This window comes from Plectrocnemia conspersa, unplaced genomic scaffold, assembly GCF_051122295.1.
Source record: "Plectrocnemia conspersa isolate PC_06_02 unplaced genomic scaffold, ASM5112229v1 ptg000005l, whole genome shotgun sequence".
Taxonomy (NCBI): Eukaryota; Metazoa; Arthropoda; class Insecta; order Trichoptera; family Polycentropodidae; genus Plectrocnemia; species Plectrocnemia conspersa.
In genome coordinates, this window is record NW_028277169.1 from 1,015,827 (window position 1) to 1,160,005 (window position 144,179).

General features: G+C 28.5%; 2 protein-coding genes across 7 annotated transcripts in view; both read left to right on the forward strand.

The window, feature by feature from the left end:
* The window catches only part of LOC148234625 (uncharacterized), a 15,943-nt gene extending 9,274 nt beyond the window's left edge, over window positions 1–6,669 (forward strand). For 2 of the 3 annotated variants that reach the window (XR_015809521.1, XR_015809522.1), the window contains exons 5-13: window positions 462–593; window positions 669–861; window positions 1,766–1,981; window positions 2,049–2,200; window positions 2,273–2,345; window positions 2,416–2,499; window positions 2,562–2,737; window positions 5,286–6,193; window positions 6,331–6,669. Coding sequence is in view for 1 of the 3 variants with exons in the window: in XM_088185657.1 (XP_088041783.1) it covers window positions 462–593; window positions 669–861; window positions 1,766–1,981; window positions 2,049–2,200; window positions 2,273–2,345; window positions 2,416–2,499; window positions 2,562–2,737; window positions 5,286–5,354 (1,095 nt within the window). In the remaining 2 variants the exon portion in view is untranslated. Of the gene's footprint in view, window positions 1–461; window positions 594–668; window positions 862–1,765; window positions 1,982–2,048; window positions 2,201–2,272; window positions 2,346–2,415; window positions 2,500–2,561; window positions 2,738–5,285 lie in introns of all 3 variants that reach the window. The other variant, XM_088185657.1, reaches the window with a different exon arrangement.
* Window positions 6,670–15,934: 9,265 nt separating this feature from the next.
* Window positions 15,935–118,089, forward strand: LOC148234626 (LIM/homeobox protein Lhx9-like). Of its 4 annotated transcripts, none has more exons than XM_088185693.1 (6): window positions 15,935–16,395; window positions 42,519–43,072; window positions 79,149–79,322; window positions 81,640–81,803; window positions 100,523–100,728; window positions 117,624–118,089. In XM_088185693.1, exons 1-6 carry the CDS (start codon window positions 16,348–16,350, stop codon window positions 117,831–117,833), a joined length of 1,356 nt encoding a protein of 451 aa, XP_088041819.1. In that variant the 5' UTR covers window positions 15,935–16,347; the 3' UTR covers window positions 117,834–118,089. The 4 variants fall into 4 exon arrangements, with proteins under 4 accessions (XP_088041819.1, XP_088041821.1, XP_088041822.1 ...); XM_088185695.1 differs by having other exon boundaries at window positions 16,059–16,395; window positions 42,522–43,072; XM_088185696.1 differs by having other exon boundaries at window positions 16,062–16,395; window positions 117,636–118,089.
* Window positions 118,090–144,179: the final 26,090 nt, after the last annotated feature.

Below are 144,179 nucleotides of genomic sequence, written 5' to 3' on the forward strand. Positions count from 1 at the left end.
CTTACAATGCATATTAAAAAAATAGCTCAAGAAACTGTTGCGTTTGCTCCCCTGGTACTCTCAAAATCAAGGACATTCTTCGCGCGCGGGTCTCAATAAGAACATAGGGCACGTGCTCTTGTTTACAAAATAAATACTAGGTCATTTAATATATAAATGGGAAAATAAGTTTGATTTGCTGATTTCGTTAAATTCACAAAATAGTTGAAAAAACCTAACCTAAATTTTTTTATGGATTCCTAGACCCCTATAGTGTAGTATTCTGATAACGAAGTCCCAATCTCTACGCTATAGGGGGGGGGGGGGGTCGACTGTATTTGTAATTATTATGGAAAAAATATAATAGAGGTATACACATTTCTTTATGTAGCAACACATAACATAAAAATGAATGTGTACTTTTATTTTTATTTGTAGTTTTCAGATAAGAGTTCTAATATGATATTCTTTTTGTTTTTCAGGACAACCATGATTATTACAACAGCACTTTCACAATAAATAATGTGACATTTTCTAGCTATTGGAAAATGTTGATGAAGTCTGGTGACATTAAGGTCCACGAAAGTTTAAGCGACTTATATCGGAAGGCTATGGTGAATATTGCTCTTTAATGTCATTAATACGTTGGCAATAGACACTGATTGTTTTTATTTTTATTATTATCACAGCCTACTGTACTATCCTTCGACTTTCCTTTCTACGGTCAGCCGATCAGAAACATATCGCTAGCCACAGCAGGCTTTATCTACAACGGTGACTATGTCCATAACTGGCTGGCGGCCACACAGTACATAGCGCCACTAATGGCCAGCTTCGACCCGACCATGTCCAACCACAGCTTTGTTAAGTATATTGACAATGGTTAGTTTGCGCATTTATTATAATTACCATGTGTGTTGCTATATGTTCTGTATTTGGCTGGCGATTTGCACTTTAACTCTCTTAGCCTCAAAGCGTCGGTTTATCGGTTTATATTATATAAAAAAAATGATAAATGTAACTCAACATGGCTAGTATTTTTTCATAAAAAACAGCTGTAAAGTTTTTGGTATACACCACTAAAAATGACTTGAGGCTAAAAAGGTTAAAATATTAAAAATAAATTAATAATTTTTTCATTATAAACATAAAATAAAATTTTAAGACCTGAAAATTAATATCTCTGACTTGCTCTCACGTGTTATATATAAAGCTAGCTGCGTTGTTCAATTGTGTTTGCATGTTTTCCATAATTGTTGCGTACATAATGGCTCTGCAGCTATCTTAATTACATGTATATTGCTGTAATTTTTTATGATGCAAGATGATTCTAAATGTATTTCTCTCAAGATTTAAATGTCTAATCAAATATCTTTAATGACATTGGCAAAAATTCATTTTATTTGAAATGTTCAGTCACATAATATGATATTGCTCCTGTCTATATATAAAATCACTCAATATATTATTTTAAAAAAACATGCAAAAAATAATAAATACTAATACAAATCTTATCGAATTTTCAATAATTATAATATAATTTGCCTTAAAATATTGCTAATAAGTTCTGAATATATATAGTATTTTATAGAAATTTTAATTTAAAATACTAATTGCTATCGTGTATTTCAGTATTATTTTATTTAAAAAATGTATATAAAATTGTCTTCACTGGCCATAATTTATTTTTAAGATCTCATCAATTTATTAATTGATTCTGTATTTTTTCTGAATATTATGATGGCGCTTGACGAAACTAAACATTTTGTTTTTCTCTTGTTTATAGGAACAGCCTTCACTGTCATCTGGGAATATATGTACCTTCACGGCAGGAAGAACGATGGCGCATTTACATTTGCGGCTTCCCTTCACCAGAACGGCGACATAGTCTTCGCATATAAGACAATTCCTATACGCATCGAATTAATCGACACCGTTGACGAGCAACACTCGATCAAGGTCGGCCTCAGCGATGCATTCATCATCAATCGATATTCTACAAGTGAGGGTTCTACATTCAAATTATGTTTATAATAGTCATGGATTTTAATGATGACAAATAATTTCAGGGCTACAAAAAAAGACGATATATGAATATCACAGAGTGGAGTTCCAAGATAAACCGATTACAAATGGCACTCTTATTTATTTAACAGCGTTGCCATCTTGTCCGCAATTTACCACGTGTCAGTCATGCATCGAACACGAGACGATGTTTAAGGTAGAATTATGAGATATTTAATGGGAGCTTTGAATGAAGCAAAACTTGTAATAATTGTTTAATCGCTTTCAGTGTGCTTGGTGCTCTAAATTAAATAGATGTTCAAATGGACACGACAGACAAAGACAGGATTGGATCCAAGGAAGTTAGTTTTCGATATATTGCGTTATATTTTTGTTTTTATCATTATGTTAACAAATCAATATTCGTTTCAGATTGCGATAATAGGAACTCCACAACTCAAATGCAGTGCAATATGGTGCCGGAAATTCCTGCTAGTCCGGAAGAACCCCCCAAAAGTATGATCTTTTCATGTAATAATGATTGCGATGTGTATTGATTATGTATTTTTGCGTTTCAGGTAGCGATAGTTACTCCAAAGTATATACCACCGCGGCTGATCAGTCGACGAGTTCTGGCAGCAGCGGTGCGATAGTCACAGGACTCATGATGCTGCTCATAATTGGCGGCATCGGTGGATGGGTGTTATACGCTTACCGAAATCCGCATACTTACAGTGGACAGTTATTAATAAAGGTAGTGCATTATTGTTTGTGTATTATCACTAATTTCTGGGTACTATTAATTTTATTTATTCTCGAGGCCTCAGTTGAAATATCGTATAATTTAAGAGTTTTTCAAATGCGGTTTTGAATAATCTTAGGGTTTCATGAAGAAATTATTTTTACGTATTAACCGCGATTGACCATGTCAAATGATTGCGAACGAAGACAACCATACGTTTGAATGATTGTAAATTTAATTTTGAAACGCTACTTTACTTTCGCTATTCCTACTCGAGTAATACTGTAATTTTTATTAATCAGTGGACAAAAACGATTTTACTTGATCGCTAAAAGCGGCTGAATTAAAATAAACAAAATTTCTATAGATACTCCATTCACTTTTAGCATGTTTTGTTGGACCAGGAGCTTGATTTTCTTACCACCTGTTCTACTGTTCTTACGTCTCACAAAAACAGTGATGATATCTCTTAATGCAGAAATACAAGTAGACGTTGTATATACTGATGTTGTAAAAGCTTCATGGATTATTAGATAAAAAATTGTTTGTCCCAGGTTTTTCAGATGCTGTAACTCCTGAGTTAATTTAGCAATCGTAGACAGCTTGTACCCCTTGGTGGCAGATTTTCGAAAGAATATTTCATCCCTTCTCTAGGGTACAATCTGGGTTCTCTGTTCTTCTCGTTATTCATTGATGACATAAATACATCAATTACAAATTTTGGTTTTGTTTTGAACGTCGATGATTTAAAATCTCTTGCGGATTCTTTCTCTCTATAGAGTGATTTAGATTCTCTGTAGTGATGGTGCTACCATTGATTTTTCATAATTTTATGCAGTGCTTATGGAAAAATAAAGTAATGATATTTATTATTTTATACATGCATAGTATGATAAAAAAGGTATACATTGTATATCTATATATATTTTTTTATTAATGTTTATATGGGGGGGGGGGGGAGGAAATAATAAAATACCTTCAAAATAAAATGTATGTTTCTGGAGCAATTTTAACCAAACTTAATACACATATTACTTACTATCTGGAAAAAAATATTGTGGGGGTGAAAAATCCCTAGGTCCTTAAGGGTGGGGGGGGGTGACATGTAAAAACCGATATTGGTGTCGAATCCATATTTTTCGGGGTCGCTGAGATGAATGTTGACACTCCAGAAGCCGTTAACCCCTCATAGGGATGGGGGGGGGAGTGAGAAAGGGAGAAAAATATATTGTCAATATTGGTGTCGAATCCATAATTTTCCCGTTCGTTGAGATGAATGGTGACATTTTAGAAGCCGTTTAAGTCCAAGTAAAATATTTGACAAATCTAATAATTTTAATATCTTGTTATGCAAATCACAGACACAAACGACACTACTTCAAATCCTAAACACAACTCAATTCTACAAATTATTTTTTTGCGGAGATAATCTTCCGTGTCATAATTTCATTGATTTATTGCAGTACTCTCTTAGTGAAAATGTGCCATCTAAATATTATACAACATTGAATTTCTTTGAAAATATGTGTTTTGTTTCAAAATTGCGCTTTGATCCTAGAACGAGAAAAATGGAGATCCTTTTTTGATACCTGCTAGCTGGTCGTAAAACATTTTATTTTTTGTACCAAAACTGTTTTCTGTTATATATGGACAAAACATGTTAAATAAATAAGTAATCGGTAATATTTCCAATGTCAAATGCACAGGTGGCTGGGACACGTGTTTTCTACGTGGTAACCAAGTTTCATATCGGTATGGTATGCGAGCAGTTTTCAATGGCCCAACCTATATATCGGCATACTGCAAAATCAACAGTCTGCCTTTTATTGTCAAAAAATACCATTTTTCAGATCTGATTCACCATCAGAATATTCCTACAATCTTGGTGGGAACCACTATTGATCTTAGAATCACTTGAGAGCAGGCTAAGGTTTACTATGCGTAAACATGGTCTGCGAAAAATTTAGATTTGTTATGAAGAACGCTTTTTATTTTGATGATTTGTCTCATAAATGATTTCCTGTCCATTTCTTCGTGATAATTGCCATAATTGGATTAAAAAGCTCGTATCGAATCTTGACGACTGTACCCCGAGAATAACAATTCAATAATGTCTTTTGTACTCACTCACCTGTACATTTTCCATGACCAATCACAGGGCAGAAATTTAAGAATACATGATAATCAGGCATTGAAGGATGTTATTGTACATTGACTTGAAAATAAATAGTCTATAGGTACATTTCTTCCAGATAGTATTACCAAAAATTAAGTTATATTAACGGAACATACAGCATTATTACATAAATGGTTCATGTCTCGATTTTCATGCTCACTATAGTGCTTGTAAAATGTGTATAAGTATCTTATATATGTTTTTAAATATAATATAGTTTTGAACACGATAGTTACCATTTATATTAATCTGTTATTAAAATAATAAAATGTATTTTATCTTTTGTCATATCATCCAGACAGGGAAGGGATTGAAGGTGTGTGTATTATACGTTTGACTGTATTTCTTTTATTTATTGTATTAACTTTTAATTTGCTATTTCAGTATCGACCATCACAATGTCGCTGGCGTCGCGGCGAAGCGCGCTACACTGCTGCCACAATTCACATGTAAACAAATGGCCGAAGTTTATGTTATTTATAAAAACGACACCACTACCACTCTGCAAAATATTAGTGCCTTATATATAACCAAATTGTTCAGTGCAATCATACATATATAATACATATATAGAGGTGCATAATAATAATTAAGAATAAATTAAATAATGATAAAGCGTTAGGAGAACGAGTACTTAATTTGCTCAAATTCAACGAACACTGATAATAGAAATCAATTGCGAGAGAACATGCGATAGATTAAATTTATACTATGAATACCGTGCTATTACTTTTATTTTTTTCTACGCATTTACAAATTGTTATATATACATGCAATATAATGGCGTTTGTGATCGATGGATCTGATTTTATAAACATATTTGTATTCATTATAGGTCTAAATATCCAAAATGGAAATATTTTCTATATACTATTTTTGTTATAAATAATTTTGTATACAAATATATATGAATTTTTTTGATTTTCATCATTTTTAAATCCATCAGTTCAATGTAAGTATTATGATGGTAATGTGATTTTATAGAAATCTTTCATTAAATATTTCCATATGTATTTCTTTTTATTATTAATTTGTGATTACGACCAGAGTGTGACTCTAAAATATATTACCACATGATTTTTTAAATGTTATATATGTTATGAATTTTTTTCTATACAGTTGCGTTTTACTCATATAAAATAATCGTGTGTAGGTATTTTTGAATGAGGATGCCAAAATTCTTTTGTGTATATATATATAGTGTATGTACTTAACTCATAAATATTACCCTCAGATTTCATCCTTAAAAAATTACCTATACATACATAAGATACTATAATTGATACTGAAACATGCAGTCAAATCGTGTCGAGTAATAGTCTGATAAATTAAAATTTTTATGAATATATAACGCAGATATTATAAGTATTATTATTTAAAAATGTATAAATTATAAAAAATAAATTAATTCATCTGACTACTACTCGACATGATTTGAAATCGCATGTTTCAGAACGGCGACTAGAATGTGAGATAATCAACTTGTGATTTATTTTTGTGAATCTTATGAAATTATATGAATTATTATTAGGATAGATTACAAAATAAAGGCAATTTATTTAATAAATAATTACAATAAAAATGGGACAAATTGCTTTTAATTTTTAATCAATACACATTATTTTAATCAAAAAAAGGTTGTATTCCACTTATACACAATATTGTTTTAGAATTGCAAGTTTTTATTATGTTTTGAATTGTAAAAAAGCGTCTTATTTTTTTTATCTTTGTGTATATACATATATATTATATTTTCAATGAATTTTTACTTTGTTTATTTTGATATTAAAGAAATTATTATGATATATTTATATATGTATACATATGTATATATATATTACAATGCAAGATTATACAAATATTAATTTTAGCGAGCACTTAAATCACCAAATTCGGTTAACACTTAGGAATGGTGAAGTGTAATTAATTGTAATTTCGCACATCACTGATGTGTAGTTGTATGCATGGCGCACGAAAAGATTTTTTAATCATATACTCATGTTATGAAATTGCTTAACAGCTTAACGTCCGGAGTTTATTTGCCGAACTTTGCTTGGTGGCTGGGCAATTTCACGGAAAAATAATTCACGGAAATTTAACGTAAACCAATTAAGATATTTTATTGAAATTTAATATGTAGCTTCCTTATGATTTTTCGCAAAAATACCTTGTCAAGTATGTCATCTAACCAGTGTTTCTAAACCTTTGGGTTGCATAATTAGGTGATATAATATACAGTTATATATATTACAATCACTTATTCGAAAAGGGCAAATCGCCACTATCTGTACTGTCTTATCAGCTTATCTTATGCATACCTTTTGAGAATTCATCTATTAGGAATTAGGGTATACGACACGCCCTGTATTCGGAAATTCCACACATAAAAAAATGAATTTTATAATCGAAGGAATACAGTTTATTTAGTCTCTTCTGAACTATCGGTCGAAACGTATCGCGAAAATTGCTCATCTTTCAGTGATCTTTTATAATTGTGATTAAAAAAAATATTTTCAATCACCCCAAAATGGACGAAAGAAATGAATTTTTTTTTAAATTTTGAAGACGCGTTGTCCAACGTTCCCAGTGATTGTAAACATTGTGATATATGTAAAAGTGATTCTAATTCAAGTGTACGTAAACATAGACCGCATGTGATGAATTTACGTTCAACCAGTGATGGTGTGTGATAGTAATATTATACCGGAAGACGAGCGAGTTTGATTCAACAGTAGTGAAAGCATCGAAGAAATGATATTTATTGGCGATGATTTGTTCGATAATAAATTTATATTAATGACAAACTTCTTACAAATACAAAGTAAGTGAGACTCGTCAATAGACTAGTTCTTATTACCTGATTAAAATCACTTTTTAAATTTAAAAATAAAAATTTTGATTTGTTATTTCTGGGCCACCATATCTGACCATTTGTATGCCAATACTTGCACTTTAGTAAATTAAAAGTAACATGTATGCTTTCAATATATTTTATATTTATCATTTTCATTTTTTACATAATAATAATTGGGTATTATATAGATGATATAAACAAGAAACCAAACATAAATTCTCAGAACAGTTTTTTTCTAATTATATTATATGCACTGCAATTGGTTTGTGCGAAGGCCAACGCCTTTTTCTAAAAGGTTCATTGTTGACAGGCTACTACCTGCATTTGCGATAGATAGATTGACTAATCTTAGAAAAGATATTTTCTACTTAATTTTGTATTGGTTATTTACTTGAAACACAAGTTAGATCAGTCCACAATATTTACATACACTAGAATACGCTCGGGATAAGGATGCCGGTTTGTTATTGTGTGCGCGTACATGTATATGAGAGGGAGAAGCGATGTAGCGCGTACTTCGTTATCTCGCTTTCTCTTTTAAGGACAGTCGCTGATTCGTCAACGCTGGTATTCGTCATTAAACTGCAGTGTGGCACAGAAGTTCGATCTTCTCTAGTGATTTATTTTAAATAATTTATTTTTATTTTATTTTAATTATTTTTCCATTAATCCGTACGTTATTGGTTTTTTACACTATTCTCTGTAAGGCTTAAAAAAGTTATTATTCTTATCGTTGCGCCAATGATAATTTTTTAATTTATTCAATGGATTCTAATGATTTAATAGAGTCGTCAAGCCATTAAACAATCTGCGAATAATTTCTTTCCCCATTTTATATCTTTTTGCTTTTGAAGAATAGCTAAAGACTTCATTATTTGTTTGACTAGGGAAAGATTTGAATTTTGCAAATATTTAATTAATGACATCAATGTCTGGTTTCTTCGATTATATAATATATTTTTAATTGTCCGTTGAAATTTCCAACTTAGCTCAGATGTATGTATGTTAAATAAACATATATTTTCTTTTAAAATCAAAAAATTAAATATTCTGAGCGAAATTGTTTTGAGCCACACAGTTAACGCACACAATAACAAACCGGAATCCTTATCTCGAGCGTATTCTACACAAAAATATTATGGTAATAGTTTACGATTTTATCTAATGTTATTGTCATGTTATTCTTAATCATATAACACATCTAAGCACTATTTTTTAGTATGATACTTTTCAAAGCATTCTCCTACATGGAGTGCCGGTTTGAAATTACATGTTTTGCAATAATTTATTGTTCGTTTTCTTTGTCCACCTTTTCTATCACAACCACAGACTACTATCCCTATATTTTTTATGCACATCAGGAATAATTACATGTAGATTGACGTCATTTAATCGCTCTTTCGGATCAACTAAATGTCTTCCTTTTCTTGTGACTTCCAACCAGCTGAATAATTACTCTATTGACAAATTGATTTCTCATTGTATTTTATTTTATTTTCTTTATATAAAATGTACGCATTTACAATGGCATCTTCTAAGCCCCAAAAAAGGGCTTATGCCACTATTTTAATATTTTCCTTAGGAAACAGTATGAAGAAATATAATGGTCTGCGTTATCGACAGCTTCCATATATTTTGTATAATTTAAGACTACCTTTGGTTTAACGATGTCTTCTATCCCACATCTTCACGTGCCTCAAATAGGCGACGACTCACTGCATTGCAACGCAATGGGATAAGACGAAGAAGTAAAATATAATATATTTTTTATTTTATAGTATGTAGAAATAGTATACCACCATCTCGCATTATAATCTAGGGACAAACTATATTGTATCCCAGAGTATTTTTAATGAAAGAAGACGCAGGACTCAGGTGAGTCCACGGCCACTACACAATGTTCTTTCAATACTCGCATATGAGTGCGGGCGTTAAGCTGTTAATATGTGAAATTCAAATAGATCCCAAATACTATCAAAGTTATACAAATAGCAAAAATGAAATTGATGTCATATATTTGGCAAATACATAATTTTCTGTGTATTCAGTAAAATCTCGTTAATCATACTCTTAAGTTTTCGTATATTAGTTGTTTATTTTTTCAATTAATTATCGGGTTTGACTGTAATGTCTATATTATATACATATTAAACTCACATGCATTTCTATACATGTAAATGGCAGAATTCATATAAAGTGGGGCCAAGTATATGTTATCCATTTATATATATATATGTGTGTGTGTGTGTGTACACAATTATGGAAGAAAATACTGGTTGAGTGAGATTTTGAATTATTTTATTGTAAATATATTAAATAAAAAAATATTTAAATCATCTTTAGTTTTATTTCATATCTTTATCATTCCTAGTTTATTTTGTTAAAAATGCAGTAGAATCCCAGGTAGTTTCATATGAAAGATGTGTGAATATTTGCTTCTTTTAAATGGGATAATACGTAATAATCAAGTTCAAAATTGCAGTTAGCAGTATAAATTTGACAATAAATGATAATTGAATATGCGACGCAAATAACGTAAGACTGAATTGTGATTTTGATTGAATAACGTTATATGAGTGATTCTGCGATATCAGCCAACTTCTTCAAAATATAAAAATAACAAGAGTTGACAAAATATCTACCGGCAAATGAAAAATTATTTAATATAAAAAATGTAACGTTTTTAATTTCTAATTCGTTGTCTTCTAAAAAATTTTTTTATTAAATCTTTTTAAAATACTATTATTATATTTCATTTTAAAATTATGTATTAGTAGATAAGTTTTCGACAAACGTTATAAATGATCAATAGGTACTTGCTGTTATACATATCATCATAACTTACGTTATTCCCCAGTCGAAAATGTTCATTCTTGACAAAATCCAATATCCTGTTATATAGATACTAGTTAAGTATGAAATAACTTTCTATTGAATAAATTGTGAAATATGATATTATAAAAATCCAAAAATGAACGTACGTAAATCTGTAAATTAATTTTTCACCTCCTGTAAAGTTGACTATTTACATATTTAAGACTTACGTTTTTTGTATTGTTCTAATAATTATTTATAAAATTGCGAAAAAATCATTTAAATAAAAAACATTAATAAATCGCTCACTACAATATTTAATTATCTATTTAGTTAATCAATTTTATATATGTAAATAAATTGAAAATCTTGTAAAAGACAATTTAAATGAGCAATATATAACATAACTGTTCCATAAAACGAATTGCTAGTGCGTTACTGTTGGACAGATTAGGTTAGAACACTGAGTACCTTATAATTTACTCTACAACGAATCCTTTTCCGAAGATTTATTTTACATAAATTCACAAACAATTTGTTCTTTGAAACAAGGTATTTATTTAAATGCACACATATTTAAAAATAATCTCTGTTAAATTGCACTCAATCTTGTAAGGTGTTCTGATATTTAGATGTGTGTTAGGTTTTTTATGTCTAAAAATTTTAGAACTACTAAAAGATTTGGAACGACGTAAAAATTGGTTTAAACCTTGATACAATTATTCTTAAAATGGTTTGATACTGTACTTAAATAAATAATTTTGATAACAGATGTCTCTAATTAAATAAAAAATTTCTAATAACATATTATTAAGTTATTGATTAAAACATGAAATATATTAGTTAATTATAAAAATATTGCATTACTTATATATACATAAATTTTTAGTGTCATAATAATATTTCTTGTCGTATCAGGATGACAGGTGTCGGTACGCTAAATTTTGTAAAAAAAATACGATTTACCGATCGTTTAATATTAATAACTAACTATCTTTATTAAAATACTGAACAAAAGAAATATGGCTGACACGTATATTAGGACGATCATGGAAGTTGTTGTTAGTTAATTTGATAAATATTATTAAATACAAACATCAATATTATGTATATAATTAAATTGACAGACACATAATAAGATGTAATTTATTTTTAAAGGCGAATTGAAAGTATAAATCATAAAAACCAGTACGGTAGACCAGTGGTATAGTCAACGAGTAATACAGTATAGTCAAACACGAATGTGTTTGGGAGGTCGAAATTATTATAGATTATGTTTTCCTAGATTTTCTTATTCTTACGGATGGATATCGCAATGAAATTTCAAAATAAAATCGAAATAAGTCATGCTTAGCGGCATGTAATTAATTGTAAGTTGTAATAATAGTTTATATTTATTAATACGTGTCACTAATTTATCAACTGATTTCAGTCTGGTGTCTCAATACTAATTTGTAGGTATTCATTGAGTTTATTAGATTTTATCACATTGTGCTAACGCTTGTTATGTTTCAACGAAAGATTTACAATGAATAAATAAATAAAGTTAAGAAAAAATATAATTTTATTTATTTATATGTAGTTTGTTTTACTTTTTATTTTATAGTAATTTTTGATATGGCAACTTTTTTGAGTGAGCCAAAGGGAGTATATACGTATTGCAAAAAATTGTATGAGTATTTTCTAGTCCCTCAACTACACGTTCCCTATTTACCGTGTTATTGGGGGTCTACTGTAAATAAGTTATCTGTAATTAGCATTGGTTGTGCTCCAGTCATTATGGACTGCAATAATATATTTATTTCCCGCTGCAAAAAGTATGATTCTCTTACAATTTTTTGGTCATATCAATGCATCATTTACTAAGAAGCTTTGTGTGCAAAAGATATCTCCATTGAATATGTTATAGAAATAAATAATAATATTCGAGAAAATGCTTTATCACGCCGGATGTTTAAGACTCTGCTGGACATTGAAGGATGAACAACTTATATTATTTACACACCAAAATAAAATGGTTAAATGAAGGAAATGTTCTCAGTAGATGATATAAAAAAATAATTTAAGAAGCAAGACTATAAGCAATTAGAGCTAGCTTTTCTAATGGACAGCACTAAAAAGTCAAGTAGTTTAAATCTTGAACTTCAATGAAAGGGCAAATGTTCAGCTCAAATAATGAGCACCATAAAACAATTTAAAGCAAAATTAGCATTGAAAATGTCTCATTTTAGGATATAAGAAAATATTTTAATATATAAGAAGTGCGTCACGTTTTATTATCCTACTGTAAAAACTTTTGGAATAATATGAATTTGACAACATTGAACTAGGGGCTTCTATTTTTAACAATTTCATATACGTATTATATAAATAGTCCACTCAATAAAAACAATGGCTTAAGAAAGAAGCCAATAAGTTGAATAAAAAACATTGTTTCTCCAAATTAATAATTTTGCTAAAACCGTTTGCAACAGATGAGAATTTTTGTAATCTAGTGAATAAAACAAAATTCTGAAAATGTAGCTTCACTGAAAAATAACTGTAACATTTAAGCATCGCATCTAAATAAATAATGATACGTATGTAAATGTATATATTGCTACGTATGGTAAAGTTGAAATCATATAATTTTCTAGTATCTGCCAGATAAATTATTATTATTATTTCACTGGCAAAAATATATATTTACCGGTGAAAATGTATTCCGATATGATTTCACTGAAATAGCACATTAAAAAAAAATATTTTCGCGATAGATTCGATACTGTTTTTTCAGATTTTTTTTAAGGGATAACCCTAAAATTTGTGGCTTAGAATCAGGTACGTCATTTCAGTATTTACTGTGGAGGAGAGGCAGTTAAATCAGGTCCAGAAAAATCGTCTTTAAAATCTTAAAGTTAAATTAATTTTATTATTAATTATTTGTTCCGACTCAATTACAATCCTGTTTCAAACTAGAGACTCGAATATCTTGGATCATATTGACCTATAGTCGGTTATAGTAAAAGTCACGCAATAATGTCCATTGCGTTAGTGTGCGTCACCGGGTGATCGAAAAATGCTTACATTTTTTTTATTAATTAATTTTATGTTTGTTTTTTTAGAATTATTATTAATTATTATTAATCTAGTTATTAGTTGTAAATATATCAATTAAACCAAATTTATACTTGAAAATTGAAAAAGATCCTCTTAATTTCCAGATGTTTGCATTGTTTTTTAGTACATATTTTATAATTTATACATTACTTTTATAAATATTTTAAAATAAAAGTTAATAGTTGTTGCTATATTTCCGGCTTAAAAAAATATAAGCTGTTATTAAAAATTTTGGAATTTCACAAGAATCACGCCTTCCTGATATGTAAACTACATCTAAATTCACGGTATTGTTAAACTAAAACAATCACCTGTTTATTTTACTATTTATGTGGGGTTTTTTTCTGGTCATGAGATTTTAATATCAGTCTCATGTTTTCCGATTACTTATATTGCAACTGATTGGAGACGTAAAGTAGCTATTAGGGACATACTGCATGGACAGTGGGAGAGGTTCCAGATGTAGGTCAAGTGCAAGGAGTGGGAGTTAAACATGTGCTTATAAAACACCGCGCTACACGCATAAAAGCAAATTAGGGTTCTTAATTATTATTAGTTTTTAACTAATCGAATATTGAATAAAAATTGATGTGTTTGAATATTTTAATATGTTCGTATTTTTTATCGGTTTTTACCGATATTAATTTATTTAACTAATTAGTTCAAAAGCCGATAAAATATTATTTAATTTAAAAAAAAATTGATCAATAATAATTATTTAATTACATAGTTAATTACTTAACTTTTTGCATTTTATAAAATATGCATAACACAATCAGTGAGGGCTTTAAAAAGAAAATGCTAAATTTATTATTACATTCTTTTTGCTCAGTGACGTCATTTCAGCATTTTCAAATCACTAGAATTAAGATCAGCTGCGATTTAATTATTTCAGCATGATGGAACATTTATTGTAGGATATACAAAACTACTAATAATGATTGAAACGTATTTTAAATACATACATATCGGATCTGTTTTACATATAAATAAATAACTATTAATAAATTAACAGCGATCGAATTATTGAATTGATTGAAATAAAATCTTCGCGTCTTGAAGTAACAAATTCAAAAACCTTACACGAACTTTACAAAAATGAGACGCACACCTGTTTTTGAGATAGACCTTAAGCGATATTAAAAGGTGTACCTTTGTAACATATTGTTTCGTAACGAACGAATTCTGCGAATTTCGGTCATAGTAGATACAGCCAATAAATATTTTTCAAATGCATAAAAGCATTTTTTTTGTTGAAAAGAAGCGTCTAAAAATCTCGCATTCCGAAACAAAATAAAGGCATTAGTAAAACATGACTAACTGTGTTGCTCAAGTATGCAACTGAGATTTTTTTGTGTAGTAGATGCATTGAGATAATTTATTTTTGCTGCGTTTTTGAATGTTTCAAATCTTCTGATTTATTTTTATAAATTATGGGCTTATATAATAACCAAAATAAATAGTCTAAGCAAGTTATAAAGAACGGTAAAAACATTTTTAAATTTACAAAAATGGGTCTAAAATAAGCGGAAGATGCACGACCTTAAGTCAGATACCGAAATAAAAAATAGCGTATTTTAAGTCAAAATGTATATTTATACTAAATTATTTTTCGTAATAATTAAAATAATTTCATCTCATACAAAAGTGACTGAGCTTGAAATTATATTTTACAAGAGATGAGAAGATTTAATCGTAAAGATTTATTATACATTTTATTAGAAACCGTTACATATTGTTAAATTTGTCGATGAAATAATTTTCTTTACAGTATTTTTTGTTGATCGATAAATATCTGCTTATAAACTTTATGTAAATGAGTCTTTCACGGCATCGGTCATTTATTTTATATAATAAGAGTAAGATATAGTAATTTTCTATTTATTTTTTGTAGCTTATCGCTTACTTAGTAAGCCTTACTACTTTCTTTGGCAATTCATTATTTTTTTATTTTAGAAATAAAGGGTATTAATTTATTTAGATTTTTTCTTGGAACGCAAACCCTAATTTTGTATGAACTTCAAACCTCGTATAACACGGATTTGAATAACACGGCGTTTTTGTGGAACCATATGACCGTGTTATACGAGGCCTGGGTGTATATACACGCATAAGCCTCAGGTTATTTTTTTTAAGTCCTGGGAATTGAGGCAGCACAGAATACGAATATCGTGCCAACTTGTCAGATGTCTATTGGTGACATCAGCATTGCCTCTCGCCCGCGTAGCATTTCGGATTTTTTAATGCGCGCGCGCATTTCGTGGTCGAATCGAACAAGAGCTTTCGGCGCGAGCTTAACGGGTCCTCCCCTCCCGGAGGCGTGTCGACTGCGCGTCACCGCCTTCATCCCTCCCTCGGCCCCCACTCTCCGCCCTAGGCCGTCAGCGCGTGGCGGCACATGCGCATAACGACCGCCGCGAGAACACGTCGGGTTGCGCCGCTGCGCGCACCATCTCACACACCGCGCGCCTTTTCAACGCATACCCGCGACGAATACTGCTTCAAGTGTCAAGTGTGTTTGCAAGTGATACGATAAATAAAATATAACGACTGCTGCGTTCGCGTGTGATATCATTACATGTACACATAAGTATATGTCGCGTGTCGAGTGCGGCGCCGGCGCTAAAGAAGCTGGCCACTAGAAGTACTGCGACTTCCTCATCCGGAAACCTTCCGCAGATGGGAGTGTATGAGGAAGCGTCTCCCGCAGGGATTCTGATGCACTGGGTAAGCTCACCGCTCTTTTAATAATAGCTAAGAACATTTCAAACTACAATGTGTCAATGTGAGTATATTTCACAATATTTCATAGTCAATCGCGCATTGTCGTGCAAGAGAATTGCACCTTTTCGATTGACAAGTGCTGACAGTGCATTAAAAAGCATTATAAGTTTATTTGAATTGTATATATACAGCTTTAAAATAGCTAAAAAAATGGGTACCGCACGAACTAAATGAAAATAAAAAATATCTGCTTTGGCTCTACGATTTTTTAAAAGTAAAAAAATATAAAATAATTACTGTGAAGAACTTGTTGACACTAGTGCGGATAGGATCTTAAACTTACTTTATTAAACTAAGTTTATTGGATGTATTATAAACCATGCCTTTTATATTAAATTTAGCAGTATGATTTAAAATTTTCTGTCGTTAAAATTAACAGTGGAATTATTTTTATTTATTGCAAAATTAGTATAAGAGTGAAGAATACACTAAACTCTGCAATGATGCTTTAAATAAATAAGTAGCTTTAATCGTAATCCAAGTTAGTTAATTTATAAATAATGATAGCATTGACAATTGGAGGTTTTTGACAGCTTTTCTTCCACTTAAATACAGGTAACATAATTAAAAACATAACTGTAAGTACTTGTACAATTACGTAATTAAGGAAATGGTTTATATTACACTCAAGTTAAATTATATATCAACATGTAAATAATATTATGCTACATAATGAAGTTGTTTAGTTTTGTTATCTAATATGTTTTGATATCTTGTCTAAAATGAATATTGCTAACTATTATTGAAAACAAAACATAATATTTGATTCAGCATTTCATAAGTAAAGCTAAGTTGTTCTCTAAAACAGAGTTTAATTAGGTCATTTTTTTTAACTTGTAATTGTTACAGTTATTATGTAAATATGATTCGAAAATATTTATAAACGTATGGACAGTTAAAAATTAAAAACATATATTCAATAAATACAATATAAAATAATTAATGAATTAAATATTATTATTAAAAACAATATACAGATTTAGTTGAAGAAATTATTTATTTATGAAAATCACATACGTTATCCATAAAATAAATTGCACTGTATCTTAAATAATAATTACAAAAAATATTTAGAATTTTCTTTACATTTAGTGAAATTATTTTTAAAAAATCATCCACTCAACTATGCAGAACTTTTAAACAAACTTTTTATAACATTGAAATATATATTGCTATATTTCATGTTTTTTAAAACATTATAAACAATATGGCAATTAAAAGTCATATTTATAATAGTGATTATATTGTATATATATGAATGTATTCATATTGTAAAGAGTGTATTTATGCAATTTATTATTATCGTATAGATTTTATTGGATAACCGAAAAATATTCTACTGGTTAAATATTTCAATAGAAAAGTTCGTGGAATTATGAACAGAGCATGAATCGGTTTACTCGAATATTGAACCATTTGTTGATTCTATTATCCGGTTATATATAAAATGCAACATTTACTTTCCACTTCATATTACAACAATGTTTTTTTAAAACGTTCACAATAAAGTTGGCAATTTTATTAAATCGTCAGCTTACGAAATTTATAAATACGATGATGATATTTATTAAATCGTAAAATAATGTTAAATAATATATTCTTACTATTTAATAACAATGACTGGATGTTAGCTAAGGATATTTTTTCAATCACTATCATCGGCCTTCTTACGCACATTCAGAAATCCTTAATTTATCTTAAAAGTCCTCCAAAGTTCTGTCGCTAATATTATAGCATTTGGTTATTATATAACTATTTATTTAATATAAAAAATAACATTAAATAATAACTATTTATTAAAATTATTTACTAAAATAAAATAATGAAAAAAATATAGTTCTACAACAATATTTTATTATTTATTGTTAACTTAAAGCATGTGTTTTATGTAACTATTATATATTATTAGTAATTTTTTAGGCTTAAAACAATTTTTAAACTATTTAAAAAAAAAAATTCATATGCTATCTTGATAATTGATAATTACTCGTAGCTGTTATTATTGAAATATATACTATTTATTAATAAAATAGTTCATCTCAAAAATACATATTTTGGCGTTTTGTAGCTCATTTTATTTTATTTTATAAACGGATTGCAGTGAGATTATTTATTACATTAATCGATGAAAGTCTCATATGTTCAATTAAAAATTAATTTATTTATTTTAAACTATTTTCTAGCTGGTTATTAATTTTTCAGATAACAAAAAAGTAATCAAACAAAAAGTTTTTATTGTAAATATTTCTGTATATTTAAAAATTAAGTCAGATCAACATCATTCGATTAAAATTTATTTAATGTAACAATAATTGTTATAAACTATTTTTGTATAAGATTAATTTGCCCTTAAATTTAAACATTAGACCTTTAATATATTTTCTCAAGCTGTAATAGAATAAATTATGTGAAATTAATATTTGTTTATAAAAAATAATATTATAGTATATTTTATTAAAATTTTCTGGCCATTAATTTTCCTGATATCAAAAAAAGTAATCAAACAAAAAGTTTTTTTGTATACTATTAGTTTAAAAATTATCAAAATATAAATATTTCTGTATATTAAAACTGTTTCTAAAAATCAGATCAACATCATTCGATTAAAATATATTTGTTGTATGTAACAAATTGTAATAAACTATTTTTGTATAATAATTAATTTGCCCCTAAATTTAATCGTTAGACTTTTAATATATTTTTGTCAAGCTGTAATAAAATAAATTATGTGAAATTTAACTAAATATATCTATTTATAAAAATTAATATTATACTATATTTTATTAAAATTTTATTTTTATTAACTTATTTATTACAGTTCAATTAAATATACTTATTTAAAAAAAATCGTTACAATAGTTTCTAGAAATACTATTATATACACGCTAGAACACCTTGCACTAACGCCTATCCTGTTTTATCATGATTATTAGGTATACATAAACCAAAACAATAATAGTATTTTGTTTCAATTGCTTATATAAACACTATATAATTTTAACTAACTAATTTTTTTGGGACATTTATATAACATTATACCGATTTGAAGCTTAGGATTAATAATAAAATCAGGTATATCCAAGATAAACAGATTAATTACGTTATAAATACTTTTTATCATAATTGTTGATGGAAATATTGTAATATATATTATACATTACAAATAAATGTAACTAGGGCATCCAAATACCCGCCCAAATTCATTACCCGGTTATCGGGTATTTTTATAAAGGAATCGGGTACCCTTTTCGGTTCTGTGTAATTTTTAACAATATTTACTGAGCCAGAGTTCAAATTTACATATATTATATATCTTGGATTTTAATCATAATTGATACCCCGCTTATCACTACCTACTCTGTATGCAGCTGTGATTTTAATGGACACCGAATGGAAGGCTCTAATTAATTTTGCAAAAATTAATTAGAGCCGGTTTTGCAAAATAAATATAAATTTTGCTTCTTTAAAATTGTGTGACAACAGATGTTTAATTAAAAAAAATCAACATTATATTGAAATAAAAATAGCCAGGTACCCGTTAAAATTACCCGGTTCTCGGTATCTTAAAAACACGCGGGTACCTAAATGTAACCAAAATAATTAGGTTACATTTATTTATTTATTTAAATTACCAAAAGGTTACAATAATATGACACGATTGGCAAAAAATGAACAATGTATTGTATTATTACAATACACTAAAAAAATTATACATAGTAAGAATGAGAGAAAAAATATTAAAATGTAGTGATATGAACTAGAACAGCTCTACATAGCTGTCATATAGATTCATGTGCAACGCCTGCGTATTAAGGAGCTGGATGGCGACAGTCGAGAAATGAAAACTTACTCCTCTCGACGCTTGCACTAATTGCGACAATTAGATTTCTGTCTTATAATAATCGTTGCGTAAAAAACTTTACGCATTGTCATTATTTATTGTTGATACACTTGGATATGATAATTAGATTGACACGTAAAAATTAAATTGTAAACATACATTTTAGAGGTGTGAAATTTTAAATCATATTCTTATATTAATCGCATTTTTATATCATATAAAATAACTTCTAAATTTTTAGTTGAATAAAATATGGACACTTACTATACTTATTATAAAATGTTTTTACAATACCAATAATAATTCAGCGATTTAAAAGTAATGACTCATTTAAGTTCATTGAAGCATATGATAAACTTTCATTCCTATTGAAGAACTTTTACGACTGTTAATCGGAGTTTTAAAAAGCTGTAGTGTGAATTCAGATATATTTAGCGAATAAATATTTGAGTGACAATCTGACGAATGCTTCTACAAACAAAACTAATACTAAATAAGCTATAAATATATTTTGCTTCTGATTATTTTTGTTATACCCCAAACTTTATCTAAAATCAACAGATAATAGGTGTTACTTATTTTTTTTAAACAATACAAATGCAAAAATCAGTTCTTAGATTTTTTTTATTGTATATAGTTTAATATAAATATTATAGTAAGAATAAAATAGCTTTTACATTTTAAAAATCATGTGCAAGCTTTCGTAACTGTGTTGAATTAATTATTATGTTTTTAATATACATAAAGCATTTATACTTATTTATTATACAATTTTAAATCTTCTTTTTCTGAAGTCGTATTTAAGGTCTTATTTATATTTATATTCAGATTATTCTGTGCGACTATTTGCTATTAAAACGATTAATGAATTTTATTTAATTTATTTTTTTAAGTACTATAAAATATATGTTTAATCTATAAACTCCTATTTTATACTATTAAACTTTTAGAGATCTTTGATTTTTTTTGCATATATTGGTGCATCGAGTGTTTCAGATTTTCGATAAGCTCTTACATGACGAATTAATCAAACGACAATCGAGTGACAGTTTGTCAATTTCATTAGCGCGTTGCTTTTCGTTCCAACGAACATCGCTCATCGAAGCGTTGTCGATCATTTATTTATACTACTAATAATAACAACAACGTTATAAACTAACGATAAAAAAATAACGGGTCGAAAATGAAACAAAAAATAAATAAAAATAAAACACTGCTCGGAAAGATTCTGTCACCTGCGATAAATCTCGGGTCATATAATTGATGACAATATTACTAAATATTGACAGCAAACCGACGAACTTGAACTCGATACACAAAATAAATTTAGATGTATGTATATAATAAAATACTGTTTATTTATTATGAAACATATGTATTACTTACTTAAAAAATGTTCACTGCTTGTAAAGCAAAAGGTAAATTAATTTAATTAATCTTCCCTAGAAATCATCATAACTTATTCTAAATTAGGTAGAGAGAAATTCACTCATATACAATGTTTTTAATATTATTTCCTAAATATTCCTATCACTATTTCTTAAAATACTCATTAAAAAAATTTATGTATTGTATAATATTATAATATGGATATTTTTAATACAAGCTTAGGCTAATAAAATACCTCATTGGTAATGCTATTAAATAATGACAACCTTCTGCTATGTTTCTTTTTAGGAAGCGAATCTGTAATTATATTTATTTATTATTTAAAAACATGACATTTGTATTACAACAATGTTTGTTTAGTGTCATATTATTAATAATAATCAATTCCAATACGGCTCAGTTTCGTCTCAAATAAAGTTAGCGAAAAAGTAAAAATGTGAATGCGTTACTCTGTACATTAATTGCTTTCAGTTTATATTATTTAATGTGTAAAAAAATTAAAGTTCAAAAATTTGCTTAATGTCAAATTAAAGCCATTCTTTAACCTTTTAAATGCGCAGCCGGAACGAAGTACATAATAGCGCTATTTTATATTCATAATAACAAAATATTTTAGTATAAATAAAGTTCTTAGTATGAGATCAGAATAGCGTGGATTGTTAATCCAAGGGGCACGGGTTCGAGCCACGGCAGTAGACTTGAATTTTTATTTATAAAAATGCGCATTTATAAAAAAAAATAAAAAGTACGGTGAATGATTTTTTATATCAGCAACTGCTGCCGCTACATTTATTTGGAGTAATAAGTTCGATAGTCTGATCTGTTGAGATAGTCAGTGTCAAATTTGAATAAGTTGTGACTTGTGAGTGAGGTTGTATTTATTATGTCTGTCGCGTATCATGGATTTCGACCAACGCATTAACATTGACTTTTGTTTTAAGTTGCAAAAAACTGCCAAAGATGTTCATTTAATGGAGATGAAAGTAGGGTGTATGCCTATCATCCTGAGATGATAATGGATAACGAGTGGCACGTCAGACAAAGTCGAACCTCAACTTCATGCTAATTGTTTTTATTGATAGTGAGGGCATAGTGCAATCAAAGTTCGTTCCAAGGGAACCATTGTAAACTCAGAATTTTATAGGGGTGTACTGCAACGTTTACGAAACAATATCAGAGAAATGGGCCAATGGGATCCTCATTCATCACGACCCCGCTTCTGAACCGCGAATTTTTGGCAGAAAAAAGAGTTCCTGTATGTCCACATCCATCTTACTCTCCGGATTTAGCACCATGCGACTTCTGGCTCTTTCTAAAAATAAAAACTGTGCTAAAAGAAAAATGTTTTGCCACCATTCCCGGCCACGACCAAGCAACTGAAAGCCCTTCCGAAATAAGCTTTGCAAAAATGCTCCCAGTTATGGAATCAACGTTAGAGTAAGTGCATCGCTAGCCATGGAAAGTACTTTGAAGCAGATTAATTCAAATTTGATCTAAGATTATTACTTTGTTCGTAATAAAATTATTCACCATACTTTTTAATCACATATAATAATTTATAATTAACTATATATATGTCACGTATAGATTTACCCCGTTGCTTAAAAAAATATAGGCAAAAATAGTTTTGGGATTACTTATTCGGAATAAAATTATGGAGAACCAAAAGCTCAGTGTTTAGATAAAAAAACTTTAAAAGAAAAGGAAAATCTGTATGTGTTTATTTCGAAAAGAAATAAATACCTGAAGAATCATTATATATTAAATTTTATAATTATGTAATGGCGTATTTAAAAATTGTGCAATAATTATATTTTAGTTTATTCTTACTCACTTTTATCAGGAAGGATTATATAATATAAATTCAAGTAGGAATGAATTTTATTTATTATTTACAAAAAAAATCGCATTGGTAATGAAATATATTCATTTTATTTCTAGGATTTTCAGCGTTGGAAAACGATTTAAAAGTCAGATTCAATGTTTAGTTATAAATAAAGAAAACTTCCATTTATATACTATGCATATATAAATATAGATTTTATGGTTCATTTCTTGCCAAAAAAATGTGTTTATTTTTTCATCAGCGCGTGGAATTCAACTTTAAAAATTACACAAATATATAAATCACATCTAGGAGTCACAGTATATCCCAATTAAGAATCCGTCGAGAGGAACCCGAACGAAAAGATGGTAATCTGTGCGTCTTAGTAGCGATCTAGAATTCTAGAAGCTCCCCTAAAATTCGACGTATGCTTTAATTATATGGACTTTAGATCGGTTATTTTTTTGTCTTATCCCTTCTATCCAAAGACCACCTAAAGACCTCTCTGGTCGCTGTGGATAAGATCTGGTGGTGTGTAGAGGACAATTTCTGCGTAAAGGCGGTGGCTGCTCATCAAAGGCATTTCCTCAGTTTGCCGCGTTGAGTATTTTTTGTATAAGACCATTCGTCTTTTGAATAGAATACGCCCATTTAGAATACGTTATGGCCTCATTAAAACGAACCGAGAAACGCATAGATAATGCTCCTGTCTTTCCAATGAAAAAAACTGTATAAACGTAACCGAATTCTACGAAAAGTATCTGAAGCGAATTTACAAACGCCTATTTTAGCGAAAAGCTATTTATTTATTTAAAATATATATTCATCATACTGTTTAATATTACAATAAAATGCAGCAGTTATTGATTTAAACTTCACTGATTTAAAGCCATTGAAATGCAATTGGAATTTTCACCAAAAATTCATTACAATTTCAAATCGTCATAATTGTTCGTTCATTCACACTCGAGTTCTTCATTCATAATTATTGTAACGTGTAAGCCGAGCGTTAATTGCCGCTCGCAAACTATAATAACAATATATTATATTATACCATATACGTATCTCAGATTTTAATTATATGAAATTTACCGTTTATCCGAACTTTGCCTCGTGGAAATGCCGGAAAAGCGCCTCGTTTGCGCGCATATAAGACGTTCATTAACGTAAAATTAACAACGAAAAAAAACATTAAGTTTATACTTTTTGTTAAGAAAAAAAAAACGTAAGACGAGCTTCACTTTTGTTATAAATGTTTTTCTAATAATATAACCACATATAATTGCAGCTACTTGTAAAATACGTATCAAAGCTCAACGGAAGATAAAAATTTGTACAACTTAGATTAAAAAAATATTCACGATTGATTAATTGTATTGACTTAAACTGAGATAGTTTATAAATATATATGTTTCTAGATTTATATTTTTAATAGTATAAAATATCGCTAAGATAAAAATGTTCATACTAAAAAAAAATTTTAAAATAATTTTTTTTTTTTTTTATTAAATTTTCATTATTTTCAATTTTTTCCATTATAATAGACAATGATACACAGTAATAAAATTATAATTTTTGAAGTAGAATTAGTTATTTTTTTAATGTAAAATAAAAAAATATTGATTGTATCATTGAAAAAATTAATTGTAAAAATAATAAGCAACACATTAGTGAAAATTTAAAAATCCAAACAAACTAACATATAAGATATTTGCCACTTAAATGAGATAAATAGATTTCAGCTGTGTCGTTAGTTTTCGCCTCTTCGTATTTTTTTAAATATTTTTAATATTTTTGTGTTGAAATTATATTTAAAAATAATTTTAAAGCTACATAGTAAATATTTTTATCTAAGTAGAAAATAGACTATTGTTATTTTTATTTTATTATTATTTTATTTTATTAATTTATTTAGCTTAATAGCTAATCTTTACATCTAACAAATTTAGTAAACATATATAAAAATATATAAAAAATACATAACAGAAAGAAAAAATAAAAATATACAATAATAAAGTCTTAATATTATAATTTATATCTATATGTACGAAGGTGTTTTTTTATTCCATTTATGAAACCCGTTATATTTTTGCTGTTTCGGATTTCTCTTGGAAGACTATTATATAAATCAAAACCTCCGTACATAATTCCCCTAGCCGTACTCGTTTTCTTATACTTAATTATCTTTAAATTTTCTCTATTTCTAGTATTATATTTATGTACATCTTTATTTCTTATTAAATACTTATTAAAATATTCTGGTAACATATTATTTTCTAACTTATATATAAATACTAAAACATTCATACTCAATATTTCTTGAACATTCAACCATTCTAATCTATCAATCATACTTTTACAATTAGTTAATCTATTTTTATTTAAGATTACTCTCATTGCCCTATTTTGTAATTTTTGCAACATTTGTTTATCTAATTTATTCAACATATTTAATAGTGTTGCACAATAATTAAAATGGGGCAATATTATACTATTGTAAATTAATTTTTTTGTATTTATACTTAATATATTTCTTAATCTAGATAATAAACCTATTTTTCTACCAATTTTTTTTAATATGTAATTACAATGTTCTTTAAAATTTAATTTTGTATCAACAATTACTCCTAAATATTTTATATTATCCACTATTTCTATACTAGAGTTATTTATTACTATTTTGGTACTATTATCTAAAACATTTTTATAATTAATAAACATACATTTAGTTTTATTCTCATTTAATTTAAGTACATTATTCTTTAACCATATTTCTAATATACTTAATTCATTATTTAAATTATTTACAATTTCTTTAATGTTATCACCTATGCAATACATTAATGTGTCATCCGCAAATAGATGAATTTTACATTTTTTCACGTTATTAACTATATCATTAATATACAAAACAAATAACAATGGTCCCAATTTAGACCCTTGTGGTACTCCATAAGACACTAATTTCTCTTCAGAATATACATTATTTATTTTAACTTTTTGTTTTCTTTTATATAAGTAATTATTAAACCATCTTAAAACTATATCACTTATACCTATACTCTCCAATTTCTTTAACATTATTTTTCTGTCTCTTGTTTCGAAGGCTCTCTTGAAATCCAAGAAAACTGCTCTAATGATTTTGTTTGTATCCTTAGCCAACAGCCAATCATTTATCACTGCTTGTAATGCAGTTTCAGTGAAATGCTTTTCTCTGAATCCCGATTGTTGTTCACATATTATGTTTTGAGAAGTAATAAATTTCTTTAATTGTTTGATTACTAGATATTATATTAATGATATTTAATAATGTAAAATAAATCTGTTTGGGGACGACACATTAATGTACTGCATAGGTGATAATATTAAAGAAGTTGTACATAATTTAAATACTGAATTAAATATAATAGAAATATGCTTAAAAAATAATGTACTTTAACTAAATGAGAATAAAACTAAATATATGTATATTTTTTATAAAAATATGTTAGATAATAATATTAAAATAATTGATAATATAAAATATTTAAGAGTAATTGTAGATAAAAAAATAAATTTTAAAGAACATTGTAATTACATATTAAAAAAAACAGAATGAAAATAATAAAAAGTATAAACACAAAAAAATAATTTACAATATTGCCACATTTTACTTAATGTGCGACAATATTAGATATGTTTAATACATTAGATAAAAAAATGTTGCCAAAATTACTAAATAATGCAATGAGAGTAGTCTTAAATAAAAATAGATTTACTAGTTGTAGAAGTATGATTGATAGATTTGGAATGCTTAAATATTCAAGAAATATTGAAGATGAATGTTTTAGTATTAATATATAAGTTTATGGCTTTTATTTATTTTTGTATTAAAAAGATTTAAAGCAATAATTATAAATATACATAGTACATATTATATTTTATATTAAAAATTTATAATTATAATAATATGAATTAATATTGTGTCTAAAAATACATACTGTAAGCAAAAAATCATTTATCTACTAACTTTCTTGTGATGTTTTAAGTGTAACTAAACTTAAAAATAGAAGATCGTTTTTATATATCTATGATGTAAAATGAAATTCAATACGCTACTTATTTCAAAGATTGTAAAAACTGAATCATATGTTTGCGGATATAATAAAAGCGCTTCTTTAATTGCTCCATAACGTTTTTAGTATCGTTAGGAGAGGGAAAAAAGTTTTTTTCGGGATGAGACAAGACGGTAACCATTCTACATGTACATATATTCTGGAACACAAGTTTGCAATAAAAAATGTACGATATTAAATAATGCCATAAATTAGATCAGTGGTTCTTAATTTTATAATTTTATGTAACAAGTTCGACACTCAGACAGTATGACCTACATATAAGTCGTCAGTCGTCATTCTATTCTATTTATATTTAAATTAAATTTATCTTGCAATTAATATATACATATATCAAGAATAATCGGAGACAAACAAAGATGATGTGCTGGCTACAGAAAAGGATGTAAATCATACTCAAAATATCCATCAGTTGACAGAGAAACTAATTTAGTCCGATTGAACAGTGCATAGACACAGTAAGAATATAGGTGTGGCTTGGAGACAATGTGTACGGGCTCCACACGAATTGTATATCTCAAGAAAAATTTGATAGCTGGATATGAGAAATATTTGTTGTACGACAACACTCATTGTAGAAAACAGTGGTTAACCAAAAGCTCACTATTAAATAAAAGTTATTTTGTGTATATGGTGGGATTGCAAAAGAATTGTGCATTACGAAACACCTAAATATGGCTAAACAAAAGCGATAAGCTTCTCTATGATCAGGAATTTGGCTGGAAGGTTTTGTATTATTTACATTATTCTCCAGACTTTGCTTCAAATGATTTATTTTGATGGATGCAACACTTCCTAGATGGAAAATTTTTTTTTTTGAAATAAAGCATTTTATGCTAATGAAATTAAAGAAATGACTGAGGGGGTGAAAGAATGTTATATATTGAGAAATGAATTATATTTTAAAACAATACAATAAAAATATACATTTGAAAGTATTTTTTTAGGGAGACTGTACAAATAATTAAAAATACTTCGATTATCAGATCTTGTTCAAATAAGTAGTCATATTGATTCGACAATACAATATACTCTTGTAATTGGAACTTTATTTTAAAATTAGAGTTCTTAGAAGAATATTATTAATTCATGGTTGTAGGAAGTTAAAGACTAGTCATTAGGTAAATACTAAGCTTAGATGTCTAGATTTTAATTAAAATTAATATATTTTATTTTTACAGTAAACAAATATAACTATACATATATACATGTATTATAGAGAATTTATTGCCCCGACTGCAAACTTCTGGAAACAAAGTGGCCATTCGCGTCGTTATAAAAATGCTCGGCCAACAACGGCCGACGTGTAGCATGCAAGTATTATCCGAATAAATAACTTTGGTCTCTTTTATGGCCGCAATATAAACGAGTATCCACGAGGCTTTGCTTTTTGGACGCCGGTGGCCATAATTTTACAATGGGCCACAGTCTCCCTCTTTGTGGGTCAAGACATGCCTCTCTCTCCCTCCACCGAGTATAAATCTCATTGTTTTTGCCGTCTGGTTGAGATAAGCTAGGTCGTTGTTTTTGACCTTTACCAAAAACTTATCTTTACCAGACTGCTTGTCACTAAGTTCGCTCAAAAATGACCCAGTGATAGGTAATCGAGTAGTTTGTTATTTGTATAAAAAAAAAAAACACCAATTAAAATACTAACATCGCATAAAAATTATTTATCTTATCCATACTTTTGACCTTCTAGTTCGCTGAAAACATGAAGGAAGTAGCTATCTATGTATATTACATGACTATAAAGGAACCGCCAAATATCACAGTAGCGCCCCCATATTGTTGCACAATACATTAATGCGTGATAAAAATGAAATTATCTCTTCCTTTTTGTCGTTGTAATAATTTTAGTATTAAATTATGACATCATTGTTTAGCTGCAGCATCCGATGTTAATGTTACATATTAAATACCTATATTGTATATAAACTTTATATAAAAACGGACTTTAAACATTTATTCCTTAATTTAATATTTATGTAATTACAAAAATATAATTCAAGAACATAAAATGTTCACTAAACGATTATTTAAATATAAAGTAATAATTTAATAAATGACAAATTTGATTTTGTCGTTAACTTGACATCAAATTTTTGTTCTTTTAATGGTTAGAGTACGCTCGGGATGAGGATTCCGGTTTGTTATTGTGTGCGTGAACTGTGTGGCTCAAAACAATTTCGCACAGAATATTTAATTTTTTTATTTTAAAAGAAAATATATGTTTATTTAACATACATACATCTGAGCTAAGTTGGAAATTTCAACGGACAATTAAATATATATTATATAATCGAAGAAACCAGACATTGATGTCATTAATTAAATATTTGCAAAATGCAAAATCTTCCACTAGTCAAAAAAATAATGAAGTCTTTAGCTATTCTTTAAAAGCAAAAATATATAAAATGGGGAAAGAAATTATTCGCAGATTGTTTAATGGCTCGACGACTCTATTAAATCATTAGAATCCATTGAATAAATTAAAAAAGTATCATTGGCGCAACGATAAGAATAATAACTTTTTTAAGCCTTACAGAAAATAGTGTAAAAAAACCTACAACGTACGGATTAATGGAAAAATAATTAAAATATTTTAATCCACAAGTAAGAGAACGAATAACTTACATTGTATATTTGAAGCCTTGATATCAATTAACCCAGATATGCCCAAGAAATTTTATTTTCTTAAAATTTAATTTATAAATAAAAAACAGTGGCACGAGTTTAGTTACCTACCCATGGTACAGTGGGCATATCTGGGTTCAACCAATATCAACACAAAATTATTTAAAATAAATCACTTGAGAAGATCGAACTTCTGTGCCACACTGCACTTTAATGACGAATACCAGCGTTGACGAATCAGCGACTGTCCTTAAAAGAGAAAGCGAGACAACGAAGTACACGCTACATCGCTTCTCCCTCTCATATACATGTACACGCACACAATAGCAAACCGGCATCCTTATCCCGAGCGTACTCTACCTTAAATAATGAAAATTTAGTATCTTTGGATTTGATACTAGTTCTTCGGGTTCTTCAAAAAAATATATTAACAATTTTTCATAAATTCTTTAATGCATTCTTTAATTTATTTAATGCATTATTCTCAATAATAGTTTTACGATATTTTTATAGGAAGAATCTATTTCCATATAGGAATTAATTCATTGTTTATGGATTCCGCAAATTGAAGTTTAGCTACTTAAATAAAAAAATACTAGTACAATAAATAGGTTTAAGCTATTTCAAGTACATTTTTAAGCTACTTTAAATTTATTACAAAAATGACTAGCCTTTGAATCAAACATGTTTTTAACCCGACAAACTCTATTTGTACTTAGGAAAAGCCTAGGTACACGAGAAGCGCTTTTCTGCAAAAATTATCAGTAATAAGCATTAAGGGAATCAAACCGAAAATATTTCAATTCAGAGAGGTGTCAGAGAAGGAGGTGTTCTTTCTCATACTCCATTCCGAAACCATATTAAAAAAAACACTCCAGAGACAAAACGGAATAAAAATCAGTGGGGAGATAATTAAAAATATTCGTTATGCTGATGACACGTCAAAATTTGCTGAGACAGTTTAAAACCATAAGCATGAATTTATGGTTTATAAGAAAGCTCTCCGTGAAATTTAAAATAAAAATAAAAAAAATAGGCAAGATCTTTGAATGGGATTTTTAAAAAAAAATTGTCTTCTTTATTTTTTTTTAGTATTTTTAACTGTTTTTTTATAGGCGCCATTTTGAAACAATGTGGCAGATCACGCCTTGGTGTAACGATCTTGATTAAGATACATAAAAATTATACAAGGGTTATTTTTTGAGAAAAAAATCATTGAGCATTTAACGTGTCCTCAAAAACCGTTAAATTCTATATATATATATATATATATATATATATATATATATATATATATATATATATATATATATATATATATATATATATATATATATATATATATATATATATATATTTAAAGGTAACTGTATTTTAAACTTGTATTCCAAAAAAATATGAATAAGATTTAAAATTAAAATTTAAAATTGTTACGGTATTTCAATAAAATATTTTTATGATCATAAAAATCAGATTTAATTGAATCCATCTTTAAAAAATCGTTTAAATCTATTTTTAAATAAAGTTTTATATGCTCATTCTTTTATTCATTATAAAGCTTAGTGAAATAAAAACACGGGATATGTTTGTGGTCAAAAACATTTGGTCCAGCTGCTGATATCTGATCTGATTCGAAGCAGCCGTATTGCGTTTAGATAAAGAGTCCAGGAACCAAACAATAAATGAAGATTAAGCGAAACTTACTTCCGGTAACCGCTGATAAACTTCACCGTGATATTTACCAAACGAAACACGTTTCGCCAGTCATTAGCGGTGAACGACTTACTGCCAATTGTGTGCGAGTGTGTCGGAGAATGTGCTTTTGCCTTATAAGTTGCGACGAATGGGATGCTGTATCGTGATTATATGACGATTTTTTCACCGAGTGATAAACTGCCATTAGGAATGGTAATTAGGAATAAATATGTATTTATTCTAAATATTTTGTTGCAATGCAATCAATGATTACTTATAAAGATGTTATACTTATATACTTATTAGATTAGGAAAATATAAGAAATTGCAATCTGATTGATTGCAAATATAATAATTTTTATTTCATAGATTCGATAAAAATTGAAAAACACCGTTATGGAATTCGATTCTAGATCTTTCAGGTTTTAGTAACCGACTTATACAATACGTCTGTCGTGATGATAAATATTTTTAAATATCGGCCAAAAACTATTTGGCCGATTTAATCGATAATTTTGTATTTTAAAATATGCTTTTGCACTTGAATATTTTTAGTTTGAAGAGCCAAGTTATTCTTAAGAGCATGTTAAGAAATCACAGTTAGTCGGCAACATTTAACCAGACTAAAAAAAGGTGCGTTTTAAATACGAACAGCAGTAATAATAAAAAAAACAACATTTAATACCTTGAAGAAGAGCAATTTAAAGAAGCGTGTCTCCAGGCAACTAGCATTAAAATTTAAGATCGCTACTTCTTACTGAAGCACAATATTAAAAAAATCAAATTTCATACTATTATTAATTAACTTAATTGCTGATGGATCAAGATTAAAAAACAAGAGTAATGGAAGATCTCCACAGGACAACCGACATTTCGGCTAACATACCAGAAAAGTTATCTGACTTAATTGACTTTTGTATCGTCAAAGACAGACGTTAAACAAATACTAACGAACTATCATCAGAATATAAATTTATCCTAATAAAGTTGCAAATAAATATAATTTCCAAATAAAAAATATCCGACTTTCTATATTTATAAAACTGACTATGACCAAATGATGAAATTAGATGTAACTTTAAAAAGTAATACAGATTTAGATCAGGTAATTGAACAACTAAAAAAACTTAGTAAAATCAAAGCTGAAAAAAGAGAAAATCACACAATAATCGCAACACCAAAAATAGCAGAAAACTGTGAAAACAGTGGCAGCAAACCAGATCAAAAAGCGATAAAACCAAATTGAACAAAGCCGATAGTGAGCTTAAAGCTATATTTGTAAAATTAAAATACCGATCAATTTAACATTACATAAAGAGCTTACGATTAAACACTATGGAAAGCCACGAAAAAACAAAATACAAATGGAAAATTGGCTAGAAGTGACAAATTGGAAAAATGCTGAAATAATAATGATTTTAAAACCGATAAGAGCACCTGAGAAAATAACTTTTTATATAGCTTACTGCGCATAAGTATTCAAAAAAATACTTTAAAAACGTTTGAAACCCCTAATCAAAAAATAAACCTAATTCCAAAGCAACAATTTGGTTTTATAAATCGACATAGAACGATAAAACCAGTTCATAGAATTTAAAAAATATAAACAATAATCAAGAAGCTTCTCGTTTCAGTCATTCGACAAGGTGTTGCATGAAGGTCTGCTTTTTGAACTGAGGTTATATCACCCGTCATTATTTTTCAAAGTATTACAATGTACATAAAACGTAAATATTTCCATGTATAAGTCAACGAGGAATACACGAACCTAAATGAGATCAATTCAGGAGTGCCACAGGATAGTCTACTGGGATCAATATTTTTTGGCTATTTACCACTGATCTCCCAAAAACACGACGAACAATAATTACGATATTTTGATCACACTTATTATGTACCTAGCGAAGTATTGCACGCGGATCTCAAAATGATTAAAAACGAAAACGTAAATAGTTACTTACATAGAATATAGGAAAAGACTGGATAAACATCCAAACAGACCACCCGAGAAGGGCTGCGGGAAGACAGGACAAATTCTTGGGGCTCAACTCTGGAAAAAAAACATATCAAGAATATATGTATATAAAAAACCTAAAAACAGACATCAAATAATGAATCTGAATTAAACTAGTTGTTTGCGATGTATGTTTAGATATAAGTTAATATTTATCTAAGTAAAATAAATCAACTTACAAAGATTATTTTGTACAATACCAGTAACTGTAAGGACAGGTGGGCTAATTTGCCTCACCTTGAATTTTGCCAGAAAAATGTATGTCATTCAATGAAATACTATGAATCGTAGTAAAATTAAAATATTTAAAAAAATTACCACTAACGGGCTTACTTTTGACCTTAAAAAATGCATATATATATTTACCAGTGAAAATATAATTTATCTGGCAGGTGCTAGTAACATTTTATGATTTTTTATACATTTATTTACATATATAAATTTTACAGTAAATGAGTATTTTTCAGTGAAATATTTTAACTGATAGGCGGTATTTAAATTTCATGCTGCTCCCAAATGTCTATTTTACTAAATTTGACAGTTGCGAAACGTCCATTTGCTGTTCAAACCCAAACCTTACCCATTGAAACTTCTAAAAATAATTTTAGAACTTTTATTAGTTCAAGTCCAAAATACAAACTAAGCCAACTCATCTCTCAGGGAAAAATAAGCAAAAGAATAAATACAGACAGATTTCGCATCTCATATATTGCTCCATAGCTTGTCAGCATTTCAATATTACACTGTTTTAAAAATATGATAGCTATCCTTACCGATATTACAATGGACTTACAATATAAGAGGGCTGATCAAAGTATATTCAAATCGAATTTTGGTCAATAGGAGAGTGCAAAAACAATTATCACTTCTCAGAAGTTACAAATTCACGTCAAAAGCAATAAAATCGTGTCGGTGCCGTCGCAGTGATTAGATATGCTTCGTAAGTCGTAATTTTGTTATAAAAAATCGTAATATGAACGCTAGTTAAACGAGCGTTTTATTGCTTTTGACGTAGATTTTAAACCCCATTGAATTTATCCAGAAAAATGCATGTCATTTAATAAAATAATAATCAACTTGATGAAATTGAAATATATAATACAAATTTTTATATTTATATGTAGCATCGAAAGGGTTAACTTGTACCTATTATTATTTATTCAAGAAATTATATTACGATGTTAAAAAATATATAAAGTCCATTTTTATCATGGGGTTTAGAATCATTATTTTCCTAGAGCACGGGTTCGCTGCTGCCAATTGTATTACTAGACTACAAATCTAACGACTTACAAGTTTCAAACCATCTGACATATCAAATAGAAACACAAACCATTAAGCCATATAAATTAATTAAAAAAATGTTTTTATACTACTCTTTAAATGAATATATATATATATATATATAATACTGATATTTAACTTTATTCGTCATAAAGACATGTCAACATAAGTGATTTTTTAAAACAAATAATTAAAAAGAGATGTGTATTTAAATACCAATTATATTGACAGATCGATGCATTGTTTCTAGATTTATTTTTGTTTCCACGTCCTGTTTCTTAAAAGTAATTAAAATGAAATAGAACTGATTATCACATCCTTATTGTGTTTTGTATGAAGCCGGAAGAGACCGTACATGAAACAATATATTGTATAATATTTAGCAGTGAAATCAAAGAGTAACCGCTTTGAGACAGTATCATTTTGTCAGCAAAATCTGACCAACGCCTCTCAAACTTTCAAATAATAATTAAAATGTTTTTTTTTTGATTTCACAATCAACTTTATGAAATACTACTGTTATCAAAACCGCACACAATTCACGCGTATGTGTGCGAGCGCTTATATGATTTAAACCCAACGTTTGAGGAATTTATCTGGCCGAAATGTAAAAACAAAAAACTTCGCCCAGAGGTCATATGGTATCGAAGTCACGCGCATAATACTCACAACTTCGGCACGTATTATGTTTTTCGTCCACTGTACGTTACGTAACCGCTTTTCGAGATAGTCGTTATTTTTTCGTTTTGCTCCTTATATGTGCTTCCAACATGAGTGATGCCGGTGGTGACACATCGATACTGACTATTAGAAAGGTACTTATTTTTTTTAGAAATAATCTAATCTTCTTGAAGATTGTTACCAATCATTAATATATCGATTGGTATAATTTGTTTTTTTTTTTATATATTTATATTCATGTGTTTGATTTTTTTTTTTTTATTATTGTTTAAAAATTATTATTGAATAAAATTATTTTTGTTGGTAAACTAAAGCCGGTTCAAAATAAGTAGTTGTTTCTAAATACTATGTTTCTCAAATACCATAGTGGACTGAAATACTTCAGCAGCATTAAATGGCTATCAAAATTGAGGCTTAATTTATGCTGTGATAATCTTTGATATTGCAACTGTCATCATTCAATGAATTTGATATTTCATACTTTATCTTCAGCAGAAAGATATATTTAATTATTTTTTTAAATAGGGCTGAAGGAATTTATACCTGAAATATATCAGTATATAGGTACATCTCAAACAAATATAGTTACGTACAGATTATTTGAGGTCGGTTTTTAATTTTTTTATAAATATGATTTTTTCCAAAGCTGGGCCCCTCGAAGAGAATGGGTCACGAGAATTTATCATTTTTAATTAAAAAAAATTCAGTAAAAAATATGCTTCAATTGATTTTTTAAAATGTCTTTTTATATGTATATGTGCTATGTATTGTTTGATTTTTATCATATTTAATTTATTTGAAGGTGAGTTTTGTGTTATATATTAAATTCACGAATTTTTAAAATAGAGTAAGTGATACAAAAGACTATTTATGTAATTAGTTTTAAAATATCAATTTTAAAATAACGTTGATTTTGTTGTTAAAAATGCTTAGCAAAATTAAAAATTTTGCTACATGTTTTAGTTATATAATTATTAAATATTCATATAGTTAATACAGATGGATTGATGTGATATGATGTACTGGTTGAAAAACTGTTTAAAATAATTAAATAAATATGTTTTAATTTAATAAATAAAATAATCGATTTTATGTAATAAAAAAATAAAATCGGATTTAAATGTAAATATAATTTTTGATTAAACTAATATTAAAATGCGCTTTTTAATTCATGTGGTATTTAATTTAATCATTTATTTGGATAACTGGTCCCTTTACTCCATACATAACATCGTATTTAAGTAAAATGAACGTGTTGCAACTGGCATATACAGGTTCACCTAACGTATCGCACTTTTTCTTACTCAACTTTACGCCCAAGATTATGTATCATATTTGTGATAAATAATCACAGATTAATAAATATTCCTAATTTAATTAATAAATTAATCTCACAGATAAATAAATAAAATCGTGCAAAATTAAATTTGTTGGTTGTAGGCTGTAATAATAGTTTATTATCTCAGTCTGGTGTCTCAATAATTTACTTAGTAGTTATCGATTGTAACGCATTGGGGTAACGCATATCATTAAAATAATTTGAAAATATTTTTTTATTATTGCTTATGATTTATTTATACTGTTTATTAAATAAAAAAAGTAGTTTTTTAGTATATATTTTATTTTTATGTTGTATGAAAAAAAATGCTGCAAATATTGAATATTGAATATAATAAATAAACTGATTTATTGTCTGATTTTTTATAATGTAATTATTTTGTATATCATATATTTGTGGCAAACAGTATAAAATTGATTTTTTTATTACAATAAATGCTTATAGAACTTTTTTAACATATATGATATTTAATATGTTTGTTATATATGAGTATATCATTAGATTATTTTAAATTAAGTAAAATCATGTTATTAAATGGTTAAATAATCAAATATTTTCATAATTTTTGATGGGTGAACCTATACTATAACTTTTAGTGTAACCGTTTCAATGTTATCTCTGCACGTATTTGAGATAATGATCTACGCAACGTCCTAAATATAATGTTGTATACAAATCATAAAAAAAATAAACGGATGTTTATTTGCATGGTTGTTGACCCCCATTATTCTCTAACTGGTTTTGTGATTAATAACAGGCTATTAAATGTGGATTGCCTAACCGCGATTTGTGACCTCTGAGTTCGTTTTTTACGTTTCACTTTAGCCGAGATCACCGAGTTGATGGATAGTTTCATTCAAAAGGGTTAAATAAACAAATATTCTCTCATCTCATTTGGATTTACAGAAAAAATTCAATTCCAACTTTTAATTGTGCATGTGTATTTTTTTCGACATGGGCGTGTGTATATTTACAATATACACACTTAATGTATATAATACCGTTTGTTCGCCTTGTATGCAAATAAAACTTTATATGTAGTAGGTTTAACATAAGAGGCGTCGGTTAACTCCTTATTTATAAAAATTAACATCTGTATCGCTAATTAAGATCAAAGACTTGTATATGTAATTATAATTTTCTAAAGTGGTGTATACAACGAAACGCGTAATTTTCAACCTGATATCGCATTACTTTTTCATTAAAAAAATATTATGAATGAAAAATTGCGAATAATAATTTAATTTTACTACATGCGTATAAAATATTTTTAATTGTGGTTAATTGTATATAATAATTTTAATAACTGTTAATGGGCGTTTATGTAATATATTATAAACTTATTATAAATAATCTTGACGTTTAAAATCAATTTTACACATTTATTGCTCGGTCAATATTTATTATTATTATTATTATTATATAGATAATATGACATATTTTTTAAATTTAATTTAAAATGATCTTATATTTTTCGCAAATATTTTATTTTTGGAAATATATTTGTTAATAAACTTATATGTATTATAATATTAATATATAGAGAAACCTCGGATTGCAAGTAACTAGTTTATGAGCATTTCGCAAATATTTTTTTTATTGCGTTACTTTCTTCCAAACTGATCAGATGATTCTTCTTACAGTGAAGACATATTTTTTAGAAAATAATTTGACACTCAAAATTTTGTTGAGTATGGCTAATGCTCTTGCTCACTACAATGTAACACATATTACCAATGGGTCAAATACAACTTTACATTTCACACAAAAAATAATAACATATTATTCTTATTATTTTCTTAAAGATGCTCGCCTAAAATTTTTGTTCTAATTTTACTTCTTGTATTCTTCATACGGGAAAAATTAACATACTCTCCAAAATAAACGTCATATATTCTTAGAGTGATGTGTATTTTTTATTATGCAGATAAAAAATTATGAAAGTGTAATATAGACACTTCAATACATAATTCTTAAAATTATATATCTGATTACAAATCCATACTTATAGTATGTATGTGTTAGTTTGCCGGTAATGTTGATGTCAACTAGAAATAGAGTAGCAAATATTCTGAAATGCTTTTACTGTTATCTGAAATTTAAAATATACTCTTAAAGTCATATGATAAAATAGCAGCTGCATATTTTTTGCTGTTTACATAACTTTGTTCAGACAGTGTTTCAAAGTGAATTATGTTTTTGTTCCTATTCTCAGATAGTGACAGTTAAAAATTCATTCAATTCATTAATTGATTTTCCTCTTAGAGATGTATAGTCCATCCAAGATGTTAACGCTCATCATCGTTGTGTTGGAAATAAGGGTGCGTGTACACATGCATGCATACATATACAGTTTTCCGTGAATTTGTTTACACCGATAGGAGAACGTTACTAATACTAAATCAGGGCTGTTTTAAAGGTAGGGTGACCATACAATGAACATTTAATTAAAAATTAGAATGTGTTATATTTTTATTATAAATTATTGTCATGTTGTGGTATTTTAAAAAATAGTATATTAAACAGATATTCAATCTGGAGAAAAATTCTAAGACTGTTATTATGTTTTTGAGTTAAATATGTATATAAACAAAATAAGAAAGTGATATTTTACACTTTCCTCAACAAATTAAATTAAAAAAGTAAAAAATAATTGCACTTGTAATTTCACATGGTCACCCTATTATTTTTTCTTAGCAATACTGTGACGGACTGTATTAATTTAAATGAGCAGGGTTTCCTTTTGAATTCATGACTTAATTATTTTACTGTAATGTACAGTGTATGTATTTTAATTTCTGTAAATTTGTTTGAAATAAAAAATATTTTTTAGACAGAAAGTTGTATTTTGCATATCTTTTTATTTTTAATAGATAATTGAGAAATAATAAAATTTATTTTAAAATTAAAAAAACGGTACACAAAGCAGTTTGGGATTATATTTCTAATATTTTGTATGTCTTCCTTTTGCTTTAATAAGTACCTGAATTCGCCTAGACATGCTATCTATACATTTTTAATTGTTTCATGAAGATTCGAATTATGATTCCATTCATAAATCACCTTCATTGCAATTTTAGCAATCTCCCTCTTTAAAAGCTCCCAAACATTCACGATGTGGTTCATATTAGGCGAGTTTCTTGGGCAATTTGTTTTTGATGTTGTTATCTTTCTAGTGCTGCTCTTTTCAAATTTTGTTTTCTCCATCAAAACTTGAAACATGGACTCATCTGAGAAGCACACCTTCAAATAAAAAAATACGCTTTAAATAAGGATTCGTTACATACTTTTTTGACATTAAAACAGCATTATTACCCTTTTATAATCCTCAACAGTAAAATTCTTGTATTTATGAGCCCATGCAAGATGCTTCTTAAGCATTGTCGAAGTTTTGATTTTCGGGCTGTCTTACTCGCAATTCTACCAATCGACGCACTGTGGGGTATTTGCCCAATCTGGGCGGCCAAAAGTATTTCTCCACTTTAGTTGTGTCCATAAGTGTTCTTAGTCAAATATATAATATTACAAGTGTTAAAAAATACATTATAGAAAAAAAAAAAAAAAAACTTTTCATGAAATAATTCATGCAATTTTATTTTAATTAGTATTTAAAGTATTTCTTAAATTGTAGGCCCGAGGAAGAGGAATTCCGTGTTGAACGGTAGTGCGAATTTCGCCGCGTCAAGTGTTAAAAATAAAAAATAAATTGTATATATCACAAAATTTGATATTTGCTGTTTTTTTAACAAGAAAAAGTATTTGACAAGTATTTTATCATACTCGGTATCGTTTTCATTTTTAAATATGTGTATATTTGGTGATTCTAAACAAATTTTTATTTTATTTTATTACTACGCGATCCACAATTTAAGGCTTACTGATTTTACCATGATAATCATATTATTAAAAAATCACAATCATTATAAAACTGTATTTTAAATTTGACGTTAACACGTCACCTAACTAAAAAATTATAATAGTTTAAAACGCTTAGGTCCTAACTTTCACGACTAAGCCCCGTCCCATTTTTAAAAATAATAAATAATAATAAAACCGCAAAAATCTACAGTCAATTTTACATGTATCATAAAGAGAAAGACTTAAGCTTTATATTGTATATAAAATCTACATTAAAAAGTGGTGAGAAATATAACTAATGAACTCAAAAATAGGAAAAAGTACTAAAAAATGGTACTTATTCAAAACAATATTGTGTTTAATATGACAGCAACTGCAACAAAGAGCTATGAAACGTAGAAACACTTATCTGCTTTATCACAATCAATGATTTTGATTTTTTCCTGTACTCAAATAAAATAATAATAATTGTCCAATGTACGAGTATGCAATCGACGCCGAGAAAACGATGCGTGCACTCGAAGGGATGAGTGACTTCCGACCGATCGTAGGGGCGCTAGCGTTATGCAAGGAGTGGGGGAATTGTTGATTATTATGCGCAAAATTATCAGCTTTACAGATCAACTTTTTTTTATCTGCGCCTTAATTTTCATAATCGACTTTTGGTCGCCTAGATCGAGCAAATACCCCACCGTGCGACGCCTTATAGTTCACTGAGAAGCTGTTATTCCTTTATCGGTTATGTTTTTAGTCAATAAATAAACTGGTAATTTTCGGTTTTCAACACAAATATTCAGTCCTAGGGGTTGTAATGCGGTGCCTTCCACATGAACCCTTTCTTTTTGGATCTAAAGTGAACACAGTATTTTTTCTTGATATTCTTCATAGAACTTCTCGATACGCCAATTGATGTCCTGATATTTATTAAACTTTCTTCGGTGACCGTGTTTGGTGTGTTTTCTCATTTTAATTAAAAATAAATATATTTATCCAATTTAAAATCAGCTACTAATGAACATATATACGTTTATAATAAGAAAATTGATTAAAACCACGTTTCGAAGACTAACAGCTAACTCGAGTTTTTGTGTTATTTTTGAACACAAACACTCACGCCAGAAAAACAACAACAAATGACATATGTAGTGGGACTGCAAGTATGCAAATAACTTCCCAGTAATTCCAGTAAAAATAAACAATAAAAGCATAGATAATAAAGATCGAGTTAAAACATAATTGAGCTGCCTATACGTAAAAAATTTGGGTCTAATAATATGACCAGGTGATTATGTTGATATTAAAGAATAAATGAATAGATTTAAAAATATATTTTTAAATATTTATATTCTTATGTTTTTTTTATTATTATTGTTTTGTTTTCGTTACAGCAGTGCGAACGCATGGTGGTCGACAACAACAACCGAGCGGCTCGCGCGTGCGGCGGCTGCGAACCACACGACGAGCACTGCACGGGCTGCGAAACTCACTCGAGGGATCCTTGCTCAGCCGGAGACTCTTGCTCCGGATGCGAGTCCTTGCCCCAGGAGCCGCAGAGAGACTTTTGTCCGCGATGCGGTCGTCGCGAGCCGTGCACGTGTTGTGCGGCCCATCCTTCCGATTCGACGCACTGCTCGAGCTGCGGCCGTCTCGAGCCTTGCGACGAGTGCCCTCCTCGGTCTGCGTCCGAGAGGCAACAGGACAAACAGTGCTCAGGATGCGGCCGCAGTCCGTGCCTCGGCTGCGGCCCTACAATCCACGAAATACCACAGGAGCATTGTGCGGGATGCGGTAGAAGAATCAAGGACCGCTTCTTCCTACAAGCAGTCGAGAGGCGGTGGCATGAGCCATGCCTCAGGTGCTGCGAGTGCCATTTAGCTCTTGATTCGGAAGTCACGTGCTTCGCCAAAGACGGGAACATATTTTGCAAAAAGGATTATTACAAGTGAGTTTCGAACGATATATTATATTACTTTATTCGTTTCGGATAGGTATACTAGTAAACTTGATAGGAAAATAATTGCGGTTTATTTATAGCAGTGGTGTGAAATTTTCGAATTGATAAAGTTGCTCTCATTTTTGATCAACTATTGTAAAATATTTACTTTCGGTCACACGTCACAATACGATCGATAAATATATCGACTCTATTACGTAAAAGATAGAACCAACTAGTTAACGGTGGTTCATTATTGTTTTCATTTAGTTCGGGCGGAACCAATTAGTCAAGCTTTTTTGATTAATATAACTGCTTTAAAAGTCCAGACTGTTTTTTAAATGTTTCATTGTAAAACTATTGTTTAAATATTATACATCTGGGCCTCATGATAAAAATACCATTTTATATATTTTTAACACCGTAATATAATTTCGATATGTTTCGATATATTTTCTGAAATCATATTTTATGCGAAATATTTTAATTAGGTATTAAAAATTAGTCGTGTTTTCTTTGCTGCTCAGTGTTGCCATATAGTGAATTTCCAATCCAGGTCAAAAGCAATAAAACCGTGCCATCGCTTTGAAAACGCTCGATTATTAAGACAGAATTTTAACCAATAAGAGAGCGCAAAAAACAGTTATCCCTTCTCAGAAGTCAAAAATTCACGTCAAAAACAATAAAATCGTGCCGTCGCCGTCACGATTTTATTGATTTTGACGTGAATTTTTGCCTTCTAAGAAGTGATAATTGTTTTTGCGCTCATCTATTGACCAAAATTCGGTTTGAATATACTTTGTTCAGCCCTTTTATATTATATAGTCCATTGTAATATCGGTACGGATAGCTATCATATTATTAAAACATAGTGTAGTATCGAAATGCAGACAAACTATTGAGCAATGTCTGTTTGTATTTTGGACTTAAACTAAAAAAAAGTTCTAAAATTATTTTTTGAACTTTCATTGGGTAAAGTTTTGGTTTGGTCAGAAAATTGACGTTTTGCAGCATATTAGCATCTATCAGTTAAATTATATTTTCGCTAGTAAAAATACATATCTACTGGTGAAAATGTATTTGGACTGAATTAGTGACAATATAAATTTACCAAAAAATACACATTCACTGTAACATTTATACATTGGATGTAAATAAATAATGAGTATGTATATATGATTTATACATTACTACATATAGAAAAGTTAAAATCATATAATTTTACTAACACCTGTCAGATAATTTATATTTTTACTGGTGAAAGTGATGAAAATGTATTCCGATATGATTTTACTGAAAAGACATATTGTAAAAAAATATTTTTGGGATAGATTCGAGACTGTTGTTTCTAGATTTTCTTTTAGGAATAAGCACATGAAAGTTAATGTATTATATATTTATTTTGCTGCATTCAATCTAGTTGTCAAAAAATCGATAATACAATCTATAAAAACATTGAATTTGTATAATTCAACTGGGGCTGTTGTTGATTTTTCGTTATTTCTTTGCTTCTTCCTTAGGTTTTCAATCTGAATTCTTAGATCGAATACCTAAATTAACTGCTACTAATTTACGTTTATTAAATATTTCCTCTCGTGTCGAATATTTTATTAAACGCTTAAAAAGCAAGAGTAAAAAAACTACAATCTCTCCTTTTGAATAATAATGTTTATTGTGAAAGTACTATCTAGAATGTTGGTGATTTTGAAGGCAATGTTATAAATTTTCAAAGCAATATTTTTAACCCAAACCTTGTATATAAAAATAATTTTAAAAAAAGAAAAAAAAAACAGATTTTTTACAAAATACATATTAATCCTTTTATCAAAACATACAATTCCAAATAAAATAAAAACGCAATTGAAAGAATAATATTTACAAATATAAACATATAGAACTTTAAATTTTCCATAAGTTTAATTTTTCATTGAATCAAAAAAAAACCTGAATTTAATTTTTAAGTAAATGAATTTTTTTAGAACATACAATTTTTACGTTGTGGAAAACATAAAAACTGGGATAAAATGATCAATATACATATTAATCGTTACAACACATACAATTGTTACTAAAATCATAATACAATTTTTTGCATTAATTTTTCATTAAACCAAAAAAATACCAGAATAACCCAATTCTTAAGAAATATCTCATGAACAATTCTTATATTGTGCAATACATAACGGAAAATGGTTGATGAACAATCGGCAACTGATTTTCTTTTTTGCGGAAATTATAAAATCTTCTAGAAAACTCTTCACTTAATCTGGTAACGATATCTATATATTAGTCAAATTAACTAGTGGAAATATTTAATGTTTTAACTGTCGGAGTATTTTTGTTGATAATAGTTGTTTTTACGTTCATTAATAAATTATATGCATGTTTAGTTTTTGCCTGAAAAGACTCGTTAGTAATTATGTCCAGAGCAAAGGCAAAATCACAAAGTCAGTTATGGTTTTTATGTACGGGAAAATCTGATATATGTTTTATTTGGTGGCAATGAATAAAATTAATAAATTATTTATGATTCAGATCAATTAAAATTAACTAATTTAACAATACAATATGTGACGTGCTCAATCTGTAGCACGTTTTTGCACAACGCGTGTTGATGTAAAATATTGTTTCTTATCACTGCATTTCTCATTAATCTTGTCCTTTATTTTCTTCATTAAACTTTAAATTTTTGCCAGTTAAATTTGATGTTCCATTAGTAGTTACACTCACGAGCTTTTTACATGGTAATTTATATTTGATTAAGCAATTGCTTGTTGAAATATATCATTTCAGTCCTTCATAGACTTCATTGATAAAAGTTAAATTATATCGAAATCAGGAGTACATGCTCTTATAAAATTAATAATTGAGCTGTATCTTTTTGATCAGTACTTTCATCGAGAGCGATTGAATACTACGTTATCGATTGTAATATTGCTGCTTATTCACATCATCATCAATACATTCAATTCTGTGTTATTATCCGTCGAGATAAACTTACATGTTGTAGTTGGTTTTTAATATTCTGACATACAATATCAACAGCTGCAATCATGCATTCCTTAATATAGTCACCATCATAAAATGGTTTATTGTTCTTTGCAATTATATGAGCAATTACATAACTCGCTTTTGTGGCATCTTCTTATTCCTTACTCATCCGCGTAAATGTATTTTGTTGCTATAATAAATTGTGACTTTATCTGCTTCTGTGTTATGCAATTATAGCAATTATATTTAGAATCGAAATGTCTTTTATTATTTTATTATTTTATTATTATAACACTGCAATACTATCATGGCAGATAGCACAAATAGCTTTATTGTTTAAATAAGTAAAAAAATACATATTTTTTGTTAAAAACACGGTTGTCCAGATTGACTTTTATCTCTTATTTATTTTAGGTGTATTATTTAATATTTAAAAAAATATTTTTAATAATTTATTCTTTTTTATTATTACGTAACAACATGAAACACACAACACATTAATTTAAGAAAAATATACATAAAGATCATTTTTATACTTGACAAAATTGTCGAACTAACTAATAAACAAAGATTTGAGAGAAACGTTTCATTTAAGATTTATAGTTATATTTTTAGAGACAAACACATATTTCTCGGATTGATGGCGAAAATATTGTATTATTTCGCCAATACTTACCTAGAATGTGGGTCGTAAAATTAACATACCTTTTCTGAATAGTCAATCTTTTTGTAAAAGCTTTCTTGTTGCCGCTATATTATGATATAAGTAACATTTTGGCAACAAAACCGAGTTTAAATTATACATACCCACATATATTTTTAAATTAAACAACTGTTTGTCTAGGCTTGTATTAAAATATAAATAAAATAAGTAAATAGGTCGGTGGACGAGGCGCCGCTGGTCGTCGTACTTCCGTATTGGTTAACAAATTATTTTGTTTTTTTTTTCCATCTCCATTGTCCCGTACATTGCTTTCAACAAATGCGTACATAAAATTTACGCATTTGTGTTTGATTGTTAATAAGCAAAATAAAAATTCTCGTAAAAATATGTACGAAAACAAATATCAATTTAACTAAGATTTCATTTTATTTATCTAAATACAGGGACTTGGAAAAATAAAATGGAATGCATATTATTTAATGATATACTATAAATTTTAATGAAATCGATTTATAAAAAAAACAACACCCCCACACCCCCCTTTCGTTAAAGCTAAAATGATGTTCCTGATTCTAAACCAGAAAATCTCTGATTATATTCTATAGTATATCTTATAAAACACTCGAATCTATCCCAAAAATATTTTTTAAATATATTATGTCAGTGAAATCATATCGATATACATTTTCACTGGTAGATATATAATATATTTTTACCGGGGGAAATATAATTAATCTGACAAGTGCTTGTCAAATTATATGATTTATACTTTTCCATACGTAGTAATATATACATTTACATTCTTTTCATTATTTATTTGCAATATATTAATTTTACAGTTAAAGAACATATTTTCACTAGTGAAGTCCAAATACATTTTTACCAGTAGATATATATTTCTCCTAGTAAAAATATAATTTAAGTGATAGGCACTAGTGAAATCAAGTGCTGCTATAAAATATCTTAATTCAAATAAGCTGCAAAAATACAGACAGACGTCGTATTGCCTAATTGTTTGTATGTATTTCGATATTACACTATGTTTTAAAAATTTGATAGGTGTCCTATTTGCTTTGAGAGCATTGGTTAAAGTGTATTCAAACCGAATTTTGGTCAATAGGAGGGCAAAAAAACAATTATCACTTCTCAGAAGGCAAAAATTCACGTCAAAAGCAATAAAATCGTGTCGGCACCGTCGTAGTGGGAACGCTCGGTAACGAGCGTTCCCACTGCGACGGTGCCGACACGATTTTATTGCTTTTGACGTGGATTTTTGACTTCTGAGAAGGGATAATTGTTTTTTGCGCTCTCCTATTGGGCAAAATTCGGCTTAGATGTGCTTTATTCGATTATCACTCGTAATATTGTAATAAAAAGTCTTAATATAAACGTCAGATACCCGAGTGTTTTCACTGCCACGGCACGATTTTATTTATTTAAGGCAGGGAAGACATTTGGCTAGAAAAAATGCATGTCATTTAATGAAATACCATGAATCATAATTAAATCGAAATATTAAAAAAAGTCCACTGACTGATAAACTTTTGCTCTAAATATCATTTATAGAATTTATAGAATTTGTAGAAAATGTCATTTTTATAAGAGAATAGTCAGTAAAAACAGTATTTGTTCCTTATGGTCCTCTAGATCATTTGTTTAACTAAATAAAATTACAAACACACATTTGTATGTTTGTAATTTTTATTTACCATAGCACAATTAGTTATGATTTAAAATAATATTAAAATGCTGACATTGCATATTGATCTATTAAATATCAGTTACTAGGAAATATTCGTATTTTAATATTTTTTTATATTTCCACATTTTTTCGTTTATACTATGCATTATTCTATAACCATCGAACATGGGTCATAATGCTTTTTATTTATTTAATAAATTATTTAAGTAAACGAAATAGCTCTGACCTTTCCGGTATGAGCGTAATTAGTGTAGCAGTTAGTCGGAGGTTTAATATTTGTATATTTTATAAATTAAACCGTCATTGTATCAAAAGCTGGTTCTATACATCGACTCGTATTTTTTATGTAGCAAAATTAACGCTTTATTTCCTTCGATGTCGAACAGTATAACTAATTTTATTCTTCAGAGAGTATAACTGAATGCTGTCTAGAGAATATATTAACAATCAGCGGATATGACGAATTAAAAACAAAAATCATATGATACAAAGTTGTGATGTGAACTATGTATTTATCAAATTTAAATTTCAAGTCCGTGTTCTAGTTCAGTGTTGCGCAAACTATTCTCATTTCGTGTAGAATTTTGTTAATTGTCAACATAGTTACAGTGAAAATGATTATGGCTTGATAGACGTATGAATAAAACACATAATGTTATGAAACAATAGTTTTATTTATGCATGTGAATATAAATATTTTTTTAATGTAAAATACTTCAATTATAAAAAGTCAAGGCAAGATATGCGCTTGCAAAGAACTTATGATTTATTGTATTGTAAATTTATATATTCGTATTCCGTATTTTATTTTAATGGTAACTAACTTTAAAAAACCTACGATGGAAATTGAATCAAAATATGGAACCCCTTTTTCTTCAAATCAGTACATTAGTTTCCAATAAATAACGAAAATTTTTGGTGAGAGACTCAAATTACATGCGCAGTGTTTCGTCGCTTGAAATTCAATTAACTGTTCTTTTTAGTATATTGAAAGTAAAACAGATCACGGATCACCTATCTTTTTAAAAACTTTTGTCACATTTTTATCATATGACGGAAATCTATACTATTTTCTTTGATAAATTTTGAAAAGCACGGGATTCTTCGTACAATTTTTCTTATCAAAGTATCGGATTATTTTTAAAAGCCTAAATTTTAAAACGTCTGTGCTCTCTCAAAAGTTTTTAGTAAATATTAAGTTTTCTGAGCCGGTCTCCATTAATGAATATATGTTTATTTTCTGTCAAAAAAAAGAGTAAAATTCTTTTCTCAGTTCGATAATACGTCGCAGTATTTTGCCTCGTGAGAGCTTCTCTGATAGTATGTACTATACAAATAATGTCTCATACACAGAATCCATCTCATTATACAATATTTAAAAAAACGATTGTTTAAACTATTGCTCTTAATGTAATTAATTACAGTAACAACATCCTTGTACAATTCTTCATCAATGTCTTTTGCAACAAGAGCCTGTCTGTATATCATACAATGCTTGAGTTTTGTATGGGGGGCAATTTTCAATATTGACTCTACTAGTCCATTATTACTATCTATTAATGCTGCAGCATCATCAATGCAAACTGCGACGCAGCGAGTCCAAGTAAAATCATTTGCTTTAAAATATATTATTTTAAAATATTTTGTTTTAGCTGTTTTTGTTCCTAGTTTTTTCCAATATTTGAAAAACATACCTTAAGCAATTAACTTAATGTCGTAGATTTTGTCAAATACAGGGAATATTTTGATTCGATTTAACAAATCTGATTCTATATTACGTAATATGGTGGAAATTCGTCGAGAAGCAGTATCTTTTGATAATGTATGAAATATTTTCTTTATGCATATTTAATTGCTTTGAAAATAATGAGTGCTTCTACAATTATATGTAATTTCATATTGTTCCCTATTTTATATGAAACTTATAAAAATGCAGGTAATTGCTTTCCGTATATACAATTTATTTTAGCACGTTTTTTTTTAAATGTTTCATTTGCAAACTGTTTATGTTTACTTTCCGAATGCTTTTTTAATTTAGTAGTTTTCATACTTTCATGTGATAATTTATTCGAGCAATTAACACACAATAGACGTTTTTCTTAATTAGCAACGCAAAATGTAAACGTTTTTAATAAATTCTTTTTGATATTTTATCATTTTTTTAAAGAAAAATTTTCGTTCCATATAATTTGAAATAGAAAAAGTGCCTATGGACTAAGTTTTGTTTTGGTTTTCATCTTATTTGTAATGCCATTTTTTTCAGCAAAGCATTATGAATTAGTTTTTAGGCATTTATGATGAAACATAATAATATAATATCCAAAAAATATTTTATGCATATATTTTTGCAAAAATATAATCTGAACTCGAAAATGCTTTAATAGACTAGATAAAATCATATTATATATCATTTTAATTCAGTTAGCACTTGAATGCATTAATTACATTACTATATTTAGTATATGTATGTCCGATTTGAGAAGTACTTGAACTCATCGTTCATTGGTCTTTCACGTAAGAAAAAACCGCATATCACCGGCGCATTAATAACTATTCATAAGTCATCGGTTTTTAATAAATAGACGATAATCGCAGAATCACGACTGGGGACCGAAGCACATACACATACACGACTACTATATAAATTATTAATAACACCACTACGAAGAGTCTGTGGGCCGTAAAAAAAGAATAATAATAATAAGACTCACGTCGCTCGGCGGCGGGAGGCCGCAGCGCCGCAATAAAAGCCTCCGAAATACCTGATCAGTCATAAAGGAGGACGCGCAATAAAAAAACGTGGAGATAGGTACGCAATAAAAGTGTAGCTGACACCAAACATAAAGATGTGAATTTGTGATTAAGGCCCAGTGCAGATTTGTCACCACGTGGAGCTGGCGCGCATGCGCCGCGGGGAACCCGCCGCCGGAAAAGGTGACCACGAGCTCTTTTCTCCATGTACAAGATTTCTTCATAAACGAGGGTCGTGAATGTGATTAGGCCTGCTTAGAGTGGACAAATTCCCGGGGCTCTCCATTCTCCTTGAGGGGCCCGACTCATAATGTATATAAAAAAGTAAAAATCTGCATTTCGAAGTTACACTTTGTTTTAAAATAGCTGTTCTTATTGATTTTACTATGAACCACTAATATAATAAGGCTGGTCAAAGTATTTTCAAACCGAATTTTGATCAATAGGAGAGCGCAAAAACAATTATCACTTCTCAGAAGTCAAAAATTCACGTCAAAAGCAATAAAATCGTGTCGGAGCCGTCGCAGTGGGAACGCTCGGTAACGAGCGTTCCCACTGCGATGGCGACGGCACGATTTTATTGCTTTTGACGTGAATTTTTGACTTCTGAGAAGTGATAATTGTTTTTTGCGTTCTCCTTTTGGGCAAAATTTGGTTTAGATCATCTCACTCGTAATATTGTTATAAAAGGTCTTAATATAAACGCTTGATAATCGAGCGTTTTCACTGCAATGGCACGATTTTATTACTTTTGATCTCGACTGAAAATTTAGTTAATGGCAACACTGAGCAGCAAAGAAAACACTAGTAATAATGAAGTAAATACTATGAGTAGATATTTTTAATAATTTTTAATGCCTAATTAAAATATTTCGCATGAAATATAATTTCAGAAAATATGTTGTCTAATTTTTATATATTATTTATTCAAAAAATTATATTGCGATGTTATATACAATATATAAAATAACATTTTTGTCATGAGGCCCGGAATCATTGTTTTCACAGGTTCGCTTTCGGCGACCCTGAATGTGTTCCATTTTATTTAATAATTAAGCACCTATCCATATCTTGCAATATGTTTACTGGTGTCGTCTGGGAAATATTATTTATATTGGTGGCGAATCTCTTTAAAAACGGTGCGGTACCAATTTGTCAAGCATATCTAATTATCAGATATATTTTTAGTGGTCCAGAATTATTGAATCACTTACGCCTACTTTTTGAGCTTAGTTCTGAGGCAGTATTTCATAAACTAACTTATTTATTTTCTGCGATGTGTATTGCGCACATTGTCGTGCATGAGAATTGGACCTTTTTGTAGTCGCTTTTTGATAATAACTCTCAGCTATAATAAATTCGCAAGGAATTGAATTTGGTATAATGCTTATATGATTCATTTTTGTTCAATCATTGTGTAGACCAGTGGTCTTCAACCTGGTGGTCCGCGGACCGGCGCCGGGCAAACTTTCACCTGATTTGGGGAATCCCCTACCTTGGTTGTTTTTTCAACTTCATATTTGTGTGAAAAGACTTTGTCATCTATGTCAGTAATAAAAATCAAATATAGGAGTCGATTGGATGTCTCTCAAAGACAACGCTGCAACCACGTATTATATATCAAATTTGCTTGCAAAAAAGCAGCAGCAGATGCCGCACTAACAAAAAATTTTAATTTTATAGCATTAGATTATATAAATAATATTATACTTAACACTGGTTTTTATTTTGGGTTGACGCCAGTACGCGAAATATTTTTCTCATTTTCGCCGGGCCGCGGATGTAAAAATGTTGAAGAGCACTGGTGTAGACTACCTTTTGTCAATGTAAATAATCAGTTTTTATCGTATGTTACAATACGATCGAGAAATGCATCAAACGCAGAATAAAATTCGCAGTTTTTATACCGCATTTTTTGATTTTGATCTGTTTTTAATATTGTATTATTTCTTAAAATGTTGTGTTGATAAAACTATCGCTATAAATATTTTATTGCCATTTTAAGCAAAATATGAATTTGGTGATAGAAAATATTTTTAATTTAAGACACAAATCTTTTCCTCTCTCTATTTTAATGACGAAATTGTAGTACTAATGTCTACCTTCAATTTGGTGCAAGTTCTGTTTATTGTTCTGTGCAATTATATACCATTTACATTTGAATACAAAACAAATGTGGGGTGAGATTTTAATTAAATTATTAATGCACATTTACCCTCTGAAATGAAATCATATTTCAACCGTGAATTTCAACCATTGAAGAGTTGCAGTAATGAACAACAATTGTTCCAGGAATATGGTAAAGCACTAGCATAACAATGTAACTATTTATATGTTAAAAGGAAAACAGTATATCAATGTACTTAAATTATTTACAATTAAAAAGCAATTAAATTTAAATTTAAACTTTATTTATTAATATTTACTTTTAACGGTTATTTGCATGGTATCGCTGATTTGCCTATTAAACAATCTATCTAGTTACTATAGGAAAAAACTAGCTTCTTGTTATATTAATTGTACATTACAATAGCACTGAATGATTCATAGGAACAGTATCCCACTGTATCGGACAATTAATGGTCACCTTTGTATCTCGTTCAAAAACTCAGACGTTTCATCGTCGTGATTAAGCATGATACTTAAATTTGTTGTGGCTCTTCCCGGCCAGACGACTGAATTTTTTATGACGTAATTTTTAAAAATACTCGTTTTATTACGTGAAAGAAATTAAATTCCACATTTTGTCAAGTCAATTAAGTATTCAATTTCATTCTATACTATAGACTTTTACAGCTATCTTTTACGCACCGAATAGGAAGCTTTTATAACCAAGCTTTTAACTGTTCACACGTAGAGTCTAGTTACATGCTACATACGCTTTCAATGGACGTTATTTATATACGCGCATACGTGTGCTTTGTTTACTATGCAAAATTCCTTCATGTAATAACAATAAAGAATATCAACAATCTAAATGGCTTTCTTCTGACCATAACACGTAGAATATTTGCACAACACTCGGCTAATCTAGATAATACGATATGTGTGTTAGAGTCATATATTTACTAAGCTAATTTTATAATAATTATTGCATACATATTGACATGTATCGGTTGATGATTATGGATATACATAGCATTAAAAATAACGTATTGTAAATGAAGTTTGTAAGCTAGTATATATATATATTATATACATCTATAATATCAACTCTTTTTTATTATTTAAATTAAATGTTAATTTGTGCGGATAAATAATTATTAGTTTAGGATCCAATTAATATAATTAGAGCTTAAAAAATAATTAAAGAGGCAATGTACTAAAAATCAATTTAAGCTTGAGCGCTCAGTCTTAGGTAATACATAGGTACCGATGATTATGAGGTCGTAATTTAAAACAGTACAAAAAAACATTTTACTGACGTTTATTACTGTTTTGTTCGAGCGGAGCGATTAAAATCGGACGTAAAAACGGATTTATGCACCCGTCAAAAGTAAACCCAATCCTCTTCTGTGTTTAATTTTACATGCTCGGTATATGTAGTTTGTTTATATACAGGTAACTCGAATTTATAATGATTTTTTTATACCTGCATCTTATATTCTGTACATTTGATTAAGCAAATATAACCAACTCTAAATGAAAAGATCAATAAAAGTTTTTACATGTTGCAAGCAATATGCACCTATCTTACTAATCAAAAATATATATTTATTTTTTAGAATTTCTATTGATATTGAATAACAATTTTACTCGTATGTATAAGTATTAGGTAGTTTTTTATTTTCGAAACAATAACAATACATATCAAAGCGATAACCTGTAGAGGAAAGGTTAGGCGAATATTGAAGATGAGACATAATAATTACCAATCTTAACAGGTTTAATTTTGCAACAGTAATTATTGATGTATTAGGTTTCTCATTATCATCTAGCACTCTGTTTATAAAAATGGGATGTTTAATTTCGAATGATTCCTTAGAATATGATTCATCTGTAATAGTCACACTTAGTTTTAAAAAGGATCGATGAATAATTCTCTCAGAATACCATCATTTTTTCGTATGCATATTATGTTTTACAGCATATTTTGTGGCTTCTTTAGTGTTTAATCACTGTTCCGATTTCTTTTGATTATCGTAGATAATCCATTATTATTTTCAATAATGGTTTCAAACAAATAACGTTCAATTCGTGCCATTTATCTCAATTTTATCTTAAATATCGTAAAACTGCTACGAGTATCTGTGTATCTGAATCTTTTTTCAACAACAGCTATTTCTTACTGTTTCGTGCAAGGGAGAGGCGACAAATTCCCGTAGTTCAACTCTGGAAAAATCATAGCAAGGATATATATATATATATAAAAAAAGTAAAAAATGACCTCAAATAATGAATTTGAACTGAACTACAGTTGTTTAAGATGTACCTATGTACGGATGTATTTCAGGTATAAGTTCCTTTTTATATATATTAAACAATAAATAAAAGGAGCGGAACATTGCCTTCAAAAGCACGCACTTTCCAGGTAGTATTTTCAAAATAAAGATTATTGTTCACAGGGACAGATTGTATTTTATTGACGCGGCTCCGTTTGTGTTAAAATTTGTTTGCAAATTATTGTTGATTTTATTGCTTTTTGAACGTTTAAAAAATATTAGACATAAAAGGAAATATTCAGCAGTAAATTTAGGTATTCGATCTAAATATTCAGATCAAATATGTAAGGAAGAAGCAAAGAATTAACGAAAAATCAACAACAGCGCCAGTTGCTTTATATAAATTTAATGTTTTTATAGATTGAACTATCAATAATTTGCTAACTGGATTTAATGTAGCAAAATAAATAAATAATACATCTATCGCAAAAATATTTTTCAAGTATCTATCCCAAAAATATTATTTTAAATATGTCATTTCAGTAAAATTTTATTGCTTTTGACGTGGATTTTTGACTTCTGAGAAGGGATAATTGTTTTTTGCGCTCTCTTATTGGGCAAAATTCGGTTTAGATATACATTATTCGATTTTAATATTGTTCAATAAAAAGTCTTCAACGGTGCACTGTGGGGTATTTGCCCGATCTGGGCGGCCAAAATTATTTCTCCACTTTAGTTGATTCCATAAGTGCTCTTAGTCAAATATATAATATTAAAAGTGTTAAAAATACATTATAGAAATTTTTTTTTTTTTTTTTCATGAAATAATTCATGCAATTTTATTTAAATAAGTATTTAAAGTATTTCTTAAATTGTGGGGGCTCTAGCGTTATGCAAGGAGTGGGGGAATTTTTGATTATTATGATTATCAGCTTTACAGAGCAACTTAATTTTTTTACCTGCGCTTAAATTTTCATAATTGAATTTTGCCCGCCCAGATCGAGCAAATACCCCACCGTGCGATGGCTAATTTTTATATTCATTTGTAGCATAGAAAGGGTTAACTCGAACCAATTATTATTTATTCCAGAAATTATATTACGATGTTAAAAAATAAATAAAATGCCATTTTTTTCATGAGGTCCGGAATCATTGTTTTCACAGGGTCCGGATTCGCCCTCGGCGGCCCTGGTTTTATGACTAACAATACCTTCGGCGAATCCCTTATTAATGTTTAACGTTACCTGGGCTGCATATTGATGAGTGTTTCAGTTAGAACTCATACAAAAAAATGATAATGCATAAAAAACGAGTCTGAAAATTACACAACACTCTCGTAAAAACACTAAGAAAGTTAACTATGAGCCTCTTTTTCTGTTTGAGTAAATTAAAATCAGCTTCTTGATATGAAACAAACTAATAGCTTAATTTATAATATTATTATAGTTGATCAGTTAATGCCAATTCTATGTGCTTTCATTTTTTTCTGTAGCATTAATAGTTATTGATATAATGAATCAAACCTTAGTGTCTCATTGTATATTAAAATATTTTAGCGTTTTCAGACTATATTATATTTTTTAGAACTCAAGAGCTTTAAAATAGTTAATATTTGTGTTATTTGTCAGTTACGCAATCATTTTTTTTTATTAATGTGTAATACCACATGCTCGAGTGGTAAAGTATTTCTGTGTTACCCCTCGCTCTGCGAAAGGTTAAAGGTCGGTTAATTTGTGGGGCAGCCCTTTTGCTACTCACGTGTGTCAACGGTCTTACAATGTCTCGAGCGGCGTACATCAAAGTCGCACTTTCTCGGGTTCCCCCTTCTATAATACTTAGGCGCGCATAATTTCTACTTCCGTTCTGCTTCACATCTCCGACAACATCACTTGTTCCGTTGCGAGGCGTATGTGCCATGAACGCTCATCTTCCTCATTGTTGGTTTTAATTACCGCGGACCCTTGACATTTTGCAGCCTTCTAAGAAATCGACGAGCCAAAGGTATCCAAGGATGACGCGAAAGGGATCCCGATATGGCTCGAACCACTCGTGCATGAGCCTAGTGCGACTAAATTAAACTTATTATTAAATAACGAACTCTTCAGGGTTAAGGCCAGTTTTATCCATTTTTTTAGTACCTGGAAATATTTATGAAAATCCTTTAAGTTTGAGTTTTTGATTCAAGTATTATTTTGCAATATAATTAGTATTGATTTCATTTAAAAAGAGTGACAAGTCGTACAATAATAACAGAGATTTTGACTCATGACATTCGACAGTCATTTTTTATATAAAACTGTGCGTCCAAAAATTAATTAAAAAATTTAGAAAGCAGGATTGTTTAAAGAAATTGCAAAATTTTTGTATAATTCATTTTGAAAAAGATGTTTTTATTTAATTAAAAATATTTCCGATTGCAAAGTATTTTATATAAAATTCCAATCAAATCATTAGTTTAGGCACTATTTATAAATTTATCGACGATTTAATATAATTTTTAGCAATTTTTTTTTTTATTGTACTTTGAATTTATTTACTAAAAAATGTCGAAAGGCTCGCATCTCAACCGTGATTGTTTTGAAACTACAGGCGGCCCTCGACTTTCGCACATAATTGGTTCCTGAAAATGTGTGCGAATGTTGAATGTTCGAAAGTAGAGGGAAGTAAAAAAAAATTAAATTGAGTGTATTTTAAAATATTTTTTATCAAGTAAATAAAAGATGTTGAAGAGGCGTTTAAGAGACATGTTTAAGTGGGGTTTGCGTGTGTTTCCTTTGAAAAGTTATCAAGAGTTAACTGTTTTCCACTATTCTTTTTCTTTTCTTCATATAGTATTTTATAACATGCTATGTCTTTATTGATCGCCCTACGCACTTGAGATATGCGTTCTCCATTGGGATCACAATCTTCCATAATATTTAAAAATTTGTCAAGATGCGTGAAGGCTTCATTCATATTTTTCATTGTTAAAGAGTTTTCCAAAATAAACCTGTCTCATCTACATTAAATATTTGGCTAGAGGAATATTCTCCATCTTCAATAATTTTGGATAATTAGGAAATATTTTTTTTTGCAGCATCTTTATCCGCATCAGCCGATTCTCCAGTAAATTTAATATTATAAAAAGAATACCTCATTTTAAAATTGTAAAATCAACTGTTACTTGATTGAAAAACCGTGTTAAAATCTTTTTTCAATCTATTTTTCCAATCTTTGTGCAAACTAAGAGCTTTTGCTTGAATAATTGAAATACTCGGAGGGACATCTTTTTGATGTTGGCCATCGATCCATGATGACAAAGATTTTTCCATTTCATCCATGTTTTTTTTGCCGTGTTTTTTTGTGGAAATATATCTTTAATTTTGAACGTATTCCTTAATTATATTTTTATTTTGCAAAATTGAATATATCGTAGACCTGTTTGTATCATACGAACGTCCGATTGAAGCAAAAGATTCACCGCTATCAGAACGTCTAATAATTTCTATCACTGTCTCGAATCGTGTGAAGTTTATGAGTCCTTTGGTTCTTTTTGTTTGTATTAACACTGAAGTTTCTGTTTCTCACTCATGTTTATATTTTTTTTTTTTAAAAAAAATTTAATTTAAAAAAATGTTTTTTTTTTAAATGTGCGAAAGTCGAATGTTCGAACTGTACTGTTATATATTTTTTATATTTAATTGTAACCTAACAGGCATAAGCCTAATGCTTTACAACTAAGTAAGTCAATTTGTTTTTTTCTGTTTCCATCCAAAACATTTCATATGATATTTAATTATATAGTTCTACAACTCCCTATACGACATTTTAAACACATTCGTCTCTGTAAATATTTCGTTCATAAGTTTCATTACTCTTGTTACAGACAAATTTAGAAGTGTATCTTATTTAAAAAAAAAAAATTTAAATAATCAGGAATATTTTTTGGTATTAAATTCTATAAAATCGCTCTTTATTTTATTATTTAGAAAAATAGTATAAAATAAATTCATATTTAATATTATTGCGATTTATTCTAATTATAATATTTTTAATCATTTTTAAAAGTATATCGAAATCCAAATATGATTTAAAATACAGGCAGTTACACTCTGTTGCATTTAGTTTAGCAGCAGTTTAAAATATACTGTTGTATATTTCAAGAAAGTTTAACAAGGCTCATTATTGCGTAAAAACTTGAGCGACCATATGAAAATGTAAAAGAAATACTAATAAAACTTTGTATGAAAGATGTACGATACTGTAGCTAACAGTATCTGTTCATCTTTTATTATATTGCGCTGTTGTTGAAATTCTCAACTTAATATAAACAGGAATGAGCTTTATTGTTGTATAAAACATTTTATTCATATAATCAGTCGTGCAATCTTAATTACAATACATTGGTTTTAAATATTTTTTGCTTCAACTGCTTTATTGTTTAGATTTATAATATTTACAAATATCATATACTTATTTACACGACATATTTTAAATCAAAGTTTAATTTACCATTTTAATCAACTTTTCCAAATGTCAAATAACATACAATAGTATATGTAGATCAATAATGTGCAATGTGTGATATTGATTTTAAACTTCACATATCTATTATACGTATACATAGGCGTTTTAATTCGATTATATTCATCCATTATTCTCTCGCGCATGTATCGCGTTATATTATACGATCTGTGTGGATTGTAAATTTAGACATAAATTACTCTTTTACACTAAAGTACATACTACACATAAACCGCCTCGAATTGTTATAATCGTATTTTTTAATGTGAAATATATGCAAATGTCGAGTGAAAACCTCTCAAATACAGGATTCAACCGAAGCGCTCCGCGATGAGATATAATAATATTTCACGCTCTGTTTGCCCCACTAACTAAACTTACTCATTTTTTTTAACCAAACCCACCCCTCCCACTTTAGTACCGACAGTTTGTATAATTTTTAAACTGTTTTGAGTTGTGAGTAATTAAGCGGGGTCAGCGCAACTGATTCGTGAAACGCGGTTAACAATTAAACACATCTGATGCGCCTGTATTAAACTATGTAAACATATACAGGGTGATTATAAGTAACGATAAAAATATACTCAAGCGAATATTATTGACAGTGAAATAAGTCGTTAAAGTGTGGCGTTAAATCATATTTTCACTGCTCTTGAACGTGTAATTTGATGCACTATGTGTTAAAGTTGCACCTCTTGAGTTATTCTTAAAACGGTACAAAAAATGGGTAACGTTTTAAAAATTATATTCAAAGTATCAAGATTTACACCAATAAGTCAGGTAGCCGCCAAAGGAGTTTTTTGCTGTATAATATTTATTTAATATTATTTAATTGATAAAATAATGATTTTCCATCAAAGGAATAACTGTCGATGTAGTGGATACCTTCCATTCCGGAATATAAAAAGCACCACCAGACCATTTTGTAGAGTTGCATTTTCGCCAATTTAACGATAAAAGTAATGTATTCCATCTGAATTAAATAAATTAATTTGAGTTTCTTTCGTGTTGTCACTTTTTTTAGATCTAGTAAATCATCCCATTTCGGTAAATAACGGTGTATATAGTTTTATCAAATAAAATATATAGCAGTTTTATGCCAATCACGTAAGCACATTCGCAATATCAGTTATTTTTACAATTAACTCGATTTATTCTACCGTCTATTAACTGATAATTTGGTATAACTGACATACTTAAATTTGAATTGTCGATAATCAAACTCGCGAATATATAAAAATACTTTGTATACTATTTGGCTTTACAGCATATTTTTTCAGGAAAGCTAGATTAATATTTAAAAAAAATATGACATACGAGATGTGATCAAAAAGTACGGTGAATAATTTTATTACGAACAAAATAATAAGCTTGATTCCATGATTGGAAGTATTTTTGGAAAGCTCCTTTCGAAAGAGCCTTTAGTTGCTTCATCGTAGCCCTCTGAATATTTTTATTTTTGTAAAGATCGCATGATCCTAAATCCGTAGAGTAAGATGGATGTGGATATCAGAAACCATTTTTTTCGACCGAATATTCGCGGTTCAGAAGCAAAGTATGGCACAGTGCGTTGTCGTGATGAAGGAGGAAGCCATTGGCCCATTTTTCTAATCTCTATCCGTATATCGTTTCGCAAATGTTGCAGTACGCCCTTGTAATATTCGGAGTTTACAGTCATTTCCCTTGGACTTTGATCACACTATGCCCTCACTATCGAGAAAAACAATTAGCATGAAGTTGAGGTTCGATCTTAGACCTCACTTTTCTGGCTCTAGAAGCCGGCTAACAAGTCACAACTTATTCAAACTTGACACTGACTATCTTAACGAATCAGGATATCGGACTTATTACTTCAAATTAATGTAGCGGCAGCAGTTGCTGCTATAAAAATTCATTCACTGAACTTTTTGCTCATAAATGAGTGATCGAAATTTACTAATATATTTATATATATATATATATATATATATTAATAATTTCAAAACATATTAGTGAGTCCACTGGAATATGATTATTATTTATTTACAATTACTGAGCATTATTCAAATAAACACAGTGAACTTGAACTATAGATAAACGAGTTCAAGGTTTATCTTAAATGACAATAAAGCAAAGGTCTTGAAAATGGTTGATTGATGACCGACTTATTTAAGATAGAAAAGTTGATGTATTTATAAAATCGATTCGGAACCAATCCACCATTATTATAATATTATAACGGGAACCGTGGCAGGTTACCATTGTAAATGGACCACCCGTCCTGTTCGGTTGCCATCAGGGGTGCTTATCGTTTCAACACTGCTTTGCGGCGTATTGCATGTTGACGCGCATTAAATAAAGATTTGGGCCAGGGTTAACCAAGCGTTTCGTTTTCAATTAGCGCGACAAAAACTCATCGCAGAGGCATAGTCCAGTCTTACAAATATTTTTTATTTCCAAAGAACACATCTCTAAAACGTGCCTAACGAGATAGTGTAAAGTAGCTGTCATTTGATAGGTCTATCAAAGATGTATAAAACGGCTGAGTTCGATTTGTTAAAGTACGGTTGTTTATTGATTGTGATTGAAAATTCCTGCCGCGAGTGTCTGGTATTGGGGCGCCCCGCAGCGCGTGTGCCTTTCCCACGAGCCGCGAGCTCGCGCACACAAAACCCTCAAACAAATATATCTCAAACACACCCCCCACTGACTTCGACAAGCCCCCGGTACCCCAAACAATAATCATTCATACACAAACCGATATTTAAATGCTCCCTTGCACCTTCCACATTTGTCAACGTGCGAAACAATACACACACGCGAGTATTACGTGCACGCATACATGCTTACAAATGATTTAAATACGAATAAGAGGAAAGAGCGTAAACATGTTTTGTCGGTTTGAAATTTATAAATAAATTATTTAGTACATATATCTATTTAGCTTTTAAAGAAAATCTTGAAATGTGTTCAAGTTTTGTTTTAGTTATGAACCAATATTCAATGATTCTTTTATGCTCCTTTCTGGTTGTAATAATCAACAGGAATATTTAATATTTTAGCGGGCGCATAGAAATTGGTCACAGGGTTGGTATCCCCTGCCTTAGATGAACTCTCTTCGAAAGATCAGTTCAGGAAAAAATCTTCTATACGAGTATCAGCGCTTGAAATAGCTACTGTATATGTTTTCCGTCCTTGCAAATCTGACATTATCGAAGCAAGAAATCTCGCTGATGAACTATTGAACTTTCATATATACGTGAGACAAAACCATATGCTCATAAAAAGTACTCTCTGTTTTATACACACCTTTATCAAATTATAAAAATCAGGTGGGCTTCCCTAATGTGTTTCTTAGCTGTGACAAACTTGAAGAAACAGATTTTGAATGATTTCGTTATAAAATATCTAAATGAGTTTTTAGTTGTCTTTACTAATATTGTATGATTTAACCTTTTAAATGCCAGCGACTAATTTGTGAGTCACCTGCTATTTATCTTCACGCGACAGTATCTCTTTTTAAAAATAAATATAAAATACTTGGTTTACTGATAAATGCTGCTAGTGCTGCCATAATCTTTACAAATTAACCCTTTATGCGCTAGGTGCGAATAAATCCGAATTACCGTGTACAAATTCGGTTTTATCCCACGCTCAATAAAAAATAATCGATTTTAGTGTTGAATTAATTTTCATAAGTCACATAATTGTACAGTAAAAAATAAAATGTAAGATTTAATCCTGAATGTGCAATATAAACATATAAAAAAATCGTAATTAACACTTTAAATTTATTTTTTACTGTATAAATGACTTATAACGCGACTTTTTATGAAAATTAATTTAGGCTAAAAATAAAATATATAAATATTTAATTAATCTGAGTCACTGGCGTTTAAGTGGTTAAGCTTCTCTAATACATTTTTAACGCATAATCCAATTTCATTGCAGAATTACAAAGTAGCATTAATGTAGCTTTAATTGTATAGATTCATCAATTTAGGAACTTATGTGTGAATTGTGTCAATATCATGAATGCCAAGGTATTCACTATTTCTATAAATACATAAATGACCATACACGGTAATTTAGATAAAATAATGACCGCCAGCATAATTTTAGTAAAAAAACTACTGACTTTTATATATATTTTTTAATAAAAAGTTGTATAAACGATTTTATTTTTGCGTTTTAAGTCGACACATTTTTTTATAGATTAGAAAAATCTGGGTAAACCTAATCTGATTGTATTTTTTCGCTTATCATTAATTTAACGATACAAATTAAAATACAATAGGGTGCATTTGTGGTTCGAACCCAAGTAATTCAGCAATTGTTAATCAATTTTTATCTTAAAAAAATATTTAGAAAATGTTAAAATTACTGAAATATATAAATCTAAACGGTATTTATTTTTTTACGTGTTTTCCTGTTGCGGACAACTGATCGCTTCTGAATAAAATAATAGTATTGAAAAGAAGTAAAAAACAACAATTGTAGCGGTACGCTGCGCCAGGGGTTTGTTTGACCCCCCGGGTCTATCGGCATGGTGCCGTTTGCGGAAGAGTCTTTCACAGCTTCGCACACCGGAAATTGTGACCCAGTCTCGTATTTCGATAGGGTGCATGACCCTGTGTTGCCATTCAAACACAAAAAAAAAACATACACACATATGTACAATAAGCAGGGGATGAACAATGCCAGAATTGTATGTTATCAATACCAAACGAATTTCAAAACATCGCCAACGCCAAACTTGTAACCATATTCTAATATGTCATTATTATGCGTGTAAAATCAGTCATTGGGGTGGCTTTTATTTTAGGAATTTTCCAACACCCTCTAGAAATATACTACTTGGCGATATAGGTTCAAAATAATAAGACAACGGGAACACGTGACAAATCAGACTCATTAGGTGTCAAGAAATAAAATATTTTAAATCATATGATCATAAAAGATTTTATGTTAAATATTTATCACGATTTAGGTAATCTAATATGTGAGATTGATCGATATTATAATTATATATGAATCATTCACAATAGAAAGCTAAAATAAAATTCGAGCCCAAGTCTTTTAGGTTTTAATCACCGACTTGTATCTACAGTTTTTTACTCAAAAAAATATTTTTAGTGATTATATCGTAGCGTTGTTGACAATCAATTGAGCTCTTTAAAAAGTCGCGATTGCATCTTTTATTGTTGACGCTGGTCAACCAGCTTTTTAACTATACATATATGTTTTCTGCGATAGTTATGAGGAACTGGTACAATTATTGTGGGATACAAAGATGCAATATTGATTATTTTTCTGCCGATCTTTTTCGCATACGAGGCGGCCCTGTACATCACACGTACACGAAGAGTATGTATTTATATACCGTAGCTCACAACGGGAATTGAGGGGTCACAAAACGCCAGCAATTAGTCAAACACTTGGCGTCTGAGAACGAGCGGCGGGTAGACTTGTGTGTCGGTTGGTACGTCTAACTTATAAATCTTATCCGGGCTAAATTTGTAATCTGTTGTCTAGTTGGTATTCCCAGCGGTTATTTATCTGTTTCTTATTTATTTCGGTGCATGCTCTGCACGGCGAGCATTTATAACGACACCTACAGGGTAACGCACACACATGTTGTACATATTTACAAGCGTCGTTTTTTTCGCGCCAGCGATCTACCGCAACATTGCTTTGGAGAACAATATATCAATGTGAACCGTAAAGATTAATTATTATGAGGGCTACAGAAAAAAACTTAGGTATACTCCGTTAAAAGTCGTTACATGTTAAGATCATGTTGCTTTCGCATAAACTACATATTTGATTCCATGTATGTGCCATATACAATTTCATAACAATAAAAGGATCTGTTCTATTTTTTTTTCTAGAAATGAGTTGAACACATGTAAATGGTTCATTTTGAACGCGTTTCTTGAGAATAATTTGATTATAATTTGGATGCAAAAATCTGAATAACATTATTGATGCATTCATAAAATACACATGTCTGTTTTTTTTGTTGGGACTTGTAACTAATACAGCAGTAATAAATGGACTACATTTTAGTACTTATCTGCATCTTAATGCAATGTCATAGCAAAGCTAATGATTAAAAAAATTATATCCACAAATTTCTTCTCATGGTGATCCATTTTTTAAAGCTGCATTTGCAGTAGATATTAAAAAAAAATTACAAACAATATTTTTTAGTTTTTAAAATATAATAATATATTATCGGTTTTTAATTTGATTGACATCACATATTAAAATTATTGAAAAGATGTAGGCGCTGATTATAATTATATTGTGCAAACAGATTTGAAACTTCATATGCAAAAATAATTTGAGCGCATAATCATGAAAGTGGACTAAATCATGTTTCTTTTCTTTTGAGATATTTAAAAGTTTGCGTTTGAATTAATTAAAAAATATTTTTATATTACGTAACACAATGCTTTAAAATTTATATAATCTACAAGATTTATTCTTTATTTTGACATATAAATTTTGTATGTATAATAGCTTATAAGGATACTTAAAAAATTTAAGGTCGAATTGCCTTGGACCGTTTTCAAAATTAACCGAACCTTTTTTTTTCATTTAAAATAAATTTTTAATAATGCTTCAAGTATTTGATTATAACATATATTTTTTATTCTCCGAAAGTAGAATTTTTGATTTTTTAAATATTCATGCTAAATTGATGGAATATAAAATAGCAAATCTGTAAAATAATTTTTTTTCTTCTGTTATCGATCTGCAATGTACAATGGAACTCAGGAAATACTTTCGTATATTTTTGCTCTTCTTTTTTTGGGTGAAATGTCTAAAATATGGAAGTCGGCATCATCATCTAATTAAGTTTTATAAAATATCTTATACTTGGCATTTTTTTTAAATACACATCCATTGTATTTTTAGTCAAAAAAGCTGAGTGCCCGCCCATTGGGTTGGACTCGTATGGACCAATACTGGTAACGGCAGTGGCGCCCGCAATTAATGTGAAGTAGCTATCCTTTTGCATCATTCTTTCAACCGAAAATTACTTATTTTTACTGCATTGTCCAATTAGAGTACGCTCGGGATAAGGATGCCGGTTTGTTATTGTGTGCGTGTACATGTATATGAGAGTGAGAAGCCATGTAGCGTGTACTTCGTTGTCTCGCTTTTTCTTTTAAGGACAGTCGCTGATTCGTCAACGCTGGTATTCGTCATTAAAGTGCAGTGTGGCACAGAAGTTCGATCTTCTCAAGTGATTTATTTTAAATAAGTTTGTGTTGATATTGGTTTAACCCAGATATGCCCACTGTCTCATGTTTAGGTCACTAAACTCTGCCACTGTTTTTTATTTATAAATGAAATTGTAAGAGAACAAAATTTCTTGGGCTTATCTGGGTTAATTGATATCAAGGCTTCAAATATACACTGTAAGTTATTCGTTCTCTTACCTGTGGGTTAAAATATTTTAATTATTTTTCCATTAATCCGTACGTTGCTGGTTTTTTTTATACTATTCTCTGTAAGGCTTAAAAAAGTTATTATTCTTATCGTTGCGCCAATGATAATTTTTTAATTTATTCAATGGATTCTAATGATTTAATAGAGTCGTCGAGCTGCGAATAATTTCTTTCCCCATTTTATATCTTTTTGCTTTTGAAGAATAGCTAAAGACTTCATTATTTTTTTGACTAGTGAAAGATTTTGAATTTTGCAAATATTTAATAAATGACATCCATGTCTTGTTTCTTCGATTATATAATATATTTTTAATTGTCCGTTGAAATTTCCAACTTAGCTCAGATGTATGTATGTTAAATAAATATATATTTTCTTTTAAAATAAAAAAAATAAATATTCTGAGCGAAATTGTTTTGAGCCACACAGTTCATGCACACAATAACAAACCGGAATCCTTATACCGAGCGTACTCTAACTCATAATAATGTTCATAAATATATAAGTAATTCGTTGTTTTAGTCTCGTTTCTATCGAGCCGAAATCACGATCATTTGGAAAAAACTGATATTGTGATCTACAATGTAAATCTTATTATCAGAAGGTTGAACTATTTTTAATCATGTTAGTGCCATTTTGATGTTAAGACTTTGCGTATTTTTGGGTAGTCACGTTTTCACAATGCTTTAAATTACGCGAGGCGACTTCTTGTGAATCTCTTGGATCTACAGTATCATCCCATACATACATTATTGTGAAAATTATGCCTAACTAAGTATAATTAGCAAACAATATGGAAAGTTTGGGATACAAAAGTGCTTTTTCTAAATCAAATAAAAATCCAAAATATTCTTCAGAATTTTCTCTTGCAATATTTTCCTTCTTTCGTAATTCGAGATACTTTATTTAAAAAAAGCTTTTTTCAGTTTATGTTCTGTTAGATCACTAATCCTGTTTCTACGTTAATTTAATTAACGACACATGTAAAAAATATTATTTTGTAACTAATCATGGAATACAAATGAATAAAAAAAATACAATAATTTTCAGTATTTACACGTTCGATCCTCGATCAAATATCTTTATGGTATATAAGTTTAAATGATCGTGCGTGCAGACCATAAACGTAAATACATAATTCAAGCATATGATAATATTATTATTAATAGTGTATGAGGCAATTTCACGAAGCACCGAAGCGCGAGGTTTGGGTATTATCGTTATAATTTCCATTAACCGACAAAATATCAACACAAGTACTCGGTCTATTTGTACAACATTCACGAGTTAAACACATTCATAGTCCATAAAATTACCAGGAAAGCATTCGCTAATTGCTAGTTTACCAACGATTAATTTTTATTCTGTACATATTGTACTATACGCGCAATGTATTAAATACAATTTTATTTGACTGAATGAGCATTAAGAATAGACCTTTGAAATAACGTTTTTGATATTTTAATTGGGTGTTTAATCCACCATAATAAAATTGAATAATCAAGTAGTATATAAATTAAATGGGTAATTATTTATTTAATCCCAGCGATATAATGCGAATAAATGCGTGAACTATGTATATCAGAAAATATTTAATACACATCAAAGTTTATTTTGTTATATATAATTAGTAATTTGATTCTAATTTTAGTCGCCATAGTTTTATTTTTGGGTATTTTTTTACAATCATTTTCTAGATTGAGTATTTTTAAATATTTTTTTTCTGATGCGCTTTATAAAATATTACAAGCAGTTTCTTTTGCTTTATTACTAGTTTTGATCTCATATAAAAATTTATCGAGGCATCGAAAACCTTGAATATAAAATTGTGTGACAAATCAAACTCACTTCTGTAAAAAATTGACTCTCTAAATTTTAAGTCGTAAAATTAAGCGATTCATTGCCGTTTCTTTGTAATTAATGAACAATATAAATAGGAATGGACCTAAGTTGGATCGTTGCGGTACTCCAGTAGAGCTATTATATCATTCTGAAAATAAGTTTTCATACTTATTTGAATTTTATTTTAGAAATGCGATTGACCTTATCAAACGCCTTTGCATTTGTGCACCACAGTCTAATGACTTCGAAACAGAGTTAGAAAAAAACACGGTACGTGACAATTGGGTGACGGACAAATGAGCGATGGTTATTTGGGCGACAGGAATTTAAAAATACTAAGCTTAGCTTTATTGTAAATATTAGTAAAATATAAATTTAAACGAAAAAGTATAATTATTTATTTATTTATTTATTTTATTAATTTATTTAGCTTAATAGCTAATCTTTACATCTAACAAATTTAGTAAACATATATAAAAATATATAAAAAATACATAACAGAAAGAAAAAATAAAAATATACAATAATAAAGACTTAATATTATAATTTATTTCTATATGTACGAAGGTGTTTTTTTATTCCATTTATGAAACCCGTTATATTTTTGCTGTTTCGGATTTCTCTTGGAAGACTATTATATAAATCAAAACCTCCGTACATAATTCCCCTAGCCGTACTCGTTTTCTTATACTTAATTATCTTTAAATTTTCTCTATTTCTAGTATTATATTTATGTACATCTTTATTTCTTATTAAATACTTATTAAAATATTCTGGTAACATATTATTTTCTAACTTATATATAAATACTAAAACATTCATACTCAATATTTCTTGAACATTCAACCATTCTAATCTATCAATCATACTTTTACAATTAGTTAATCTATTTTTATTTAAGATTACTCTCATTGCAACATTTTTTTGTCTAATTTATTTAACATATTTAATAGTGTTGCACAATAATTAAAATAAGGCAATATTATACTATTGTAAATTATTTTTTTTGTATTTATACTTAATATATTTCTTAATCTAGATAATAAACCTATTTTTCTACTATTTTTTTTAATATGTAATTACAATGTTCTTTAAAATTTAATTTTGTATCAACAATTACTCCTAAATATTTTATATTATCCACTATTTCTATACTAGAGTTATTTATTACTATTTTGGTACTATTATCTAACACATTTTTATAATTAATAAACATACATTTAGTTTTATTCTCATTTAATTTAAGTACATTATTCTTTAAGCATATTTCTAATATACTTAATTCATTATTTAAATTATTTACAATTTCTTTAATGTTATCACCTATGCAATACATTAATGTGTCATCCGCAAATAGATGAATTTTACATTTTTTCACGTTATTAACTATATCATTAATATACAAAACAAATAACAATGGTCCCAATTTAGACCCTTGTGGTACTCCATAAGACACTAATTTCTCTTCAGAATATACATTATTTATTTTAACTTTTTGTTTTCTTTTATATAAGTAATTATTAAACCATCTTAAAACTATATCACTTATACCTATACTCTCCAATTTCTTTAACATTATTTTTCTGTCTATTGTTTCGAAGGCTCTCTTGAAATCCAAGAAAACTGCTCCAATGATTTTGTTTGTATCCTTAGCCAACAGCCAATCATTTATCACTACTTGTAATGCAGTTTCAGTGGAATGCTTTTCTCTGAATCCCGATTGTTGTTCACATATTATGTTTTGAGAAGTAATAAATTCCTTTAATTGTTTGATTACTACTTCTTCTATTATTTTTTCTATACACGGTAGCATGTTGATTGGTCTCATTTCTTCAACTTTTTTACTATTTTTTATTTTAGGTATAGGTACAATAGTAGCAATCTATAAATTTTCAGGCATTTCTCCTAAGGAGAGTGCTTTATTTATTAAATAATTTAATTTAGTTCCTATTATTTCCCATGTTTCTTTAATTATATTTATATCTAGTTCATCAGTACTAGTTCCTTTTTTAAATTTACATATTATGTTATGAATTTCATCTAATGATACTGATTTAAATTTACTAAATTTTACAATTATTGCTTTATGAAATGAAAAATATTATAATTTTAAAATAAAATTATTATGAAAAATAATTTTATTTTAAAATTATTAACTCATATATGTATATGCAATACCACGTAAATATTGTATGAAATTTTCTCTATTGTACCTCAAAACCTTTATACCAATTATTTGGTCAGCTTCTTCCTAACGTCTTATTTGCGCTGATGTTCAAACCCTTCTATAGTTCTTTCATAATCAACACTATAGCTTTTTTGGACTTTTGGATTTATCTAAGACCATTGATAAAAATCTATAAATTTGGATGACTTGAACTGCTACAAAAGCTCAATTGCAGTGTCCGATATCATGCCTCGGCAAAATTATTGGTCTTATCGCTTCCGTTTAATGTACTATGATAAGCAGACCAAACGTTAGATCGAAAAATCGGTGGAGCCTTACTTCTATTATTTCTTAGGCGACCTATATAGACGTTCGTAAACCATTTAAAAATTGCTTCTAATTCATTGGATAAATGATTCTCTAGTTCAGAAAAAGCATGTATTATATCTTGTTCTGAAACGAAAGCAAGTAAAGTAATCATTTTTGAATTATAATAGTACCTGGGCAAAAGATTACATGAATCTAAATGCTTTTGAAGATTTTGTACCAGATTAAAAAAGCAACCATTTATGTTAGATTGTGGAAATACCGTACGCAAAGTTTGATATATTGCAATTTCATAATCAGCATTTTATTTATCATATAAAATAATTTTGTGAACGTTTCAAGAGTCTTATTTGGTAATAAACAAAATAAAGCAGGAAAAAAAACCTTCATCCTTTCTAGCCAAAATGACAAAAATTAAGAAAATAAAGGAGGTGAAAGTAAAAATGTGTCATTCAAATAATTCTTTCATGCTTTGGCTCCACTTTGCATGACTTTGAAGATCAAATTAAGATTCTCATTGGGTCGACTTGTTCTGATCCAGAATCAATAAAAGAAAACGTTAAAATTGCGATAGATTGAATACATAATTTAAATATTCTACAGGAATAATTAATGTTTTTCTAGAATCAGGTATCAAAAGTACACCGTGCGTTAGATCTGGGTTATTGGAACTACCCTTATATAGTTTAAAATCGATAACTGTAAAATATGCAATTTTTGGAAATTCTGAAAGTTTGTTCTCACAGTAATTTCCTAGACTCAAAACATAAAAAAATATTGCATAAAGGGCAAAATCAACGATAAGCATTTATCAGTTGTGATGTTAAAATTACCTGCTTAAGCCAAAATGTTTTATGATATCGGGTAACTCTCACAAGTTCTTGAATAAAAAATCAAACAATCAAACAAATATTTTATGACTTAGTAAAAATATATATTCTATATTTTATTCAGACTGTATAATGCTTCTTTTCTAAAAAATATTAGTATAATTTATTTTTGTGTGTACGTATGTATATATTTTAATATGTAGTAAATTATGGTAATTAATGATTTAATAATAGGGTCATGTTACTAAATAAAACTAAATAAAGCAAATTTATTTGTATTGCATTATTATTGTATCGCCTAAATGACCATCGCCCATTTGTCCGTTGCCCAATTGACCGTGTCCGAAAAAAACATTAGGTTAATAGTGCAACATGTACGAACTTAATTTAAAATATATTATTAATTTATTTAACTTAATACCTAATTTTTATATCAAACAAATTTTAACTAAACATACATAGAATATATAACATTACCACAAAATAATAAAACTACTTATTAATTTATTTTTTAATGCACGAAGGTGTTTTTTTTTATTTCATTTAGGAAGCCCGTTATAGTTTTATTTTTGCGGATTATCCAGGGAATATTATTATATTAATTCACACCTCCATATATAATTCCCCTGGTCGTACCCGTTTTCTTATACCTAACTATGCCTAATTTTTTTCTATTTCTAGTACTAAATTTATCAACATCTTTATTTCTTATGATTTTATAACTTATATATAAATACTTAAACATTCATATTCAATTATTCTTGAACATTTAAGTACTTTAATCTATCAATCATACTTCTACAACTATTATTTTTTTTTTATTTAAAACTACTCTCATTGCGCTATTTTGTAATTTTTGCAAAATTTGTTTATCTAATTTATTAAACATATCTAATATTGTCGCACAATAAGTAAAATGGAGTTATATGATACTATTGTTATTTTATACATATTTTTCATTCAGGAGTTCGACTTTTTTAATATGTAATTACAATGTTCCTTAAAAATTAATTTTGCATCTACAATCAATTATTTTTATATTAGTATCTATTTATTTAGTTTATAAATATACATTTAGTTTAAGTACATAATTTTTTAACCATATTTCTATGATATTTAATTCATTATTTAAATTATCTACAACTTCTTTAATATTATCACCTAAGCAGATGTATTTTACATTTTTTTAACACAGGCACGACACACAACCTGCTTTTAAGATTGTATATATTACCATTGCGTTAATATGGTTTACTTGCCACTGTCTAAATTTATATTTTAGAGATTAACTAGTGAAAATTCAGCGCGAATGCGTTAATCACTTGCACCGGATGGATTTTATGTAATTAAATATTTTTGACGGAATAAAAATTTGCTTTTAAAATCCGCCATTAACCGCGAGTTTATGAGCCGTAACCGTTCAGTGTCCGTGTAATTTTTCCACGGAGATTGAGTCACTAGTTAGAGTGAACATACACATTATAAATAAATATCTACGTGTTATTATTTAATTTTATAACATAGTAATTTATATATGAGTTAGTACTTATTGATAAGAGGAGAAGAAATATTTGATAAATAAAACAATTTAAGTTTATTATTTATTTATAAATTATATTTATTATGTATATGCAATTAATCAATAAATAATGTATGAGATTTTTACAGAAAAAACTTGTATATTTATTACTCATGTTTAAAAGCATATTTTCTTAATAACCTTTAGCTTTTTTCTCAATCGATATTGGATTGGAATAAAATAAAAATAAAAAATGGTACTGTGGTTGTCGAACTTAAATTGCCAATACCCACGAAACAATATAAGCACTTTTTATGACTCAATAAAAGCGCCTTTCTCATTTTTTCTGGTTGGATAATGCAAAAAAATAAAATAAAGAAGCCGCTGTTGAATGAGTACAGTGGTGATAGAGTTTGACCTTCGATGTTTGAAGAAATTATTGACGCTTCACCGTTAATGATCGATTATCCTGGTCGATTTGGTCGTAAATCTGATCGCGAAACGATCGTAAAATGCGAGTTTGTTACGAAATGTCAGCAATTAACGCCGCGGCCTGAGTGAGACATTAAACGCACATAGTATTTTATTATTAAGAATAACAACAAAGGGTTATTCATATTTTATTACATAATAAGCCATAAATATATATACTTAAATACAAGTATATGTGTGAAAGAAGTTATGAAAATTTATGGACAATGTTACGATGTTGCTATTAATAAACATATAATTTTCTATTCTAAAATCTTTATTTCACCTCTTGAATAGAATTATGCAACATTCTAAAATTCAAAGGTGTCTATGTACATATGCAATAAACAAAGTTTACTAAACAATTATAATAAAATATTTTTATTGATACTAAAATAAAATTATTTTATTTTCTTAAAAGGCATAAACATAATGTTTAACCTATATTTGTTATTTTTAAAACTTATATTTTAGTACTTATGAAATTTTAAAAATTATATTTATTTGGTAACACATGTTCTTAAACTACTGATGCATAAAATTTAATTTGTTTTTTTTTGTTCACATTACTTCAAAGTTTTTTTGTTGCGTAATGTCAGTATGTATTTTAAATAGAACTTAGTTTTATTAATCAATAAAAGCATTTTAAAAATACGATTTTAAATAAAGTTAGTTAGTATAAAAAAAACATGTATAATATCAGCATAAACGTTTTTCTTGAAAGTCACATGTCACTGTATATCTGCGTGTAATTTTTATAAACAGTAGTTCATGTTAATTTTTTGCCTTCAGAGAAAAATTCACACCGTTTTCCCACGAGTCACCGAAAGACCGGTTTTTTTACTTAATAAATATAACTTATTAATTAATAAAAATCTGCGAATGAATCCAATTAATTCGGACTGAATAATTTTATACGTTCACGGCTTATTAATTTTGTATGAATTAAAAACAATGCTCGCGGCGGCGCGGTTCCGGAAATTGGGAAACTCCTGACTTGAACGAACCGAAATATCTTAATTTTAACATATTTTGTATAAACCTTATCTGTATGACATTCGTAAATAATAATGCTACTTTCAAACACACCATCATATGAATATTATATGAATAAAATCTCTCAAACCATTTTACCATTAGAAATTAAATTTCTTTCTAATGATTCCATCTTTTCCTATTTTTCGGTTAATTTTTTAATTTCATTAGCATAAAATGTTGGAGGCTTTGATTCAAAATATTCTGATAGTAGTATTTTGATTTTTTTCCATCTAGGAAGTTTTACATCGATTGAAATAAATAGTTGTGAGATTAGAAAAAATCTTTTTAAAAATAAATCTTACCATAATTTTGTTTCTGTTGATAAGTGCAGACTTTTTTATTTCCTTGTGCGAATGGTCCAGATTATTAAAATAAAAACTTGCTGTTTTATAATACACAATCATTTATCATTAATATATAATATAATTAACAATGGTCCCAATTTAGACCTCTGTGGTACACCATGAGATTATAATTTTTTTTTGGAATACGCATTATTTATTTTAACTTTTTGATTTATTTCTTATAAATAATTATTTTTAAATTATTTCACTCTCTTCAATATTATTCTCCTGGCTATTGTTTCGAAAGCTCTCTTGAAATCTAAGAAAACAGCTCTTAGCGATTTTTTTCGTATCCTTGATCAATAACTAATCATTTATCACTACTTATAATATAATATCAGTGGAATATTTTTCTCTGAATCCCAATCATTGTTCATATAGAATGTTTTGAGAAATAATAAAATCCTTTAATTGTTTGTTTACTACTTCTTATATCACTTTTTCTATAAAGGCAACATGTTAATTGGTCTTATTTCTACAACTTTTTCACTATTTTTATTTTAGGTATTGTTATAATAGTAGCAATCTTTAAATTATCAGTTTTTTTTTTTTTTTTTGGAAAGTGCTTTATTTAACATTTAATATAATTTAGTTCCTAGTACCTACTGGTTCCTTTTTTTAATTTATATACTATGTTATAAATTTCTTTCAATGATACTGATTTAAATTCTCTAAATCTTACATTCAATGTTTCATTATTATAATTTACTAAATTATTTAACTGAGGTATTGAATTCATAATGTATTTATTTTTCTGCTATTATATGAGGATCTTTATATATATATTTCTTACAATCGTCATATTTATTTGTGTCGTTTCTCTAATTTTTTTATTGTATTCCATATCTCAGGATTTCCCAAACTTTTTCAGCGACGGAACACTTGGCAAATCCGAAAACTTTGGCGGAACACTTAGTTTATTTTTTCGGTTGGGTAATTCATAATAGTAATATCATTTATTTCATAAACATAACAATTCAAATAAATAAAACTCCTAATGACTCTGATGATTTTGGGTTCTTAAATTACAATTTTTTTATATCAGGCATAATATTGAGCAGTTGTATTCTCAGTTTTTGGTTTATTTTCTTCTTCGATGATAGATGTATCAGTAGAAGTATTTGGCCTTTCTTTCGTCAAATTTCCTGTTTTCAACCAAAAATCCATGGGTAGTTTTTGAATAATATGTAAATTCTGTAATATTTTTTTTTGTCAAAATGGAAAGAAATCTGTATTGTAAGCAACAAGACTAAATTAATGTACAATAAAATCGATTCATTTTTATGCACATCATTTATATTTTCAAAAGTATACACCCAATCCTGTTTTAACGCAATAAATTACAATAGTTTCAAGCTTTTTTATCAGATTTATGAACAATTTTTACGTATTAGCAAGACTAACAATTTTTTTAATTTACTCCAAATTTTTGTGAAATATCTATTTAGACTCCGCGGAACACCTATTTTGGACTATGAACACCTATATTTCCCAAACTATGTTCCGTGGAACATAGTTTGGGAAACCATGCCATATCTTATATGGATCATTTTTTATTTCATCTATAGACGCTTCATACCATTTTGATTGCCATATAACATTGCTGGTATGTTTTCCATTTTTCAATTAAGACTTTATATTATTATTTGAAATATTTTATATGATTCATCCCTATTCTTTAAAGCATTAAATCACGGTTTTGGGTTGTAACGATATTCCGTCTCAAAATTAAATTTTTATAAATATTCTTCCATATCATATAAAAATCCTTGTTACTACATTACAGTCACATTATTGTAATTCTAATCTTAATTTGTTAAAAAATGTAATTATATCAATATTTTTTTACCCTAGTGGTTTTTACTGTACAATATATTTTTTTGCTATTGGTAAAAACTAAATCTAGTAATGTGCTCGATCTATTATTTGTCCTTGTATTTTCTTTGACACATTATCTCAAAAAAATTATATTTGTTCATTTTTATATTTTTAATGTGTAAAAATCCTCACATTTGTTCCAATTGACATTTCTGTAATATTATTTATGTATTCTATGATAAGTTTGGATCACTGTTTGAAGATCAATATGTATTCATAATAATATGGGAATTTTTTCAACGAAAATCTTTACTGTGACGGACCAGTATGACTATATTTATTATTTTTAAATATTGTATTTTAATTAAAATATTTTATAATATACAGTATAACACCTCCTAATCATCCTAATGTGTCTATGTACTATTGAATCGGACTGGTTTAGTTTCTCAGTCAGCTGATACAGTCGAAACATCATCATATGCTTTTGCTGGTCCAAAAATTTTTTAAGATATTTTCGCCTTTTAAGGATATCTTATGAATTTTAGTAGCCTTAATTAGCATTTTTTTTAAATGAATTAATAAAACATGCAATTTTTTATATTTTTTTCATTTGATAAAAATCTGCTATAAATGTTGTAATATGGTGTCCAGTGGTGTACTAACACAGTTTTAACAAAATACGTACTTAGGTATTAAAGGTCAAAGCAAATTTAAATTTGCTCAAATATCCAGCTACTTTTATTTGTCATCTCAATCATAAACACAAATTAAAATGCTTCAGCTTTCATTATGTGAAACATATTTTTTCAAATAATTTCAGGCTATTTATTAATGCATATTTTTATCCTATAATGCAAATTAATATCTGTACCTTAAAAGAAAAATCTTAACCGTCATACTGGTTCAAACTATATAGATTATAATGTTTATTTGAATAAGTAAAAGTAATGTAGTATACAATACAGCGTTTAACCCGAAGCCGTCCGGTACTTATTAAGTGCAAGCACACGGACCGCAGGAGAGGAAAGAATCATTTATTGTGGATCACCCATAAAGTCACGAAGTCGATGTTATCACCACCGGGTTCGAATCCCCGCCGCCAATGGTCCTTTTGTATAAATACCAATACCTAGTCATCGCGGATACGAAATAAACTGTGGAAGAGAATATTGCTCGCGATGAGCTCTTCACCGGAATACCAATTATCGCGATACGCATCTGACTACCACCGATTTCTCTCTATGGTCTCATTGATTTTTTCCTCGTTTCTGATGGTTTTTTTCGCTTTGTTATCAGATTATTTGGAACGAAGAGATGCGCGCGGTGTCAAGCAACCATATCTTCCTCGGAGCTGGTGATGAGAGCGAGAGATTTGGTCTTCCACGTGCACTGCTTTTGCTGCTCGCTTTGCAACATGCCCTTGAATAAGGGAGACACTTATGGAATGAGAGATTCGTCGATATTCTGCAGGTGAGCTGAAATTTCATCAATAAAATTATAACCGAGAGTTGTGGATGCATTAGACCAGCTGTTTCTAAGCCGAGGGACGCACTTTTAATATTTTATATTTTGAAATCATGTAAATTAAATCGCAAATTTGCATTATAAATACGTTTGTAAATCCATTGATTTTTTCAATAAAAACCTTATAATATCTGAGAAACAGTTAGTACGTGTCAAGCATTGAGAGCTCGGATAGCATCGACAATGTTATTTAAAAAATACCTAACGATTCTAGATTTTTATTTTTAAGTAGCAAATAAAACAGCTCAAATTTATAATATTATAAAATTATTACGATCAAGTCACAGATAATCTTACTATCAATCACAAGAAAAAAATTCATCGTTTTAATCTAAAAATGTTTAAAGACACCTTTTTGATATTGAGTAGGCTTTTGACATAAACTGAAACATTTCCTACGCGACAATATTTTCAATGTCACAACTCTATATCAAATAAAGTTTCGCAAAGCAGTTTCTACAGCCCTCATATTTTTTCTATATTTATATACCTTCTAACGCAATAAAATTACCAACTTGTGCTCATCGAGCATACAACCAAGTTCTGTGGCAAGGTGATCGGATTATTGCGCAAATAAAAATTACTTGATTGTTAAATATATTTTACTTTTAATTTTAGCTGCTTAATATTTTTCTCTATTTTTAAAAATAGGAAATTTAAGTGTATCATACAAATATAAATTACTGATATAATTGCTAAATATTTTTAATTAAAATTTCGCAAAAGCATTGGCTTTTTGTTTTTTATCTCTCGCCCAGTCTCCATTTATCGTTTTTATTATATGGCGGCATATAGTTTATAGATTTTTTAACACCCTTCGTTGCTTACAATAAATAATATTCTTAATCTATATCTGCTCTTAAATTATTTAGATAATTATTAATTTAATCAGAATATTTTTATCATTAAGGTCTCTGGTTTAATGTCATATTCTCCTTGCCCTTTTTTTCATTTACCAGATTTCTTATCTCTGTTGTGTAATTATTAATTACTGCCTTGTGCGTTAGTTCCTTAGTATTGTTCTAAGCTGCTTTGTGTATGTCCTTAAAGTAGAATTCAGCTTCATCCTCGAGTTGTTGCTATGTTTTTAATTGTAAATTCAGCTTAATTCTGTCGGAGAGAGTTGGTCCAATTTCTCTCTTAATTATTCATTAACTAAAATAATGATCAGACTCAACTCTATCCTATCTTCTATTTGTCACCTTTATGAATAAAACTAATCCTTGTATTTTAACAGATTTGTATAAACATATATTTATGTTCTCCTTGAGGGGCGCAACTCTGGAAAAAAATCATAGCAAGAGTATATTTATAATAAAATAAAAATTGACCAAAAATAATGAATCTGATCTAAACTACAGCTGTTTGAGATGTATGTACTAATGTATTTCAGGTATAAGTTCCTTTAGTTCTTTTTATACATATAAGAAATAAAAGGAGCAAAAGCACCCGCTTTCTAAATAGTATTTTCATAATAAACATTAATATTCAAAGGGAAAATATGAAATCAAAAGAGACAGAGACTATCGCGTTTTTTTATTAATCAAAGGCGATATTTCTTTTCGTTGTTAAGAAGAACGGCACGGTCTTAAATTCGGCTTTTGTTTGAATTAATTCTTGATACGATTACTAATTTTAAATCCATAATTTATTTTTTCCACAGACATAAATTTTAAGGAATATTAAAAATAAATAAATAATTAACACCTGTCTCACTGATTTTAAATTAAATAAAATTCTTTTAACTTACTGTTTAGATGCAAATATAATATATCGTCCGAGAAGTTTAAAGATCTGTATCCATGTGATTACTGCTGTGACACATGTAAGCCCCAAATAATTTTTAAAACTTATTGAAGTATCTTCTATTTCGCAAACTCATCCATTCATCCATAGTCAGAAGCACTGAGCTCTTTTTGTCATCGTAAAAAATAAAATCGATTTCAAAAGTGTTCAGCTACTAGCCCAGTGACAATTTTAATAATAAAAAAATATTGATGATTTATTTTTATTAACCTTTTCACCGCGGCTGATATTTTTGTGCATCATATCAAAATTTGTTATTATGTGGGAGAGTATGTATTTATGCCATACGTTATTTAAATAGCATTTCAATAAATAAAAGTGTTTTTCAATCTTAAGTAATACAAAAAAATGGTTCATGATACATTTAGGTGCCACTGGCAATTTTCTTGACGACTTCTATACGTGTCATCCGCGGTCAAAGGGTTAAACATAACTAATAATTTATATTATTGTACAGAATGCATTACGAGTCTCTCGGGGAATGCGGTGGAGCCGCAAGACCTCCAGAATTGTTACCGCCGCCATTTTTCAACGGCGGAGCTGGACCAACTGCACCAAGACAAAAAGGAAGACCTAGAAAACGAAAGCCCAAAGACCTAGAAGCGATGACTGCCAATTTAGGTAAGCTACTATGTATAATACATCAGACGATCATTGTTAATCATATAGAATTGAACGTTATTACCCAATTAGCGTCTTTGTAACACATATGCATGAATATATCATATCTATATACAAATATTGTGTATATATATATATATATATACAATGTATACGTATTATACAGATTGTGTAATATGATGAAAAGTCACACGACTCATTAATATTTATAATCGAACAATAACGTAAATCAAACAGTAATTCTATTGCTTGTAAAAATGTTATTAATTATAAGCGATTTTGAAAATTTAATAGGAATTTATCGCCTATACAAGCGATAAACAATATTATTATTGTGCCAAATTATAATTAATAAACTGGTTTGCCTGCATGTAAATTATTTATTTATAAATATTGTATCATGATAGCGTTGACGTTAAGTTGTGTGATAACTTTTTTTTGAATATTTTTATTTCTTATGGCGCTTCTTGAAATTTGTGTAAAATGCGTAATTTAATACCGTAATCGCTTACGTGAATTATTAAATAGTTTATATTTTTTTTTAATATTATAAATAATATATTTTTTTAATCATTATATATTCGATCGTTGTGCTCGTGTATGAGCGTCGTGGTCCTTTGTCGTGTCTTGAATCGACTTCACTATACGTTTCTCATGTTGAATGCAACATTAAAGAAAGGTCCTACTAGTTTATTTGTGATCTTTTCTTATTTAGTATGTATTTTAATTATTTATTATAACAACTAGTTGTAAAATAAATATATTTTTATTTTACCTTTTACTAACATTGTTCAAGATTTTCAGACGGATTCATATTTTGAATTACAAATTCAAGCAAATCTATTTGAGAGTATTGTTATTTTTCAATGGTTTAAATGAGGTTTTTCTGCGAACAAAATTTGAAGTGATAAAGAAGGACTGTATTTTTGAATCGGCGCATATTGTTTTTGTTTGGCTGTCTGATCCCGACCGATGCGACTGTATTTAGTTTGTCGACAGTTGCTAATATAATCAAGTCGATTGCAAAAATAGCAAAAAAAAAGCTAGAAAATAAATGGTAAATATTCAGCAAATTGCTGCCTAAATTCTTAAGGAAATAAGTATGCATGAATAAATTCAAAAGTGTGTTGTTTTATTGATTAAAATTCAATCAAACTTAAATCGAAAATATTTTTTAATTATGAAAGTGGTTAAAGTCAACAAATCGAAAAAAATAAGTTTATTAATTATTTTGTGTCACACTGTTTTCAATGAATATAATGTGATGCAAAAAATTTGAAGCGTTATACGCAGTTTATTGTTATTCCGCTAATGTTTATTTTGATAGTGGACTAAATCAGTTTGCCGCGTGTCTTTACCTCTTTTGTACTTGCAAACCTGAATTTGATTTTCTATTATGTTATCAGATAATGACTCAAGTAATTGATATCAATTTATGACGATTTTATATTATTAAACATATTTTTTATGTGGCTTATAGACATAAGTCCACTAAATTTAAATATTACATTAAAAAAATGGAAACAAAGAAGACAGTTATGGTCTTCTGATGAATCTTACCAAGATTTCTCTGTAAGCATTTTTTTATCAAAATCCAAAAACCCTGGAGCCAGATAAAATGAAAAAAGAAAGATAGCAAGAAATGATCATAGTTATACATAAAACGTCAGAAAGTTGAAAAAAATAGCGGCAAAGAATACATTGAAAAAACTTGCTAAAAATAAAAATTGCTTCTGCTTAAAAAAATGTTTGGATCTCTTTGAATATGAAGAAAGAAAAACTAATTTTAAAAAATTATGGGAACTGAAAAATTCTCAAAGGAAAAAAATATTTTTAAAATGTACAGTCTGCTGAAAAACTGCGAAAAGCGAGCTTTGAATATTTTTAAATTCTGTAAATTTAAAAGTAGCTATTTCTAAGATTTTTTTGATACTTTCATCATTTAAGCTGAACGATTAGAATATATGGTCGCGGGATTTTGGATTTCTACAGTTATAAATAGTTTAATTCCGCCTTTCGTGAATGTAAGCCGAATCAAATTTTAAAGTAGATAAAAAAAGTATTTTAAAACACTTACTTCACAATATATCGGTGTGTTCTTTTTACATTGGTATTGTATATAAAACATATTTTAATAAAGATATAAACATACAGTAGCATGACGATGTCACGTATAAAATCAGAGCAAAAAATGATTTGAATAATTCGCTTCCTTCTGGTTACATGGCACGAGTAGTACTTTATACTTCTTGTTTTTTTAAAGAAACCACTGATGGTTTAGTCAATTGCTACTGCAATCATAAATTTAAAAATAAGTAAACCGCAAAACATATTATATAAAAATGTGTCCCAAACCAGTTTTGCTTTTAGATATTTTTACAATTTTCACTGTTCTAATTAGTACATATTTTAAAGCAAAATATGTATGTGGTATTTAATTAAAGCATAGTTAATTTAATAAATTGCATAACATTTTAAGCTGGAATTTTATGTAATCAGAGTTGGGATAAATACATTAATATATAATTATTCACAGCGCAAAATCGGTAAGCTTTAGTGAACCATTAAAAACACGATTTTCGTTCGCGTCCCTTTTTCTTATCCGTTGCGGCTAGGACGTCAGCGCTTGAGAACGCTCCTGTTGCACGGACCATCCAGCTTGATAAACAAACGCAATATGCGGGATGGTGCATATTTATTTTAAGTGTGCCGCTTTATTTTATTTTATTTTTAATTTAAAAAAATATTAAATCAAATAATTATTGCTTGTATAATGACCAGCATGATGCATTAGGGTATTTTTCAACATGGTTTTTTGGGGGTACAAAATTTTGAATCGCTTGTTGTTTTTGTGGGGTAAACATGCTTTTAAGCCAGTGGGAATAAAATTTGAACGTGTTTGCGACCCCTGTCTGGTAAGAAATATTGTTTGCGGTGTCCCGCACTAAAACGCAGCTCATTTCCGAAGAGGATACACTTGGCGCTCGTCGGCACCACCTCTTGCGGTGACCAGACGTCAATTATTTGTGGCACGAGCGACGACAGACTCGTTAAGGTGCCGGTTAAGGGCGCACGCTTTGCGGTCGAAACGAGAATGACCTTTTCTGTTATATCATCTGGAACAGACAGGGCTATTGCCATCATTTTTTGTCTCTTGACAAATGGATTTTTTAAAAAAAGAACATCAAAAAATATGATATACTGAAAGGTGATGTACGCTGATATGTAGCGTTATTTTTAGCTTCCGATTGCAGTGGAGGTAATCCGACCTTAGAATTAAACTGCTTTTTATATAAATAAAGTATGGTTTTGACATGCTTAATTCGAGTAGCTCCACAAGATCAGATTTCATTTTTTTCCTCTCTATCGATATATTTTTAATTTTTCGCTTAAAACTTTATTAACAAAAATGGTGATAAATCGTACATCGAAAATTTTAGAACGAATTTGATATATTTATGTATTATACAAATATTTCAATAATAATTATACTACAGTAACACGGTTTTCGTTCAAATCGTTCACGGTCCCTATCTGTCCCTATCTCAAAGGCAGTAATAAAGTTCCTCGGTTGTAAAATCCAGAATCTATACCAAATTTAAAAGTATATTTAATGGCGATTTGAGTTAAATAAAATAAATTATTTGTTCAAAAGAGCAGGGATGGTAAACCTAGAGGTGGCACATATTACAATTTAGTTGGCACGTGAATGATTCATAGATTCAATTTTTTTTCTAGTCTATAACTCATGCACAGAATATTAGACTTAATTTTATATTTAATTTTTATATACGCAAATATTATATGTTGCAACACTGTTATCATTGGAGGTGGTTTCTTTTTTGCTATTAGACTCAGCTGACATTCACCATTAAAAGTTTCAATGTAGACAAGTTCGTAACATCTTGTTGATAGTCCATTCTACTTTGATCATTATACGTATATAAAATAATACACCGTTTCTACATACGCGAAAAACGAATTCATATATACATTTTGACCAAAAAAATCGGTGTTAGAAATAAAGCTGTGATGTGTTTTTGATTGAGCTAAAGGTAATTTAATTTAGGAATAAAATATTTTTTGCGTGAAACAAGTGAATCAGTTTTATTTATGAATAAATAGTTTATGTGCTAAAATAGTTTAAGGAAAGGCTAGTGGTAATAAATAATCAGTAGAGACTTTCAAAGAATATGGCATGATTAACAAAGGCAATAAAGCACTATGTTCTGGAACAATTGTATGTTAGTAAAACAATCCATAAATAACTTCTTGAAAAAATACAAGATGAACAAAAATAATGTATTGCTTGGTAATTAAAAATAAAAATATTCAATCAACATCCCTAATAAACTTTATCGACAGTCGTTCAAATATAACTGCTGCTATTCTGTGATTGGGAATATATAATATAATAAATAAAGTATGGTTAAAATGTTCCAACGATCTATTAAAAGATTTTGAAAAACAAGAAAAAATATTCAAAGAATAAACGATATGCATTTGGCTAGAAATATAGTAAAATATATGGCAAAAAATATAACTCATTAGCAAAAAGTAGATATAAATTCTGCTGAATTAATTTCTCTTTGCCTTGATGAGAGCACTGACAAGTTTGGCTCATTATCAACGAAAATTTATGAGTTCAACATAATTAGCAACAACAACACAAGGTGCAGTTGTAAATGCACTCAAGTAAAGAAACGTGCGGTGGCAGCAACGTTAAAAAGTTCTTCAAATATTCTTGGAGTGTATAGATGAAATTGCACTTACATTTAAATTAATTAAATATTAAGCTGCAAGGTGTTGACAGAACAATAATTGTCATGATTGATTTTAATAAAGGATTTGAAGCAAAATTATATGTATTTAAACGTGACGTAGCATCGAACAAATAAAAATATTTTCTGAATACAAAAAAAATTGAAGAATTAAAACCAGATCAAATTAAATGATCTTAAGTAGTTTTTACAGTTATTCAATCAATACAGAACGAGTTTTATTTAAGATTCAAGCAATACAGAAGATTTGAAGAGACATCAAAATTTATTTTATATCCAGAAGTTCTATCGGCAGATACCCTCAATTTGGAGATTATCAAGAGGCCGAATCTTGAAGATATGAAAAGTAATTAGTTGAATTTTAATCAAGTTCAATGTAGAAACAAAAGTTTGCCGATTTGAGAAATGAATTGACAATAATTGAAATGATCGATTATCAAATATAATAGAAGTAAAATTAATGAGAACTTGGAACACAATTTCAGAAATCTTTAGCTGTTTAAAAAAACTAGCTACTGCAATACTATCAATTTTATCTTCTACGTATGCTTGTGAGTCATTGTTTTTTAAAATAAATTTTCTAAACTGTAGTAGAATATAGAAATAGATTGACGGATGACCAGTTTGTTGTGTATATAACAAAGAGTGACAACTTATGAACCAGATACAAAGCATTTGGTATCGAATGTACAGCAGCAAAAATCTAATTTATAAATAACTGATATGGGTTATAGGTTTTTTAAATCCTAAGAAAATTCTGTTTTTTTCCATTAAAAACTGCTCAATCGTTCGCCATCCCTGACCTATATCATTAAAAGACATAAATTCTCATAATAAAAATGCTTTAATTTAACATTAAAAAACATGTCAGTCATTACTTAATTTGGTAGGGCTGTTTTTATTTTAAGAATTTATTTTGGGACGCCCCTTAAAATTGTATCGCTCAGTGATAAAATAGTCCTCTAATGTTTTAAATTTATTACATAAATCAGATTACTTCGGATAATAACATCGCTAAGTATAATTATATTTGCCACAAATATAAGATATCATGATAATTTTTTTTTAGTTTTTAGTAGAGTATGATACGCAGTATCATAGTATACTTATATTACATTACAATGATTCAATGCTAAGAAAATACATTTTTTTTCAAACAATTATATTTAATTGATGTATACATTAGATAATAAATTGCTAAAATTTAATTCCTAATATAAAAAATATTACAGCTATAATAAAATATTATTACAATAATTTTCTAAAAGTCATTGTAATATGTACTACATAGAAAAATTGTCATGAATTCCGATTAAATTATAGAAAGCAAAATCTGCTTTATCTAAATATTTTTTTATTAATTTTATGTTTTTATTTTTAATAATTTATTTAGCTAATGGATACTTGTATACCATAATATTCAATCAGTGCTCGACGAAATTTTAATTTTCAAGACTAATTTCTAGTATTATAAAATACAACAAATTCATTCATTTATATTTATGATTAGATTTAATATATACTTTTATTTTATTATATAGTATGAGTAAAAATAGCTATTTTTGCTGTACACCAAGGGTGTCCAATCTAGATCTTTTGGACACATCGCCCGACAAAAACCTATCAAATGCAACCTTTAAAATTTAATATTTTTTATTGACTATATACAGAAAATTCATATTACCATTGGGTTGATATTCGCACAAAAGCAATAACATTATAGCTTATTTTTTCGGTATCGATTCCGCAATATCTAATTTTTAAAGATGCTCATCTAAAAAAATACATATTCTACTAATAGTATGCCGGCTATCAGTTAAAACTATGAGTTCAGGTTTTCCTTTTGAGTTCATGACTTATTTATTGCAGTAAAGTGCACAGTGTCTCCATAGCTAGTTTCCAAAGGATTCAGAAATAATTTATTTTGTAAAAAAATAATATTGTACATTTCAACGTCGATTATTATATCGAAATCATCGTAAATCATTTTTGATAGTCTTGTCTTTATATAAAATAATCATCAATTACTTTGTCAAACATGTGATGGTCAAGGAAAATCTTTTCTGCTTCATATAAAACTGTGAAAAAACCTGTAACATTAGTGCTGTTTATAAGACATATATATTTTTAGGAAAGATTATTTCTGCTATTATATATATATATACTTCATATAAAAATTATGAGTTTTTGTATTGGAAAAAGTGCTTAATTTTTTTTCATGAAACGCTCTTTTGTCGTTGATTTTCTTACTCAGTTGATACAGATTTACCCCGTTGTAACGCATTGGGCTTACGCCTGTCAGCTTACAACGGCATATTTATTAAATAAATATAAATATTGTCTCTTCATTTCAATAGTTTTATTAGAAAATAATGCAGAAGCTATGCTAAAAAAATAAATAAAATTTTGAAATCTTTTTATTTTAATAATATTGATATGTGAGCCGCACGTCCCTGCTTTTCACAATATATGTCCTCTTCGTTGATTTCAACGGGTACGATACTACAATATTATAGTTGTGCATTAAATAAATAAATATAAATATATCCATACGAAATGTCCACACAAATATAATCAGTTTGAAACTCGTTCTTGAACAAACCGCTGCTGTGGTCTACAAAGGCCCGTTTGTTCTCATTGTTTTGTCTTCTGTTCTTTTTTATTAATTTATTTTTGTTTCTGTTTTTCTCTTCAGCTTCCATTTTCTGAGATAATCAGGCGCCATTTATAAGAGCCGAGACATGCCACGAAGGTTTCCCATATATTTAAAGGTGCAATTTACAGCAACTTCCAATCGAATATTTTATTAGCGTGCAATATAAAGTTCTTCCAAAAATAAGGCACAGTCAAAAGTAGCCCGCGTTTAAAATAAAACTTGATTGCTTCACTCTAAAAAAAACTTGACGGAGCTTGTGTATTATTTTTATGAGGTGCGAACAAACGTTCTGAATTGCTGCCAGTGATTCCAAAACTGTCCATCAACAGCGCTAACGAGCAATTTTCTCTATATGATTTATAATAACTGCATTTTGCCTATTAGCGCGGCGATGAAAGCTCTCTAATATAACACGACAATTTAAAAATATACTACAATCTAATTTGAAGCTGTAAACGATTAGCTTGGTGTGTATTAATTTTAATATAAAAAATAATAATCCTTAGATTAATTTTATTTCAAGCTTTGTAATTAATTTAATTACATTCATATCAAAATACATATGTATTTGTTAAAAAGCAAGGGGTTCTTTAAAAATATTTTTTTTTATTCTTGTCCACCTTTTTGGATCGTTGGGATGCGATACAAAATTCTGCTGTCGACAATCAAACTATTTTTGAGGAATTTCAGTTTTTATTTCCGGTACGTCTTCGAGAATTACGATCGCGTCCTCTCCTGATGCCATTAGAGCCAGGACATCCGCACTAGCACTAGCTTTTTTTATCTTACTATGTATTTTAAAACTGCTTTTATGACACCGTGTGCTTTATTTAATTTAAATAAATAAATCCAGTGGGTTGCTATATTAATAGAGACTCATAAGATTTTTTCGCTTTTACTATATTTATAAAAAAATATATCTATGATTTTTGGCACAGTATTATTTTTTATTATTAAGAAAATTTAACTGGAAACATTTTAACACCATATTTGTTATTCATCTGCATATTATTGCATAAAAAGTGAAAATTTTGTAATACTGCCTTTTGCCACAATTACAGCGTATTGTGACATACTCACAATCCACATTTTTGCATTTTGTCTTAGCTCAAGAGTGATGCCACACTCGGATGAGGGTTTCGATGAATCGCTGCTTGTTTATAATCATCCCATTGACCTCCCCTCTTCGTGAGCTCTCTCTCGCAGACTTTCAATAGAATTCATGTCATGAGAATTCCTTGGCTATGGTAAAATCTGCAGCTTTTTTTTAGCCACTCCTGGCTTTATGGCAGATTGTGGAGTCGTACATGAACATATACTCCTTGCCACCAGGGAACTGTTCTCCGACTTGAGGCAGGAACCGATTTTCCAGTACTTATCCTGAACGATGTGGAGGCATCCCATCCCCTTAGAGGAGATGTCTGAACACACCATATTACTCACAGGGTGTTTGACCGTCTCGATGAAGCAGTCCGAATATAATTTCTCTCATGAGCGTCGTCTAACGAACTTTTGAATGTGAACTTGTCAGAAAAGCACACCTAAAAAATAACATAATCACTGAATTAGAATTTTTAAAAGCTCTAAAACCATTAAAATGATTCCAGTCCTCAATAGTCACGTGTTTGTGTGCTTTGGCTCATTCCAGCCGCTTTTTCCTCATAGCTACCGTGAGGCGAGATTTTTTAGCTGGACGATGACCCATGAGGTTCTCCTCAGGCAATCTTCTCTGGACTGTTCTTTTGGAGACTGATGCCTTTTTCGCTGATCATCAAGTACTCTATTTGCAATTTTCGAGACATACATCTCTGATTTTGAGATCAGTATGAGGTGTAGTGATCCACTTTCTGTTACATTTCTCAACGCGATCCGTTTCTAAGGGCAGGTTTTAGTCGATTTTGTACTGTAAACCACAGTTTTTGAAACGCTTGTAATAGCTGCTTTTTTTTGTAAAAATGTTGTGTTCAATAATAGTGTTTCTACTTCTGTACGTTTTCTTGGGGACGTGTCTGAAGACTTAGCCATACGATTATGGGGCTAAAATTTATGAACAATAAAAAACACAAAATATTAGTACTGTTCTTTTTAATTTGGCAACCCACTGTAAGTCGTAAATTAAAAAAAAAATCGAAAGAAGTACTAATCAAATTTGCGACATATTTTACTGATGTAAGGATAAAATTATTGAAGTGAAAAAGTAAAATATTATATGTATTATAGATTAAACTAAATTTTAAGTAAGAGAGTTTTTCATAGCTATATCGATCTTAGCTCTAATATACTGACGAAGAAGTAAGCTTAGTACTTTAAATAGTGTCTTTTGCAATGAACGTGTTTCTCAATGTAAATATTATTAGCAGTAAAATAACCATCATTAAAGAGTTTTGTCAAAGGCAAATGACCTTTATGTACGCAAGGTTAATCAAGGAGAAAGCCGACTCTCTCCTGGGGATGCTAGGTAATTTTAATATCAAATGCTTGCCATACAAATAAGCTTTCCAAACGCATTTTGAGGAATGACATGTTCGTAAAAACCGAGCAATAAATGTAACACTCGTTAACATATGTCCTTAAGAGTTCGTTTTCGCATAGTCACTATATAAATAACATGCAAACCATTTATGAGAGTAAAAGCAGTTGTATTTTTTTTTTTTATAAATTATTTTTTGTAAATATAAATATAAGCATAACTGATGGTTTGAGTAAATAATCTTGTAGTTAGTTGGTATGTTTGATAATAATCAAAATATTGTCAAGAGTGTTTTTAAATCTCTGCGCGTAGATACATATAGTATCATGAAGTTAATACCATTCTACCTTTACAGTATTTGTTTATATTTTCACATCGCCAGAATTGAATCAATCCTTCCTTATTAATCTTATCTTTAATAAACAGATATGTTACCCTTCGACTTAATTTCCCTGAATTAGTAATTTATGAAAAATATAAACTAGGGTAATTTAAATTAAATAACACATAAAATATATTATCCTTAAGTGCATAAAAAGATACATTATTGTTTTCTTGCTGTACTGATTTTTTTCACCAAAAACACAATGACAAAAATATTTTTTAAAGACGCAACGAAACCTTTTGCGAACATTTTCAGTTCAAAGGCATACTGAGCGCTTGTTCTAGATTTTTGGTACTAACTTATGTATTTTAAAATAAGATGACTGTAAAATATGCTATTTTTGTAAATTCTCACAGTAATTTCCAAGGCTCGAAACATTAAAAAAATTTGCGTAACAGGTAACCCTCAAAAGTTCTGGAATAAAAAAATTTAACTTTAGTTTTTTAATTTTAGATATTTCGTTTCTAAAAATATTACTAATTTTTTCGTATGTATATTATTTTAATATGTAGTAAACCATATTTTTTAATTAATTAATAATAGGGCCATGTTACTAAAAAAAACGATGAAAATAAGATTTATTTGTATTGCATATTGCTATCTAACAAGTTAATGGATATTAAAGCTGAGATTTTTTCGACCATTTGATAACCAGATATGAGAATGGGTGTTGTATGACAATAGTGGTTATTGAAAGCCCGTGCTTACTGCAAAAAAATATTTTGCTTGTATTGTGAGATTACAAAGGAATTGTGCATTACAAAACTTAAACCTCAACAAACAATATCAACAAGCTTTTATTATGATCAATTGGATTGTTTTTGCGAGAAAGTAAAACTGATGTTAAATTGTTTTACAACACTGTTATGTTAATATAATTAAAATTGACAGATTAAAATAAAATACCATTTAAGAGTATTTTTACTATTTCATTAAAAAACGATATTTATTTTAGAATTGCCTAATATATAGGTACACCAAATAAAAATATCATTAATTATTACTGAATTTAAATTATTATTATTATTATTTTATTTTATTAATTTATTTAGCTTAATAGCTAATCTTTACATCTAACAAATTTAGTAAACATATATAAAAATATATAAAAAATACATAACAGAAAGAAAAAATAAAAATATACAATAATAAAGACTTAATATTATAATTTATTTCTATATGTGCGAAGGTGTTTTTTTATTCCATTTATGAAACCCGTTATATTTTTGCTGTTTCGGATTTCTCTTGGAAGACTATTATATAAATCAAAACCTCCGTACATAATTCCCCTAGCCGTACTCGTTTTCTTATACTTAATTATCTTTAAATTTTCTCTATTTCTAGTATTATATTTATGTACATCTTTATTTCTTATTAATTACTATTAAAATATTCTGGTAACATATTATTTTCTAACTTATATATAAATACTAAAACATTCATACTCAATATTTCTTGAACATTCAACCATTCTAATCTATCAATCATACTTTTACAATTAGTTAATCTATTTTTATTTAAGATTACTCTCATTGCCCTATTTTGTAATTTTTGCAAAATAGGGCAAATAAATATATATTTAATTTATTGTAAACTACACATGTTCTATTAGAGTTTTTCATCACTAGTTTTGATTAGTGATTTTAAATACAATTTTATATTGGTTCAGCTTTTTGCGGATTACGCAGAATGGCCATTATTTTTTTCGTTCGAAAGACTTTTTCCAAAAACAATCATCACCGATGGACACGTCAGATTTTTCTCATCAATATTACTTCCATGAACCGCAAAAGTGAGATAGCGGTCATGCTTCTCATTTAACAGCGTGGGTTTAACGAACCTGTTTCGTGTATATAACATAAATAATAATCTTGCTTTGATAGATTCCATCGCCGAGTTTTGCGATGTGACTTTGTGATAAAATTGCAAATACGCAATTTTCACACCAGCCTTGGCGTGTCGGCGTCTCCTCGCACAGGCACACATAAAATATTATGACCTGAGATTTTTTCTCATATATCAGTACGTAAATATCATTAGGCACACTGCGTCATCTTTGATGGTTATTCATATATAAAATCTATTACTATAAAGTTCAGGAGCTCTTATGCAATTTGTGGCGTTGCTTCACTATTTACCATAACAATTTTATAACGCAAATTTAATTATAAATCTTTTAATGAACATATTATAAATATTAAATAGTAAAATGCTACAAATAATAGTTAATTTTATAGAGAATCGTTAACTTAATGACGCCTTTGAAACGTTAAAAGATTTTCTAGCTATAATTAAAGTAATAAAAACTTCATGGTTGTATTTATAATGATCAAAATAACGATTTTACCCTTTAAGGCTAAGATTTTTTCGTTTTCAGTTAAATATTGTAAATATAATATAAAAATAAAATAGTATATTTTTAAAAAAATATTTTTATTTTAATTTGATTAGAAAAAAATATATTAAATTACACCATGATGTGTATTACTTTTTCAATTTATTTAAAAAGTGCCGGACTGTAAATTATACGGTATTTAAAATTCTAGTCATGCGGTTAATTAATTTAGATTAAACATAATTAAAGTTTCATTCACTATGCAAAAAAATATAAGCTACATATGTTTACAAATAGTATTTTATTTATTCTGTGAAAATTATTTATTAAAATTATTTTTAGGAAATAAGTATATATTATATTTTATTTTAATTAAAAATTTTCTTAGCTAATCAAAAATAAAATTGCAATTATTTTATCGTTAATGCAAAAGTGGTAAAGAATTATTATATATTTTATTAAATTTGCTATTCAATCGCTTAAATTGCGAGGAATTTTATAACTGTGGGATAGTTGTTTTTGTGAAAGTTTTTCTTCTATTTTTCACCCAAACGTCAATAATGAATCGAACCTGAAAATAATATTTATATTCAGAGTTATCCAACACATAATTTTGTATTGTGCAAATTAATATTAAAAAACATTTTAAGGTCAGTCGCTGATTCGTCAACGCTGGTATTCGTCATTAAAGTGCAGTGTGACACAGAAGTTCGATCTTCTCTAGTGATTTATTTTAAATAATTTTGTGTTGATATTGGTTTAACCCAGATATGCCCACTGTCCCATGGGTAGGTCACTAAACTCGTGCCACTGTTTTTTATTTATAAATGAAATTTTAAGAGAATAAAATTTCTTGTTTTGGTTAATTGATAGCAAGGCTTCAAATATACACTGTAAGGAATTCGTTCTCTTACCCGTGGATTAAAATATTTTAATTATTTTTCCATTAATCCGTACGTTGTTGGTTTTTTTACACTATTTTCTGTAAGGCTTAAAAAAGTTATTATTCTTATCGTTGCGCCAATGATAATTTTTTAATTTATTCAATGGACTCTAATGATATAATAGAGTCGTCGAGCCATTAAACTATCTGCGAATAATTTCTTTCCCCATTTTATATCTTTTTGCTTTTGAAGAATAGCTAAGGACTTCATTATTTTTTTGACTAGTGAAAGATTTTGAATTTTGCAAATATTTAATTAATGACATCAATGTCTGGTTTCTTCGATTATATAATATATTTTTAATTGTCCGTTGAATTTTCCAGCTTAGCTCAGATGTATGTATGTTAAATAAACATATATTTTCTTTTAAAATAAAAAAATTAAATATTCTGAGCGAAATTGTTATGAACCATACAGTTCAGACACACAATAACAAACCGGAATCCTTATCCCGAGCGTACTCTAACAAAGTTTCATTTTAAACGTTTACAACATTTTACGAACACATAAAAAATTCTACATCGGGTAAATGTAGTTTATTGAATTATAAAACGCGATATATTAAAACCGGAACTCTATTCTTATAAACCGGAACATCTTCTTATCGAGTCTTGTCTATTAGTGAAGAAGTTATAAAAATGACATTGATTCTATAAGTCACTTTAATTAATTGATTATAGATGTCACATTAGCATATTTTCTTGATATTCGAGTATAGAATCGGGCGTTAAATTTATTAAAAATAACACGAAACGCCATTTAACTGATGTCGAAAACGACATACGATCTGTGTTTTCAAAGTGTTCGATTGCTGGGCGATAATTTTTTTATTACTGTCATAATGCATATTTGTCAGATCTGTTCATGAATCCGGCAATCGCCACTTTCGCGCATGTAAATAAATAATCACTTATCTCGTTCGTTCAGAATCGATGCCAAGATCAAAGCGGAGGAGCGCACAGTATCCAATTTCGAAAATTTCAACGAGCATTATATGTTAAATATTTTTTTGATATGCGAGAATGTGTTGAGAACCCGTTGTCGTCTCATTGCCAGGGGCGGTGCAGATTTTTTGCGGAAATATAAAATAAAAGAATCGGACGATTCGCATTGTTAGTTCAGCGATCTTTTTACACTTGTGTTATTTTTTATCATATATATTTGTGCTACTCCATTTTGTTCAAAAAATTCTTCATGTTCTTGTGAATCGAATGCTACTGATCTGAAGCGCAAAAACTATGGGTTCGAAGTTTTAGATTAAAAAATCACATTGTATTTATTTATAAAGTGCTAAAAGTAAAATTATAGATAAAGGGTTTAGTTAAAAACATCAAACGTGGTTTGTTATGTTTTTATGTTCCATAACTATGATTGACTGCCTTTAAATAATATTTTTTTGTATTATAGCTGTACTGGTAAAATAAGTTGCAACCGAACGATGTAACATCATTAACATCTACAGATTAATTACTAATAAAACTTGTTTACCTTATTAAAATGTAGATTGATGTAACACAAACAAAGTTAAAAAAACGACTTTTGACTTAGTCCATTATCTGAATCACCGGTTCATCTGTCAATTAGTTTTTTGTGAATATACGTATGACCGATTTATCTTTTGTGTTGATACTATCTAGTAGGCATACCGAAAAAAAAACGTTAAGCCGGGCATGTGCCGTTTCTGCATTCAGCAATTGAATTGAATTTATATTTATTTTATCTGAGCGTTTACACCTGTTACCGAACGTCGAGAGAAGTAGAAACGGCCAGCTATCTCGTTGGGGAATCTCCCATGCCTCTGTCGGTAGGTGTGGGCGTTTAATGGACGTGCCGCACTGAACCATTTTGTGTCTTTTTGTGTATCGTTACATTTTTTTTCAATGAAATATGGCAGCTAGATATCGTGATGTCTTCTTTCTCAGGGACCCTTCGACTTTATGACCCGCGCACTGTGCACTTTGTTCGCCAGGAATGTGCCTAAAAATTTAAAAATATCTGAAAAAATTATCGCAATTTTTATGCTAAAATAATTATCATAAATAAAAAAATATAATTTATATATTTATTTTTAAAATATTTATTAATTACGATAGATCAGTGGTTTCTGTTTGTGTTTGCAGATGACAGTTTAATTTATTGCATAGAAAAATAATCTTAGACGTGGTAAACCAGCAGTGACTGCATTACAATCCATTAGCTTGTTAAAATACTATACTATATTTGCGTTAACACAGTCAGTTCGAGAGTTATTCATAATTGCGAAAAATGGCAAGTTTTGGTTCACTATTTGCTCTAAAACACACGTTCGATATATTATACTTATAATAATAGTAATGATTTAAATTTTTATGAATTTATTCAAAATATAAACAGGAGTAATGATATGTAAATGTTTTTTTAAACAATAAGGTGCCGGAGTACTTCTTGTCAGGCGTTTTACTAAGAAAAATAATATTCAAATATAATTTATATTAAAATTTAAAACAAATTTTCCTATGCCACAAATCACATAAAATATTAAACAAAATTTATATGAGAGATATATTTATTTCAAAATTTATTCATATGAGAGTATTAATCAAAGTGTATTCAAACCGAATTTTGGTCAATAGGAGAGCGCAAAAAACAATTATCACTTCTCAGAAGGCAAAAATTCACGTCAAAAGCAATAAAATCGTGTCGGAGCCGTCGCAGTGGGAACGCTCGGTAACGAGCGTTCCCACTGTGACGGCGACGGCACGATTTTATTGCTTTTGACGTGGATTTTTGACTTCTGAGAAGTGATAATTGTTTTTTGTGCTCTTCTATTGGTCAAAATTCGGTTTAAATGTTCTTCATTTGATTCTTACTCATATAAAAACGTAAATTAAATTGAAGCTTATCTTACATAGCTTTTTATAATACCAATATTTGCATAGTTTCTGTTACTGTTTTGGTCCTTTCCGAAATTTTTAAACTTAAAAAATAAATAAATGAAATGTTACGTAGATTGTCAAAATGTGCCGGAACGACGTTCCACCACATTACATGAAAAATATCCGTTTCGTGTGATTTAGAGCTAATAGTAGGGGGCTTAAACCCAAACTTGCTCAATTATGAATAATTATGTAATGGATAGCTCTCGAACTGACTGTGTTAACGCAAATAAAGTATAGAGCACTATAATTTAACAGAATCCTAGTCGTACTTTCTCGCACCGTAGATAAAAAATGGGTGTTGTACGACAACAATCGTCGTAGAAGACAGTGGTTATTTAAAGGTGAAGCAAAATTGACTTTCGATAAAATCAATGAATTTTAATAAAAGATTTTATCTTATTCACTTTATTCTCCAGTCCATGCTTCTTTTGACTACCACTTAATTCCAATGATAAAGACTATTGGATTATTTTGAATCAAAGCCTTCTACATTTTATGCCTACCGAATTATAAAATTAATTTAGGGCTAGGTGATGATTGTATTTTAAAATAATTAAATCATATATATTATATACATATAAAAAAAAATTAAGATTATGTCTTAATATTTATCATAGAATAATATATTTTTTTTTGTATGATTTAAGTCTGAGATTTAAAAAATAGCATACGCTATAAAAATAATTATTTAATAAATGTGCCCAATCTGCGAACAGAGTATACACGAGAGAAGTGAACGGCAGCCGCCGTATAAATTTAAAGTTTCAACATAAAAAAGTCGATTTCAGTAAACGACATTGAAAAGTTTTACAGAAAACGGAAATTGTTGAAGTAGAAAAAAAACGCAGACATGCCAAGATGATATCTCATTGAGAAGGAAAAAATATTATTACGTACGTATAATCAATACTGAAGGACGTTAGGTAATTAAGTTTTAATTTTTGCTGTAAAATATAATTCACGGAGGTATTTAATAAACTTGAATAAAATATTTACAAGGTCTATTTTAATCTTTTTTTTGTCAATATATCACGTGAAAATTACGTTAAAAACACTATTGTGTATTACATAAATTATTCGAAAAATACGATTATTTATGAAATAAATATTATTCGATAAAATAATCCATTTGGCATAAACGAAATTGCCATTTCAGACATGAAGTACGGTTTTGAGAAGCTCAAATTGAGATTAATTTTTAATTTATTGAAACAAGTTAAAAAAATTAAATTAAGTAAACTATTTAATTTATTTATAATTACATTTATTTATTTTTATTTTTAATTATTTAAATATTAGGTTGCTGTAATTTTTATAAATATTTTTTTTTAAATATCTACATTTATACAAGCTTTTTATTCTACACACAATATGTGAATCAATAAATTAAAAAACAAATATTTGGCAAAACTTCCAAATCAACCCAAAACTTATCTTGTTAAAAGTATTTATAATTTAGACATAAAATACTGGTTTATCTAGTAGGCTTATTAAAGAAAATTTTTATGAAATTTTTTTATTTTATTTATTACATACATAATTTTTTTAATTTTTAACACAAAAACAGATTCGTGTGATGTTTTGATTTATTTTCTCTATATTTTATCAGGACCTATATAATTAAAAATCTTAAAAATATGGCGTTTATATAAAATGAATCTCTTTTATATATTTACAAATTTTGTAAATAATTTTCTAATGATTTATTTTGTTGTATTTAATTTATTGCTAAAGATATTTTTAGTCTACTAGTAATATAAATTAAATGAATAGACTTTAGAAAAAATATTACACATACATAAAAAACTAAAAATTGTTTTAAAGTCAATGTTTAATTTTACATATAATACTTTTTTTATTGATTTTAATTGAAAAACATTATTCTTTAATTATAATTAAAAGAACAAATTACTTAAACTATATTTTATAAAATTTTAAATGATACACGATCTGTAAAATCAGGGCAACGCTGAATTAATCCAAATCTGAGTAAAGCTGCTTCGAGACGATTTATTTTTTGCGCTGACCATATATCATAAAATCACGAACGTGTGTTTATTTTTACACAAAAGACGCTCACGGTGACGAGCTAAATCCGTCATCATTAATCTCGGTTAATTGTCACTATGAACACTTTCGAGTGATCGTTATTCGAGAAAACTAGCTGCGCTTGCATTTTTTATTTGTTTATTTGTTCGTTTGAAGAATTTTTCTTTTTTTTTGCCGACAGACTTGAACACTGAATACACTGAGATGGGATTCTGCAGATCCGGATCCGGACTCGGAGGGTCGTCCAGGACGAAGAGAATGAGGACGAGCTTCAAGCACCATCAATTGAGAACGATGAAATCTTACTTTGCCATCAACCACAATCCTGACGCCAAGGATCTGAAGCAACTTTCCCAGAAAACAGGACTACCGAAGAGGGTTCTACAGGTAAAATTATACACAAACACAAAAGCGAATCACCACAAATACAACTTTGCTCTAACGATTTAATAAAAAAAATTTTGCGATCTTGCGATTCTTGTTTTTAAATTATCAAATGCCAAAACTGCGCCATGTTTAATTGTTAACTTATCACAACTGCGATCTCTGTATATATATTATTATCAACGAACAAGTATTATTTATGTATAACATGTAAGTAATCATTTATTATTGATTTAGCTATTTAATCATTTTTTTAGCATATATTTTACGATCATCACGTGTAGTTTGTAGTTATTTTTGTTTTCTGACCATCAGTTCTTCCTGTTGATATTCTTGTAAGTATATATTATCTTAATGCTTTTATGTAGTAAAAAAGATTTCTTCTTTCATGTTTCATTAACATTTATATAAAAATTGTTTAAAATAAATGTCTTTAACCGACATTTACGTGGCAGTAATTGTTAATAAAATCGTTTATTACCATAAACTTTAGTACAAATATAAACTCCTTCATGACCATAAACATCAGTACAATAGTAGCTATAAATATAACAGTTTATAGTATTGAAATTATTGATACTGTGCGAACCCTGCGGTTGCGCATTTATTTAAAAAAATATTATATCATACAACAATTTTGAAACCACTTGTCAAAAACGCGTTTTTTTTCTCCGAAGGATTTCGGACCTTGTAACTAAACCAGATTTTTTTCTTTTGATAGTAGGATTTCAGATGGATTTTTCCAGTATCCCAAAGTCGGAAAAATTAATAGAAAAATAAAAATTATTTTTATTATGGTATATTCCGAAAAGTATGTATCCTTTTATAATACAACGATTTGGTTTAAATTAGATTATGCTGTTGTCTGATTCTTTTCTAATAATAAATATTTTTCGTAACTGAAATTTATCGAACAGCTTAAAATTTGCCAATTTGTGCACCTACTAGCCTTATTCCATTAACTTATCGGTGCATTTACAAATAGCCCTAATCCGTCCAAATCTTCAGTTGTCACGGGCGTTCGTATAACTTGATTTTATTGCTCTTAAGTAATCACGACGAATTTTAGTGACCCATATGTTTTTTTTTATTTTTGTTATAACGAAAGATTAGTTCTTAATAAAAATATTAGATATTTTCACAGCTGTTTTAAATAGCTTATAAAAATGTGTACTAGTTTGGGTTCAATTTATAAACGAAGGAACGGTTACACTCTTTGTTATTAAAATGTTACTTAACTCTAACATAATGGTTCTCGTTGATTCACTACTTATTATGTGAATGGCAAAAACGCAAAAAGTAGTAATAAAAGAAGGCATACTTGATTATCCGACGCAGCCATCTTTATCTGCGATATCTGCATAGATATCATATTATATATTTCAGAGAAAAAATATTTTTTATTATGATATTCATATCGCAATGTTTATAAAGCAGATTAAGATCTGTCGTTGTCGGTAGCACACACAACCATTATCAGTCGCGCTCAACCGTTTCGGTAGTCGTTTTGTTGCGAATGTCAACAAAATGATCAATAACAATGACTATGATCAATGATTACGAAAGAGAAAAAAATATATCAAGGAAGAAACGGCAGTCTTTGGCTGAAGTGACGGGTAATGAGCACTAATACTGATTCATCAATATCCTCTCGGAACTATTGAAGGGGAGTCTTCGAGAGACGATGACGGCCATGGCCATGACTGTGATGATGATGATGATGATGACTGGCGAATTCCTGGTAAATTGTCTCCGGCGGCTATCGTTGAACCTTCGGCGCAGAAATCTAAAACTCCTCAAATTTCTCACGCCTCTCTCACGTGAGATATACGCTATATACATGTACTATATTACACACATGTGTATATATATACATATCAGTGGCGGTGCGTTGATAAATGCCGTAGAAACGTAGCTTCCTTACACAATTAAAAATATATACACGTGTGTATATTTTTAATCAATTAAATTAATCGTTTATTATTATAGATAAAAAATATTTTATTTCTGCGTGGGGTGATTTTTGTGTTAGAAAGTTTAAATTAAAAAGTAGGAGAACGAACACGTCCTGTCTGACACCTCTCTGTATTGGATCTGATTTATTAAGTCTTACATTAATGTAATCTCTTTATGAGATGATCATGTTTTACTTTCCTAAAATATATAAAGAAAATGTAAGCAGGTTTACAAACTTCGTAACATTTCTGAATTTGCATTTGTATTCTAGAGTACCTAGGCCTTTTCTAAATCCACATTGTTCCGTGCTCATATTCTTCATTGTATATTTTTTAACAAAAAAATATACCAGATTAATATAACAAATATATATATACATTTAAAGTATTTTTGTAATAGTTTTGAGTGATCTTAAGAACTTATTATATTATTTTATTTTAATAATATATACATTGAGACAAAACTAAATAAATAATTTAATCCTTATTCATTGCATGTAATTTATTTAAAAATAATAATATTACTCCAGTCCAGACACTGCCACATAAAGAAATGGTTCTTGAAATGAATTTTGGAAGTCAGAGGACCATAAAACATAACCACAATTAAAAGTTTACGGTCGACCGTTTCCGGCGCTCGAGATTCAACGGTGGCGCGCTTAAAACTAGCACGAAGCGTCTCAAGCTCGTCATTTGTAATTGGAATAAAATGCGACACTGGACCGCAATGTGTTAAAAGAAAACTCGTAAATCACACTTTACGACTCTTAACTGTTAAAATTTAACCGTTACTGCTTAATTTCGTATTTTTAATTATGTTTCAAGATACAATTTAGTCACACCAGACCGTTAAGGGTTAATTAATTAAAAAATAAAAATCATAAAATTATTAATACCGCCATTTTGTACATTTTAGTTGATGTACTCCGTTTGTTCCGTGTATGTATATTAAATGCAAATGGATACGATAGTTAATTACTATATATAAATACGAGTATTGCTGTATTAATTTTATTGCTTAATACTAATTGCTAAAAATACAATTAAATTAATTTATATAATCAATCGGAATAATATTTATAATTATTATCACATTTTTAAGCTTATTGCTTTAATTCATTGAATATTCAGTGTTATCTATAAAATATAAATAGAACAACAAATCACTCAATTATTACAAAAATCAATAAAAATATAGTGCTATACAAGATTTTTACCACAAATATAAGAGAACTTAATTAATATGTTAAATTATACTCTGATTTTAAATGTCATCAGTTGTAATAATTGTTATTCCAAATTCTAAATTTTACACATAATTGATTTATTTTTTTTATATGTAGGGCGAAATATATAAATATTTTTTAATTTAATTTTTACAATATTATCGAGATATTAATTTTTTTTATCGCGAGATATTTTTTTACAGTATTGTTCAAGGATGCCATTGTGTTCTTACTTTTATATGACTGTCTGATGTTTCGAAGAGTCTGTTACTCTTAATCTTCGGAGACTAACAATCTCGGGATTTATGCTTACATTTCTGTATTTCGGCTGTGATGCCCCAGCCATGGTCACGAATTTTCCGTTTTTACCTTTTATTAAAACATAATTAAAATTCAAACGCCAAAACTAAGCTCTGAGACAATTCATTATGTGTATCATAATAATTTACAGTAAAAGCTAAGCTGTTGTGTCAAAATTGAATCGATATGTTTTGCCTAAATTTTCAAAAAAACAAAACCAAAAAACCATAAAAGCCTAGACAGTTATGTACGTAGGTTTTAATCTCAAATCATCACATTCTGACTTTCGTTAATATTTAATAATATAATTGCATAAGTTGAAAGGCACTGAAACCCAAGTTCTAACCGCTTCTAAGAAAACAATTAACATAAGCATAGATTGCGTGACTTTAGCCTTATTGAAACATAAATTATTTTAATGTTGCAGTAGAAAAATTATTTTCGCAAGCATACTATTTATTATTATCGTTCTACTTTAGGACTTTGACGATAGCGATTTCATAAGATCATTTAAAAAAGGCTCTCAGTAGTTTTAGAATTGTCCTTTGATTTAATGGCTTAATTAATTATCGGTGAACAACTCAATTTATTACCTGAGACTTGAAATACATTTCCAGGCTACTTCTATCCAGCGCCACATTCCAAATGCGCATAGTTTTAACCTGCGGCTGCCTAATTACCGGTTGGTCTGTTTGTTTGGTGTTTTTTCTTCTTCTTTTTCACGGATAGCCATCGATCTGCGGTGGGTTTCGGAATACATTCTTGAGATGGTTTTGATTCGTGAGATACTAATATATATATATTTACATATATATATATATATATATATATTGTGTGTGCCACCGCGGAAGTTTCAACGGTAGTCGAAAGAAGTAGCGGACTAATTAGCAAGAGTCGTGAGTTTCTTCTTCCTTCAAACTTCGAGACCTGATGTTTTGAAATGGGTTTTCCATACATGAAACTACCAAGAAAGGCGGACGCGGTAATTGACGTTATGTTGCAAGACGTGACAACGACTGTTAATTTTACCAGAAAGTATGTATTTTTTTCATATCAACCTATCCCTAATGGTAGATATTGTAACATCTTGTAACATGAGTATAGATGATTTTTTAATACAGTTCTATCAATAGATATAGTGATCGTAGTTACCGATTTACAATTTCATATAAATTGCTCACTTAGTAAAATTCTGCCACCATAAATTTTGAACACAGATATAATAGAATATGTACTCAGGTACTTTTAAGCGCGTCACCTGTCCGCTCCATAATCGATTTAAACGCGTGGGAGCTTTAAGCGCAAATTTGATTATTGCATATTCAATGACTTATTAATGTCTTATTTTATTCTGTTGTAGTAATAACATATTTAAATAGAACCAGAGAAGCTTAGCTATAGTAAATTTGCAGTGATCCATAATTAATATTTTAATAGCAAACTATGGCTCGTAAATGCAAAAGTTTTTGTTGAAATCTGTAGTATGCAACCAAAACACATACTTGTTTTGCGTAATATAATTAATGCCGAAACAGCGGGTTATAAACTTATCTTCAAATTCAATAGCATATGGTATTATATTTACAAAGTTTTAATGAATTATTATCCCGTGTGAAATATAGACTAGAGCTTATTAAAAAGTAGTTAGCTCTACGTTGAATTTATAAATATCAAACATAACTTTACAGACATATAGTTTATGTGCAAAAAGGCAAAATATATAATTAGAGTATTTACTATAAATAAAAGTTTGAATTAAAACCATTCAGACAAGACTTTTGTATTCTATTGTATATGATATTAATAATACTTTGTTTATAGTTATTGCGAATATATTCTTTTTATATTTAAAGCTGTTAGAGTCTGCAATTATTTGTATAAAATAGAAAAAATCATATTATAAATAATAACGAAATGAAGTGATTGATTATAGACATTTACCTATTCATACACAAATGCTTAATAAAAAATAATATTCTAATTTAAAATATAATTTTAATAAGCAATATTGTACACAGTCAGGAGACCATTGACAAAAAAATTGTCAAAGGCCGCATATAGAATTTAATATTTATTTCTACAATATAATTTATATTACGTTACTTATAACACAAAAAACAATAGCATATTATTTTTAATGAGAAAGATCTCAAATTCTATGATAACATAGCAATTATAGTTTACATGGCTTTGTTCAGACAGTGTTTCCAAGTAAATTATGTTATTGTTCATATTAGTCACAATTTCGGTTTAATTTCGAATGCAGATGCTGTTTGAAATATTCAATTCATTAACTTATATTCATCTTAACCCTTTGAGAGATATCGCCGTACATGTACGGCAGTCGATATTTCACTGTTTTGAGGTACCCCAGATAGTTATACATGTACATATACATCAAAAGAAATAAGAAATGAAAAACATAATAATTCTAAAATATTATTTTTAATTTGATTTAATGTAAATATTTTTTATAGAAAATAATATTAATATATATAATAATATAGTAATTATTTAAATATGCACTAATGCACTAGAAAGGTTCAATCAGTCATTTTATAATTAAAGTGCAACATAATACATTAAAAAATTAGGTTTTATTGTACTGCAGAAAATGTCTTATTTTTCTAAAAAAAAATAGTCGAAAGATTTTTTTTAATGAAATGTTTTTGTAAAAGCCATGCTGAAAAATAATGAAAATTTATTATTGATTTATTTTTTAATAATGTTGATCCACGGGTCACATAAATTAATAATGTGGGCCACAGGTAGTATATGCAGTACATTTATTTTTTTTTGTAAAAAAAAATACTTTTTTCAAGCATATTTAGTATTTGAGGTTAATTAATTTTATAATTTTTTAATCCATATTTAATAGTATAAAATACAAAACAACTTATCTTTCAATGTTTCAAATTATTTTTTTTACCTAAATTTGCTAAAATAATAATTATATGCATTTTTATTAACTGCTATAAAATATGGTATTTAGTACAATAATTTTGTATTTATTTTAAGCTTCTAGTTATGGAGTTGTAATAAAATAAAAATTACTGTAATTTTATCTAGCACGTTAAATGTTATTTTATAATAATTTTTAATGTGTAACATTTTGAATTATTTATATAAATTTAATAAAATCGATTACAAAATATGGTTTGTAAGGTTAGATTGTATTCAGTGATTTCTTGGCATGTTTTCTTATTCATTATTATCGTGTTTCAAAAGTTTGGTTTGCCACAATACTTAAATATTTTATTAAATGATTTTTGGCTCTAAATTTCGTATTTTTACTTTCATTGTCATATTCTTAAAGTAAAAAACTTATTTTTTTGATTAAATTTATAACAATAAAACTATACATACAATTGTTTAATAAATTGAAAATATATGTAACTGTTGCTTCAAACATAGTTACATTTTTTTGAGCACATATTGTATCGCTCAGATTGAAAATTTACGAATGGCATAATTGTGTTTGCACAACCGCACGTCTTACAACAAAAAGCATCGTAGAAATGCTTCATACCCACAGAGAAAACCCAGAAGTCGTAGAGGGTGACGATAAAACGGTGGCGCTCACTACCGATACACATCAGACAGTATTTTTTTTCTTTTTTTAGATTTATGTACGTATGCCTGTACAACCTACATATGTACGTATACACAAACGGGTATAATGTTTTTTTTTATTTCACTCCGACTCCTCTTCTTCGCTTTTTACCGAATGTCGTTCTCGAAACGAATCTCTTCCCAAACACATAAATCCCGAGAGCAAATAAATCTACGCCAGCCCAATTATACGGAGATATGAGAGAGCTAAGGGCCGACCGGGAGCAGAGCTCTCTGACTCACTGCGGTGACGATCGAATCGTTTTTTCACTTGGAATAGTCGAGTTTAAACTGTGGTGCGCGAGCAAAGGCAACTTACAACCCCCTCAAAGAGCTATATGCAAAAAAGAGGATTTTATGTTGGATTTCACTATCACATTTGATATTATAAGTTGTTGAATTATGTGTATTTGTCATATTTCAACATTGTATTAATATTTAAAATAAATTGCAATATTTTTTTATTAATATAAATCAACATAACTTAGAAGCATACATTTTTAAGTTTTTCAGCAATTTTTTTCCTAAAATGGTTTCCTAAAATTGGCTCGATTCTTATTATATTATTTTACCTTTCGAAAAATAATGAAGAGTACTTATAAGTAGTTTATCTAATAAAACTATTTATTATTTACAAAATGTAATAATATTTTTTTATTTTAGAGAAATGGACAGTATGTTATAAAAATTAAATTTAAATTTGGATCTTGATGTGTGCCATATAAAATATGGCCCAATCGAATAGTCGGTCTGCTTAAAGCCGAAACATATCAAATTCTGGCATGGAAAGCCAAATGATAAAGAAACTCTTGTTTCGCGTGAAACAAATAAAACGCGCAGTCCTTTGCTCTGTTTGACGATCAAAGATCAACTGTCCGGCGTGGCTCAAAATTATTTATATCCCGGGCGTCAAAATAAAAAAATCAAGTTTTTCAGAAGCACTTTAAAACAGGTGAAAAGTATAATTTTATATTTATTAAAAAATATTATCTTTCACGAAAAGTAGTTTTAAAGTTATTTTATTAAATATTGTTTTCTTGTAAAAGTTTCTATTCTTGTTTAAAGGGTCGTCATATATCTTTTTATCGTTCTAATACATTCTTATAAATAAAAATTTACAAAATACAAGTAAATTATTTTTTTATTTATAGTTTTGTCATATGCTTTTCCAATTATTATTATTATTCAAGTCAGGATCTGAATTAAAAGAAGATTTCATCTTTCAGAAGAAAGAGTTTGTTCAGGGCGACAATTTGCCAACTGTTTTTGAATAAAAAATGTAATCCCTCTTAAAATGATGTCTTTATTATTAGAAATCATAATCTTCTTTTTATTTTATGTATTTTTTATGCATTTTCTTTCAAGTTAGTATTATGTCTGTGACGCTTTAACTTATATCATTTTTTTAATAAAATATGCTTCGTGAAACTCTTGTCTACAACACTGCAAAAACACCTTTCAAAACATGCATAAGAAATACCCAAAAATCGACGTTATATTTCATTAATTGAAATGGTGCCCCTGAGTAATATGAAACCAAGCGCTGGTGCGTCCCACTCACTTTACGAGCGCAAAGGGTTAATGTGTTATTAACTGTAATATTAAAATCTAACAGTTTTCCTTTTATTATACAATATATTTTGAGTAAAGATCGTTTAAATAATGTGTTATCTTGCTGCTGCCGTTTGACGTGGATTCGAAGGACCAGCGAGACATTTAGCTATATTTTTAAATTGATAATTATACATATCTTACAATAAATTAGCAATATGTTACAATAAAACTCGTCTTTCCTTAATTAGGTTTATTCATTTTTGTCTTGCAATTTGTCTAGTTTTTTTCCCCTTATTTTTATGCAATCTGTGAAGAAGCTCACTAGCCATTTCCCATTGAGTATAAAATTTAATATCTTTACCATAATAGGCTATAATTATGATATCATATAATTTACTCTTTTTGAAAATATCAACTAAAAAAGCTTTTTCAACTCAAAGCAGACTAAGTTATTATTATTATTTTTTAATTTTCAAAGCAGTGTTTTAATTTTTGATACTCTCTAGCTGTTAATATATTAGGCAAAAAAATATTTTTCTTGTGACTTAACCCATTAAGTTCCAAAGTAATGTTAGCCATTGTTATTAAAAATTACAACGGCACAAGTTGCTTGTGACAGCCCTGGTGCATTTAATTTTCGCTATTTTATGAATGCTTTAGAGTGATAATAATTTCATATAGTATAATCGGTAATTTAATAACTAGACTTAATCATACAAAATAAATAAATAATGCATTTAGTTTCATGTAATTATTCATAAAAGAAAATCTAGAAAAAAACAGTTTCGAATCCATTCTGAAAACATTTTTAAAATATGTCATTTCAATAAAATTATAACAGAATACATTTTCACCAGTTGATATATATTTCTACTAGTGAAAATATATATTATCTGGCAAGCTAAATTTTTTTAAATAGTAGTATATAAATTTACATATTTATCATTATTTATTTAAATCCGATGTATACATGTTACAGTGAATGTGTATTTTTGGTTAAAAAGGTATATTTTCACTGGTAGATATATATTTCTACTAGCGAAAATGTAATTAGATCTAATAGGCGCTATTATGCTACTATAAAATGTCTATGAAATTTAATTTGATAGTTGCGAAACGTCGATTTGCTGTTCAAACCCAACCCTAACCCAATGAAAGCTCTAAAACTAAATATAGTTTTAGAACTTTTATTAGGTCAAGTCCAAAATAAGCGAAAGAATACAGACAGACTTCGCATCTCACATATTGCTCCATAGTTTGTCTGCATTGTGATATTACATTATGTTTTAAAAATATCCTTACTGATATTACTTTGGACTTCTAATACAAGAGGGCTGATCTAAGTATATTAAAACCGAATTTTGGTCAATAGAAGAGCGCAAAAACAATTATCACTTCTCAGAAGGCAAAAATTCACGTCAAAAGCAATAAAATCGTGTCGGCGCCGTCGCAGTGGGAACGCTCGGTAACGAGCGTTCCCACTGCGACGGTGACATCACGATTTTATTGCTTTTGACGTGGATTTTTGACTTCTGAGAAGGGATAATTGTTTTTTGTGCTCTCCTATTGATCAAAATTTGGTTTAGATGTGCTTCATTTGATTCTCATTCGTAATATTGTTTTAAAAAGACTTAAGATAATCGAGCGTTTTCGCCGCAACGGTATGATTTTATTGATTTTGACCTGGATTTGAAAACACGAATACTTAAAAAGTAGATATTTTTAATATTTTTTAATGCCTAATTAAAATGTTCGCATAAAATATGTCGCAATTAATGAATTACACTTTAGACCTACATCTGGAACATCTACCACTGCCCATGCAGTGTGTCTTAAGCTGCTTTTTAGAGTGGACGCGTGTCGCTAAAGATTTTTCATACTTAATATTCGATCATCTTATTATAAATTTCGTTATATGTTTCAATTTACGCGATATTTTCTGAAACGTATTTACCACGTAAATCGTGTGATGATTCGCTTATGATACTAAAAATATTTTCGAAAAAACCCTATTGTGAAATTTCACAGTTGAGTAATATATTTTATTATCACAGTCTTACATAAAATTATTAATATTATTATAACATGGTTAAAAAAAACAATTTTCTGATTAATAAATATACACTATTCTATATTATAATATTTCTAATTTTCAATGGTTAAAATATCTAGTCAATGCCATTTTCATATGTGGTAAAAAATGACGATTAATTTTAACCGCGTTTAGAAAGGAGAACACAGCAATAAAAATAATGCAAAGCATTGATCATATCTAAAAATACGTACTTATTCTGTGAGTATTGAGTTGAAAATTGTATAGCGGGATTATTCATCAAAAGTGAATCAATAAACTGCTTTTGTTAAATGCTGCCTACTGACTGTGATTTCTATACGAAGTATAGATATGCAAAATCTATATTGATAATAAAATGTTTAGTGATACGGATAGTTTTGAATGAAATGTGATGGATTTGTATTTAGCATACAAGGCTTTTACATGAAAGGTTTAGCTACCCCAAATAATCACAAAGCAATCGGCCAGGTGGCGGCAGCGTTCCGCAATCCGCCAGACAATTGGCCGGTTTTAATTGGGCGTTTAACCGGCACGTAGAGGTGACGCCGCCGTCGCGTTATTTATCGGCGTCGCGACGCCACAGTCAAAGTATAGTATTTATAACGTTTACTCCCCAACGCTAATTGCCGGCTTATTCCCGAGCCGGGCGTGTACCAGAATGATTAATGCCAGCGACTGGCCGACTCTGTCGACTGTTTCTCGTTTCTTTTCAATTTTTTATTATTATTTATTTCATCTCCATCGGTTGCTTTTATTTCAGTTTTATTACGATTTTTTTATAGATCATATGTTCTTTTTTAAGTTTGACGGCACACTTCACAGTCTCTGTGTACTATAAGATTTTTTAAATCGACATATAAATATAATAACTTCATTTTAATATAGTAACTACAAAACTTTATTATCATAGCTAATAAGTATAAAGCATCAACGTCTTTCAGTAGCAGCTTGGTCGTTAAAGACTTAAACTTGTAAGAAATTGACATTAATCTGTTGATATGGTAAATGAATCAATATTTTAATTACAATGGTGCAAAATGTGAATAGGATCTGCATTTTGATAATAACTGTCAGACAAGACAATAATCAGGTATACTATAATTTATTTATTTAAATTAAATAAGGACCATCGGGAAAGGTTATCTCAATGCGTCAAGATGGGCACATATTATTATTTCAATACACAAAAAATATAATTTAAGTAAGATAAAAAATTATACATAGTATAGTAAGAGAGAAAATATAAAAAATCACTAAAATACAAAAATTAAATTCGTGCGGTACCCATTTGTCAAGTGCATCGCTTTTTATGCGATTCAGAACCGTTGGATTACTAACAACATATCTTTAGAATTGGAATATAATATTTTGAATAAGCAATTGGTCGTTATTAAATGAAGAATGAATTATACTACTTTCTTCATCCTCAGCATATATTTTTTAAAACAGTACCGAGTACCAAAAGCATTGCTTAATAAAAAGTTTATGCTACGTTATTTGTGAAATGCTCTTATTTGCTTATTTTAAATATCAATTTTAAAAGCTTAATTTATTTAAAAATGGATAGTAAAATATAATGACAAAGTTAATTTAAAAAAATTAAAATTACAAAAAAAAGAAAACATTAATTTATATTATTTACACTATTGCACAAATTAAAAAAAAATATTATTGATAAACTAAAGTATATGCTAATGTTGTATGTCGTAAATATGTAAATAGTAAAAAAAAAATTTATAGATTTATTCATCAGTATCTATATAACACGATTTTGGATTTTGTCAAGAATGAACATTTTCAATTGTGGAATAACGTAAGTTATGATGTTGTAACGTTGTTTCACTATATGACAGCAAATACTCATAAATCATTTATAACGTTTTCGAAAACCAATCTACATTACATTATTTAAAAATTAAATATAATAATGGTCTTAAAAAAATTGACAAAAAATATTATAACGTTATTTTTTATATAACGTTATATAACGTTTATATAACGTTATTCAATCAAAATCTCAACATGCTAAAAAAATCAGACGTATAACGTTATTCGCGTGGCATATTCAATTGTCACATAAAGAAGTAGAAAAAAAATGTTTTCTTTAAAATAATTTAACTTTTATTTTTTTTAATATAAATTAGATCATCATAACAAGTTTATCTAATGCGGAAATCTTCCTAGAAGGGGAGGGGGGGAGATTGGACAAATTACCATGGTCCGTTTTTCTTGAGAGGACCAACTCCAGAAAAAATCATAGCAAGAATATATTTATAAAAAAAGTAAAAACCGACCTGAACTAAACTACAGTTGTTTGAGATATACCTATATATTGTTGCGTCGACTTGATTTTATTGTTTTTGTCATGAATTTTTGACTTCTGAGAAGGGATAATTGGTTTTTGCGCTCTCCTATTTGGCAAAATTTTGTTTGACTATGCTTTATTCGATTCTCACTCATATTGCTATAAAAATTATAAACGTTTGCTAATCGAGCCTTTTCACCACGGTGTCACGATTTTATTAATTATGACGTGGTCTGGAAATACACCATATGGCAACACTGAGCACTAAAAAAAAACACATTTAATTATCAGATAAATATTATGAGTAAATATTTCGCATAAAATATAATTTCAGAAAATATGTTGCAACGGTGGCTAATTTTTATGTTTATTTGTAATATAGAAAGGGTTTATTCGTACCAATTATTATTTCTTCAAAAAATGATATATTGATGTTAAAAAAAATTTGCCATGAGGCCCGGAATCATTGTTTTCTCAGGGCCCAGATTCTCTGCCAATGCGTCATGATAGCAATTACAATTAAATATTTAAAAATACATTTATAGCTCCTCATAGCTATCGGCAAAAACATCATTGTGTTGGGAAAGCTCTTTGAGAAGCTGGATGGCTCGTTATCTTGCGCTGATGTCCCATCCGCAATTGGCATGAATAATATGTTTTTTAATGATTGTACATATGTATATAATATAACTAAAGCAGCTCATTATCAGAAAATTGTCAATATACAATAGTATGACAATTAATCGATATTCTTCCGTGATATTAGAAAAATCAGTGATGATTGATCGGAATTATAATTATATATTAATCACTAATTCCCATATCCCCGACATAAAAAAATTGAAAAGCATTAAGGTTCATATGGAATTTAAACCCAAATCTTTTAGGTCAGTAGTCAGTAACTTACCATATCTATCATTTTGGTCTTAAATATTACGAGATTTATTAAACTATATTTTATTATGATAGTTTGCCTGTAAAATTTATAATAAAATTGTATTAGTGATACGATATATTTAGATCAGAAATTAAAAAATTAATAGTTTAATAGTTTGCCGAAATCATTATCAATTCAGAATCAGGCTAAATATAAGATGAAGCAAAATTAATTTTTAGAACAGAAATCTGTAGTTTAGTAGTAAATGAAGCGCTTTTAAAATATATTTAGAAATATATGCAAATGATTTAATCGAGATGTGCTTTATGATAAAATATTTAGCTAACATTCTCAGGAAATATTTTATAAGATTTACGAATTCGTTTATAAATTTTCGATTGATTTATACTCAATAATTAAATGAAAATTTCTTAAAATAGGAACAGATTGTAAAATTCAGACCTAAGATTTTCTTTATACAATATATCTAAAATGAATAATAAAATATAGCAATAAAAGGGATTGTTTATATATTTTTTAATATATGAACAAATATTAAAATTAAAATAAAAACATCAATGAAAAATTTCTACATACATATATATTTTTAGCGCTGAAATTAATACGCTTTGATTCTAATTCTAAACTTACCACTTCCGGCGCTTGTGATGTTTCATTTCAAATTGCATCACAAAAATATATATTTTGTTAGACAAATTTTATATTATTTGTTTTGTGAATATAAAAAGTACAGATGCTATCATCTTTCATTCCTAAGGGCTCTGTAGGTAGAAGGAACGTGTGAAATAAAATAATATTTAAGTGAATTGGATGACTCGAATTGCTTCGTATATAATATAAAAACTTAAGAACTTAACTATACGTTCGATCGAATAAAAAAAATCCCGTTCGAACTAAGGCAGCCGTATAAGTCGCTGAACGATGGCGGTCGGCGATATCCTCATTTAAATAGAATGTTTCGTTTTCTTGACTTTTCTCGTTTTTGTCCCGTTCGCCGTCTGTCCAATAATCGAGCTTCTTTCTCTGTTTCGTTTTCGAAACAGGTTTTGCCATAATATATATTACGGGTCTCTCGGACCTTATCGTTGTCAATGATTCACTGCCATTTTGTCCGTCCCCCGTCCGGTAGTCGTACACACAGATAATGTCCTCAGATATAAATACGCATCTGTAATGCAAACTATTACAAACTTTTGCTTCTGATATGCTAATAGATATATAAATACTAAATATACAAACAGTATTTATAACACGCTCTTCTCACATGCTTTTATTTAATTTTATGAAAAATTACAGTGCAATTCTTGCCTCAGTAATTCTCCTTTATAAATTTCCTGATAGTCAAATATAAATATATATAAATTTTACAGCAGTTTATTAAGTGTGTACAAAACTTAATTATGCTTTTTTTTTAGCATCTTCTGGATTCACTATCAAGTTAAATTTCACCCATAAAAATAAACAATTCTCGTATATTATACATAAAAAATATTTGAGGTTCAATTGAGAGGCATATAATATTTATAAAATCGGTCAAGATTTTTTATATAGTACATATAAGTTGTATACATAAACCTTAGCGCAACATATTTTTTATTCAGAAATGTTTACAATATATATATATATATATAGTATACAAGAGTAATATGTTACTATTGCATATAAGGGATTATTACTTTCAAGTTAAAATAACATACAGTAAAAACATATTACAAGTAATTATTGTACGTGTGACGACAGTTGCGTGTTGGTGCTTAAATGGTTGAACATTGTCATGTAAAATATGCAATAAAAACTGAAAATGAAACAAAAAATACAACTTTTAAAAAAAATATCACAATGAATTTTTTATCATTTAGTTGAGCGTGTGTGAGGTTCTATTGTTTTTTTTTTTGTTAATTATAATGCATTAAAATTAACTAGTTGTTTTTAATTTATTTATAAAGTTTATTACAAATATTTTTGAATATTATTGTATTCATTTGTAGTATATTTTTTATTAAGATTCATTAAGTGTTTAAATTTAGTTTTTAAGTTATAAAGTAAAAATATAAAAAAAAAATGTTTAAAAAAAGTTTAATGTTTATTTAAATAAATTGACACAATTAACGCTCTGGTTGTTTTTAGAATGTATTACTAACGTATGTATTTTAATTTTATAAGTATGTTAAATCTTATTTTTATTGACAATTTAAGAATATATAATATATAAATATCAGATTATTTTTTTATTAACAAATAGAGTTTTAATGCAAATAAATCTATATTATTTAAAAGATAAAAAATAAATGCATAATCGTAACGCACTAACGTGTTATAGGGCAAAAACTGTACTTCATATTGTAATTGAATACATACACGTACTTAAAATAGATTTGAATAAGAAATCCATATATATATATACATATATACGACGTTTCGATAATCGATGTTGGGGTCATTATCTTGCGTCGTCATTGATTTGATCGTGTGATTTTAAATAAATCATGAAGTTTTTCTAAAGATATTCAATTAAAATATATAAAAGTTTTAATTTTTTTACATTAAACGGTATAACAGAGATCGCATGTTTTATTTTATATTATCAGATGATACTGTAAGATGATTTTGGTAAAATGTCGTGGACTAATGATGGACTGAAATCTGCATAATTTGCAAATATAAAATTATATAAAAAACAGATTTTAACATTGGTATAAAAAAAATGCCGCAAGATGATGCTAACGTATATTTTTTGGCGAAACATTGTGGATTTATAATCACAATGCAGTGCAAATTTTGTAATTATATGATCATCATTACAAGAACATCGCTGTCGAAACGTAGATACAACTGCGATGAAATTATTTTTTAAAATAATATATACATGTATAATTTATAGCAAGCGCTTCTCAATATTTATGTAATTTAATTAATATGTACTGCGTGCTTTCCTCAATCTAAGACTTATTCACTTATTATTATTATTGTTCAGGTATGGTTCCAGAACGCACGAGCGAAATGGCGCCGGATGATGACCAAATCCGAAGGGAAAATGTCCTGCGAGAAGATGTCCCCGGAGTCCAGCCTGGACAACTTGTATTCTTCCGGAAGCGGGAACAGCCTGTGTTTGCCGCCGATAAGTCCACCGCTGGACTGTCCTCGTCCTTCTTCTATACACAGACAGCCTGGATGTCCGGAATAAGAAAAGTGGCAATATAGAACGTCAGTTCTAATTTATTAAGATTAATATGAATTTTGGCCTAAAATTAAAGCAATAATACACACGAGTCATACATACCAGGCGTTAAAATAGTTTATTTTATTATTTATATGTTTCATGTCATTTTAAGGGTTAAATATGTATTAAAAAAATATCTATTTTAATAGGTGTTTTATCTATAGAAAAAGCCAATTAACGCAAATAATAAGTATATGCGCTTAAACAAAAACAAATCAACATTAAAATATAGACTTAAATAAAAAATATATATAACCTAATATTATAAATATTCACAATAATCCGGAAACATATTTACCCCTTATAATGTCTTGAAATATTTTTGTCAAATTTATTAAAACTATAATTATTTATTGTTCAATTATTAAATTTTAAATAAAATTGATCTACAGTTCAAAGTGTTATATAAATAGTAAAATTAACTAAAAAAGTATCTTCACATATAATTTATGTATATAAATGTGAAGTAATAATAATAATAAAAATAATAATAAAAATCATTAAAGCCATTAATTTCAACAATACGAATTTTAAGTGCCTAAATTGTTGATTCAAATCCTATTTTTTATTTTATTTTATATATTTAACTCTTTTCGCAGATAGTACGTTACAGTATGGTTCAGAATATCGGTAAAATTATAGTTGAGAAAATGTTTTTTTTTATGAATGTATATATTTATAATCACTGATTTTACTTTTATTCTGAAACGTTGAGTAGCTTAAAAATATTATTTTGTACATATATTAAAAAATAAATAAAGTGATAAAGCTCATAATATGTTCCAAGCAATTTGGTCTCATGATTGACGATTTTTTTATGTTATATTATATAAAACATCGTATTTTTTGTATAGTGAAATTGTGATTTTTTTTATTAGGTGTAAACAATTCGGTGATTTTTTCCTATATCGAGAGCTAGCGAAACTTCGATTGACCTTAGAGTGAATAATATTGTACATTTACGAGCTAATTATTATTTTAACTGTTATGAAATAAAATAAATTATTTCGATAACGTGCGTCACTCGAATAGTTATGTTATCATATAAATAAAAATATTTAAATAATAAATAAATAAACATTATTGGCAGTTCTGTTTATTTAAAATATTATGTAAAATAATCAGTTTTGAATCACAATAGAATTGAAACTATAATAGTTGTAAGATATTTATTATTTTCATTTCTCCGAGTGTGACAAAATAAAAAAAGCAACAATATGTTCATAACACATATTGCCAATATATATTAAAATAATATTAGCATCCACTGTGTAGATATATAATTGTTAAGAAGATTTATTTCGTAATAATATAATAATAAATTAAACAGTTCCGATTAATTTAACGCTTAGGTATAATGTCATAAACTATTATTATATGTTTAGTTAGCAGATATAGATATAATCGTAAATGAAGCATACACAATATGCAGTATTCTATATATACAATATTCCAAAATAATAATACGCGTAGGTCCTATGAATTTAATTCGATCAATACACAACGAAAGCTCTCGTAGGAAATTAACTCAATTATCGCAAAACGTGCATTCGGAGTTATTCGCATAAAACAGGGTGTTGAAAACGTCACGTTTCAATTGTTCTAATTATATTTATTATTATTTTGTATGTGATATTGCGTATGTATTGTTTATGAATATATCGATATATTCGATTACAGTTGAATAAAATTATAAAAAAAAGTATTTGAGTTTTTTTAAACCTAAAAATATTTTCTATGTAATAGAAATATGTAAAAAATAAAAATTTGAGTTGCTAAGTAGTGAAACATATTTAAAATTAGTATAGTGTACGAATAGATAAGAAAGTTCTGTACACAAGGCACAAAACTAATACAGTATTTTTAATTTGCATAGAAGTGTATTCGTAGCGCGGACGATCAAAAATTTAGACTGACAAATGTCTAGCTGTTAAAATTACACCATTACACAAAAAATGTTTTTTAAGAAGAGTAACATACAATAAGAATATTCTTTCACCCCAACAACGTTGCATTGGCTCAATCGTCGAGAGTAGGAGAGCAAATGTACCTTGCATAAAAACGTATATATCAGATACTTCCATTTACACTTAAAAAACATCAAGTATATTAAAAAATAATTTATTATAAAAAAGATAAAGCAGTACAAAGTGCAAATAGTATTTTAAAAATTCAACATAATATCTTAAAACGAATATAAAATGAAGCAAATTATATTTGCTTTGATTACATGCTCTTTCCACAGTTTGAGCAACGCGGGTCACCTTTGGCACATATTTCTTTAACGAGCCGCAAGAGAACCAACAAATATCAGCTGTCATCAGCAGATGGCATCAGCCGTTTTTCCATCGACAACCAACTACCTGCAGAAATTCCTTCTTAATGCATCCGATATGTTGAGATACGCGAAGATCGGACCATTGTTGGTAATCTTCATTATTTACAGCGTGTTGTAGTCGCTCAAGAGGGCGGCTACTGTAAACGTGATAAAGCTTCTCAAACGTCCGACTAAAATATGATAAAATAAAATAAGACTAATCTTGAAATTTATTTGTAATGCTATAATTTCATTTAAAAGATTTATCTTACATACATTATTATTGTATATATTTAATAATAAAAAAACAACAGAAAAAGCGACTTACACAGTTCTTTAACTCGATAAAGATGTTTTAAGAGTTGAGATTCTTAACCTAAAAAAAAACTTTGCTGTGTTTATGTCTATAATGAACAACAAAAACAGAAATAGACCCAAGTTGAGTAGAGTTATTATATCGTTTTGAAAATGAATTTTCATATTTTCCGAACGTAATTTAAGAATAACTTCAAGATATTTTTCCATTTCCATTTATATTATAGGTTTTGGTTATTATCTAATTTTATAAAGATAACTATTTTTTATATGTTAAAAAGATTTTTAAACGTTGAAATGCTATATTTTTATAATTAAAAATAATTAAATTTTATTTAAAAATTAATATGATATTATTAGAAGATATTTGATTGTTTTAAAAATTTAGTAAAAATCTGTAGAAACTATTGTATAAAAAAACATGTTTTAATAATACGTTCCTAACAATTTTTATTCAGAAATAAGACTGTAAATAAATAGTCTTTAAAATTAAGCTATTTAAATTTTATTTTAAAAATACGATTAAGTGTCTTAATATAAAAAAAATAATAATCGGACGAAAATTAAATTTTTAAGCCAAGATGCGAGATGGATTTATTTTTTATGGAAATTGTTTAATTTGAAGACATAATGTGAATATATTGCAGAAATATAACGCAATACGTTATTATGAAATATACATCAATCTGAATTTGAAAAATATAGGAAAACTAAGAAATGATGAATTTTAAATCTATGCATCAAAAACGATAATATATAGTAAATTAATTACATATAAAAGTTCAGGGTCGAAATATAGTTGTTAAATTTATGTAGGACTACATATAATAAAGCATTTAAGTTAAAAATAAACTACATAAACTAAATAAGTTATTTTAGCAAATATGTTTCTAAAATTTAGGAGCTATTATTTAAATTTGAAAATTTTAAAAATAACTTTTTTTGAATTTCTATTTCATTTTATTTTAATACCTAAGAAGCAAAAACATTAAATGTATTCAATCAAAATCCAATGTGACACAGTGTTAAAAGATAAGTATTTATAATGAGGTAAGTATTCCTGATTTGTAAATGTACTTGTCAGAACATTTTATTAAAATGGTTACAGTAAAAATATAAGCAATGATTAGCAAAACATACCTATGTGAACAATTACCTTCTCTTTTAAAGACCAAAAAGACTTTACACAGGTAAGGATTAACCAATGAGCATTCAAAATCTGTACTGAAGATATCATTATTTAAAAAAGTATACCTGATAATAATCAAATAATTTCTGACACAGTGTCGAAAAAAAATAATAAATTGTTTCACCTTAATCTATAATTTTAATTTTAATGTAACTTTATTGTAAAATAAATGTAAATTGTGTTTTCGAATAAAAGTACAATATGTTTTTTTTAGCTCATTACAATTTTTTTGGATTTTTTTTATTTGCGGCCCCTTTTTATATATAAGTTAGACACAACTGGGATAAAATATAGAACGATTTTATTTTATAAATTAGTATTGTTGTAAATCTACTACCGTAATATTATAATTAGGGTTTGTCTGTTTTTAATAAATCAAGTTGAAAACAGTTAATTTGTAAAATTCATAAAGTTATGTTTTCACTAATTAAGTTCAAATATATTTCACCAGTAAATATATATTTCTACTAGCGAAAATATAATTTACCTGATAGTCGCTAATATGTTGCTTTAAAATATCAACTTGCTGTTCAAACCGAAATCTAATGTAATGAAAGTTCTAAAACTAATTATATATAAAATCAAAATTTCTTATGGGAAAATAACCGAAACAATACAGACAGACATCTCATCTCATATATTTATCCATAGTTTGTCTGCATTGTGATATTACATTATGTTTTTAAAATATACTTACCGATATTACTGTGGACTTTTAATATAAGAGGGCTGATTAAAGTACACCTAAACCGAATTTTGCCCAATAGGAGAGCGCAAAAAACAATTATCACTTCTCAGAAGTCAAAAATCCACGTCAAAAGCAATAAAATCGTGTCGGCGCCGTCGCAGTGGGAACGCTCGGTAACGAGCGTTCCCACTGCGACGGCGACGGCACGATTTTATTGCTTTTGACGTGGATTTTTGACTTCTGAGAAGTGATAATTGTTTTTTGCGCTCTCCTATTGGGCAAAATTCGGTTTAGGTGTACTTTATTTGATACTCACTCATACCATTGTTATAAAAAGTCTTAATATAAACGCTTGATAATCAAACGTTTATTGCTTTTGACCTGAACTGGAAATACCTTATATGGCAACACTGAGCACCAAAAAAAACACAACTAAAAATCAGGTAAATATTATGAATAGATATTTTTAATAATTTTTAATGCCTAATTAAAATATTTCGCATAAAATATGTCACAAAGCTGGCGAATTTTTATATTTATTTGTAGTAAAGAAAATGTTAACTCATATCTATTATTATTTATTCAAGATATTATATTATGATGTTAAAAATATATAAAATTTTCCCATGGTCTGTATTTTCTCTGGCAGCCCTAGTTATAATTAACCCTTTTTCCATGATTGAAAAAAAATATTATCAAATTGCTCATGTCTTCAAACGTAAAAAATCTAACCATTCAAAGAAAAATATAATCATATCGATGTATATGTTTATAGAGATCATGCTTTATTGCAGGGGTGTACTAGAAAGCATCACCTAATAAAAAAATATTAAGAATCGCATATAGAATTCACTATGTATTTTCTTGCTTCTTAAACAAAAAAAAAACATTGATACATAATTTTTAATATAAACATTGAGCCAATTTTTGTTGAAGTATTTAATAAATGCTCGTCTAAAATCTTTGTTTTAATTTTACAAGAGATGTTATGAACAGGGTATATTCCTAGAATGCAGTATATTTTTTTATTCTATTCACCAATGAATTTCGAAGGTAAAAAATATTTTTTTTTTTAAATAAGAGCCTTATTGTCTCACATTTCGAAACAAAATAAAGGCGCATATAGGACAAAAATATATAAACAAATATTTTATCACTTATTCTAATATTTATATAGTTAAAAATCGTGCGAATAATTCGAAGAGTCGGGCCTAAAGAAGAACAAGCCACAGAAATTAGTCTGGCGGTATCTACTATGATCGAAATTCACTGAATTCACTCGATAAACGAAACAAAATGTTGTAAAAGCCCACCTAATTTTTATGAATTCGTGATATGTTTTTATATTTTTGTTTCAAGACGCAAGTTTTTTACGTCAATTAATTTAATATATTTATAACTATATAATTTATATGCAAATCTACACAAAAAAATATTTTCGTATTTTAAATTATTTTTATATTATAGATATACACAAAAAATTCGATAAAATCATATATTTAAAATGTTTTTGAATTAATCTAATTGCAGATAATTCAGATTCTGGTGATTTGAAAAAAAATAAATCCCTAATCAAAAAGTATATAAAATAAATTAATAATTTTCCTTTTTACGCCCTCACTAATCTGTTTTTTACACAGCATTGTTTTATACATATTTATGAAGATAATTACTGATTAATTATTATTATAAGTATTATTAATTATTTTTAATTAAAAAATATTTAATGGGCGTTTTATTGATTTTTGCATTAATATATTCGAATACTTGATCCATTTTTATACAATATTTGAATAGATAAAAACTATGAATATTACAGAACTCTACTATGGGCGGAGATACGACACTCCCCAATAATATTATATAAATTAATAAAAATGTACATATAAATAAAGATCACTTTACTTACTCTCTTAAGCATTATACTTTACTCAGGTATTTATTTTCATGTACTGAAAATTGTTGTTACTATGAATTGTAAATCTTCGCAGCAATCATAATTCAAATACACCATGTCCGTTAAAAATAGGTAATAAAACATTCACACGAGACGAGCACAACGCGTGCAATGCCACCCCGTATATCACTCCATTTTTTTGTGTTATACACACCACAACTACATTTTTTACCGCGAAGCTACACGTGGAGGTAATTTTAGGGTTAGTTACCGCGCTGTAACTAATTCGAAACGAGTACGAAATCCAAACGCTCCGCCACGGTTCTGTGGCAACGCCTAATTATGACAATTAAATTAACATTAAATGTCGCATCGTAGCCGTAGCGGTTTTAAATGTAGTTTGTAGCGAAGGCGCAATCTGATCGAGTCGGGCGCAAATTAATTTGTACGAGTAATCGGCCGTTGGACCTTAATTTATAGCAATGACACGCGCGTGAGTTCAATTCCCAATTAAATTATGTAGCATGAGATACTTGCAGTACAAGTAAAAAAAATATTTATTTAAGACCTTACTTTGCCGTTATTTATTTATTGATGTGCTTTCGTCATGTCAGCCTTTTATCCAAATTCAGTCTTAAGTACTTAACTTTCTGTCTGGGATGATCATTTAAAGGGTGATCGGATTATTCTGAACATATGTGATTGTTTAATTAGCAAATATATTTTACATTTAATTCCTTATATTTTAGTAAAAAAAAAGCAAGGAAAACCTGTGAGGAAAAATTACAATATTAATATAGCGTTTTATAGTAAAGTAATTTCCTTTAATATTTTGCCAGTTATTAACTCAAAATCTAGTGCCTTTTTTTGGTTCTATGTTTGTAAGTATTTTGTGCATAGCTTTTTTTACCATGAATTATTTTATCGATACACTCATTTAAAGATGTGTTTAAATATAGTAAAATCTCTTATTATTTTTCACAACCGCAGAAGTATTAAGCGATATACATTACTTAAGTAAAAATAATAATTAAAACACATTTTTATACTAATTTAAAAAATACACGATAGTTAATTTTACACTCAACTTAATTTATTTTTCTCATTTAGATTATTTTTTTAAAATAAATTCACTAAAAACTGACAAAAAAATTATATAAACTTATTTATCAATATTCAATAATATCGAAATTTTTACTTTAAGTAAATTGTAAACGATTTAGTATAAAATATTTATTTAATTGCTTCTGTAACCATTCAAAAATAATATTAATATAAAATATGCCATTGAAAGCTTAATGAAATTTTACGATATACTACGGATACACTTAAAATTATTTATGATTACAAGAAGTAATGAAGTAAAATAAATATGACAAATATAAGCCTTTTAATTCGTTTGTGTGAATTAAAAAATTCACTACTTCACAATATTGCTAATAATGTATAATGTGACTTAAATTTTTCCTAATATATGCCTGGGGGGGTGGCGGAGGGGGCGGGCCGCCCCGGGCGGCACTTGCTTGGGGGCGGCATATTCGCGATGGGATCATCTAGTGTGATTCTTAACCCTAAATCCACTATAACATATATAAATCCACGAATAACAAGAGCTTAATAATAACTAATTTATTATTTTAGAAATGCAGTTTTAAGGATCGCCCTAGGTGGCACATACCCTAACTGCGCCACTGGTGCCAATACCTAGCTTTTACGATTTAAAAATATTCTATTGCGGTGTTTTATTTGTAATATAGTAGCAATAACAAAATATTTAACCTACAGTGAAGTATCTTAAAATAAATCTTTCTAAAAATCTACAACAAAATATCATTTAAAATTACTGAAACATGTAATATATATCTGGCTATCATGACCTGACAGTTTAACACAATGTATCGTGACAACCTAGTAACATATACAGGGAAATAGAGGGACAAAAGTATCAGGTTATGATTGAATCAATCGTTACTATTTTGCTTTGTCAGGCCTAATAATGGCACGTGTTTATTTTTATTAATACCTGCTAATAATGCGACAAAACATATTTTTTATAGTGAGTTTAACCTAACTATCATATTGCTTAATTTATTTTTTATACAGCACTTTTTTATTATTGTCGAGAAAGAACGTGTATAGGTAATTGATTTTCAATAGCGAAACTTGTTAGGAGTTAACTGCCACGGTAATAAAAGTGCAGGTTTTTTTAATGCATCGTCTTTTTATAAACTTATATTATATAAACTGAAATTATCGACTTAATTAATAAGAACAAATTTATTATTAATAATTATTTATTATTATTATTTATTATTTATTTTATTTTATTAATTTATTTAGCTTAATAGCTAATCTTTACATCTAACAAATTTAGTAAACATATATAAAAATATATAAAAAATACATAACAGAAAGAAAAAATAAAAATATACAATAATAAAGTCTTAATATTATAATTTATTTCTATATGTACGAAGGTGTTTTTTTATTCCATTTATGAAACCCGTTATATTTTTGCTGTTTCGGATTTCTCTTGGAAGACTATTATATAAATCAAAACCTCCGTACATAATTCCCCTAGCCGTACTCGTTTTCTTATACTTAATTATCTTTAAATTTTCTCTATTTCTAGTATTATATTTATGTACATCTTTATTTCTTATTAAATACTTATTAAAATATTCTGGTAACATATTATTTTCTAACTTATATATAAATACTAAAACATTCATACTCAATATTTCTTGAACATTCAACCATTCTAATCTATCAATCATACTTTTACAATTAGTTAATCTATTTTTATTTAAGATTACTCTCATTGCAACATTTGTTTGTCTAATTTATTTAACATATTTAATAGTGTTGCACAATAATTAAAATGGGGCAATATTATACTATTGTAAATTTTTTTTTTGTATTTATACTTACTATATTTCTTAATCTAGATAATAAACCTATTTTTCTACTAATTTTTTTTAATATGTAATTACAATGTTCTTTAACATTTAATTTTGTATCAACAATTACAACTAAATATTTTATATCATCCACTATTTCTATACTAGAGTTATTTATTACTATTTTGGTACTATTATCTAACACATTTTTATAATTAATAAACATACATTTAGTTTTATTCTCATTTAATTTAAGTACATTATTCTTTAACCATATTTCTAATATACTTAATTCATTATTTAAATTATTTACAATTTCTTTAATGTTATCACCTATGCAATACATTAATGTGTCATCCGCAAATAGATAAATTTTACATTTTTTCACGTTAATAACTATATCATATATCATAATAAAATATATATCCATCAAATATTTAATAAAATCTAATAAATATTAGTTTATCGATTTTTTTTAATTGAAGTTGATTCTAGAGTATGTTTTTAATAAAAAAAATTGGGCCCTAAAATTTATGATCAAATAATCAATTTATACAAAATTGTATGTTATATGAATTAAGCTAAATTTGTCGCACTGTTTCTACTGCCATTTTTACACTCATGTATGACTTTTTACTTCAGTAAAAAATACAATTTAAATGATTAAAATTCGGCAGAATTTAATTAATAAATAGTGATTTTAACAACTAATAATTCTATGTATTTATTTTATGAAGTTTCTGAATTCGTTGAATTAATGCATTATTTAACAAATTTACGTTTTTATTACTAACTAAAAATATTAATGAGTTTTAAATAATAATTTATCAAAGGTAATCCAATGAAATGCTTGACGGGATACTTTTAAACGCGCACCCGTGAAGCTTTCGAGCATCGAAAAATCACGTCGAGCGTAAATTTTTAATTGTGGCTATTTTTTATGGCTCTCTGACTCCTGAAGTTACGACACAAGGCTTGCGAGTTTGACGAAAGATTGACTATCTCTGGTTTACGATGTCATTTTAAATAATAAAATCGAGCGATCGTTAACGTAGGTACTTTTAAAAATTAACGGTTTAGGTATAATAAATGTTTTAATTATTTGACTCGACGGTAACTGAACATTTATAGCTAACAATGCAATTTTTGGTTTAGCCAATTATTTGGTAATTGTTTTTTAGTAACAGTAAACAGTTCTGAGTTTAATGATGAATACGGCACATGCATATATAATATTATTACAACTTTAATAGTATAAACGTTTAGAAGATTTAAGTGATAATATATAAATTTATCTTCGTTCGAGAAATAAGCAATGAAGAATTTACTTTTCTGGTTTCACTAAAGAACAAGTTTATTCACAGATTTGTATGAAACAGAAAAAGCTACATTAACAAAATTTCCTTTGACCATCACATGTTTGATGTTAACTGATGGTTGGATAAAGACAAGACAGCAAAACTAGTTGATGACGTTGCAAAAAGAGCAATAATTTCCATTTTGTGAAATATCACAGCATTCTAGATCAATAAAGCGACGTTAAAAATTAACAATAATTAACACAAAAATCAAAAGGATTAAATCACCATTAATTTCAATTTTTTTAATCCTCCAGAAACTAACTACGGAAACAATGTATTACACTTACTACAATAAAATGAAAATCAGTTAATAACACAAATATTTTAAACAGTAGCTGCTTTTAAAATTGAACCGAAATTGTGACTATTTGAGAATAAAAACAGTAACTTTATTTATTTTTTAAAACTATCTGAACAAAGCCACATAAATATCAAAAATAAGCAGTTTATTTGCTATTTTATCACATAACATTAAAACTAATTTTTAAAATTTTAGATAACAGCATTTCAGTATATTTGCTACTCTATCCTGAGTTGATATCGACACTTCTGCAAACTTACAGATATAATATATAGATTTGAAATCAGAAATGTAATTTTTTTAATTATATATTAAAGTGTCTTTATTAGACTAATAAGTTTAAAACAATTTAATAAAATATTCCCTAAATGTTAAGTCTTTTTTGGATAACACATTAATTTTTCCCCGTATGAAGCATACAAAAATTATATTTAAAACATAAAAACGAGTATTTTTAAAACACTTTTTGCAACTCTATTCTATCTCATATCGAAAAAAATATGCTCAGTGTTTTTATTATTTATTACAATAAGAAGTGTGTTATTGTTTTTTGTTTAACAAGGAAAGTTGAAATGGATCCATTGGTAATATAGATTACACTGTAATCAAACTGTGTTGGGCGGTCGCTTTAATTGAACGTGTGCATAAGTACATATATGCGTGTGCATTTGTATAGGTGAAACAATTGGCAGTTATAGATACACCAATTAAAGCGTTAAGTGTTAGGTAACCCAGCGGTTAAACTCAGCGACAGCTTAATGACATTGACACACCAGGATAACACCAAAAATATAAAAATTTGCAAAAAATACTTTCATGATTGAGATACAAATATTTTTTTTAAATACGTCTGTTTTAATAATATAAATAATTTTATAAAAATTCTAAATATATTTGTATTACATAATAGCTAAATTTATTAATAAAAAATATATAATATAATACAAAAAACCTTTTATAATATAAGCGAAAGAAAAATAAAAATACAGAAAGCAAACAAAAAATGTACTGATAATTTGAGTACATATCATTGGAGAACTATAATTATTGATATATTGTCTTTAGCCTCTAAAGCAATATGTGCTTTGGTATTTTGTGCTTGTACTTATTGTTTTTATCGTAGTCACTGATACACGAGATTAATGGATTAGTGAGATTTCGCGAAATATTTTTATAGTATTTTCTGGCATGAAAATGATTGCTTCTTTGATTACAATTTTTTTAATTAGTATAAAAATGTGTATTGTATATTATTTGAATGACTTAAAAAAAAATAGTATTAAAATTGGTCTAATTAATTGTTTATAAATTTAAAAAAATATATAGTTAGCACGCTTTTTTTTATTAAATATTGGCCTAAGGTCGCAATGGCGGCAAGCATTTAAGATATATTTATTAAATTTGTGTAAGTTTTCTATTTAACATTATTGCCTTCTTCATTTAGGAGAGATGCTGGCAAAGTTTGTCTACGTTTTGTGAAAATATTTGCTTTTGTTTTAATTTGGTTAATTTTAATTTTGCACCTCCCAACATAATTCATAATAATTTACAATTAATATTACAGATGTAACCAATTCAATAAAAAAAAAATTACTTAGAGGGGCTAAAATTATGTTTAATTATTATTTATGATAGCCTTTAAAATATACGATTAGTTTTAGTGCAATCCTATTTTAATGAAAATAAAAGTATCATCTTCATATATTTAAAAAAAATAATACAGTACAATTATTGCTTTTATGTAGATTAAAGTATTTTTTTATAATAATTTTGCAATTATTAACATTTATAATTTAATTTCCCACTTCTCAAAATATTTATATATTATTTCAAATGATTTTTGTAATTTATTGCGATTGGTATAAAACCGTAAGCACTGGTTAAAATAGCTGTTCGGATATCCCTCGTATACAACATAAAGAGGAACGGCCCGAGCAAACTTCCCTGAGGTACTCCAGCTGGAATTTTACGCGGGATCGAGTGATCATTATTTATTGAAACAACACAGCTTCTACTTCTCAGTTATGAGCATATTAAGCGTATTAGATAACCAGTGGTTTTGTTTTGGTATAATTTATGAATCAATCATGACATACTGTGTCGAAAGCTTTTTCTGTATCTAACATTAATATTCCCGTACTCTTTTTCATATTAAACTTGTAAGTTTATGTATTTTCGAGGGATTTTCGCAATAACCAAACTGCTCGTTATTAATTTTATTCCCAAAGATTCTTTTAAACGCATGAGGATTATTTTTATTAATATTTTACTAAATGGGGCGATAATTAATCGGATTTGTGGGATCCTTATTGGGGTTTTTATCGGATATATTTTGGTGTTTTAAAAGATTTTCCTTAATTACGATTAAACTTATACTAGTTGAATTTAGAGAAACATTGGCAAAAACATCTTAACAAAAAAAATGAAACTACCAATGAAATAGCCTATTTTTATTTAATAACATCAAATAAAAATAGACTATAACATCATAACTAAATAATTTAAAACTTTTTTAAATTTATTATAAGAAGAATAAAATTTGATTGAACATAACTTTTTAAATGCTCAATATTGAAATGCCCTGAATCAATCAGTATGATTACCCACTAATCAAATGCGTTAATATAATTTATTCTATATTGCTAATATTAATCCAAATTACCATTTAAATCGGTTTGGAAACAATCCAATCAATTAAATAAATTTTAATTTTATAATAATTGGAGTATGTACTAAATAAATTCATATATATATATATATATATATAATAATCGATTTAAATAAAAATTCAGTAGTCCCTGCAAAACACCTGCAATTGTTATAAATAGCCACTTTTTTAGGGTTTCGTATTTAACTTTTATAACTGTCGTGGACAAAGTTGCCGACCTTAGGCAGGTGCCGGCGACTCTGAACAATCGAACCAAAAATATATAAATGAATAAATATACGAAAGAGAATACAAAAAATAAGAAAAAAACAACGAAGAAAAGGAAATGCTCGTGTCCAAAAACAAGTTGGACCTTTTTGGTTTATCGCCGGCCGTAATCGTTAAAATTTAATTATTACGCCGTAAAAGTCCTGCCGGTCGGACGTTATTTTTTTAGTTTTGTTTTTGATGTGTCGTTTTTTGGGACCCCCGTTTTTTCGGAGCCGTTTCGTGAAACGTTCACACAAAATCGGCGCGTTCGTAATTAAATGTTTACGTCAATTAAAACTTAAAAGTAAGTCTAAACTAAAATTTGAAGTTTATGAAGAAAAAAAAAAAAAAAATTATTCACTCACACAACAACAACGTATTGCATTATTATACATCAAAATATTTATACATAATTTATTTATTTACTAAAATTAAGACCATCGTCATCTTAATACGTCACGATGATCAAAAGCATAAATTGTATATTAATTTAAAATACCTCGACAGGTGTGTATTGTCACATACGAACTGAAACATCTCCATTTATGTGCACAAGAAAATATCAAGATCTTGATGCACAGTATTGAAAGTGATCCAGTCTAGGGAATGCAATACCGGTAATAAAAAATAAAATACCGGTAATTACAAATTTTTTTTATTTGTTAAAAACTATATCTCCATTGTGTAGAACTATATATTGCTTGAAAGCAAAAGCATATGATAAAATTATTCTCATTGTGAGTGATTTACACAAGTAGTGTTATCGGAGTAGGATTTCAAAGTAGAATAATTTTAGGATCTATGCGAAAAATTTCACCAGACAATATTTTAGTGCAAATTTTTAAATTTATTTTCACGTTCGATATTTTTGTATTTTGTAGTCAAAATAAAAGGAATACGTTTGCTTGATCTCAGGTAAATATACAAGTACCTAGCAAATCCCAGTAATTCTGTTATGTAACAGAGTAGACATAAAGCCCCAAAACACCGAGTCTGGACAATCCAACTTTAAGATAATTTTAAACTGAAAATGATTAATATAAAAAATATATTAAAAACTTATTTAAATCAATAATTATTTTAAATAATAATACTTTTTAACATTTTTATTAGGTTTTTGCGACCCTTGCTCTAGTACGCGTGCGTCGAAGAGTCAGAGAAGATTATATAGCTGATTGCGTAGTACCTAAAGTCAAATATACTGGCGGAAGCGTTATGGTCTGAGGTTGCATGGCAGCAGCAGGTGTAAAAACCCTGTATACTTGCGATTCTAGTATGAATATTGACATTTATATTTTAATGTTGGAATCCACTTGAATGGATTCTTACTGGGAAATGTTTTTAAGCACAGACTACGCTACCATTCGATTCCAGCAAGAAAACGCTCCGTGCCATACTACGCTACAAAGCAGGGGTTGCTTTGCAGCAAAGAGTTTGCAGCAAATACGCTAAATCCCATATCAAAACTAAAAGGAAATGTTGCCGAACACAATTGCTAACCCAAAATAAAGCTGCGTGAAAAAATGCAGATGAAAAGAAAAAAATTGCCTCCGTCCACGTGTAAGTTGACAGTATGCCAAAAAGGATTGCAACTGTAATTTCACCAAAGGGTGGTAAAAATAAGCATGAAATAAACACTTTAAACAACCTTAATCGGGTTTTTTGAATTAATAAATTGAATTTACTCCTTCTGATTCATTATTTATTTATTTATTTATTTATTAAAATTATATCCATCGTGACCTGACAGGCAAACCCAATGCGTCACGATAGTCAAAAGTACAAATACATCATAATACATACAAATATAAACAAGACAACAGGTGTGCATTGTCCTATACGAACTGAACCAAAACTCCATATGTGCAAGAGAAAATGTCAATATTTCTACGGACAGAATTGAGCAGATGAATAGCCATGGCCAGAGAAGAGTTGGCAAGTGCCCCAGTTCTAGACTTTACAGGCAAGAATAGTGGACGCGACCAAGAACTATAACCACCTTCAGGAGCCCACATTTGAAGCTGCTCGAGCACTGAAGGATTGAGCAATTTCTAGAAGTGTTTAATTACATAAAATTATAAATTGAGTCCTTTCCATTCGGTAGAATAGATCATATTTTATCAAAAAAAAAATTAAAAATAGTTTTAACACCATTTTTTGAAAGAAATCGCCCTATCTATTCCGATGTAAATGTAATATACAATTTTTAATTTTTTTATACTTTTTTTAATATTTTATTTTTTATTACATATTTAATTTTAATGCTTCTTATACGTTTCTTTATGCAAGAAAAAAAAGTGAATACAAAAATTCTCCTGATGATGCCAAAGCAATTTTAGCGAAATATATAGACACTCGAAAGGATATGAACGCGAATTAAATCACGTAAATACAATATTTTTTAATATATAATTTGATAAGGCGACTCATGAACGCGGTCCATCGGTTGCCATACACTGTCATAGAGGACACAAATAACTGACAAATCGTCAAAGTGAAACGCGTTTCTCTTATAATTGTCATTATATTGTCTCGAAATATATGACCTTGGTTAGGTACTTCTATTCTGGGATTCTCGACAAACCTAAATATAATTCCCAGCCTGGACGCGATTTACCCTATTATTACATAACTGTTTTTTTTTCTTTACTCCCACCCCCAACACGTCACACATCACACACTCACATGGAGTGTATTATAACGCGTACGATTTGCTGAGTCACATAATTCGAGTCGAATTACCTGAGCCGAAAATGAGAACGGTCCGTAATTTGAGAAACTTTCCCGCCTAGCAGTACTCATTATGGGCTCCCACCGCTGGCTGCTGACTCATTCCATCCACCAATTTGACGCCGGTAAAATTTCTTCTTACCGTTTCGTACTGTTTATTTATCCTCTACTCCTTCGCTCATTATTTTTTATTAACTCAATTATCAAACGGCGGCAAATGTTTCGTGTGTCGACTCTGTCAACTCTGATTTGTGCTCGTGTGTGTATCAAGCGTATCGGGTTCCTGATGATTCTAAGAGAAAACGACGCTCGGGTAGTAATGAAAACGTATTAAGGATGTGGGTGAGATTCATCAATGGGAAATGCACTAAATCAGCGGTTTTCATAGTCATTTACTACCAGAAGAGAAGGTATGATTTGGGTTTTGTACTTCACTAAAAATATTTAAAGAGTACGACTTTGATTTTTTAATTTATTTATTTGTTGCTGTTTAGAATACGTTGTACTTGGTAATCTTTAATAAAATCTTATGGTTAACTTCAACTACTCGAAGAAGCCAACCGAAAAAGAAAGGTAGAGTGTAGCCTTAATAAAACTAATAGAAAGGCGAAGGCAAATCTCAAGAAATGCAAATCAATACTTAAGAAAAATATGTGGAGCTGCCCAGAATGCAAAGAAGTCTACAAGAACCGATTTCTGAAGATTGGATAGAGTGCATAATTTGTACTGAGTGGTGGTATGAAAATGTATCGCTTATTTTGGAGTTGGTCCAATGTAATCTTTATGCCTAGAAGTCCAATGTGCACTCTAGTTTCCAAGTGCAAACTCTTAAGTGCCTGTATATATAAGAGTGCGAAAAAACTATTTTTAGATTTAATGATTAATCACAAGAGTACTTGAACACAAAACTAAACTAGAGCAGGTAACAAAAGCACTGAAATAAATATTATATAACCTTAGAAATCAATTTATAAAAAGTTATCTTAAATACTTAAACGACTCACACCCACTGAGGTAATTGACATGGCTATGAAAAACAAAATAAAATATTCTTCTCCAGAATTGTCTTAAAGCTAATTTTTAAAACGATATTTTAAAAAGTAGTTTATTTTTTTATGCGTAATTTTAAATAAGTGATTGATCACTTTTTGACTTGCTTCTACCAAGTCCTCTGGTGAATGGAAATTAATTACTGTAAAAGTTTTTGACACATACAGACGTTTAAATTTTGTAGTGATATAAAAAATATGATGGGAACCAACGCCTATATCATTGATCTTGATAAATACAATTTGTAAAACATACCGCTTAGATAAAAACATAAGTAATTTATTACATGTTTAATGGTCTCTTTCCAGGTGATTACTGCTGTGACACCTGCAAGTCTCGGGAGAAAATGAGGACCCAAATCTGCGTAGCTTCAGTACTCGTTTATAAAGATATAAGTAAAGCACTTATAAATTAATATTTTAAATTAGTTGTATACAATAAAATTTGATGAAATCAATTATTTATTTATTCGTAAAAGTCATTACACATATATAATATATTAGGTAATACTGAAATGCTGTCGTTTTTTTAATGAAGCAGATAAAATGTTTTTAACGGTTTTTTTTTAAATGATTTAAAATATTATTTTATTTTAGAAATATAACCTAATCCCATATTTGAGTCAAGTTTTTTTTTTATTTGCATTAAATAACTTTGATGTTAAATTTCATTTTTTCCATCTAGGATTGTGAATTATGAAACTTTTAAATCTGGGCAAACAATAATGCTTCTATTGTAATTAGCTAGATCGTTCGCACGAGGAATTAAAAAAGGTAAAATTAACACTCGATAAAATAAATGAACTTGCCTATACAATTTTATCTTATCCACTTTATTCTCTAAACCTTGCTCCTTCCGACTGTCATTTACTTCGATTGATGCAATACTTTCTAGAAGAATTTCAAAATGCAAATGATGTGAAAAAAAGGTTTTCGGAATATTTTGCATCATTGATAGGTGAAAGGTTATATATTTTAAAAAAAAATATTTAGAATCATTAAAATTAAAATTAAGATTTTAAAGTGTTTTTTAGCTTTAATTAAAATTTAGGATTACAAAGTAAATATTATACATATGTATAATATATTGATTAAAAATTTCAATATTAATATATTATTGTGAAAAATTTTCGTGTTCGCAATTTTCGCCGTGTGGAATTTTCCATGCTTGCAAATTTAGTTTATGCGATAATCACCAAACCCATAAATACATATGTATGAAAAAAACTTCAATAAAAAAAATAAAATGAAATTTCAGTAAAAAAGCTTTAGGAAAAAATGTTTTGCCTCGAACATAGCACTCGAGAGAAACTTGCGCGTAATCTCTTCAAGTGAATCTCGTCAACTTTGAACTTGTAGTAGAAAAGGCGACGAAGAGAAGGATTGGAACGGAGAGGGAGAGGTTTAGCTGCAGACAGGACGAGTAGATTTAATAGTAGGGTGACCAAGTAGTAAATTAAAAACTATTGATTTCCGTTAAGCGATGTCAATATTTTTGCTATATTGTTATTGATAATTTTTAAATATGTTCTAAGTTCCAACAGTAGAAAATATGTATTATAAGCGTTATAAAATATTCTAGTTGCCTCGAAGAAAGAATTAAACTCTTGGTGATTCAAAGTAACTGTATAGATAGGTGTCGGAATTCGGAAGCAAAGTAGTAGGAAAATCAAGTTTTGACTCGTGAAAGTTCCAGATCTTAATAAAAAGTGTATTCCGAATGAAACTATCTTGAGTATATTCGCTATTTTAAACTATTTTAGAAATAGGGGAGGGGATTTAGCTCTTTCCTAGTAATGCGTCGGGTTATTCAAAAACACAATTTGTTATTGTTTCACTTTTTTATAATATTAGATTTACGTAGCCGTCTTGATTTAAACGACTTAAAAATTGTAAACCCTCCTACTTGTAATTAGGGTACGTGCTAGCAATATTACATTGACATTTTTCCATTTACATTTGTATAGACATCAACTAAATTTAACTAAATTTCCTATCGTTTGTATGCCATCGGCGCAACAAATATACTTGTTGCGCCGATTTTAAAAAGCAATTGCGAAAAAATTAGCATACGTTTAACCTTTTGAATCACTTAAAGCATATAATAAAGAAAACTCTTTCTGGCTATCGAATTTCTGTTTAGTCTCAAACCTAACTTAAACAAGTCAACCAAACCCAATGAAAATATAGAAAAATATACTTTTTATTAGTTCAAATATATATATAATGTTTTCAGATTTAAGCAAAACGTCAGTGAAAATATAACTTCACTGGTAATACACTTGCACAGTAACATTTACAATACATATGTTACTAATTTTAGTCATTTTTATATTTACAATTGTGTTATCTGTTTCAATATGATAAAACTTTAGTGGATATAAGTTAAAAGGAACAACTAAAAAGCTTTTACAATTTAAGTGGGGGGAAAAAATGGATTAAGTGCTAATCTAAGTACATTTAACTAACCATTGATATGCGTTGATATGCTTCTAATGACACACTTTGCGAAGCGCTTTTATAATATATGTTTATACGACTTCTACTTGTATTTGTGATTTGAAATCAAGAGTTTTTGTGACCATTTTGATGACAATTTTTGTCACCAAGCCCCATGCTATTGATCTAACAATCCAATTATTTTGAATAATTTAGAGTTGACTATACTACAACTGTTCTATATAAATCTTGATGCAATTTTTAGCACCCTTTTCATGAATAGGTGTTACTTTTGCGCATTTCTAAAGATCAGAAAATGATGACTTTTGAGATCAGTTCAAAGATATAATACAAATATACTGTATATTTCATAGTGAACTTGATTAGCTAATTATAAAAAAAATATTTTTTGATTTAAGCCCCGTTAGAATTAATATATTTTAATATTTATTTTATTATACAGTGTTTAATATTTATTTTTTTCCAGTTCCTGGCCAAAGCCATTTACCTGGGTATCTATTAATTGGTTCTCACTTTTATTTATTTATTTTTAGGGCAAAAAAAAAAAAAAAAGTAAAAAAAAAAAAACTGTTTCTTATTACGTTAGCTAGCACTTTTTTTACAAATATTCATGTTACCTTATTAAGGTTTTTAACTAATGGGTTAGAATGATTTTTATTTCTGTCATGGTAATTTACTTTAAGTTTATCGAAATAATCGCGTAAAGTGTCTATTTTTAAATCTTTATGTATATTTGAGTTTCGGACAAACCATTGGGCATTTGTCGCCATTCTTAGCGCAATATTTTGTTGCGTTTGTAGTGATTTCGAATAATTACGACTAAGTATACCACCCCAGACGGGGGAGGCATATGAAATAACTGGTCGGATGATCGATTTGTACAGGAGCAGTTTGTTTTTTACATTTAGTTTGCTCTTTCTGTTTAATAATGGATATAGACGAGCACGAGTTGTTTTGACTCTTGAAGTTATGTTATTTATATGGGATTTCCATGTTAATTTGGAGTCCAGAGTTAATCCTAAGTATTTGGCAGAATTTTGCCATTCGAGGCTTTTATCGTACATTTTTAATTTAGAGAGATTATTATTAGCATAAGCGTGTTTTCTCCTGCGATTAAACATTACAGCGACGCTTTTGTTGGGATTTGCTGTTATTAGCCACTTATCGAACCACTTTTGAATAGTGTTGAGTTTGTTTTGAAAATGAATTATTGCACGATGGGGGTTTTTATAAGAGCATAAAATGGCGGTATCGTCCGCGAATAGAGCAGTAATTACTTTTTTATATGGCTTGGAGGGAAAGTCGCTAGTAAAAATTTTATTATATCAATTGTGTAAAACTCCAGAAATATGAAGTTGAAAAAATGGTTAATTATGTGATTATATGTTGTGAATTATGTAATATTTTATAGATCAATCATCCGTTAGCAAAAATTGCCATGCAAGAGAATTGAATCTTTACCAAAGTGAACAATTGTCACATTGAACGGAAAATTCCAAACATGATTATTTATTCTGATGTATTTCTGAAATATTTACTTTTCACATCACTTAAAAATATAATTGTTGTTAAACTGTGATTTTATAGATTTTCATTAAATTCGTGCGACAAACATTTGTCAAATTTTTTTAGCTGTTTTAGGTGGTCCACAACTGTTGGATTGACTTTTGGCAAGCTTCTACAATGTTTATGCTTGATTTTAATCAAATCAACGTCTCAAGTTGGTCACTATTAACTGAGTCCGTGATCTTTTTAATCTTAAAAAAATTAGAACCATTGTTGAACTGCAACCCACACCAAAAGTCTTATTTGGTTTCTACTGATTTAGCTTGTTTTCATCTTTAATACAATCTAATTTAAAGTAAAATTGATAATCAAATCAAATAAAGACCAAAGAATGCTTTTTAGAATAATTTTAACATATACAGGGAAAAATACATATTAATAAAAATTGAAAATATTTCACAACCATCTAATTCAGATGTGTTTTATTAAAAATAAGCAATGGCATATCAATGAATCTATTCTAATTTCAATCATTTACATGAATTGTACAAAATATAAATATATATGTAAAGTATAGACAATTTTTTTTTCTGCTCAATACTGTGCATCGAGATATTGAGATTTTCTCTTACATATATGTAGGCCTCTCGAAATGGGGGACAAGGGTCCCAACTCAAATTATTGTTGACTTTATTTCTTTTTGAACGTTTAAAAAATATTAGACATGGGAGAAAATAGTAGATATAAATTAAGGTATTCGATCTTAAAATTCAGATCAAATACCAAAGGAAGAAGCAAAGAAATAATGAAAAATCAACAACAGCACCAGCTGATTACATAAATTTAATGTTTTTATAGATTGTATTATCGGTAATTTGACAACTTGATTCAATGCAGTAAAATAAATAAATAATACACTCAGTTTTATGCGCTTATTCATAAAAGAAAATCTAAAAAAAAGCAGTCTCGAATCTATCTCGAAAATATTTTTTTAAATATGTAATTTCAGTAAAATTACATTGAAATACATTTTCACTAGTAGATATATATTTTTACAAGTAAAAATATAAATTATTCAGCAGGTGCTATTACAATTACATGATTTCAACTTTTCTATGTGTTATATACATATATATTTACATACATAGCAATATTTACTTACATCTTATGTATAAATGTTAATGTGAATGTTTATTTTTTGGTGAAATTATATTTTTACTAGTAAAGTCCAAATTCATTTTTACCTGTAGATATATATTTTTACTAATTAAAATATAATTTAACTGATATTAGCTAATATGCTACTCTAAAATGTCTATGAAATTCAATTTGACAGTTGCGAAACGTCCATTTTCTGTTCAAACCAAAACCTAACTTAATGAAAGATTTAAAACTAATAATAATTTTAGAACTTTTATCAGGTTAAGTCCAAAATACATATTCGCAGGGGTAAATCTCACATATTGTTTGTCTGCATTTCGATATTACACCATGTTTTAAAAATATGATAGTTATCTTATCGCTTCATTTCGTATGGGACATTGCACACCTGTTAAAGTGATCTATGTCTGTCTTTTTATCATATATATGTTATGTATGAGTGCGTGCATATATATCTTTGTATGTATGAATACGTATATATGTAGATATTTATATGTATTAAAATATATATATATATACATACATATATACCAGGGGCGGGCAGTGAAATACTTTGCTTTCAGTAACGAGAGTGAATGAAAGATAATGGCATGCTGACCACATGCACATCTCTCACACCGCGCCTGATGATGAAGATGCTCTTAATTTTAATAAATAAAAAAATAAAAAGGCCTTAGCCCTCGGGCCTGACACCGGGGCTTTTCCCTTGAAACACACTTAGCAGCAAAGTTGCAGAATACGTGTCTCGCGACATGTCTAAGGGCTGTTCTGGGATATTTTACTCGGGTTTTGGGACTGTCGCGATCACTGTCACTGGCTCCTTATCGAAATGGGGAACATGATACAACGTTGCGCAACATTTCGTAATGTGTACGTGTTATGAGACTTTGTGAGCCAGAAATTTTACAAAAATGAACCCTGCTGATTTCGAAAATCTTTTACAAATGGTTAGAGATAATATTTCGATAGATTGCACTGTATTTAGGGAAAGCATTTGAACTTCGGTCAGGCCATTTCATCTTCTAGTTTTAATTTTTCGAGAAAATTTATAGTATAAACAGCCATGATTTCTTAAAATAGAGTTCGACAGTCTAGGCTCTAGGGACAATGTTGCGCGACTTGGGCGCGATATTTTTAAAAAATACGATAAAGGTTTTGCGCGTCCTTTTTCATGTAATAACAAGTAACTGAAGCCATCAATTTAATTAAAACTATGTTTATCAATTGTAAGGTTTGCAAAAATTCAAATACGCAGCAAAAACTATTCATTTTTAACCGTATAAATAGGAAGAGACTTGAAGTGGATCCTGTGCGTCAACAGAAAGCGGTCTGCAAAATGTTTGGACCAAAATGTTGGGTTTGTATACTTTAAAGTACAAAATTAAATTATCAGAGAATTGCACCAAACGTTACATTTCGAGAACCCTTTTTTTTAAATTTCCCAAATTTCCATTCAAAATAATACCAATTAATTAAAGATTACGAAATGAATTAACATATAAATTTTATAAAAAATAAAAAATAAACTATGTAAAATAAATTGATGGAATTTAATAATAGACAAGTGTTATTATAAAAATTATTAAAACATACTAATACAAAATAGTTGTAAAATAAATCAAAGCAATAAAACATTGAGAATCGCTGATTTTTTTTAAATTTAAATAAAAACAAATGTGTATAAATTAATTCACAACTGAAAGAGTTAATCTCGTGTTACATTATAACTGAAAAATAGATCGTTTTCGTTGCATAAAAGAAGCACTTTATAACAGTGATTTTTTAGTGCGGCACCCATTTGATTTTCCTACCAGATTCAAATGGTTTAGAGGTGTTACAAATAGCTAGCACTCAAATTGTTGTGCGTTTATTTTTCAGTTTGTGGTTATCAACTGATAAAAGGATATTCCAATACGCTTCCGCAAATTAGTGAACTACGAGAAAACTTTTGAATCCTAACTTGACGGTCACCCCAACAATTCAAATCTGAAGAGGGGAGGGGAGTGGGCGTAGGAGGGGAGGTGGGTCGTAGGCCGCGTACCGTCCGCAACTTTTTGGTCGCGCTATCGATTATGTGTGCGAGTTTTTAGCCCGAAGGAGCAGCGACGGCGGCCCTTTGTGTCTCGGCCGCGGGGCCCTCTCGCCGGCATTCCTTGCTTCCCTGCTCTCTCGGGTCTCCATGGCGACGAGACCGCGCCGCGCGATTGGCTAAGACGGCGCGGGGGGCGGGGTCGGAGGAGCGCGCGAGGCTCGCTCTACAATAGTGGTGATCTACGAGCGAGACGACGCATACGCGTATGCAGAACGAGACCTTCATAGTTCGAAAAATATTTTTCAAAATCAGACATATTTATGTTCAGTTCCCCAATTATTTTTATGTATACATATATGTTTGTAAAACATATAGAAACAAATTAAAATGGAAGATCGACCTTAAAATATATGTAAAAAAATTCAGTGCAATATATCTGGATTTTAAAAAAGTATTAGATGTCACATAAAACGCTTTATTAAAACTCATTTAAATAATACAAGATTAGACGTAAAAATTAATAACATTCAATCTAAAGAGTGGAGTAGCACAAGGGTCACATTTTGGACCTATTTTATTTAATTTATTTATAAACGATATTGCTAGTATTTTATTTGATATATTGTTACTTGCTGACGATGTATTATATTTATAACTACCTCGATCGATTTAATATCTTGAATATTTAATATTTTACATTTATACCTTTATAGTAGAAATGGTTAGCTTTCACATGACTCCAATTGTTGCAAAATTAAAATCTATACATATCATACAATTAAATTAGAAGTCAAATGAAATATAAGTATTAAATCTAGACACCAGATATGATAATCATGTGTCGTCATTGGTTCAACTATAATTTAAATATAAGATTGGTTCGACTATAATTTAAATATAAGATTGAAGAGTAAAATTTGATTTAATAATATTTTTTTAAATATATTGAACTGCCCTGAATTTAAGTTATGATTTATATTATAGTACTATATAGACAAATACGCCATAAAAATATTTATTATTGAAAATATTAGTTACAGTTACCGTATGAATTTCACCTACCGATTGAATCGGTTAGGAGATATTTTTAACTATAATTACTTTTAAAAAGATTGATTTTTTATTGAAAGATTGATATATTTTTAATACACATCTTATTTGCTTCGATTATAACAGGGCCGGACTGAGAGGCAAGCTATAGAGGCGGACGCCTTGGAAGCTAACATTTAAAAAGAGGGGAAGGTAAAAAAATATAACAACGTCATGATTATTATAAAAAATTCAAAAAAATTGTTAAAAAATCTTAAAATGTTCGTGATTGCGTATGCAACGCGTGCACATGATTAGAGAGCAGTAAGACATTTTTTTAACCTCAACTTTAATAAAATATTATCGAAAAAGTTAGCATATCAAAAATTTTACTTTAAGCCCTTTTAGTTTTAAAATTGAATAATGAAGTTTATGCTACTCATATTTCGCTTAATGAA

Bases quoted from the DNA above. Each gene is read 5' to 3' on its own strand.
- LOC148234626 (XM_088185693.1), top strand. From the start codon at position 16,348: ATGGGAGTGTATGAGGAAGCGTCTCCCGCAGGGATTCTGATGCACTGG. The intron at 81,804-100,522 runs GTAAGCTACTAT...TTTTGCCGACAG, and splicing joins AGCGATGACTGCCAATTTAG to ACTTGAACACTGAATACACT. The intron at 100,729-117,623 runs GTAAAATTATAC...ATTATTGTTCAG, and splicing joins TACCGAAGAGGGTTCTACAG to GTATGGTTCCAGAACGCACG.